At 39.3% G+C, this 125,553-nt stretch overlaps 4 protein-coding genes and 1 non-coding gene across 13 annotated transcripts; 1 reads left to right on the top strand and 4 right to left on the bottom strand.

Moving 5' to 3' along the window:
* Positions 1–8,751: 8,751 nt before the first annotated feature.
* Positions 8,752–35,973, top strand: si:dkey-110c1.10 (unconventional myosin-Vb). The gene is made up of 35 exons (XM_023279101.3): positions 8,752–8,910; positions 9,568–9,678; positions 9,760–9,928; positions 11,887–12,031; positions 12,165–12,321; positions 12,399–12,542; positions 12,654–12,735; positions 12,828–12,935; positions 13,027–13,139; positions 13,219–13,487; positions 13,574–13,655; positions 20,365–20,505; positions 20,625–20,756; positions 20,851–20,934; positions 21,019–21,135; positions 21,235–21,332; positions 22,667–22,753; positions 23,049–23,369; positions 25,057–25,213; positions 25,366–25,605; positions 25,715–25,924; positions 26,040–26,133; positions 26,217–26,365; positions 26,449–26,652; positions 26,734–26,834; positions 26,927–27,041; positions 28,077–28,182; positions 28,533–28,655; positions 29,855–30,006; positions 30,900–30,989; positions 32,366–32,498; positions 32,594–32,879; positions 33,648–33,822; positions 33,908–33,988; positions 34,076–35,973. The coding sequence occupies exons 1-35, from the start codon at positions 8,884–8,886 to the stop codon at positions 34,235–34,237; spliced, it is 4,965 nt and encodes a 1,654-aa protein (XP_023134869.2). The 5' UTR covers positions 8,752–8,883; the 3' UTR covers positions 34,238–35,973.
* Positions 35,414–98,692, bottom strand: unc13a (unc-13 homolog A (C. elegans)). 8 transcript variants are annotated; one of them, XM_055013951.1, is made up of 44 exons: positions 98,266–98,692; positions 93,343–93,372; positions 93,140–93,239; positions 90,819–90,936; positions 89,368–89,491; positions 88,812–88,882; positions 88,205–88,259; positions 87,484–87,513; positions 85,677–85,872; positions 83,932–84,051; positions 81,630–82,442; positions 81,004–81,097; positions 79,636–79,682; positions 79,373–79,451; positions 76,088–76,162; positions 75,771–75,990; positions 73,627–73,854; positions 73,218–73,359; positions 72,675–72,844; positions 72,389–72,504; positions 70,356–70,519; positions 69,213–69,366; positions 69,004–69,072; positions 68,563–68,652; positions 68,105–68,239; positions 65,207–65,340; positions 64,322–64,407; positions 62,820–62,946; positions 62,631–62,727; positions 61,733–61,876; positions 61,522–61,599; positions 60,877–60,954; positions 60,679–60,767; positions 60,432–60,578; positions 58,943–59,066; positions 57,789–57,794; positions 55,548–55,577; positions 53,469–53,525; positions 53,237–53,317; positions 51,300–51,447; positions 49,257–49,313; positions 42,979–43,071; positions 40,657–40,816; positions 35,414–39,792 (listed from the first exon to the last, which is right to left on the bottom strand). In XM_055013951.1, the coding sequence occupies exons 1-44, from the start codon at positions 98,285–98,287 to the stop codon at positions 39,504–39,506; spliced, it is 5,487 nt and encodes a 1,828-aa protein (XP_054869926.1). In that variant the 5' UTR covers positions 98,288–98,692; the 3' UTR covers positions 35,414–39,503. The 8 variants fall into 8 exon arrangements, with proteins under 8 accessions (XP_054869926.1, XP_054869930.1, XP_054869936.1 ...); XM_055013955.1 differs by lacking the exon at positions 57,789–57,794 and having other exon boundaries at positions 98,266–98,691; XM_055013961.1 differs by lacking the exons at positions 55,548–55,577; positions 57,789–57,794 and having other exon boundaries at positions 98,266–98,691.
* A 2,696-nt stretch (positions 98,693–101,388) lies between these two features.
* On the bottom strand, positions 101,389–109,561 carry hmg20b (high mobility group 20B). Of its 2 annotated transcripts, none has more exons than XM_035952300.2 (9): positions 109,420–109,561; positions 109,035–109,173; positions 106,826–107,026; positions 106,323–106,443; positions 106,095–106,144; positions 105,936–106,002; positions 105,585–105,800; positions 105,136–105,268; positions 101,389–102,069 (listed from the first exon to the last, which is right to left on the bottom strand). In XM_035952300.2, the coding sequence occupies exons 1-9, from the start codon at positions 109,527–109,529 to the stop codon at positions 102,057–102,059; spliced, it is 1,050 nt and encodes a 349-aa protein (XP_035808193.2). In that variant the 5' UTR covers positions 109,530–109,561; the 3' UTR covers positions 101,389–102,056. The 2 variants fall into 2 exon arrangements, with proteins under 2 accessions (XP_035808193.2, XP_023134873.2); XM_023279105.3 differs by having other exon boundaries at positions 106,095–106,147; positions 109,420–109,560.
* A 3,512-nt stretch (positions 109,562–113,073) lies between these two features.
* Positions 113,074–121,349, bottom strand: LOC111574483 (elongation factor 2-like). Its single transcript, XM_023279109.3, has 13 exons — positions 121,225–121,349; positions 119,853–120,067; positions 118,743–118,924; positions 118,011–118,222; positions 117,318–117,496; positions 117,065–117,170; positions 116,555–116,807; positions 116,244–116,439; positions 115,777–116,143; positions 115,308–115,661; positions 115,042–115,224; positions 114,700–114,832; positions 113,074–113,445 (listed from the first exon to the last, which is right to left on the bottom strand). Exons 1-13 carry the CDS (start codon positions 121,225–121,227, stop codon positions 113,252–113,254), a joined length of 2,577 nt encoding a protein of 858 aa, XP_023134877.1. The 5' UTR covers positions 121,228–121,349; the 3' UTR covers positions 113,074–113,251.
* On the bottom strand, positions 116,889–116,956 carry LOC111574486 (small nucleolar RNA SNORD37). The gene has a single exon (XR_002746632.1). It is a non-coding gene; the product is annotated as a small nucleolar RNA SNORD37 (small nucleolar RNA).
* Positions 121,350–125,553: the final 4,204 nt, after the last annotated feature.

The raw sequence follows: 125,553 nt of genomic DNA, 5'->3' as shown, positions 1-125,553 counted from the left end.
AAAAAAAATGCCATTTTTCAAACATGTTGTAAAAACGTGCCATATGATGAAATAATGTAAAGGAGGGCATGAAAAACAGTCCAGAAAGGTTTTCTTTGAAAAAAAAAACATCATGAATTTTGGCAAAAAAAAAATGCCTTACTATACTATGTCGAAAAAAAATGCCATTTTTCAAACATGTTGTAAAAACGTGCCATATGATGAAATATTGTAAAGGAGGGCGTGAAAAACATTCCAGAAAGGTTTTCTTTGAAAAAAAAACCCATCATGAATTTTGGCGCAAAAAAAAACGCCTTACTATACTATGTCGAAAAAAAATGCCATTTTTCAAACATGTTGTAAAAACGTGCCATATGATGAAATAATGTAAAGGAGGGCGTGAAAAACACTCCAGAAAGGTTTTCTTTGAAAAAAACACCATCATGAATTTTGGCGCAAAAAAAACGCCTTACTACACTATGTCGAAAAAAAAAGCCATTTTTCAAACATGTTGTAAAAACATGCCATATGATGAAATAATGTAAAGGAGGGCGTGAAAAACATTCCAGAAAGGTTTTCTTTGAAAAAAAAACATCATGAATTTTGGCGCAAAAAAAACGCCTTACTATACTATGTCGAAAAAAAATGCCATTTTTCAAACATGTTGTAAAAACGTGCCATATGATGAAATAATGTAAAGGAGGGCGTGAAAAACTCTCCAGAAAGGTTTTCTTTGAAAAAAAAAAACATCATGAATTTTGGCACAAAAAAAAACGCCTTACTACACTATGTCGAAAAAAAATGCCATTTTTCAAACATGTTGTAAAAACGTGCCATATGATGAAATAATGTAAAGGAGGGCATGAAAAACAGTCCAGAAAGGTTTTCTTTGAAAAAAAAAACATCATGAATTTTGGCACAAAAAAAATGCCTTACTATACTATGTCGAAAAAAAATGCCATTTTTCAAACATGTTGTAAAAACGTGCCATATGATGAAATATTGTAAAGGAGGGCGTGAAAAACATTCCAGAAAGGTTTTCTTTGAAAAAAAACCCATCATGAATTTTGGCGCAAAAAAAACGCCTTACTATACTATGTCGAAAAAAAATGCCATTTTTCAAACATGTTGTAAAAACGTGCCATATGATGAAATAATGTAAAGGAGGGCGTGAAAAAACTCCAGAAAGGTTTTCTTTGAAAAAAAAAACCATCATGAATTTTGGCGCAAAAAAACACGCCTTACTATACTATGTCGAAAAAAAATGCCATTTTTCAAACATGTTGTAAAAACGTGCCATATGATGAAATAATGTAAAGGAGGGCGTGAAAAACACTCCAGAAAGGTTTTCTTTGAAAAAAATACCATCATGAATTTTGGCGCAAAAAAACGCCTTACTATACTATGTCGACAAAAAATGCCATTTTTCAAACATGTTGTAAAAACGTGCCATGTGATGAAATAATGTAAAGGAGGGAGTGAAAAACACTCCAGAAAGGTTGTATTTAAAAAAAAAAAATATCATCAATTTTGGCGCAAAAAAACGCCTTACTATACTATGTCGAAAAAAAAAAGCCATTTTTGAAACATGTTGTAAAAACGTGCCATATGATGAAATAACGTAAAGGATGCCGTGAAAGAAAACCTTTCTGGAGAAAGGTTTTCTTTGAAAAAAAATCATGAATTTTGGCAAAAAAAAAACGCCATAGGTGGAATATTCCTCCATGCGAACTTTTTTGGTCTACATTGAAGGATTTTTTTCTAAACCACCCTTTCGGGTGTATATTTGAGGTTTTAGGTGGAATATTCTTTTTAACCAGCCCAGTATTTATTTCTATTTTATATTTAACCAGTATTTAAAATCTTGGAGTTAAACTTAGAAGAACACAAACTCTAACAGTAAACTTTGTTGATACGTTTTTGTTTTGTTTACAGATGTTAAGTTAAAGGAGTTTTATTCGTGACGTATAACCAATCAAATCACTCCAGAAGACAGAGCGACTACAAGTAGATAAAGGTTCACAGCCAAAGTAGCGCCATTTTTAAATGTATTTATTACAGTAAATCAGTTAAAAATAAAATGCTGATAATCAGTCAATCAGTCAGCCCACAATTACTACAATTCTACAATGTATCTTTCCTTTGACTTGTTATTTGTACAATACACAATGTATGTTATGTCATTTTTTCATACCAAAGGCTATACTATGATGTTTTCTAAGAGACATACGATGCTACTCTGTTTGTTCTGGCCCTGCACTCCTCCTCTGTTGTTTTCTGGATTGTACTCAGCTGCATGACTTCGTCCATCAGGCCTCCGTTGACTCGTCCCGCCTGCCGTCTCTGGAGCTGAAGCTGGATTGGAACAGACCAAAGTACAGTCCAATCACGATGCCAGCTGCCTCTCAAAAGGCTCCTTCATCTGGCAGGTGGCGGCACTTCTTCTGAGGGGAAGCTGAGCTGGCCCGGCAGAACTTTGGAGATGTGTTCCAGTGGTTGGTGGATGTGTGGGGAGATAGAGAGGGACCTTTGAATTGTTCACAAAGGAAAACAGGGAACCCATTGGTAGTTTTAGTTTAGGCTGCTACTGCGGTGTGTTTTTGGGTTTAAAGAGGTGAACAGGAAGAGTTTTTTTCGTATTGATTATCTTTTACTTTGTTCCTGGTTGGAATGTCCATCAATGTCAACGTGAAGTTCACTTTTAGTTCTGTTGATTTATTTTTATTTTACTAACACCCATTTGCTTTTAACCCGCTCACATGTTGTGTTGTTGTAAACTTACTCTTTCAAATAAATACTCATCTAACCCTCTGGAAACCAGTGTTTGGACTGTTTTTGTGTGGGCGACAAGCTATGACGTTTTTAGAGCGAAACACTACTGTGACGTTTTTTGAGCAACATGCTATACTATGACGTTTTTAGAGCGACATGCTATACTATGAGGTTTTTTGAGCGACATGCTATACTATGATGTTTGTTGGACCAAAGGCTTTACTATGATGTTGTTAGAGCAACATGCTATACTATGACGTTTTTTGAGTGACATGCTATACTATGACGTTTGTTGGACCAAAGGCTATACTATGACTTTTTTTTAGTGACATGCTATACTATTACGTTTTTTGGGCGACATGATAAACTATGACGTTTTTTGAGTGCCATGCTATACTATGACGTTTTTTTAGACCAAAGGCTATACTATGACATTTTGAGTGACATTCCATACTATGATGTTTTTCGAGCGACATGCTATACTATGACGTATTTTGAGCGACATGCTATACTATGACGTTGTTTGAGCGACATGCTATACTATGACGTTTTTAGAGCGATATGCTATACTATGATGTTTTTGAGTGACATGCTATACTATGATGTTTTTTGAGCGACATGCTATACTATGTGGTTTTTTTATGGTTTTTTGGCCTTTTTGGCTTTATTCAATAGGTGCAGTAGAGACAGAAAGGAAGCAGGGGAGAAGAGTTGGGGGAAGACATGCAGCAAAGGGCCGCGAGCGGGAATCGAACCCGGGCCGCTACTATGACATTTTTAGAGCGTCATGCTATACTATGACGTTTTTTGAGCGACATGCTACATTATGACGTTTTTTGGAACCAAAGGCTATACAATGATGTTTTTACAGTGGCATGCTATACAATGACGTTTTTAGAGTGACATGCTATACAATGACGTTTTTAGAGCGACATGCTATACTATGACGTTTTTTGAGCGACATGCTATACTATGAAGTTCTTTGGGCGACATGCTATACTACGACGTTTTTCGAGCGACATGCTATACTATGACGTGTTTAGAGGGACATGCTATACTATGACATTTTTAGAGGGACCTGCTATACTATGACGTTTTTCGAGCGACATGCTATACTATGATGTTTTTTGGACAACACGCTATACTATGATGATTTTTGAGCCACATGAAGTTCATTAAAACTGGCACCGATCAGTAAATTATCATTTATTACCGACCAGCTGTTGGAGTCCTTCAGTGTCTGTTGGTCCAATCAGCCGAAGGACTGAATTACTGAACTGAAAACTGATTAAAACAAGACAACAGACAGTAAAACTGTCTGTGGAAAATGTGCTGCTGCTCCACCGATAAATACCAACAAACTAAAACAAGCTTGGTGGAAGTGTTGCTTTTAGTGATTTTTTTTAATAAATAGCAAATATGAGGCTTTATTTTTTCTGGAAGTAAAAGGAAACGTTGCTTGTCCGTAGTTTCGCTAACTTAACTTTAGCTGCACTTTCACCATGTTCTGCTAGATTTTTTTTTATATTAAAATAGCTGCACTTCCTTTATATATTTGGTCATTTCTTATGTTGCTTCTGTTTCATTGCAATTATATTTCAATAATATCACTTTAAATACAGGTAATTGAAAAGAAAAAAAAATGGCTCTGAAATACTCAATGAACTGATACATCATCTAGTGTTAAACTGAATAAGAATCTTAACAAAATGTAACTGACTGAGCTATGTTAATTAAATTGAAATATTTCAAATTGAAAGAAACACATTGACTGAAAGATTTCACTCAATTAAACCTTAAATTCATTTACCTAAGAAAACCATCCTTTAATGTCTTACCTTAAAATGACCTACATTTTTAAAAAACATAGATGCAAAGTAAAAGTTTCACACTAAAGATGAATCACTGATGAACATTTAATTGCATTAACTAAATTATTATGAGGAAACAGAAATCCATTTCTAATACTTCTATCAAATATGTTTATGTCTATAAAATATACTAGACATCAATAAAAATGGCTGCATAGTGAAATATATGAAGTCCATCTGCATTTATACATCACATTCATGTTTAAATAACGGGAATTGCAGCCCAAGTTCAGTCAAGTCAGCGGAATTACGGGTAAACAACATTTCCAGGGATCTTTCAAAATAAAAGCCCTGATTTGTTTTACGGAAAAATTACGTGATTTCAAAAATGTGATTCTGAAAATGTAAATCAAACTGTAATAGGCGTTAGCTAGCTGCTTCACTTGCTCTGAATATTTTTGTAAAAAATGAATCCATATTCTGGCTACATTACCGACAGCAGCGTCCCTGGAGTGACCGGAAAGGTTAGCCGAGCTAGCGGAAGTGCTAATGAGGTCTGCTCTGGCACGGATTACCGTCACACATGTAGCTTTGAAAACAAATCTTCTACAAGACACAGAGCTGTAGCTCCGTTTCAGTGTGAGCTCTAATGTTTCTCTGTGTGACTGTGTCTGACTTCCTCTAATAAAATCCTCCTGTTCACTGGGAGTTGCAGCTACCAGAGACATGAAGATCTATGTATGGGTCAGACTGAGAGCCGGAGAGCAGCGATTGGTCAGACTGAGAGCCGGAGAGCAGTGATTGGTCAGACTGACTCAGAGCCGAGGATTCTCTGTCCCGCCCACATTTACTGGCTTCTGCTGTTTACCTGCTGCTGGTAACAATGTTAGCCTCCAAAAGTGAAGATAAACTCTGCAGGAAAGTCATTTTTGTAACTAGTTGTACTCTTCTCCGCATCTGGACAACATCACATATAAAGCAGTGAAGTTACTGTAAGTTAACATCAAACTGTAACCTCTGATATAAACATGTTCTAACATCGTGTTTAAAAATTGTTCTGTAAATCTGAGATTACGTTTCCTCGTTTAGTGTTAACGCTGATGCTAAATCAGGTTTATCAGTGTCATAAACTAGTTAACTGTTAGCTGTAGCTAAGTTTCCTGCAGATCACAGCTGATCAATCATAACGGATCGATAACTGCTGTTTTAATGATCAGCAGATGTAAATAAATCTACGTTAATGTTCCTCCACAGAACTGTTACTGATGAATGTTATCTCTCATTTCAGTTCTGAGTTAGTATGTCTTTTCTTTGCTTCAGTTTTTTTCTCTCCAACAGTATATGGTGAGATAACTGTGGAGCTCATGTTAATGCTAATGATACATTAGAATAAAACAGAATAAACTTTATTGTCTATCTAAGGCAGTAAAATGTTCTTTAGCCTCAACAAGGAAAACAAACATTTCCATATGATTAAAAAATAGGGCAAAATACAGCACTCTATTGCGTTCCATTCATATGCTGATAAAAAGGAGTGAGGGTTCTCCAGGTAGGTTTTTTCAGAGTTTCACAAGGTATGAAGGTGTCCCCGTTAAAGAACACGGCAGCCAGACTTTCCAGGTTAATGATGTTTATTGTTGTTGCAGATAACTCTGTGCTGCACTGTAGACACCTGTGGCTAGTTGTGGATAACTGTGGCTAGCTGTGGTTCTGAAACGTCACAAACAGGAATACTGAATCAGTAACACATTCTGCATAAATGTAACCACAATAATAATTATACTATGAAACAGTAACACAAATGCACATAAACACAATAACGAAGGGCAAAATATTATGCATGGTTCAGCATTTCAATCACATGACAGTAGCAACGTAACCAACCCGCTCGGACAGACAACATGGTGGGCTAATTGCTAAGCTAACGTCTGTCATGTAAAGTGTCGCTAAACGATTAACAAGTAACACTAAACAGTGCATAATCATGCTCTACTGGTGGAACACATGACCACTCACCTTCATCATTTACACACAACAGGTTAAGGAAGAAAAAAAATGCAACATGCATTCAGTTCAGACGTGCACAGGAGAGAACTAGCTAACAACTGTGCAGCTATGGAGAAAAACTACGGCACCACACGAGGTGCGTATCCAGCTGTGGTTGTCTGAAGAGTCTTTTCTCCTTCATCACTGCGAGGAAGAGCAGCACTGATGTCCTCCTCATCCTACCAATAATAACAATACTGCTGCAGATTCAGCTCCTCTCTTCATTATACAACTTGTCCTGTGACTGTTCAGTTTTTACATTTCACTGTCAGCAACACATTATTTATTTCATCTCTTTATTGCATGTGTTTACACATCTTTACAGTTCACAATAGTTAAACAATGTAGTTTTTAAATGTGCAATAAAGGAAATAATGAAGCTCTTGACCTGAATGTGTTGATGGTTTAATGTTGCATATCTGCTATAAATAACATGGACTTTTTACATAGCATTTCTGCTACAACAGCAGAGATGAAGTTAAAGGTGATAAATGGAACCTGTGAATACTAAGAACAGAGAATAATAAACTGCTGAGAGTTGGTCTGTCCTTCTGTAAGTGAAAGTTAAACAGGTAGTGGTTCACTGAGGATGTCATCCATTCAGTCTCCTTCTTCACATAGATGAGGTTTTCCTTCTGTTGGCTTCACTCAGAAGATCTTCACAGTGAATATGAGACACCTGAGATGAAGACAGACATCACATTATCAGCATCAACAGCAGAAGTTCATTTTAAAGCATTCCTGGATATATTTCCTATTTCATATAGTTTTCCAAGCACTGAAAGACAGAAAGGCCTGCAGTCACTTTAGCTTTAGGAGAGGATTTTATTATCTAGCTTATCTGTGCTGTAATTTAAATGTAATAACTGTAGTGTTCATCATTACTTTGGACATATTGTGGGAGGATATTTTTCTAATCTGCACTAAGATGTACTACATTATGTGAATCAGTCATTAAACAACGTTAATGATTTGAGAGTAAATTCACTGTTTTCTCCAGTTTAACTTCAGAGACTTGGCAGATATTCAGGACTACTGACAACACAGAACCTTAACCTCACTGTTTGAACCACATTTAGGTTTTCTAAACATTACATTAATGTGAACCAGCGTCTCCATGAACAGTTTTATTAACTAAATGTACCACATTACAGTACACAAACATCGTTAGCATAACGCTATGCTAGCTTGAATCAGGCTACAACTGAGCAGCTAGCTCGGTTAGCATCGCTAACATTAAAACTAATATTTACCGGATGCTAACTTTCTTCTCTGGTCAACACACACAGAAATAAACTCCACCAACATCTGGAGTGCATGGCACACATTATATCTGACACTAAAGCTGCATATAAAGTGCATTAAAAGCGGCACCGATATGAAAATAAACATTAACTTACCGAACTATCAGAGTCCTTTCAGTGTCTGCTGGTAGAATCAGCTGAAGGCAGAAAACTGGTTAAAACAAGACAACGGGCAGGAAAACGGTCTGTGGAAAAGGTTCTGCTGCTGCACCGATAAATAAACCAACAGTTATATCAGAATTAATCCAAACGAGGAGAGCAGAATCTCTGCTGCTTCCTCCATAGGACCTGTCAATCATTCCAGACCAGACTGTCAATCAAGTAGCCCCGCCCCCTGGCTTCGCAAAACTTTAACACTACAAAAAATTCAATATTGATTTATTTTAAGATCGGCCACCTGATCTCTCATTTTGACCATAAAAACTGACGAAAAAATTTATATCCAGTCTATGCACCGTACTCCACTCCACACTTGCTGATGACCACTTCCGGTCTAAGAAAATGAAAAAACGGACCTTTTTCGTTTCTATCTCTTACTGATTTTACTTTTTTGTTATTCTAAATATAAAATGAAAATCAAAGCATTTTAAAAATTTTGTATATCCCTTTTGAACATGAAAACGAAAAACACCTTGTATTTCAATTTTAATTTTTGTATTTTAAAACGAAAATCAAATAACCACTCGTTTTTTTTTTCAGTACCCGTTTCAGAACGGAAAATCCAACTGCCAAAATATACACGGACGGCTGATGGTTCAGACTCTGCACATCCAATCACTGCATCCTCCTGCAGATTAACAGTTAACCTGACGGTCTTCATGCGAGTCTGGACAAAGTGCAAAAAAAACCCTGTCGCCTGGACAGAAAGCGCCTGTGCAGAGAAGCCGAGGATACCGGCTGGTCTTACCTGTAGATGCTGCCTTGTTCTGAAGTTTTAAATGATGTCTCCCTACATGCTTTAAGTGTTCAAGATGGCAACACTAGAATTATACAGAAAGGTAAGACTGATTTTAGATAGATTTTTGGATTTTTAAAAAAGGTTTACCTCTATATAACCAGCAGTTTTTGGGTCATTTTAATTAAGAAGAATATTTTAGCATTTAAAAACATTTCTAATCATGATTGAAAATGAATGTTTGCCTGCTTTGTGGTTGTCAGGCTCTCTCAGTAAGCATATTTTCATAAAAATTGGTTTAAATTCTCTGAATTCTTCTTGTTGAATTTGCTTTGCCAGAACTTTAAATCCTTATTTCTCAAAGGTGTTTGGCAGTGATTTGGACTGACTTTTGAAAGTATCTGCTAGTATTTGCAGAACCTGTCAGGATAAAGCCTATGCATTAAAGATGAATTAGCGAATAGGCTTAGTGCTGGTAAATAATGACTAATCTATGCAGTTTAGCGAGAGGATGACCGGTGTTAATTTTTAACACAGTTTAAGAGCCTTTTATGCTGATGGGTGACAAAATATCTCAACTGGGTGGGACCAGGAAATGCGACAGCTGCCTGAAGAGTGTTTAACAGCAAATTAAAAAAATGTAATAAAATCTTTCTCCTTGACTTCCAGTTTGTTTAGATCATGCAGATTGTTTTCATCTTGTAGTATGAATGTTCCACTGAACACTTACACACCTGAAGCTGTCTCTTCCTTTGTTTAGGGGGCCAGTGTTTGGGTTCCTGACCCAGATGAAGTCTGGGTTTCAGCTCAGCTCCTCCAGGACTACAAACCTGGAGAGAAACAGCTGTTGCTGCAGCTCTCTAATGGAAATGTGAGACAAGCAGCATCATTATATTGCCCATTGATTACCACAATACAAGGAAAGACCCATAACTTCCATTTTAACTGATAGGAGGTGCACTACCCGGTGGGCTCTCCCTCTGATCTCCCTCCATTGGGGAACCCTGACATCCTGGAGGGTGAGAACGACCTGACAGCTCTCAGCTTCCTCCATGAACCTGCTGTGCTGCACAACCTCCAAGTTCGATTTCTGGACTATAACAACATCTACACCTACTGTGGTGAGCACAGAATGGTAGAAAACAGAAGAAATATTATGAAATAGGATTTATGGTGTCATAAATCCAGAACCACTCAGCTCTTGTGTGCTTCTGTGTGCACAATCATAACTCGTAAAGTTATGTATTGTACAGTAGGTCAAAGTTTGAGACAACTCCCTCACTGCCACACTGCCACACATTCAATCAAAGTGGATTCTTATTTTATATCTGTGTTATGCTGTTTTATGAGTTGACAAATTTGTGTTAAATTAGTAACTGAGGGGGTTAGAAGCAGAATGGTCTGACATAAAAACATCCAAACTGAGTTTTATATAATTTCTGTCGTATTTTTTGGTCTACATTTTAATGGCAACCCACAACTCAAAAGTAGCGTTACAGAGGCGCTTTGAATGTTAGACCATTCTTGAAAACAAAAACTTTGAACCCATTTTTCTCAAAAACTACAGAAAGTGGGTGAGACCTCTCTGCTTCCAAATCCTTCAACTGAAGTTTTCACCCATAAATGTTGCCAATAAACATACTACTCACTGATGACCTACATCAAGAATGATTTCTGTATTTCAGGTTTTTAGATTTTTTTTTTAATGTTTAGAAGTACAAAGTAAGTTATCTATCAAATTATGCAGAAGTCAGATTCAAAACTCTTGTTCCATTTTGTTGACAAGTTTTCAAGGAAAGGACATTGGTTATCTTTTTTTTTTTTTTAAATCTAACTATAGGTCCAAAAATACTGTCACTAACCAGAAACAAATGCATTTTGCCATGTTTATAAGGAATGCATTTTTTCTATAAACCAGGCTGTGAATAATATCGGAATAAACCTCTTTATAAAAACCTTCATTATTTCGATAAATAGCAATAAAGTTTGGTGTTGGAGACACAGCAGGCGAGTAAATGATAGTTTAAATAATAAATGTCACTATGAAACTTCCCCAGTTAATTACATTAACTCTCGTGTCGTCCTGTGGGTCAGAACTGACCCGTTTTAAAGTTTGAAAATGTGGAGAAAAAAAATTTCGCAATGAAACTTCTGATGTCCACATTTTCAACATTTTTGAGAAATCTTTGAACATTTTTTGGTGGAAAAAGAAATGCTAAAAATGTTTCTTAAGAACATTCACAAAAAAATCTTAGGTGAATGTTCTCAAGAGAATATTAGCAGGTTTACTGATATATATGTAATCACTTTAGATATTTTTAGGATTTTTTTGGAAGATTTTTGCTAATTTGAAAATATTTACAAGAATTTTCTTGCCAAATCTGGATGTTTTTTTTTTTTTTTTAAAATAAAACTTTTAAGCGAAACTTTTAATGGATTATTGTAATTTTCTCCCTGAAGGTTTTGCAAATTTTCAGAAATTTGGGGAATTTTTTGCGGAATTTTTGGATTTTTTTCAGACAAGGAAACAATGTTTTTTGGTGCCCGTAAATGAGGACAACAGGAGGGTTAAGACAATTGTTTGCTGTATTAAAGAAAGTTTTAAAATAGCATGTTTAAATATGCAAATAAGGTTCTGTCTAATGGATTAACAGATATTTACACAAAATTTGTATTTTGGGTCTTTTCTTTGTACTAGTCTGAAACTAGACTTGTTATGGAAGCAGAATACCTCATAATCTCAGTGCATAAAAGGTTTTTTTTAATCAGAGTGTGATTATATGCCTGTTTTCATTGTAATTATTAGTTACAGAAGTTTATGCTGATTTTTAATACATGTGGAGTAAATCGATTTTGAGAAAATTGGGTGCTTAGAGTTGTGTGAAGATGCTACTTCTTGTTCTCTTCCATTGTTATTGCAAAAAAATATATTTTTAAATGCATATCCTTTATAGATATGCAGAAATCAGTAGCTGAACTGATTTTAAAAAATATTGTACTGACTTCAACAATCAGTCTTTGTAAACCAAAGTCCTGTCTATATCCAGGTTCTTATGACTTCCCTCATCTGTCCCTGCAGGAATTGTGTTAGTGGCCATCAATCCTTATGATCAGCTCCCAATATATGGAGAGGAGGTGATCGATGCTTACAGCGGTCAGGACATGACCGACATGGAACCTCACATCTTCTCTGTGGCGGAGGAAGCTTATCGCACCATGACCAGGTCAGGGGTCAAAGAGTGGAGGTCAACTGGGCCTCTGAAACTATACACAAAACATTCATTTCATTTAGTCTTTTTTCACCTGTGTACTTTCAACCTGCAACAACACTGAAAGTCGTTCTACCTGTGCATATAGGGAGGAGAAGAATCAGTCGATCATCATCAGTGGGGAGTCTGGATCTGGGAAAACTGTCTCAGCCAAATTCACCATGCGATACTTTGCTGTGGTCGGAGGAGCAGCTCAGCAGACCAGCGTGGAGGAGAGAGTTCTGGCTTCTAATCCTATCATGGAGGTGATGGATTTTCTCTCATGTGTGCTTTTTAAAGTTAGAAAAAGAAGGTAATTCTGTGGTTTTTTTTTTGTCTGCAGTCCATTGGGAACGCTAAAACAACTCGAAATGACAACAGCAGTCGCTTTGGAAAGTACATTGAGATCGGCTTTGGCAGGAAGGGGGACATCATCGGGGCGAACATGAGGACATATCTGCTGGAGAAGTCCAGGGTGGTCTTCCAGGTAAACGTAGGCCTGAGATAGTTTTAGTTATTTGCACGTTAGTAGCTATTTCATCACAAATGTGTTGCAAAGTGTTCATGAATGTTCCCTCTATATTTGTGTGTATTTAAGGCATCTGCAGAGAGAAACTACCACATCTTCTATCAGCTGTGCGCCTCCAGAGAGCTGCCTGAAATGAGATCTCTCAGACTGGGTGACTTGCAGGCGATTCCTTCAGCCTTGTACCACAAGATCAACATGTCTGCATTGTATATTACAATGTATGTGATGTTTTTTTGTCTCCAGATGCACCTGAGTGTTTCCGCTACACTAACCAGGGAGGGGAGATGCAGATACCTGGTACTGATGATGTGTCCGACCTGGAGCGCACTCGCAATGCTTTCACCATTCTGGGTACAGGATTTGAATAGATGCATTCACATAAACAATATAAATTTGAAGGTAAAACCAGATAATTCTTGATTTCTGTACACTGAATTTGCAGGTGTACAACCGGACCAACAGATGGAGCTCTTCAGGATCTTGTCAGCTGTTCTGCACCTGGGAAATGTGGACATTCAAGCCAGTGGAAGAAGTTCAGACAGAAGTTTTATTGATGTAATGGATGTTCTTCTTTAGTTTCTCTCAACTTCAATCCCTTTGTGAGTGAATAATTTTCTTTTATGTTCTTCCTTAGGCCGACGACCGATCCCTGGCTGTCTTCTCCAAGCTCTTAGGAGTTGAAGGATCTCAGATGGCTCACTGGATTTGCCATCGCAGATTGACTGTAGGAGGAGAGATGCTGGTCAAACCAATGACCGGTCAGCAGGCTGTGGAGGCCAGAGATGCACTCGCTAAACACATTTACGGTCAGCTGTTCACTTGGACCGTGCAGAGACTGAACTCAGCTCTGAGCACCCAGAGGAGACGAGCCAAGTCCTTTATAGGGGTGCTGGACATCTATGGGTGAGTGAATGAGCCATCTGCAGTGTGTGGTCGAGTAACTTTAGTGTGTCTTTAAAACAGATTCATGTATCTGTCTTTTTGAACAGGTTTGAGACCTTCGAGCGCAACAGTTTTGAGCAGTTCTGTATAAATTACGCGAATGAGAAGCTACAACAGCAGTTCAACAGGGTGAGTCATGTGACAAACAGATTTCTGTGTTTCTTTCGTGTCAGAGGCATTTTACCTTCATATTTAACTGACTGTCAGTGGTTTTAATAAATGTAATTCCAGACAATTTTTGGAACAACAATCACATGATTGTGATCCTACTACAAAATGACTGATTTATCAGTTGGAAATCATCCAAGGAACAAATGATTAAACTGTGGGGTGTTTCTGAGTCCTGCTACATATTTAGGTCATGTATGTAGCAAACCCCAGCCAGACAATGGTGAAGCTCCTGATGTTTCATAAAGCCTTTATTTACGTTCAGCCGTCAACCTTATTTTGAACACAAGTCCACCTTTCTGTCCTTCACTCCTTTCTTCAGGAAACACCATCAGAGCTTGTCTCCATTCCAGCTGCTTCTAAGTTTAGACACATCCTTTACGAGACAGCAACAGCTGGAACCATTTTCTTTCATCTTTACGTGAATTTTTGGACTTTTCGTCTTTGTCATGTCAAGAAACTGCTTCTTAGATAAACACTTCCTGTGCCACTGGAATGGTGACAAAAGAAAAGCCCGTAACATTAAAAATACGTCTTCAAAATAAAAGCATGGAGGGAATGGTTATTTTAACACGAGCAAAACAAAGGCTTGCCAAAAGTGATGCACTGATCAACAGACCTTTATAAGAGTAATTTACACGCAAGTCGGTATCCATACATAACGTGTACATGCATAACACATGCCTGCGCCCAGCACCAGGTCATTTTTAATTAAATATTGCAGCCATTGGAAATGATACGTCAACTGAGCTGCCTTGGCATAGTGCCTTTTTAGTATTTAGTATGTCGTCCAAAATATCACTAAAACATCATAGTATAGTATGTCGTCCAACAACCATAAAGAAGGTGCTCAGGTAGCTCAACTAGTTGAGAGGGTGACTCATATACAAGACTGTGTCGGAGACACACGTTCGATTCCAGTTCATGGCCCATCACTGCACTGTCTTCCTCTCTCCTTACCTATTGAATAAAACCAACACAAGAGCCCAAAAAACAGCTTAGTACGTTGTCCAAAATATCACAAAAACGTCAGTTTAGTATGTCGTCCAAAATGTGACAAAAACGTCGGTTTAGTATGTCATCCACAGGGTGTAAAAAACATCATAGTTTAGTATGTTGTCAAAATACGACAAAAACGTCATAGTTTAGTATGTCGTCCAAACTGTGGAAAAAAAACGACATTGATGCTGCAAACTTGGTTCTGTTCAGAACACGTGGCTTTCTGGCTGCTCTGACGTGTTCTTGTACTCTCTCGTGGTCCAAAAGTAACAAAAATAATATCAAAAGTCTATTCAAAAAAAGTCATTGTCCAAACTCACAATTAGGAACAGATTCATCAATTTATTTACCTTCAGGAGTTTATCAAAATTAACAAAGAGCAAAGTCCTTTCAATAGTCTGCCACGCCACGGTCAAAAACAATTTACCTCCTGTTTGCGCCACACCTGTGGCAATTGGTGTGGCCTTTAAATACAGGTAACTAGGTCACAGCACCACTTACTGGTTACTGATTGAGATGGCTCCAACACAACCGGCCCCTAATTGTTTATGGCCGTACAGGAACATAACAAATACAACAAACAAATAACTTATGGAGCCATAATAAACCATTTTCAATATATACCTTGTGTTAACAAAAATAGATCCCCTCTTATTTTCTTTTTTTATGATGGAAGTCAAACATTTTATGCTTTATTTTCTACTAATAAACAAAGTTTTGTTACACGTCTTTCAATGACATTTGTTTTTGTTTGAATCTGAACTGTTCTGACTATGCCTGATTTGTCAGGGAATGTTTTAATCACTCTTCCTATTAACCAGGAGTTCCTTGGAGCAGTTGCATCTGTAATCAGAACAATGTCTCCCACTCTGAGATTACGTTGGATGTTATTCCATTTTTGCTTTTCCTGCACTGCAGCAAGGTATTCTTTTGACCATCTTTTCCAGAATAGATCCGAGATATACTGGGCCTGTTTCCATCTTCGCCTTGCATATTGGTTGTTTTGATCAAATATGCCTGGAGGGAGAATTGGGTTCCTCTTCAATATCAGCAGATGGTTTGGTGTTAGAGGTTCAAGGTCTTGGGTCCTCAGATACCTTTGTGATGGGTCTGTCATTTAGGATTGCTTCTGCTTCACACAGGACTGTTAATAGGGCTTCATCGGTTAAGATCTGGTGATGTAGCACAGATACCAGCACTTTTCTAACCAGCCTGATCATACTTTCCCAAGCACCGCCATGATGTGAAGCTGATGGTGGATTGAAACTCCACTTGATGTTGTCATGCATTAAAGCTTTCTTGATTGATCCATTATTTATCCTTGTGATTGCTCGTTTTAGCTCCTTTTCTGCTCCAGTGAAGCTTGTGCCTTTATCAGAGCGAAAATGAGACACAGGTCCTCTCCGACACATGAATCGATGTATGGCACTGAAGCAGGAAATCAGTGTCCAGAGAATGTGCCACTTCTAAATGAATAGCCCTGCTGGCCATACATGTGAAAATGACTCCTTATCGTTTTACTTTGGAACGTCGTTGCTTTACCTCACTGGGCCCAAAGCAGTCCACTCCTACGTTAGTAAATGGAGGCAAATCCGGAGTTATTCTTTCTTTGGGAAAGTCGGCCATTTTTTGATAACACAACTTGCCTTTGTGACGTCTACAAAAGGTGCAGCTTGACAGGACCTTTCGTGCAGCTGCATTAGCATGCGTGATCCAGTACCTTTCTCTTAGTCTTGAGAGCATGAAATTTCTCCCACTGTGTCCAGTCTGTTCATGTATGTGTTTAAGGATTAATGATGAAATATGATGATCGTTTAATAAAATAATGGGATGTTTTCTTCCTTCTGGCATTGCAGTCCTGGACAGCGTACCACCTACCCTAAGTAGCCCATCCTCAAGAACAGGGTTCAGCTTGTAGATAGGGCTGCTCCTTTTCACAGGTTTTCCAGACAGCAGTGCACCCATTTCACTGTTAAATCTTTCTCTTTGGCAGAACTGGATGATTGCAGTTTCTGCCACAGACAAGTCTTCAGATGGCAAATCTTGTCCCACTGAGCATTTCACCTTCAACATTTCACCTTCAACATTTCCTGCGCAATGTGATTGAGATCTGCAGGGTTATCCAATAAAAGTCGCTTCCTTTTTCGACTCAGTTCCAGTAGAATCTTCCTCATTTTGAGTATCCTCGCAACTGTAGTTTTCAGCTTTTTCCAATCTGCATGATACATGATGAGCTGGGTGGTTGTGCAGCTGTTTTGTACACTTACTGCATTTGTAGTGGTCTCCCTTTTGACCTCGGGATCACCTTCAGCAATAGTAGTCTTTACATTTCCATTATTATTTATTATTATCAGTTTATTTAAAAAGGGACCATGTGCAATATTAAACATAAATGTTTCCATTTCATGTATTGCACCAGAGTTAGCTTTAAGCTAATTTCCATCTGCAGTCCCTTGCCCCCCCTTGGCAGGTCACAATAAAAACATCAAAACATTAAAATGTTACAAAAAAGTACATGACACAGTGAAACAAAACATTATACACAAACACACACACACACACACACACACACACACACACACACACACACACACACACACACACACTCTTAAAAGCACACACATACACACACTCACACACAAATGCCAATTAAAAGGACATTGCTAGACTAAAATAAATGACAGTGAAACAAAACATACACACACACACTCTTAAAAGCACACATGTACACACACAGTCACACACAAATACCAATCAGGTTCAAACAATAACTCCTGAATTGTCCTTTTTAATTCAACAGCTTTACTCAGTTTAAATTTTCTTGTTTTTTCTAAATCTCCTGTTTTACAAAGCAGTGCTTTTGTGCTAAGTTTTACTTTTCTTTTTGTGACTGGGTGTTCAGCCTCACTAACAGTCTGAGATTCAGCAGTTACTTCTATTGCCTCAATCATCTTTTCACACAAATCTGCATTGTTACCTTGATTATCAGTTTGAACCTTCGAACCATCTTGAGTTTCAGACATTTTTTAACCATTTGTTCATCAACCACAGTTTTTCGTTTAAAAGTTGCTTTTTCAAAAGTTCACACCAGAACACAACGTAAATTCTGTCCATGAAAATAAAGTCTCTTCCTTTGAAGTAGTGTCTTGGACTTGAAATAAAGTTTATTTTACTTTGACGCAATGCATTGGTATTTCAAATAGATATTTGTGTGCACACTTATATATAATGGTCATATGTATGTGTGTGGTAGCGCTACCACGTACCTCCTTTATTAGATCTCGATCCAAAAGAACTTTTCCTTGTCTGTCCGTCGCTGTCCCGGAGTCTCCTGTCTCCGCCCGCTGCACCGCGTCCAGACGTCCACACCTTGCCAACGGGTGGTCCACTGTCCGACTCCGATGCTCGTCGCTGTGTCCAAAGCAGCCGTGACTCCTCCTGTCGGGTCTCTCCTGCGCCCTGCCGTGAGCTGTGGTGAAGATCAGCGTGGTCTGAACCACAGCGTCTAGATTACAGCTGGATCACAGCGTTGCCGTCGTCGTCTCGATCCACAACTTACAGTTTCGATATGATCAAATAGAGGTTGTTTTTGACTAATTGATGCCGCAAACTTGGTTCTGCTCAGAACGCGTGGCTTTCTGGCTGCTCTGACGTGTTCTTGTACTCTCTCGTGGTCCAAAAATAACATCAATAGTCTATTCAAAAAAACCAATGTCCAAACTCACAATTATGAACGGATTCATCAATTTATTTACCTTCAGGAGTTTATCAAAATTAACAAAGAGCAAAGTCCTTTCAATAGTCTGCCACGCCACGGTCAAAAACAATTTACCTCCTGTTTGCGCCACACCTGTGGCAATTAGTGCAGCCTTTAAATAGAGGTTACTAGGTCACAGCACCACTTACTGGTTACTGATTGAAATGGCTCCAACAGTCACAGTTTAGTATGTCGTCCAAAATGTGGAAAAAACCATCATAGTTTAGTATGTCGTCCAACAAATGGAAGAAGAGGTGTTCAGGTAGCTCAACTGGTTGAAAGGGGGACGCATGAACAGGACTTTGTCGGAGACGTAGGTTCGAGTCCAGTTCATGGTCCTTCACTGCAGGTCTTCCCGTCTGCTTATCTACTAAATAACACCAACACAAGGGCCCAAAAAACAACTTTCAAATAAACATCATAATTTAGTATGTTGTCCAAAATGTGACAAAAACGTCATGTTTTAGTATGTCGTCCAAAATGTATAAAAAACGTCATCATTACTCTGCCAAGCACTGGCGGAGTTATGTGACGATCGCCATATGTTAGTCTGTGTGTAAATCTGTGTGAAACATCACTCAAAAACTGACAAACGGATTTGCATGAAATTTTTAGGTCAGAAATGACACAAGGACCAAGTGATCAGATTTTGGCAGTGATCAAATCATCCAAGGAACAAATGATTAAACTGTGGGGTGTTTCTGAGTCCTGCTACATATTTAGTTCATGTATGTAGCAAACCCCAGCCAGACAATGGTGAAGCTCCTGATGTTTCACAAAGCCTTTATTTATGTTCAGCCGTCAGCCTTATTTTGAACACAAGTCCACCTTTCTGTCCTTCACTCCTTTCTTCAGGAAACACCATCAGAGCTTGTCTCCATTCCAGCTGCTTCTAAGTTTAGACACATCCTTTGCTAGACAGAAACAGTGTGGAACCGTTTTCTTTCATCTTTACGTGAATTTTTGGACTTTTCATCTTTGTCATGTCAAGAAACTGCTTCTTGGATAAACACTTCCTGTGCCGCTGGAATGGTTACAAAAGAAAAGCCCACAACATTAAAAATACGCCTTCAAAATAAAAGCATGGAGGGAATGGTTATTTTAACGAGCAAAACAAAGGCTTGCCAAAAGTGATGAACTGATCAACAGACCTTTATAAGAGTAATTTAGAAGCAGTTCTGTATCCATACATAATGTGCACATGCATAACACATGCTTGCGCTCAGCACAAGGTCATTTTTTATTAAAGATTTCATTCGTCAGAAATGATACGTCAACTGAGCAGCCTTGGAGGAGTACTGCGTTCGCTGAGAGTTTTTCTAGTTTTCATATGTCACACCTCATAGAGCAAAGATGTTCAAAAACTGGATTCGACTTTCAGTTTTCTTCTCTTTTTGCTTCTCTCGCTCTTCCACCTGTTCTCCTCTGTGCTGTTTTCATAGTTTTTATATTTTCTCCAGCTCACCACCTGATTTACATCTCTCTCCTTTCCTTTATGTCTAGAATAAAAACTTGCTATTCTGTACACTTTTCTTTCTCCTTTTTTGCTACAGTTTGTGTTGTGTGCATTATTTATGTGCTATGCTGTTTTCTTTCTATTATTGTTTGTATATATTGTTGATTTCTAAGGATTTTTAAAGATCAATCTATGGATTATCATTGCAAACAAGCATTGCTTCATTGTACATACTTGTTTCTATACAAATAAACATTACACTCTCCTAGACTGCGATATCACTTATGTGATAAACAGTTTCCAAAATCTTACAATAGCTTCTCAAAGTTACTATAAGCACAAGGAGGAGTTGCTCTGCCTTGGTTTCTTTATCACGGGGATGATCAGGTCATCTGCCTGCTTGAACTTCACTTCTGACTTTCAACTTTTACATTTCAGTTTTGTGTTTTTTTCTACAGCATGTGTTCCATTTGGAGCAGGAGGAGTATGTCCGGGAGGAGCTGGCCTGGAACAGAATTGAGTTCAGTGATAATCAGCAGTGCATCAGTCTCATAGAGGGACAACTGGGCATGTTTGATCTGTTGGATGAGGAGTGCAGGGTCAGTCTGTAGTCTTATTTTTACCTGCTGCCTGGTATGTCTCTTTTTTCCCCCCTGTGCATACTAATATCGAGGTTTGTGTTTTCTCTGTGATAATTGCTTCTCTGTGAATTATCCAGATGCCCAAAGGCTCAGATGAAAACTGGGTTCGTAAATTATACGACCAACACCTGACCAGCAAACCTCATCCTCACTTTAGGAAACCTCGACTGTCCAACATCGCCTTCATCGTCCTGCACTTTGCTGACACGGTGAGTGACATAGTTTTGCATCTCGTATTTAGCTCTAATGTGATTTTATAATTTTCCTCAGTGTCTGTATTGAGATTATTTTTCTTTCCATCAGGTGCAATATGAATGTGAAGGCTTTTTAGACAAGAACAGAGATACGGTCTTTGAGGAGCTGATTAACATCCTCAAAGCCAGTCAGGTAAATATTTGCTACATATAAAAGTCTCACAGATTAATTTGTGATTTCTAAATAACTAATTTGCGCGTTACAAACTTGCATCAGTCTGAGCTGGTGGCCGAGTTGTTCCAACAGCAGGGAAACGTGCCGTCTGCGGCCAATGGAAGCGTTCGTTCAGAGAAAAGAGCCACCAGGGAACATAAACTGACTGTGGGCTTCCAGGTGTAGTGTTTATTCTGTTTTCAGATGGTTTCACTCATTTAAATGTGCAGCTTGCATCCATTTTCAACACTATGTTTTGTGTTCATCTGTGTCTTTCAGTTCCGTCAGTCTTTACAGATGTTAATGGACACTCTGAACAGCACGACTCCTCACTACGTCCGCTGTATTAAACCCAACGATCTCAAAGAGCCTTTTATGTATGTCCTCATTTGAATCAACTTCACAGCTTTTTATCGCTTTGGTGTGTTTTACTGCTGTTGTCCAAAAAAGACACTATAATTCTGAGTACCTTGGGAGAAAGATAGAACTTGTCCAGAATCTCTCACGAGGAGAAAAACAAGAGTTACAGCGTTTTTTTGTTTTTTTTTTTTAAATATCGTGTGGCAGTAAACATAAAACTATTTCACCAGTTTGTTTTGAATGGTTCAACAAATTAAACCTCATGTAATTCTTCTAGATCACATCAGAAACTCTACATTTAATATGTGGACAAAGACATATTAACTCTTGTATGAAAGAATAGGAAAAAAATCTTGACTTAATTTACGTATTTATAATTTATGCTGTTACATTGCAAGGTTAGAATCTTATTTATTTGTTTGAATTTGATTTCATTATTTGTGCGATTTGACATTTCTGTCAATGTAAATCACTTTGGAACTCTAATTTTTAAAGTGTGATACAGATAAGTAATAATAATTTTTAACACAAATGCATGTCACATTAATGAAATGAGCATTTTGTTTCTCCAAAAATAAATACACATTTAAGTTACTACGAATAGATCAATATTATACAAATACATGATTACAAATTTTATTATTATCCCTTATTAATCCCATGAGGGGAGATTCTGATATTCGCATGTCTCCCCACTTGGGGGAGTCAGAGCGACGAGTCAGTCGTGGCACAGCGCCCCTGGAGGAGGAAGGGTTAAGGGCGTTGCTCAAGGGCCCAACAGTGGCCACATCGGGGCTTGAACCTCTGACCTTCTGATCAGTTGTCCAGAGACTTAACCGTTGTGCCACCACTGCCCACCAGGCAGCTTAGAACTGAACTCTTTACATATATTAATAATGCCTCATTGTCTTCCACTGAGAATTTATTATAATCATTTAATCTCTGCTTGTTGCAGTTTTATATTTACACTGATAATGTAACAGTAAAACCAGTACTGGATGAAGTATTCAGTTCCTTTACTTAAATGAAAGTACAAATACAGCAACATAAAAATACTCCGCAAGACAAAGTCCTGCATAAAAAATACTACCCTTTTTTTAAAAGTAAATGTTCTGGTTTGGCTCTGACTGATTATGTGACATAACTAGATTGTTAATAGTGAAGCATCAATGTCTCGGCATCATGTTACTGTTGGAGCTGCTGCAGGTGAAGCTTCTGGAACTACTGTGAGATACTTTAATTACAGTTTTTTGTACAGAGACAGCAGATAAATCTAAAATGTATGGTCACTGGCAGACGAAAGAAATAAAAGCAAAGTTGTGATACACTAATGTTTGTTTTCCTTTTTCAGGTTTGACCCTAAGAGGACGGTGCAGCAGCTGAGAGCCTGCGGGGTGTTGGAGACGATTCGTATCAGCGCTGCAGGTTATCCAACAAGGTATTTAGCACCTCCTAGACTTTCACCTTACTCTCTACAAAGTTTTAGTATATTATGAGAACTGTGTGGAGCCTTGAAAGTCATATAAAGGAGGATATCTGTAAGTCTCAGATGACAAAGTCTCATGACATCACAACAGTTCCTTACGGGTAACATGTTATTCTGACTTAAAAGTGAGCGAATAAAGCGCAAGGAAAAGCACATTGTGAATGTTTGACTGACTAAAAACAATCTGAAGAGAAATTTCTGGCTGTTTTCTTCAAAATTTCTATATCTACTAAATCCGTGTATGCAGGTGGACGTATGAGGAGTTCTTCAGCAGGTATCGTGTTCTGCTCCGAGGAGCTCAGAACCAGGACCAGGCCCAGGCCTCCTGCAGACAGAACCTGCCTCAGCTCATCCCAGACCCAGACCAGTACTGCTTTGGAAAGACCAAAGTGTTTTTCCGGGCCGGTCAGGTGGCTCTTCTGGAGAGGCTGAGAGCTGAGAGGCTGCGAATCGCCGCTGTGATCATCCAGAGTCAGGTCAGAGGATGGCTGGCTCGGATCAGATACACCAAGATCTTCTGGGCCACTGTCACCATACAGAGATACACCAGAGGAACTCTGGCCAGACGGTGAGGATTGAAAGTGATATTTGTCTGTCTGTGTCTATTTATGTATCTCTTCTAGATTATGTGAGATCTGTTGATGTCCTCCCACATTCATAGTTTGGTGACTGCACATGACTGTCCATATTAAGATGATTGTCTTTTGATGGGTAGAAATGTTCAATTAATTGTCTCTGCTTTAATACACATATGAGCAATATTATCAGTGCACAGTGAGCATTTGGCATACATTGGCATATAACGTTCTTAAAAAACAGATTTACTGTGCCACAGACTTGTGGATGAAACCACCAAGACAGCTAGGATTTACAAGCCTCAGCGACTGAGATGGGAAAGACTGCACATACATCATCTGTTACCTGTTCGTCACCAGTTGTAGCAATATAGAGATGCAACGAGAAAGCCATTATTGAAAAAAACAAAACAAACTCATGTTAAATCTCAATTAGAGTTTACCAGAAGACTTGTGGGAGACTCTGAAGTCAACTGGAAAAATGTTCTTTGGTTGGATGACCGAAGATGAGCTTTCTGGTCGTCAGACTAAATGCTATCTTTAGCAAACATCAAACACTACACATAATCTCACACACACTTTCCCCACCATGAAGCATGGTGGTGGCAGCATCATAGCATAGGGATGCTTCTCGGCAGCAAGCCCTGGAAGCTTTGGAAAAGTAGATGGTAAAATGAGTTCAGCAAAGTATAGGAGAATCCTGAAGGATGATCTGATGCAGACTGCAGTTGAACTGCCACTTGAGGGAAGATTTATTTTCTAGCAAGATGATGACCTGAAGCATGTAGTCAGAGCTACACAGAAATGGCTTAAAGACAACAAAGGGAAGGTTCTGGAGTTGTCAAGTCAGAACCCAAACCTGAATCCAATTGAGAATTTGTGACTGGACTTGAAAAGATCTGTTCACTTATGATCCCTGTGCAGCCTGACAGTTTTGTAAACAGGAATGAGAAAAAATTGAGTGTCCAGATGCACAAGACTGATTGAAATCTGTTCACAGAGGATCAATGCTCTAACTGCGACTGAATGTGCATCTGCAAAGAGGATAAATACCTATGCAGTCAGTTACTTTATCTATCTATCTATCTATCTATCTATCTATCTATCTATCTATCTATCTATCTATCTATCTATCTATCTATCTATCTATCTATCTATCTATCTATCTATCTATCTATCTATATGTATGTATGTATGTATGTATGTATATATATATATATATATATATATACATACATACATACATACATATATATACACATATACATATACATATACATATACATATATATATATATATATACATATACATATACATATATATATATATATATATATATATATATATATATATATATATATATATATATATATATATATATATATATATATATATATATATATATATATATATATATATATATGTGTATATTCTTGTCAAGAAAGACAAATTATATTGACCATGATTCAGTTTCAATGAGGTTGAATACTTTTTTTTCGGTACTGTAACTAATTAGGCACAGTTTATATTTGGAACTATCTAAGGTGATGCTTCAATGTGTTTTAAACTTCACAATAACCTGTGGAAACTAGAAAATACTGCCAGCTTTGTTATCTTTCTGTATTTTGTTCTCCAACACAAAATGACATGATTCTCATCTTTGTCATTTGTTTCTGCAGACTGGCTCTGGCTCTGCGCTACACCAAGGCAGCCTTAGTGATCCAGAAGACCTACCGTATGGTGGTGGTCAGACAGCTGTTCCTCATGATCCGACAGGCCACCATCACCATCCAGGCCTTCACCAGGGGAACACTGGCTCGCCGCAGATACAGAGTGGTCAGCGTTTGGTGTTATCCATCTCTTTACATGCTTGCGTAGACCTTAAAAAGTGACGCCTAAACATTGCATCACCTTCATAAAATTGGTCCTTTATCTTGCTCGAATGTGATAAGCAGCGAACTAAATCCAGCTTTATTCTCGTTCCTCAGCTGGTGGCAGAGAGGGCCGCTGTGTTGCTCCAGGCGAGAGTGCGTGGGTGGCTGGTGAGGAAGGCGTACAGGCAAATACGTGCAGCAGTGGTGTTCATGCAGTGCTGCATTCGGCGCAGGGCGGCCAAGAGAGAGCTGCAGAAACTAAAGACTGAGGCTCGCTCAGTGGAAAGGTTCAGAGAGCTCAATAAGGGCATGGAAGTCAAACTGATGCAGCTGCAGTTGAAAGCAGACCAGGAGGTGGGTGAGGGTTGCAGAGTGGATGAATGTAAACTTAAGAAGCTCTAAAAGGTCTGGGTCAAGAGGTTGTTTTATTTTATATTTACATGATAAAGTTATTTGCATTCAGGCCAGAGAGAGCGCTGCTTTGAGAGAGACCCTGAACACAGAGCGAGAGGCGACCAGTACCGAGCTGGAGGCTCTGAGGGCGACAATACAGAAACTAGAGAGCCAGAAACTAGAGAAACCTCCTCCTGCTCCAGTTATCAGCGAGAAGGAGGTGGAGGACAGGAGGAAAGCTGAGGAGAAAGCTGCTCAGAAGATCCTCCAACTCAAACAAGTTGGTCTCCCAATCCCAGAAACACTTGACACATGATCCTTTGTTTATCTTTTACTTTATACATCTGATTTAAAAGATGTTAACTTCTTCTTTACATTTTCTTTTGTTCTTTAAGGAGCTGCAAGAACTGCAGAAAGAAAAAGACAATTTTCACAAGGAGAAAGAGGAACTCTCTGCTCGGTTGCTTGAACAAGTAAAAGCACAAGAAGGTTGGTTTCCATTTCACCACCATCACACAATCTAAATTATTCCTTCTTTACGCCTTCCTCCCTTCTTTTCCATGTATATGCAGAGCATGTGCATCAGGCGGTGTCTCAGGCGAATGCAGCTCTTCGTGCAGAGCTGGATGAAGAAAGAAGGAAGTACCAGGGTCTCCTGAGGGAGTTCACCAGACTGGAGCAGCGATACGACAACCTCAGGGACATGAGTCTGCTCACCGAGGTTCACAGCTGCACTTACAGACACACTTCTTCAGACTTCAGTAGCATTTGATGTAAAACTCTCTTCTTGTTGTCCCTCTTCAGCGCAACAAAGGCCACCGAAGGACCGACTCCACCCAGAGTCTGAGCCTGGAGCCTCTCTCCCCCTCCTCACCCCAGTCCCTCACCCCTCTCTCCCTGTCACCCTTCCCATCTGCCTTCCCTTCCCCGGAGGAGGTCCGCAGGTTCAGCGTGACGTCGCCTTCTCTGGAGAAGAGGCTCTCAGTGTGGAACCTCGACCCGCCAATGGTGAGGAGATATAAGAGTTGAGATTTGTGCAAAAAAACATTTTACAAATAGAAATCCTAACCTCCATGTTCACGTTGACAGGACCAGCTGATGGAGAAGCTGGATGTGGCCAAAGACCCGGCAGTGAAGATGAAAGGAGAAGACCTGGCCTATGCCTACGATGCTGTACGAGTGGCCAACAAGTCAGTCCGTCTCTACTTACTCACTAATTCAGTTTTATGTTATGGTTTATATTTAATGGATTAACTTGTCTGTCTGTCTGTCTGTCTGTCAGGTTTCTGGAGAGTCAGCTGCGTAACCAGCGCAGTCAGTGGGAGGAAGAACTGGAGTCTCTGAGGCGCCAACTCAATCAAAACATCTCTGGTTCTTCCTCTGCTGCACATAGACAGGTAGAGATTTACTCAAGCTGTCCGTAGTGCTGGAGTAACGGCAAATAAGAACAGAAGTTTTTTTAAATACTTATATATATTTTTAGTTCATCATTGTCCTCTACTTAGCTTGATGTTCCTAATAATATTTAACCCTGATTGTTGCTGTCTTATAATTATACTAATAGGATCGTAATAAAACAAGTGGACATATTCAGAACCTTCACTTCAATAAAAATACAGATACAGCAGAGTAATAATACTCTATCATGTCTAGGAAGCATGCATGAAAATCCCACTTTAAGATAAGATTAGATAGAACTTTATGAATCCTGAAGGAAATTCTTGAACAAAGCATTTAAGTGAAAGTAGTATTATCAGCAAAATCTTGTCAAAGAATTAAGGTAAAAGCAACAGTTTGGTCCTTCTGACTGATATTATTAAATATAACATCATTAGGTTGTTCATTGTCAAGTATTAGTGTGTCAGCAGCATGTTACTGTTGTAGCTGCTGCGGTTTGAACTACTTTATTTACAGTTTTATACGCAGAGACAGCAGATTAAAGCTGATAGTTCCAATGATGTTTTTTTTTCTATATCTTTGATGTTTGGCTGAAATATTAGATGATTTGAACATTTATTTAAATGAAAGTGTGAAAAAGTGTTGAGGGAAAATTTCAGCCCAACTGCACTCTGTTTGTATAAAGCCAAAAAGGCTGAAGAATGCAGATTAAATCTATAGCAATGTATTGTATTTTAAAAGCTTGTTATATTATCAATTCATCTTGCAAGCACCTAAAGCTGTCTGATAAAAATAATAGAGTAGAAAGTGCAAAAGTTCCCTCTGAAATGTAGCAGAGTAGAAGTACAAGTAAATCACAATTGTATTTAATACCAGTACTAAGCAAAGGACCTCTGGCTCTGACTGCTGTTAAAACTGGCTGTTTGTAACAGCTCAAAAAAACATTTCTGACTGTTTACTGCACTCATTGTGAGAGCATTTACTACAATATACAATGACCCTGATATCCAAAATGTGAATGTGTTTTTGTAAAGGACCTTCAGGAGCTGCTAGAAGCCAGAGAACACGAGTGTATGAGGCTGAGGAGAGAACTGAAGGAACTAAGAAACACCGTCTCACTTAGACGACTCCTGACACAAGGTGAGATCTCAACCTGCTGACTTCTATGATGCAATAAGTTTAAATTCTCTGTGGGTTCAGGACTCTGTGAGGACTTAGTTCTCTGTGCATTGTGTTTTCTTGCTGCTTCTCTTATCATTTTGCATCACAGTATGTATCTGTATTTTGATCATTATTCTGAAAATAATAAAATGTACAAATTATGAACAAAGAAAAATTAATATAGGAAATAATCACTCCAACCCACTTCAGAGGGGAATTAATCGGCTTCAGTACAACATTCCACATATTATTGTTATGTTTTTAAGTCAGTAGTTCTATTGTTTGAGCTGCTGTTCATCTGTCTGTGTTGTGGTGTTTTCTCTTTCTAGTTCTTCCATCAGCTTTCACCACAGATGCTTCCTCTCTGTCTCAACCGAAGCCAGCAGCAGTTACTGGTTTACTGGAATGTAGGAAAAGAGATGAAAGCAAACTCATAAAAATCCTCATCACAGGTGAGAACGATCACTTTCTGTCTTACTCATCTTCACCTGCCTCTCGTTGATGAGTTTTGAAAGGTTTATTTAAGACAAATAAACAATTTGATACATGTTTGGGTAAGTCTGCAGGTTGATAATCGGAATAATTAAAGGCTTTTACAGTGACAGTTATCCCTCTGAACCCGAGAGCACACCAGTGGGTTTGAGACAATGTTGCTTTTTCAAAAAATCACCTAAATTAAACCATTTATCAGAACCAGGAACTGTAAAAATATAAAGAATTTGTGGATTTTCAACTTTTTGTTGACGTGATTAATCACATTGCAGTTCAATTGGGAAAATGAACAAAATCTAAGGTTAATATTGTGATATGTTATCAAAATCACTTCATTCTACATGTCTCATTGAGAAATGTGCCAAAAATAAAGCATTTGCTGCAACCAGATTATGTAAAGAACATTTTTTTTTTTTTAAATAGCAAAATAGTATCCACACATAAGCACAGGAATTTCTATTGCAGTGTAAAATGAGTTTACAGTGAGTCCAAATGTGATAGGGACAGAAAACTTCTAGAAACTGCTTGGGGCTTAGATGGTTTAGAGATATTAGAATGCACTTTCAATTTAAAACTGTAATTGTTTGAGTGATTTCAGATATTTTTCTCTGCAAGAATCTCATCTGAAAAGCACAAATAAACACTGACAGTTGGCCCGTTTTGAGGAACCTTCACAAACCGAACAAACAGTAAACGGAAACAGATCTTATCCACGTAAATTCATAATTCGAAACATTCAAATTCTATATTGTATTTTGCATTTGAGTCATAGAAACAGACACTTCTTTACCTAATTTATACGTGAATATTTATTTATGTGCCATTAATGCGGAGAAGGTGGGCAGTTTTATCATTGACTGGTTATAAAAGAGATGTTATTGTTGATGTTGATTATTTTATTCCACTAATTTTAATGAGATGAGGCCCACACTGGGTACTTTGAGCAAAAGTCAGATTAGAAATTACATACAAAACAGCAGCTGTGATAAAATGCAGATATAATTTTAGCTTATGATTTGCACTGATTGGAAACATCCAGTCTCTCTGTAGCATCACATCACACTGAGCATGAAGTGACTCACAGAGATGAACTTTTACTGTAACTCACTGACAAATGTGACCTTGTCCGCTGTTCTATCGCTGCTCTGGCTGTGTGCAGATATCCGGGTTGACACGGCCTTGTCTCTGCCTCCTGGTCTGTCTGCCAGCGTGATCTTCCTCTGCGTCCGCCAGGCCGACTGCAGCGGAGACCAAACTCGAGCTCGGTCGCTCTGCGGCGCCGCTGTCACCGCCATGAAGGCAGCTCTGAAGGTAACCTGAGCTCTGAACCGTCTTGATGTGCCATATGTTTGAGGTTTAATGCACGAGGGCAGTTCACGTCATGTCAGGGAGATCTACACTCACACTAAAGGCATCGACAGCTGACTTTGAAGCGCTTCCATGTGACTGTTTTGTCCTTAGTCTGGTTCATAAGGAAAAAGTGAACCACAACAAAGCTCCACTCGCCAACACACAAGCACAAACAGTTGTGATCAGAAGCTTACATACACCTGTAAAGACTGTATATAATGGCAGTCTTGATTTTCCAATGACTCCTAGTCTTAATTTTCTTCGATGGAATCATTAAAAAACAAAAACACTCATGCATTTTGCCTCTTTCATAGATTTATTATAAGTCTTCTGGAAATATAACAAAATCTGTTGGGTCAAAAATATACATACACTACCGTTCAAAAGTTTGGGATCACTTAGAAATGTTATTTTTGGAAGAAAAGCATTTTTTTAAATTGGAGATGACATTAAATGAATGATAAATCCAGTCTAGACATAGTTAATGTGGCAAATGACTATTCTGGCTGGAAACGGCAGATTTTTAATGGAATATCTCCATAGGGGTACAGAGGAACACTTCCAGCAACCATCACTCCTGTGTTCTAATGCTATCATTACCATGTCATTACAATTGGCTACAGCTGGTGACTCTGCTGAGCCAATTAAATTAGGGACCATTTAATACAGATGCAGGTGTTTCAATGAGTCCATCACAGAAAGTTAAGAGTCATTGGAAACTAAATGCTGCCATGATAAGCATGAGCTTTACAAGTGTATGTAAACTTTTCCTTACAACTGTATGTACACATACTATTACTCGGATATATTTTCACTGTGTGTAAGCAATTTTCTCATTTCATCTGTTCCCTCAGAAGCATATCAGTGACGTAGATATGACCGCTCTGTGGCTGAAAAACATCTGTCTGTTGCACGACCTGTTGAACCAGCATTCCCCAAAACAGGTAGCGTAATGATCAAGTTCAGAAAAATAGCACTATGAAAGGTCATCGCAGTGCTATTTATCAGCTCTAAAGAACTTTTTGCCTCTTGTCTTGTTAATTTAAATCAATTCAGTATGGTTTATTGGCATAAATATCAGGTTAACAATATTGCCAAAGCATCAGGGATGGTGTAATACGTGTGTGCATGCCTGTGTGAGAACCATATTTATAATGGTCATTTTTGTGATGTTTTACTTAGGTGTCCCTCATTTTGTGAGGTGTAGCCACGTATGCTGCATGTCTCTAACAGAATCTGTTGCTTTTTATTGCTGCTAGTTTTGGATTAAAGAGGCAAACTTTTTGAAGTTTTCCTTTCTTCTTTAATTTCATTTGTCACAGATTTATAAGAAGTGGATCTCTGTCTTTAACTCACCCGCTGAGCAGCGACCACTAACTCTTCCTTATGTTGGCAGCCATGACTTTTTGTGTTGTTGTTTCCTGCGACTCAACTGGTCACTGAATCTGTATTTGGGATCTGTCTTTTGCTTTGGATTAAGAAATATTCTTCCATTTTCTATTCATGGTTTACAGCCAGTTAACAATGAAGTTTGTTTCAAGTTTTGGGTTGATAATATTCTTTGCAACAAAAGAATAATATAAGGCGTTATTCGAAGAGCATTTCTCAAAACCTGGGTTACAAAGTAGTTCACAAGGCAGCAAAATATAAAAGACAAATCATTTCTTTGTGTATGGTTTTTATCTTTATATATGGTTTTAATCTGTTCTGTTGGGTTTGTTTTTCCTGTAAAGCAACCTTGGGTGTCAAGAAAGGCGCTTTCAAATAAAATTTATTATTATTATAAAATCTTCAGAATTTAAAAGACTGATTAAAAGCACAACCTAGTGTATAAAACCAACACAGATTTAACCACGTAAAACCCACTGTTGCAAAAATACATCAGTTTATTTATATATATATATATATATATATATATATATATATATATATATATATATATATATATATATATATATATATATGTTTTATTTTATTTTATTTATTTCTCTCTTTTTTTGCTCATTTTTTCTGTATTCGGGTTTATATAGAAAAAACCTCCAGCCTCTAGCCTGGTGGGTGTTATCTGTTCAGGACCAGCTGACAGAAGAAACTTTATGGTGTTTTCAGCTCTTGGGGGATCAGTTTGAGATATGTTTATGTATTCTTTCTTTTAATGTTAATAAATAGTAGCCTAATTCTTCCTAGCTTGCGCTGGTTGATGGAGATCTTCAGAAGTCTGTATGCAGGACTTCTTGAATCAACAAAACTAATTACTGTCACAGAAAATGACTGAATACTATCATAATATGAATGAATAACTGGATTAATTACTTTTCAGACCTTAGACTCAGATGATCTTGTTCCCCTGACTGCTGATCTGAGCGACTTGATCCGCAGCCTCAGCGACCTCAGCATCCAGGCCTATCAGCAGCTCCTCAGCGTCACCGAGACACGTCTGCAAAACATCATAGGTGCCACCACAGTGATGATACTACAGATGCTGTTGATGTTCTCCCCCCCTCCACTGCTGCTTTTACCAACCATCTCATTCCTCTCCTTCCCTCAGTCGCTGCCCTGTTGGAGAGCGAAACCATCTCCAGTCTGTCCGGCTCGGTGGGGAAGCTTCCAGTCTCCAGGAAACGTGCAGGTTCGGTCGGAGGCGACGCTCCCACCATGGCGTCTGTGCTGAGGGAACTCGGAGGGCTTCACACCGCCATGACCCACCAAACTCTGGCCCGGACGCTGATGGAGCAAGCCTTCCACCAGCTCACCTACCTCATCTGTGCCTCCGCTCTGAACAGCCTGCTGCTGAGGAAGGACATGTGCAGCTGGAGTCGTGGCATGCAGATACGGTAGAGATGCAGTATTTTCCCATTTATAACATAAAAAGGTGTTTGCACAAAGCTGGAGTGATTTGAGGAGACATACCAGACTTATTCTGTGCTGTTTATACTGAGGTAACTGTTTTTAATGTCTCTGAAGGATTTAGATCCACTTGAGTATGCCTCCTTTGAAAATATTTATCTGTTTTTGTTAATTTAATTTCCTCAAAATTCACTATATTTCAATATTGTGACATAAAATGTATTTATTTACTCACTTGTTCTACAGCTTCACTGGTTTGACCAGCAACCCTGCCATAGCTTTAACAGGGTGTCAAGAAAATGCACATAAAATACCTTTTTGTCTCTTAGTAGAATACATTTTTACATGCAATGCAGACTTTAATTCTAGTTTTCAGAGCCCAAATATAATTTACATGCTCATCAGCCACCTAGACCAGAGTATAGTTTTCCCACTTTTTACTGTGTTTAAATGAAAAAGTTTGCTCTTAGTCTTATATTACTGTTTCTTTATTGAGGACAGTTGCCTGTTTTAACCACACAAGCTCCAAATTGAGTCAGATAAATGTCCAATTTTTGACATATTAAGATATAAAGTACCTTATCCTTATATATTTAACTCAAATAAACCATCAGAGCAAACTACAGTCTGAGAAACTGTCATAGCAAAAAAGTCATGTTTTATTCCTCTATTAATCTTGCATGCTATGTTAATCTTTTATGTGTTATTTTATACATAAACATGCTGTATTTTTCCACATTAATCATCTCTTCTAGCTACAACGTGAGCCTGCTGGAGGAGTGGCTGCGGAGCCGAGGCCTACAGGCAGGTGGCGCTGTGGCCACTCTGGAGCCTCTAATCCAGGCCGCTCAGCTGCTGCAGGTGGGGAAAAAGACTGAGGCGGATGCACGGTCCATCGTGGAGACCTGCACTGCCCTCTCCAGCCAGCAGGTGGGTCTGTTTGTCTGCGTGGATATGGGTTTAATGTGTTTTTATTATCACGTTTTGCCTGCTCATCTTTTATTTTGTGCAACAGATTGTAAAGATTCTGGGCCTCTACACTCCCTACAGCGACCTGGACGAAAGAGTCACTCTGAATTTTATCCGTATGGTCCAGGTACTGTCGACAGCAGTGAGGTTTGAGGCGTTTTCTCGTGTTAAATAGTGTTTCTCATGTCTGTGGTCTCTGTTTCTGCTGCTTTAGGGGCTTCTCAAAGACTCCTCTGGAAGTCAACCTTCACATTTCCTGTTGGACGTGAGGAAAGTGTTTCCGGTCACTTTCCCCAACTTGCCTCCACTCGTCCTCAGTGCTGAGCAGTTAGTCATCCCAGATTCCCTAAAGATCTCCTTTCTACGCAAAGCCTAAACATATTTTTTTAAAAAATTATCACCTCAAAATTCACTGTATCTCAGAACTGTGATATAAAATCTGTTATTTCACTATTTTGTACTTCGGCTTCACTACTCTTGCCAGCAACCCCGCCACAGCGTTATAGTAAAAAATGCACAGAATGTACCTTTTTGAATCTTAATAGAAAACATTTTACATGCAATGAGGAATTTAATTCCAGTTGTTAGAGCCCAAATCTAATTTATGTGCCCATTAGCCACCCACAGTATAGTTTTCCTGCTTTTTACAGTGTTAAACTGAAAAACTTTGCTGTCAGTCTTATTGTTCCGTCTCTCAGCTGCCTGTTTCAATGACACAAGTTTCAAATTGAGTCAGGTAATGTCAAATTCCCAGCGCACTAAAATATCAAGTTCTCCATTCTCAATATTTAGCTGTAGTAAAACATCAGCACAGACTAAAGCCTGAGAAGCATAGTTGTAAATCTTTTCACCTGCTTCATGTTGTTCATATGCATTAACATACTGTATGTTAGTCATTCTAGATTCCCTAAAGATCTAATTCCTATGCAAAGCTTAAACAAAACAGGATGCAAATCAGCAAATTTAACTCCAGATCTCCTGAATTTAGATGACAGAACTCCAAGGATGTGCTGTGGATTTAATGCCTGCCTCAGATTTTAAGTGGCACTAACTTGTTTAAATAAACTGTTAATTATTACAATATATTAGTATATACTAATATACTATAGAAGGTCACAGGCTGATGATTGCGATGGAAGAACCCATTTTGTTTGTAAAACCTTAAGTAAACTGATTTAACCCCATCCCAGACAACAATGTGATCAATGCGTGTAGGTTGCTGCTGGGAATTTAAGTTTAAAAGAAACTAAATAAATTGAAAAATAGAACCCAACCAAAATGATTTAGGCCATGAATCAGGCTTAAAGATGGAGACACATTATCCAAAGACAGATTTACAAAAGAGTGTGCTCTTACCAAAATTCCAATTTGGAAAATGTTGGATGCAGAGTTTGACATTGCCTGTGGTTGCATATGATTTTCCTAGATTATTCTAAGGAAGGTCACAGGCTGTCAAAAGTATTTATGATTGCTAAAGGAGAGCAAAATATGTGTATTAAAAATGAAAAAATGCAGCTATGCCTCTCTACAATTTGACAAACAGGGAATAGGATGAAGCTTTTTTCTTATTTTATTGGAAGCGGAAACACATTGAGACTGCAGTCCCAGGTACCTCGACCCCCAATAAGAACAACCAGAATAAAAAAGAAAACAAAAAATTAGAAACATCTCGTGTATAAAAAAATTTCTCATGCGAGTACTTTGTACCACTACACATCATCAGTAATACATATTTATATATTCACAAACATTTGAAAAATAGAAAACAACGATGAAATATCAAAATAAAAGGAGACGACGATTGGCAATTAACATCAAATAATTCTGCGTGCTGGCACAATACATTTTTTTCTCTTTTTGTTTTATTGTTCCTATCATGCACCGTTTCTGGAAGTACAGGACCGGCGTCGCTGTGCAGGCATCTGTCTGGACAGATCATGCATGTCTGTCAGCTTCTTGTGTCTATGTGCTTTTCGTTGTGCTTCATCTATGAGCCAACCTGAGAGCCCGACACGCAAACTGAGCCTCTGGAGGAGGAAGGACTCCCTTGACTAAAGCATCATTGTCAACAGCAATAAATAAAGATATATCTCTTCTTTTTCGTGGCATTTCCAGCTATGTGTACCTGTTTTAAAGTTATTAAAAGACTGTGCAGATGTCCTCTTTGAATTAAAGACCTTGTACACACCAGAGTTACACAACATATTTAGATATGGCTCGATTTTAGTTGTTTTCATTTGCAGGCCGCATGATAATATAACGAAAATGGTAAATTACTTATTTAGCTCCTAAAGGGTCACTCCAACTCAAATCATCAAATTTTTAGAACAGTTTCTATCTCTGACTTGCTTGAAAGCTTTATAGCATAAAATATGGATCTCTATAAAGATATTTCTGGTATTTTAGCTTGTTATAGCAAATATTTCAGAGATAAAACTTTAAAAATAGCCTGTTGACCCATTTTCAGCAATTTTTTTCACATGTCAACATTTGCACCATTTTGAGGGTAAAATAAAATATCTCAGGAACTATTAAAGATAAAAACCTGAATTTTTCACTGTCATTTATTCAGAATCTGCAATATTGGACAAGTAGATCAAAGAATGTCTGATTATGAGTGAGTTGAAATATGAAAACGTACTTGAAACATCCCCTCTTTGAGCACACATTAACAAAAAAAATGCAGAAACTACTGGTATTTTCTTAACTCTTTGTGGTTTCATGTCACAACAACATAAAAAACTACATAGAATACTTTTTAATACCAAATACTTGGTAACAGAAATGAAAATAGTTATTCTACAAGCTTCAGTTTTCAAATACAGGCTTTTCTTCATATTTCAACTCACTCACAAACAGAAATTATTTGATCTATTTGTCCAATATTGCAGATTCTGAATCAATGAAAAGATGAGAAACAACAGTAAAAAATTCAGGCTTTTATTTTTATTAGTCACTGAGATATTGTTTTTCAAATACAGCCTCAAATTTAACTCTAATCCTAAATAAATGATCTCAGAAAATATTTGAAAAATCTAGCTAAATTTTCACAACTACCATTTTAAATATCCATAGTTTGTGATGATAAAATTTCAATCAAATCAGAGATATTTGAGGAGAAGCTCCTTGATAATTTAAGCTGGAATGACCTCAAACTACTACAAATGTTTTATAATTCACCTCCAGTGTGTACATGGTCTTCCTATATCTTCCAGTAAAAGCTACATATCCAGATTGGGCATCCACACACACATAATTACCAACTGCCCAGTCACCCAGAGCAAAATTCAAGTCTACAAAAGAGCAGCAAACTTCACTTCACATAGTCTGACGTGTGTTTGATACATCTGAGCTATTTACAGCAATCAATCTCTGCTCCAGATTAGTATTTTTTTCTCTCTCTGCGCTGAAAAGCTGTACAAACAAATCTCAGTCTCTAATCAGCTCTACGACAGCTGTGATATTTGGCCCATTAACAATAGAGACAGCATTTACAACATATCAGACAAACACTTGTGCTGATAGAATAATAATCCACAATGTAAACATTATAAGACTTGCTCGACTCATCTACGGAGATTTAATAGATCAGATGCATAGAGTTCAGTTCTTACACCTTGTTCAAATAATGGGGCCTTTTAAATTATTTAATTACCACCAAGTGGCAACAATAAGGAATTCAAATAAACCACTAAACACCCTGTTATTACGTCTCTTTTTTGAGTCCCGAAGACCCCAATCATCATTTCCCTGCTAGCTCACAGCAAGCATACAAACCTCTTATAGATAAATAAAACCATCTTCTTCTTCTTATAAAATAAGGTTCATTCAGTGAAAATAGAAGTAGCATTAAGAGACATGCTCGACAGAGAATAGTCCATTTAAAACATTTACGTTTTCACATGAAAGTGACAGGCGGTTTAACCGTTGGATGATTTGAAACGATTCCTGCAACAATTACTGAGAGACAAAAACAGGATCGGAGTATAAATGTGTTATTACGGGTGCAGCAAAGACCCTGTGCTTTGAAAAATCTTCACACTGCATGTCGGTTCTCCACACTGATTAGACTGAAAGACTTAGACTGTAGGCCCTCTTTTAAAATGTCAGCGCCAGTACCTGTTGTGGTCTGGATCTGCAGCCCTTTAGCAGAGGTCTTAGGATTCACGGTTGCAGCACCTGCAGCTGGATCTTTAGGGAACCACGGGATCACTCTCCCTGGGGTGCAGGATGTAGACATTTTACCTCAAAATAGGGTCTCAGGGTTGTGTTTATGTTGTCTTTTTTTTTTTTTTTTAACATATGTTGGCGAGTACTTTTTAGATTTTGTTAAGAAAAGGAGGTGGCAGTTAAGCGTTTCCTCCTCATAATGCACCACTCACACACCCACTAAAGGGCTGAGGAATGTTTGCAGTAAAACTAAAAAAAAAGATGGCAATAACCATCTTGTATAAGTAAACACAATGAAAGAATCTCTCCGAATCTGATTAGAAAATGAATCCACGAAAACCCCGTTACCCTCCCTGTGCGACGTTCTTTGCTCGTGATGGCTTTCTGTGATTACATTTGCAGGTAACAGGCAACACGGGCGGCTACATGAGGTCAACATTAGTACAAACACACTCACATGTTGTGCTCAAATCACACACTTTTCTCTCACACACATATACAGTAATCTGATGAATCACAGTGCTTTCACCAGAGTCATCTCCCCATACAGTCGATATACAGGAGACAGACGGACGGACTGTACGAGGGTCAACAAGACAGAAGGCATTGAGGGTGTCAGGCAGTGTGCTCTGTTACAGGGTGGACGGACAGAAAGACAGACAAGGACAATCTTTCAAGCACCACATGTCCATCAAATAATCCTGTTTGTATCTTTACATATGTCTTTCATGTTTTGTATAATGTCTATATATATATTTATGTATATATATGGTGATATATAGAATTATTAAAATATAATCTGGAAGAAAGAAGTAAACAAATAGTAAACTTATCATAACTAAATAGTGCTTTGTTCCCAGTGTGTGTTCCCCGCCTGATATCTGGAATGTTTAAAGCCAAGCGGCCGTTGTTGTTGTTGTTGTTGTTTATGGGTCAGCTGGACAGTTGGTCCTGTTGTGCTTAGGGCTGGTCTTGGCATTTGTTAGCGATTTGTTGGCACTTGCGGTCCCTTCTCTACACAGGTGCAAACCAGGGAAGGGACTAGAGAAAAGTGCGGGTGGAGGGAGCTTTAGAGTTAAAAAGGCAGAGAAAAGTGAGAAAGAAAGCCAAAAATATTAAAGGCTACAAGATATTTCTCACCCTGACCCTGAAATGAGGTGTGTGTGTGGAATGGCAGGACTCTCCTCTATGAGTAGAGCAGAGTAGATATATTCTCTATGGTTGAACTCTATCGAAAAGATGGTTGATAACGTCAGCAACTATAAAGACACTTGCTTTTTTAAGAAGATGTGTGATGCTCTGATTGGCACTGTGTCTTCTCCACTGAAATAAATGTATTTACAGCATTGGATGTATCGTGACTGTTGTCTTATCTGTGCTTTTACAACACTGGATCATCAGGGCAGTGGCTAGCAGCAGCTCAGGAGAGCTCTGGGGCAGTAGTAGGTGGCGACGTCTGATTTTTTTGCCTCTTAGCTGCGGCCCTCCTCTGCGGATCGCTGGTCCGACTTGAGCTTGACGAACTCCTTGGCCACGTCGTCGTTGTTGCGCTGGGAGAGGATGCGTAGGACGGTGAGGCCCGTCTCGTCCATGTGGATGCGTTTACCGAGCGGCAGCCAGCAGGCGACGCTGCCTTTGGAGGCCACGTCCTTCAGCTGCAGGACGGCCATGCCCACGGTGCGGTCCTCTCGGGCGAAGCAGTAGTCCTTCACACAAACCTGCAGCTCGTAGCATTCAGGACCCACCTCATTACTCAAGGTGCTGCAGAGCAAAGGAGGCGCTGTGTTAGATCTGCATCTCCATCAACATCACCCCCAAAAACAAACCTCATCGGCTATCTTGGCCCCAAAGCTGTGGAACAAACTCCACCCTGGACATCAAATCAGCAGAGTCAGGCTGACAGAAACAACAACCATAGCGAAGAAAACTGCTTTCAACATAACAAAAGTAACTTTGTGCAAAAAATTCAATGTAAAAATGCATCTCAAAAGAGCATTTCCTATTTCAGTGACAGAAGTATTGCACAAATATTGACCAAACTTGGCAACCCCGATTCTTCCTTCACAGTAAATCTACCCAGGAATTAGTCTGATTCTTAAACCCTGTGAGCATTTGCAACCTCACCTCCATTCCAGATCTGGACCATATGCAGCACCTACTCTGTTCTAAACCTGCAGTATGGATTAACTTACTATGCACAATGGAAGAACACAGAAACATACAGAAAGGCATATTCAATTAAAAATGTCTTCTTGTTATTTTGTTTGAAGCCAAAGCAGCTGGTGTGAGGTGTAGATCATGGGACAAGTTGACACACATTTTAAAAAAAGTTTTTAAAATCCCATCTGTACAGACTGGCATTCATATAACATTGTATAATTTGCATGTGTATATATGTGCATGTATGTGTGTATAAATACATATATGTCTGTGTCCATGTATGTATATTTATGTGCATGTGTGTATATACGTGTGCGTACATTATATTATATTATATTGCATTTTCTATAAATGATGTTTACTTCTTTGTTGTCTTATTTTGTACTATATTGCACTGTAAAGCACTTTGTAACTCTGGATTAGAAAAGTGCTACAGAAACAAAGATTAGTATGACTGTTGCTTACAAAGTGAAGGTTTCGTTGTATTTGGGAGCCCAGCTGTTGTTCTTGGACTTGGTGGCGTACTTCCTCTTCTTGTCGCTGAGGTGAGGGCCGATGATGTAGACCTCCACAAACGGCCGGAATATTCCCTGCGTCTGCCACCTCAGGTCGTTGGCAGCCACCACTGAGACACAGAGAGGAATTGGAAGGAAAGAGAGTGGGAAGGTGTGGGTCATTGTGAGAAAGATTTATGTGGAGAAAATGTGTGAAAATGTAGAGCGAGAGAGCGAGTGAACAGAAAATTCCGAACCAGAAAATACTGCCTCTCCCTCGGGCCTCACATTCAGTTCCTTGTCGAAATAGTGAAAGTAGAATTGGGATGTTATTTCATTACAAAGTCATATTTTTCTTTGGCAGCTGAAAAGAAGTTTTACGCTGCTGCACTGTTATGGCAATTTTGTTGTGCCTGTGGTGTTTTCTGTCACTGACATTAGAACAATGGTGGTTATTTGTAACTATTTCTGTTAGATTATCTGAGGTCTTCTCACTGCCCTCTTCACCATTTGGCACAGTCGATAAAATTACTAGTTGGACATGAGAATATCTTTTTTTTCATTGCTTGGTTGTAAATGGAGATAATTCTGCAGAGATGCAAGCTCAGTAACTACAGTGCCTACAAAAAGTATATACACCCCTTAGAGGTTTCTCCCTTTGATTGCTTTTTGACATTGAATCAGTTTAATATTTTTTTTGCGGGAAATTACAACAAGACTCTTTCAAGTCAAAGTGAAAAACTATTTCTACAAAGTAAAGTCATTTATTAAAAACATAAAGTTTAAGTGATTGAGTACTCACCCCCTTCAAAGTAAGTTATCTAACCCTAACACACGTGCAGTCAATTGGTGCTAGAAATCATGCAATTGGTAAAATGGAGATCATCTGAGTGCAGCGAATGTGTCGGAAGTGAGTGGAAAATAAAGATTCCTGTATCTGGAAGATCCAGTTAGTGATGAATCAGTACACCTGGATATAACTGCACCATGAAGACTAACAAACATTCCAAGCAGCTTTGTGAAAAGGTTACTGAAATGCACAAGTCAGAGGATGGATACAAGAAAATGTTCAAGCCAGTGAAAATGCCTTGGAGCACAGTTAAATCTATCATTAAGAAAAGGAAGAAATATGGCACGTGTGAATTTACCTACAGTTGGTTGTCCTCAAAAACGGAGAGATCGTGCATGAAAGAGACTAGTAAGGGAGGCCACCAAGACACCAAGGCTTCTCTGAAGGAGTTTCAAGCTTAAACAGCTGAGATGTGAGAGATTACACATACAGAAATTGTTCTTCACCAGTCAAAGTTTTATGGGAAAGTGGCAAAGATAAAGTCACTTTTGAAAAAATCTCATTAAATCTTGATTGGAGTTCGCTAGAAGGAATGTAGGAAACTCTGAAGTCAACTGGAAGAAGGTTGTTCGGTCTGAAGAGGCCCAAGTTGAGCTTTTTTTTTGCCTTCAGACTTGACGCTTAGCGAACACCAACCACAGCACATCATCACAAACCCACAACCTCCACTCTGAAGCATGGTGGTGGCAGCATCATTATGTGGGGATGCGTTTCAACAGCAGGCCTTGAAAGACTTGTAAAGGTAGAGGGGAAAATGAAGAGAGCAATGTATCAAGAAATCCTGGAGGACAACCTGGTGCATTCTGCAAGAGTACTGCTACTTGGGAAAAGGTTTGTTTTCCAGGAGGATAATGATCTGAAGCAAACAACCAAAGCTACACAGAAATGCTTTAAAGACAACAAAGAGACTGTTCCAGACCTCAATCCAATGAAGATTCTGTGGCTGGATGTGAAAATGGCTCACAATCTCCATGCAACCTGACAGAATTTAAGCAGTTTTGCAAAGAAAAATAACAAAATAAGGCTGATTTAGACCTCTCCACACAGGCTTAATGCTGTAATTGCAACCAAATAGTGACTTGAAGTGGGTAAATACTTGTGCATCCCATGTTTTACCTTTGTAGAAATCTATTTTCACTTTGACATGGAGTCTTTTATTGTAAACGCTTGTCTAAAAAGCTAACATATATTTATCACGATTCAATTTTGAAAACTCTAAAAAACCAAAACTTGCAAGAAGGGTGAATACTTGATAGAGGCACTGCACGTTTAAGACTATTTTCTCTGAGCGAACACTGTAGACTGAAGTCAAACGGTGTGATACATTTAAAAGCTCTGGAAAAAGCCGTCATTTCCAGCGACGAGAAGAAAAACTCTCATGCTCACTGATCCATTTCCCAAAGGTGAAGACAAAAAGGGTGGGAAAAAAATCCTTTCCTTTACCTTTGACCGTTACTTTGTGCTCTCCGGTGTTCGGGTGAGTGAAAATCTCCACATGGATGGACACTTCTCCCACGGCGTCATCCACCCCGGAGCCTGACGGGAACAAACAGAGAGCAGGTTTGCCGTTAGTACCCTCCAGTCTGAAAGCATGGACTCTTTGTGCTCCTATCACAGACCAAACATTAACAGAAGTCACCGTGCCCTCTATTCAAAGTTCTCCTCCACATGTGAGCGCAAAAACAAAGTTACAGACCAATTCCATTTCAATTTCACAGCATTGAAATGGATTTCGTTGTAGCCCTGTGAATTTTAGACAGAATACTGACTATGCAGTTGATTCTTTACACTAAAACAATCATAGTGTAAGAGGAAGACTTGAAATAAAGCAAAGCGATCCGTTTGTGCATATGTTGTGGTCTGGAAGTGGATAATCAGACAAAGCAGCTATGAGTGAGCATAAATGTATTAAACATAGGAAGCACAGTCATAGTATATTAACTGATGGAAGTTCTCGTGTGTCCAACAACAGTGCAGTGAATAGATTTGTACTGAACTTAAATGACTGCACTATGTTCCTCAGCGATGCGCTGTACATTATGATTAGACCCTTTCCAGCAGCCTTTGTACGAATTCAGCAACTGAGAGGTAATAATTTGGATTCTGTGAGGACGGTAATTTGTGCCCACTCATAGATGCGTGGTGTCTGTTAGGATGCAGGGTGGTTAGTAGGAGGCACAGAAGAAGACAGAAGAGAAGCTGCAGAAGGTCAACCGACAGTGTGGTTTCCCTCCCCGTTGGACATGGATCAGGTCAGGGCATGCTCAGATGGATCTAGACAAGGTGGACACACCCATTCCTTGGTAAAGACTTTTACCCAAGCATGGCATTAGGAAGAAAAGAGGAAGAAACACCATACGGATAGAGAGAAGCAGCTCTCGGATCTGTCAGTGAAGGACGGCACAGCTGACGCCCCAAATAAAGCTGCACTGTGTGAGGAGACACATGTTTAATATAATTTAGGAAAATTAGATAGCTTAAAGCTTCTATAGCTCAGGAGACAAAGTTGTGATCACAGCTTCCTTTCAGTTTCGATTTCGTTTGCAAAGTTTCAAATAGGTGAGACACTAGGAAGGCCATTAGCACCTTCCTAACCTCGACTACTTGTTCCTTTTTTCTCAGCTGAGCTACATGTGAGCTTCATTTTATATCAGTGTAATACAACAACTGTACAGAGTTATACTGAGAGGCTTTCCTAATATTTTGTAAAACCTATTTCATATGAATGCATACATATGCAATATATAACTCTTTTATAGTTCACATGTAGCTCAGTTAAGAAAAAAATGAAGCCATTAGTCAAAATTAGGAAAATATTTCGTCTTTGTTTTTTCAGGAAGTTACAGCAAAGACTATTTCATGTCAAAATGAAACTCAATTTCTACAAAGTAATGCCATCAATTTAAAATACAAAATGTGAAATATGTGATTAAGTATTTACCCCCTCTAAGATACATCACCTAATTCAACAAAGGTGAGGCCAACTGGTGTTAAAAGTCACACAATCAGTAACATTTAGATTATCTAAGTGACCTTAAGGTGTCTCAAGTGATTGTAGCATAAAGACACCTGTACCGGACCACAGAGTGAAGACAAAGAACACTCCAAGCAACTCTGTGAAAAAGGTTGTCCTCAAATACTGAGTTTGCTGAGCAAGAACTGTTGCTAATAGTCTCACTTATTTCTCCTATAAAATTAAACAAAAACGAGGCTGACATGAGAATCACAATTTTGTCTCCCGAGCTATAGAAACTTTGAGCTTTAAAATTTTCCTTTTTCTGGGTCTTTTAACTCAGTAACCCTCATTTGGTCACTTTGTTTAATGCATTTCAACCACTTGCATGTCTGTCTGTCGTGGAAGAGAGATCAGCATCTTGGTTGCTGTGAGGTTTTTCCTCATCTGAAATGGACGTTTATGGAATAAAGGGCATGTTGTGCTTGTTGGTTACTGTGATTTTGGCTACATAAATATACATTAACTGACTTGACAGGTTTGAATTACACCTTTTCGAACTTCAAATATCAAACTATCTATCCAAGATGAATGCTGTGGAGACTAGGGAAGCTTTGCAGTGTTTAAAACCAGCCTCAAGGTTTGGCTGAAGTCAGTACAAAGTTGTTATGATTACATTTTATTGATTGTTTTTACTGATTTTAATTATCGCACACGTATTGACTTTCAAGTTTTGTAATATTTTAAGTAGGGATGTCCGATATTGACTTTTTTTGCCAATAACCGATATGCTGATACTGACAACTCTCAATTTCTGATTCCGATATCAGCCGATACCGATATATGTGGTACACGTGTTTACACGCTTCACAACACAGTTTGATGATGTCATCATTTGTGCGGTGGTAAATGCCGGAGAAATCCAGGTATTATTTTATTGGTTTTCATGATAGGCAAAAAAAATTATATTGACCAATATTACATTTTTATGCTAATAAAAATGGCTGATGTTATCGGACATCTCTAATTTTAAGCAGTGTATTTATTGCTCTGTGGTTGTTCTCTGTTTCTGCACCTGCCCAGGGGCAATAGATGCAAACTAGCTGCTAGCTAACTGTGGTGCAATTGCTTTTATCTATGTGCTGTTCCTGCAAATAAAAATAAAAATAAAGGAACAAACTCTAAACTAAACCTGCACAAGCTTGGTTCGTGGCTCTATAGCTGCAGGACTGTTTCAGAAATATAAAGATCCTGACCTGGTCATGGTGGCTCTTACTCTTTTGTCTGGGAGGGAATCCGTGGACAGATCTTTTCTTTGTGGTTTCATGCCGCATGTGAACAAGTGGTTTTTATCCACATACAACTCCAGAAGGATACGGTGACAGATGGACATTAATTTTCAATGTTTTAATTAGTGTCTTCGCTCTGTCAACGGTATCTTTGTGGCAGCGACCAGCAGCCTGCATGTGTGTGTGTTTTTAAACCAGCCGCCCACTAAACAAGGTGTCTGTGGGAGTTAGACGGCAGAGTGTTCCTGGCATGCAGCTCTCTGCAGCTCTCGAGGGAGCATTATGGGATTGCTGGTCTCGCTGCCAGCAGGACCAAAGACAGCAGCAGTCATCCATCTGGCCTCGTCTACTCAGTGGAGGACGTCCATAAAAAAAGATGAGAAAGAAACTTTGCTAGCTGGGAGGCAGGAACACGCTGCCAAGAAAACACGGCCTCTTCCGTCTTTAACAAACACAACAATCAGAGGTGCACGTTTTCCACCATATTGTAAATCTTCATCGGAATAGACTTTAAATCTCAGACTGTGATGGTGCCAAAGCGTCACCCGAGTTCACTGCATGTTAACAAATGACTCTCAGTTATTTCAGTTACAAATATCGCAGCTTGTAGCCGGCAGTGTTCAAGAACGTCAGCCGCCACTGATCAAAGCCCTCTTTCAGCTGCTGTCAAGTTCATGAGAATAAATTCCACTTAGCTTCGTTCATTCTTCCTGCTCTAATCATCCACTCTAATAAGGTTGGAGAAACTATTCAGTGAAATCTGACTGACAGCGAGTTAATTTGCATTCTTGTTACAGTCAAGCACATCCAGCAGCTGGCAGGAAGGCTGCAGACACACTGCTTTGTACATGAATAAAAATGTAAATTTTGTAAGTCACCAATTATATAACTGTGAAAAGTAACCATTACTAAACACTCTGCAAAAATTTACACACCAAAAAATTACTTAAAACTTTGTGTTTGTCTGGTCTGACTTCTTCTATTGTAAAATTTATAGTAGGAATTTCTTTTTATTTTCAAAAATGTGGGATTAAGCTTTTTTTTTTGGCTTTACAAATTAAGACATGGGACTAAATAAACTGTATTCAAATAGTTGCATTTATTTTTCCTGATATCTAATTCCTGTCGTGTCAAAAACAACAAAAATACACCTCATAAACTACCTGGGACAAGCAAGTGAGTGTCAGCAGAATGACTCAGTCTTCTTTCCTTACAATCTGTCTGTCATATGATCCAAGAAAGAGAAGTTCAGATAAACAACTAAAGACAGAGTTGAGTCTGAGGTTGTTTATCTTAATTTGAGTACCAAAAAGACATAAAATCGAGTATCTGAAATTGGAAAAACTTGTACTTAGTTGCTAAAAGAACATACAAAATATAGACTACTGCTTTGTCAATACTGGATTTTTGAGGCTGATGCAGATTTTTTTGGGAGTAAAAAAACTCTGACATCAACACCTTTGTAAATGTATGTATATATGCTTGGTAGAGTTACTTTGAAAAGGGAAAATGTTCACTAATTATTTGCTAATCATTTTTAAAGCAACGTTATTCACAAACCAGTTCGTAATATATTGTGAGCTTGATTCTGCATCACCATCTGCTCATCTGTGATATACACTCTGCTACATGTGCTGCAGACAGTGCTGAGAGACAAACTTCGTGAAAACACAGTTTCTGAATTATCCAAAGCATAGTTTTCTGCATTTTTCTGCAAAAAAGTTGGTATACTGAAGCATATCAGCCAGCACACACACTGATACTGATTTATCTATGATTTGCCAGTATAGGCTGATCAATATGCACTATATGTACTATAATCAGACAGATGGTATTTGTAGTTAAGTATTTCAATGCAATCTGTTCACTGGTATTTAAATTTCAACATTAAGTAGTTAGTAGTGGTTACTTGTCACAATTAAGTTTTGGCTCTTTATAAAATAAAATTATTATTGCCTTTCTTTACATCTAAAGCTATTATTTTTATATTAATCCAACTATATGACACAAGCTGAATATGTTTTGATACACACGACTGTTATAGGATATTCATTTGCTTATGTATGAGTTGTTATGAAAAAAGCTATTATTTTCCCTTCTTTCATACCTTTTCTTAACCCTCACATGTAATATTGGTGCTTGAAATTTCCAAAATGACATTTGTTACAGCTGACTACAATTTATTAAAAAAAAAAACCCCAAAACAACACACTGCTGGAGTAATGAGAAACTATTTCTACTTTAAATATTCATTAATTTGCTGCTTATTTTCAGAATAAGTTGACTAATGCAGGTGAAGATTACAGAAAAAATATCAAATTTGCCAAAGGCTAACAGATTCAAATAGCTTTTTCTTTGCTTCCAAATTCCTGTCTTTGGCCTCTTTCCTTAGAAAAACAATGCAACCTGGTGTGCAACTGATCTACTTCTGAGTTTCTCTTCCTGGAGTGTGAACACTTTCACTTTCAGCTGTCAATCTGTGTAATAATAATCATCAAGGCATCGATATGACAGCAGAGACTGAATTAGCTGAAAACTCACAGCTGCAGCATCGCATGTGTGTGTGTGTGTGTGTATGAATAAAACCGCATGTGAGGAAGAGTCAGATCTTTATATCTTAATCTAAAGCGACAGAAATCAGACCACCTGACCTGAGGGACTGTTTCTGATTGGCTCAATCTGTGGTGGGATGAGTGGAGCAGCCTTTCTCATCGCTGCTTTAGGGAGCTGTGTGGGTGTTTTTGTGCGCCTCCGCCTGGGTTTGATGATAGAGCAGGGAAGGACAGGGAGCCCTCCCAGACAAACTGAGCCAGCAGCCATCATCATCTTCATGTTAATCCTACCCCTCTTCATCAGCATTTCAAAAATACAGAAGAAAAACCCAGCGAGTGTGTCGGTAACGGAGGAGGATTTCCTCACTGAAGACAGATAATACTCAGAGCTTCTGCAACCTTAAGGAGAGCCTCAGTCAGTCACATTGCTCAGCTCGGTCAGTCACTCGTCCACGTGAACACACACACGATCACACAATCACACACACACTCGGCCCTTTGGCTTCTCTCTGTGACATCATGCTGCATCAGAATTCCTCCACACTTTAATGCATTTCTATTATTTTTCTCTGATGTCCGCACATCATGCTTCAGTGTCTGCTCATACATACCGTCCTGGGCGTATGTATTCAGCGCAGCTCCGTACATACAGACATCAGTGTGTACATTTCATGCATGAATGCATAAAGTCAGTATGCTTATTGTTGTGCTGTACGTGTGTGCAAAAAAGGAAAAAAAAAACGAAGTTCAATCTGTGCATTGCATTTGTCTGTTGGGATGAATTGGAGCAGGCAAGGAGGAGGGGTTGGTTTCAGGATGCATATGGGAGGTGGTGGTGGGAGGTGGAGGGGAGTTTGGGCTTTGTTCTGGAGGCTTTCTGGTAATCCTGGATGTCTCAAGGCCCCTCCGAGCCTGAGTGCCACATACCCTTTTCTGGGTAAACATCCTCACTAGTGGTGAATCTCACCCCCTTCCCGCCGAACACTGGCCCACAGACGGGGCAGGAAGAGGGAGTAGACAGAGAGAGGAGAGACACGTAGAAATATGAGGTTTGCAGACGTTGAATTGAAGAATTACAGAGTAGAAAAACAACATATATATGCATTTTTACTGAGGTTGGGGGCATTTCTGTTGAAGCTGCGCCTTCTTTCCGCTATTTATTGCACTGAAGTGAGTCAAAAATGCCACAGAAGCAAAAGAAACGCAAAGAAAATACTTGGATTCAGAAGACTAAAGTGACTGTTGAACTGGGCAAGAAGAGGAAGTAGGCAGAAAAAGGAGAGACATGTAGAAATACAAGGTTTGTAGAAGTAGAATTTAAGAACAAGAGTAGAAAAACAAAATGTATAAGCATTTTTACTGGAGTTGGGGGCATTTCTACTAAATCTACTCCTTCTTTCTATAGAGATCCAGGACTTTATATTGCACTGACATGAGTTAAAAATATGACAGGAGCCTAAAAACCTAAAGACTGTTAAACTTGGCAAGTAGATGAGATGGTGTAGACAAAAAAAGCAGAAAAGAGTAGAAGTGACAAAGGCTGAAGTGAAGAATTACAGTGTGGAAAAACAATTTTTATATGGATTTTTCTTGAAGTTGGGAAGAAACTGAAGCATTTCTACTGAATCTGCCCCTTCTTTCCAGAGACACGCAAGACTTAATATTGTAAAAACGGCATAAAGAAATAAATAGATAAAAATAGAAAAATGTCACAGCAACAAAAAAATGCAAAGAAACTCCTTGAGGTTTAGAGGGTGAAGTGAAAGTTGAACTGGGCAAGAAGAAGATGTAGACATAAAAAAGGAGAAAATGAGTAGAAAAAAAAACACATATATGCATTTTTCTTGAAGTTGGGGAGAAATTAATGGATTTCTACTGACTCCGCTCCTTCTTTCCATAGAGATGTGGGACTTTATATTGCACCGAAGTGAGTTAATAATGTGACAGAAGCAAAAGAAAAAAGCAGAGAAACTTGCTTGAGGTTTACAGGGTTAAGTGACAGTGGAACTGGGCAAGAAGAGACATGTAGAAATATGAGGTTTGTAAAGGCTGAACTGAAGAATTACAAACTAGAAAAACAACATATGTATGTATTTTTTCTGAAGTTGGGGGCATTTCTACTGAATTCATTCCTTCTTTCCACTGAAATGGAGAACTTTATATTGCACCGACGTGAGTTAAAAATGTGACGTTTCAGAGGGTGAAGTGACTGTTGAACGGGGCAAGAAGAGACGTAGAAATATGAGGTTTGCAGATGTTGAATTGAAGAATTACAGAGTAGAAAAACGACATGAATATGCATTTTCCGAGGAGTTGTGAGAAGCTGTCAACTGAATCCGCTCCTTCTCTCATTTATTCTTTTGATCTTGCGACATGCACAGCTCACACGGATCCAGTACTGCAAAACACACTTAGGTATGCAGCAAAAAACCGCATGGCATTCTGCCTAATTAAATTTTCAGCGATCATCCACTCAAATGGCATTTCTACCGGCGGCGCTCAGGGACAGCGTGTCAGGATCAGCTTCCACAAAGATGACGGCTGTTATGTAGCTATCTGACGGTGGGACGGAGGCTGAGCAACGGAATCAAAGAGCAGGGAGAAAAGAGGGGGTGGGTTTTGGTTTGTTTTTTCATTGCAAATAGCTGTCAGATCGTGTAGAGAATAGTCTCCGTGCTTCCGGAGGCGGGCTACCAGGAGACTCAGCGTTTCCGAGCACCGAGGGAAAAATATTGTGCTGCCACAGTCTCGACTTTATGCTCTACAAAGCATGTGAGGTAGTTTCAGGATATGCAGCTTGGCATTTGGGAAACCCTAACGTCAACAGAGGTAGCGGGAGACACGGGGTCCTCGGAGAGCAGAGAAGCAGGAATCCATCGGAGAATTACGTAACATAAAAATAATGAAGCGAACGAAGGGCCTGGAAAGTAAAGAGAATCCAAAAGCAGAGAACAAAGAGCATTAGGTTACCTTGTGCATTCTGTGACTGGACAAAGGTCTTAATGAGTTTGTCTGTAGCTTGTGTGTAGAGCGACAAGGCGTAGTGGAGAGACTGGAGGTCAGGACTCTTCTCCAGAAAAGTCTTCTTCAGGCCAACACCGCCAGCATGGAAATATTGCTAAAACACAGAAAAAAAGGCAGACAGACAGAAGAGAAAATAGCTGTTTACCAACATTGCACTGCAGCAGTCATTCAAAGAAGGAAAACGAGAAATGATTGAAAATAGTGGAGCAATTATCTGACAGAGTGAACTGCTACTGTGATGTCTGATGATCCTGGGAATCCCTTTGTTCTGATGAGAGTAAAAGGAGTCAAACATTCACAAACACACTGAGCTGCAACACTGACTCATTTAGTCGATTCACTGTTGAGTTTTTCATTATTTATCCAAGCTAACCAAACATTTGATGGTTCTTGATTATAGAATGCAAGTACTTGCTACTTTTTCTTGTTTTGCACGACAGTAAATTGAATATTTTGGGAATTTGGACAGTAGGTCAGACATTTTATTGGATCATTTAGCGCTCTAGGAAATTGGGATGGCCGTTATTCGCCATTTCCTGATGTTTTACAGACCAAACTGTTAATAACTAATAGAAAAAATGATGAGCAAATTATTCAGGGAAAGGGCAGATCTGTATTTTTCTGGATTGCAAATTGACTTTGCCGTAAGTCATGATGGTTTGTCTCTCTGCTGCAGTAGCTGTTTGAAATTTTGGATCCACTAATAACAACTCAATAAACCCCCCGAAGAATCAAATAAATATGTATATAACTTCAGACATGTTAGGTCCCTGTAGAGTTCTAAACACAGTGTACTATTTTGGTGCTTTGCAAGTTTTTGTGCTATCTTGTAAAAGAGATGTTGGATGATTGAAAAGTCAATTTTAATATGCCTTATTTTCCACTTTTTTAACCCAACTTACAGGTAAATGAAACGCTTATCTACATTTTTTAAGGTTAGTGGGTTTAAATTTTGGGTTTTAGGACAGCTGATGCAATTTTTTCCACAAAGAAATAAAAGTCTACACAGGGAACAAGCTCTCAGTTTGGTGTATTGTTTCCAGTTTAATTTGCATCTAACTTACACAAAAGCTAGATGCTGCCTTTTGCAGCTAAAAGATCCCACAGAATGCTTTAGCTTTCTCTCTGAGTGATCCTTTTAACATGGAAATATCACAGAATTCAAAGCACATCCGTTGCCTTTAACGCCATGTGTTTGGTGAGTTTCTCAAACAACTGCAGCAGCCTGGAAATGGCTCTAAAGTGACTGCTTGTTAACATGTAGTCTTAATGGGCCGTCTTTCAACCACTATTTCATGCTCCTTTCTGTTGTCTGACAACAGACACAGAGAAACATGTAAATGAAAACAGCTTTACTGGGAATTCAGATGTAGCAAACTTCAGTATGTGTGAGCACAGAGAGCGGGAGAAAAATGCAGCAGCTGAGTTTAGGCTGGACTGAAAACACAGTGACCCATGTAGTTCGTGTTTATTGGTTTAAAATTAAAGTTTCTACCATCTCTGATGTCTCTTTGTCCTACAGTTTCCACTGAGCTCTGACGTGTGCTTACGATCAAAGCTAATGGTAATGTTAGCCACATTCGCTGCACAACATGCTAAGGATTCAGGATTTCCTGATGAATGTGATAAAATTGCCATCAAATTAAAAGTAATTACTGTGTCTTCAGTGCCTGAGATACTGGGAGTGCATGAAGACTCTTGGCAGGATGGCAACAGTAAATCTTAATGGCTTTGACTCTACAGCTCCAAGCTTAAAATAACTACAAAACAAAATAGAAATGGATTTTCACTACATGAGACCTTTAAAATGTTTTGCCCAGTGTACTGCACATGCTCCTACACATACATACATGTATATTGAAAGTAGAACAGGGAATCTGTACCTTGATGGTGTCCAGAGCCAGCTCTATCACAGCACACTGCTTGGGTGTTAGTGCTTTGGCCTCCTCTCGAACCATATGCTCCTTTAAGATGACAGTGGAAGAAGCACAAAGAAGCAAAATGACCAGTCTGTCCATTTATACGCTCTTCTTCATATTTTCTAAGCGATTAGAGTGTCGGTATAAAGCCCTGATGCCAGGTCCAGAGCACCACTGTGCAGAAAACATAGCGTACCTTCAGCTTGGACAGCTGTCCGAGCTCCTTGGCAGCGTTAAAGATGAGCTGAGTGCCCTGGAAGAGACGGAAAGAGAAGGAGGAGAAACGAGAAAGGTAGACGAGCAGAGAGAGAGGAGAGCATTGTTATTATCATGACAAAACAGGGCAGCGGTAAACGGCTTAGTGTCACACAGAGGACAGCGACGTTTCTGACACACACATTCACAAACAGTCACTCTAAGCCGCTTTACAGATGTCAAGGTACTTTTTCCTTTCAAGTGCTGTTATCACACTTATCTGTGTTTTATTCATTCCAAAACATTACACTCCGCCGCACAGATTCACACAAACACACAGTGAGACATCTCAGTACAAAGAAGAAGGGAAAGTGACTCAGCTCATAGTGAGGGCAAGAAAGGAGACGTGCACTCAGTAACACACACACACACACACACACACACACACACACACACACACACACACACACACACACACACACACACACACACACACGTAGCATCTGTACAGTTGCACTGTGATGTACGCAGGTTTTACTGGAAGTCCAGCCTAATGCAATCCTCTGGTGATAGAATATATCACTAAATGCTGCCGACAGCACTTTCACCTCTTATCTTTGGTTACAGCCTTAGACATGAAATATGGTTTTACAATAAACTCTTTGTAGCTTGTTTTCTTAGTCCTACAAGCAACACCAAAAAAACTGAACAACATATACGTTTCCTGGAGGAATTTCATTCTAAAAACAGCGTCCACTATAGAAACTGTGTGAGTCTGTGTTGCTGATATTTCTGTTGTGAGAGTAATCCAGCCTTTCTCCATGGCCACACTGTGCTAAATTATTACAAAACAGGGCAGATAGATGCCCCTTTCTGTTGGAGAGGCTGCTGTGATCAGTCTAACAATCATTTCAATGCCATTTTTTTTTCTGCCCCTACAAATGCTAATCATCAGTGGCTTATCTGAAGCTCTGTGATTTGACTGTGATGTTGCTGGCAGTTGTACCACACCCTATTTTTCCTTACTCTTGTGTGTCAGTGATGTAGCCAAACTACCATGCTACAAAAGAGCATGTTTTTTATGAAATCGGACTCAAATTAACCCTCTGAACCCCAAAAAAGCATGTGATCTAAAGAAACGGTCACCAAAATTACAGCATTTATCAGAGCCAGAAATGGTGAAAACAGAAAGAAGTGTCCAATTTTCAGCTTTTAGTCCCTGAACTACTAATTTGCGACGCACTGTTCTGACGGAAAAATGTGAAAATTGTGAAATTTCGTCATAATCACGTTTTTCCACGTCTTCATAAAAAAAATTCTATCAAAAACTAAAAATTCTGCACTCCTTGGCGTAACAGAGAAGCCACTAGTGACTCAGCTGCGACTAACAGTCATGTAACAAAAATTATGGGATTTTTAGGCTGAACTGCAGGCTGTGCTACACAAAGAGCACAGTGTGAATCAGTGCAAAAACAATTTAAAATGTAAGTTATAAGATACAAAGGTGGTAGAGTTACCATATTTTCAAGTACTGGTAACACCCGTGGTTGGAATTTTGATTTAATTTCTTATAAATATTTATAAAATAAATCAAAGAAATCAAAAGAAATTTTCCTTTTAAATATACATATTTTTTGATGCTTTATAGCATTAGAACTTTGCTGTACTGCACAAAAAGTACTTTGGAGTTCTCACTGCCTCTAACCATGGTTGTGCTGTTTCCATAGAGATGCAGGACTTTATATTGCACTGCAAAATTAGCTTACAGTGAATACCAATATGAGCGGAGCAATGAAAGGCTTGGGGTTCAGAGGTTAAAGCGACCATTACTTGTGGTGCATTTAAGTCTCAAATGTCTGCATGTACATCATGGTGAGGCTGGCAGTGCAGCATCTGATAGAGGTATTTTCACAGCATATACACAGAACTACATAGAATTAGAGTGTAAACACAAAAGTGAAAAATCGGTATTTCCACTGCTTTGTTTGACTGGGGGGCTGAGGGAGAGAGACATAGACACGCAGAGTGGACATAGAGGAGAGAGACGAGACACATTGATCTGAAGGGGTTTAGTCCTTACATCACTGTGAGAAGCACTCTTCAGCCTCCCCTGGAAAGAGAGCATGTGGTTAATACTTCAAGCAGTGGCCAGTCCCTGCTGTCTGACTTCACCCTCACTGGCTAGATCAGAGTGTGATATCAAAAGTGCATCTGTTGCTTTGCAAAATGCAGACAAAATTTGACGACACTGCCAGAGATGTCACCTTTTGTCAGTTAGTTGTTTTGCTTTCCAGAGCAATGGAAGATTCTGTGTCTTGTTATGACACAGAAAAATGTCTAACAAGTTGCTGCTTGCCAAAGAATAACAGCAAACATTATGACGAGCAAATGATGCACAGAAATATGCAGGTGATATTTTTGCCTTTGCTCTGATGCATTCAAATCCATTCTGATGATAATTACTGAGACTTTTTATAGCAGACTACATCAATGGTACCACACTATGCGGTTTGATATTGGGGCTAGGCCACTTGTAATGCATTTACAATCTATTTAAAGCGAAAACAGTGACAAGAGGCAGAGGTAATATTGGAAAAACAGTAAAAAGCTGAATGCAATTTATCATACAACCTCTCCTATTAGTAAAATAAAATATAACCCACAATTAAAGAGTAGTTAAAGTACACTTTGTACAATTTAAGTACAACTGTCTTTCTTTGTATGAGGTAGAAAAGGAAACTTGATATCATACTCAGGTCTGTCCATTAAACATGAAGCCGAAGAAAGGACACCATTAGTTTAATTTTGCATACAGAGTAACGTTACTCGTTGGATGTGATCGGATAAATGTTTTTGGAAGTGGAACTATGTATTTGCCAATCAAATACATGGAAATGCACATTTTTGTAACATTCTGATTAATGTTTGTTATATCACAAACACTGGCAGTCTGAATTTGGGCCTTTTTCTGATAACAAACACCATTAAAACACATTAACAGGGTGAAAAAAAGACATTATTTTCACCAGAGACTGAGAATAATGACTAAGTTCTATCGGTGTTGCTGGACAGATATTTTCAAAACTCTGGAGTGAGCCAGGCTAGCTGTGATTCCCCGTTACCAGTCTTTATGCCAAATTATAGCTCAAGCTCCATATTTAGTCGACAGACATGAGAGCTTCTAAGGTAATTCTCTGCAAATAAACATTATATTTCTTAAATGTTTAACTATTCCTTTCAAGAAGAAACTCTGAAAAAATGCATTATTCAACACATTAAAGCTCTATGTGATGACTTCTGTCCAAAGTGCCACTTACGGATCATTTTGTGCTTTTTTTAAAAATGATTTTTGACAATAAATCAACATCACAAATCACATTGCTGGAAAAATGCACCAATCTTGTTCATTAGAAATAAAAACTGCATCATTTCTTATGCAGCACTGCATTTTTTTCTGCTACTGCACTATCAAGTAGATTCTCAAACATCTTAAAGTGTGACATCCTGAACATTTTTCCGTCCAGAAGCCATCCCATAGAGCTTTAAGACATCATTAGCATTTTTACACAGCACACTGACTGCACTTTGTTAATCAACATCAACCAAAACCAACAACCGCTCTTAAGAATCATCATTACAATCATCAAAGTAACAACAGAACATGAAACCAAACCAGGACCGACCAACAGGACAGGTCTGCAGAGACATACAGTGCAGTACAGTGTTGTACGGTTTACTGAGAGAAGACTGCAGTGTTGAAATAGATCAGATGCAAGCAACGAACCCACAGTAGGGGGTGGGAGGGCAGGACACAGTTCAAACAGGTAAGGAAAGGTGGGAAAGGTGGGGGACAGTGGGGGAGAGGATTAGAAAAAGGGGGAGGCTGGACACCAGATACCAAGCCACCGAGAGATCAGAGTCACCCCACCAGAGTCCCAGTATAAGGACACAATGCATGAAGAAGAAACAAGGCAACACCAGGTGCAAAAAGAGGAATACCACTTCCTGGTGGAGGAGAGTGTTCAGGAAGAAGAAGACAGCAGAATAAAAGAGGGAACAGGGGGGCACTGATTGGTGAAGATTGCCGAGGGGAAGAGGTGGAACCTATCAGAACGAGTCAGGAATGCACCATGCTTCTGTCTTCTCAAACAGAGAGACAGAGTTGGAGAAGAGATGAGGAGAAAGTAGAGGAGAGGATGGACAGATCGGAGACGGTGAGATGCTGGGGAAAGAAAACAGGGGAAGATCGCAGCCACATATAGCAGAGAGTCGACCACCGTGGACTGACAGACAGACAGACACGCAGGAGTGCTGTACTTACAATCATCTGTGGAGGGAGAGCGGTGGGAGCAGGATGTAATAGTAATCACAACAACAACAACCAGAGAGAAGGGTCAGTCAAGCTGCAAAGAGCCCCACATCAATCAAAAATACAAGTTCGGGCCGCAGGGCTGGAGGGACCAAATGACACCTGTCTAAATCCTGGAGTAGCTACAGGTTGAAAACTGAGCAGCTGCCACAACTAAATTTCTTTACTGTATCAAATCTCTTGCTAATATGGCAAATTAGCTTTAAATAGCAACTTTAAATTAAGAATTTGTCACTCAAAACTTCTTTCATTTCTCTGTTCCCCCTGAGATAAACTAAACTGGCTCCTGAAAACGAACCAGCGACTGTAAAAACACGAGATTATTATCAGTGATATGAGGCTCTTTAGTCATTAACCAAACATACATAAGAACACATATATCCAAAACAAAAAAACCCAAACAAACAAGAACCAAAAAAAAGAAAACAAGAGGCTGCTTTCCAAAATGTATGACTGTTTTTGGAAGTAGGCCAGATCCTTTGGGCAAAAAAAAGTGTTTCTGCCACTGAGTTACTCACAAATCAGAAATCTCCAAATAATTGTTGGCTGACATACTGGAGAGCAGCCATGAGCTGGTGTCAGAATGATATGGTGCAATCCTTTATTCTTTTTTTTCAGATTTTTAAAAGGGTTTTCATCTTGATTGCTTGGAAGAATGAAGGCACAGGGGGACAATCTTGAAAATAGTGTGTGTAGGGGCTGAGAGGAGGATATAGATGTGATGCAAAAGCAGTTTCATCTTTTGTTTATACAACATCTTGAATTGGAACACACACGAAATGTCTGTCTTTGTATTCCCTTTCCTCATTCGCCACCTCCTTCTCCATTTTCTTTTGATGCCGGCTTGGCAGTTGGAGGAGTGTGTAAAAAACGCACGTGTGCATGTGTGGATTATGTGTATTAGGTGCTTTGTAAATCATTCTTTCTGCTTATCGCTGTCGTTGCCATTAGAAAACATGAAAAATTCATCTCTCTTTGTCGGAACATTCACACTAAGCTTGTGTTTCTATGTGTCTGCATGCGCACATTTATCCTCTAATATAATCTATATGGTTTACCATTTATTCTGTGTGCATTTGTGTATTGATTCCTCTGTGTGCTCTCACCGTTTGGTCTGTGAGCGGCGGCAGAACAATGGTCTTCTCCATGGTGTTCATCACCAGCTTCCACAGCTCCTTCAACACCCGCTTCAGCACCGTCTTCTCACAGATCTTAGCAAACAAAGTCAGGCTGGCGGGAGACAGAGACACAAGAAAGAAAGCAGAGATGAATATTATGCGGTAGGGGAGGCAGGCATCATAAAAAGAAGATAGAAATAGCGGTGGTTGCTAGGAATCCTCTCATTATCAAAAGAAGACTTTTCAGAAAAACACAAAGGGTCAGATTTTAGGAGATGTCACTACTTCTACACTCATAAAGAGTCAGAGAAACCCATGGATGCCTTTGAAACCATCTCTTTGTCTCTAAAAGAAGTTGGAATGATCCGTGTATAAATTCCCTACAGTGAAAGTTGCCACATGTGGTTTGCTGGTGTAATTGCTCCTCAGCTCTGGTGAGAAGATCTAGTGCAGTACTTTTATTATTGACAGCAATTTCACCACAATAATATGTAAATCCTTAGTGATAATGCACTGTGCAGCTAATGTGGCTAACGGTACCTGTAACCTATGCTCACAGGTCAGAGCTCTGGTGAAGCTGTAAAGCTAAGGAACATTCAGAGATGGTGGAAACTTTAAGACTGATTTGAAAACAATAAACAAGAACGCTTGGGATTAATGTGTTTTCATCTTGCCATCTGTGTTTTAGTGCAACATAAACTCATCGGTTTGCTTCTCTCCTGCTCTCTGTGCTCACAGGGACTGCATTTTAATAGCAAAAATTCCAAAAAAAACGTTCTCATTTGCAGGTTTTTTCTGTTGTTGTTGTAGTCAGACAACAAAACAAATGTGAAATAGATATTGAAAGGCAGCACATTAAGACAACATGCTAACCAGCAGTCACTTAAGAGACATTTCCAAGCTACGGCTCTGCACCAATAGACAAGCTTAACGTCTGTGCTGTAAATTCAATGATATTTCCATGTAACATGATTGCTCAAAGAGAAAGTTAGAAGTGAAAGTCCTGGTGTCACACATCTGTATTTGGTGCTACTATCAACTGTTCTGTGCTGTCAATACTAGAAATCAGAAAGAGTCTTCTTCCTGAAGGTGGCGTGGACTGCAGCAACTCAACTGTATTTAAAGCTACAGACACCGAAACAGCGCATTTAGAACAGGATTAAAACCACGAGTTATACAGTCATGATGAAATGAGCCATGATTGCAGTATTTTGAGAAGTTAGAAAAATTGAAAGACACATTCTGGAAACATGAGACTTCCATTATTTAGCTGAAAAGGGACACAGTATAGAATTTAAACACTCTGCACAAACACACGTTCCCTAAACTATGCTAACTCAGCCTTTCAGCATATCCATAAGACTAAAACAAGTCTTCCACAAGTTTGTCTAGCATTGGGTAAAAAGGTTACATAATAATATGCATCTAAAACTGAGCAGTCCTTGATTACAATCAGTTAATTGAGAGATTGTCTCACTTGCTGTCCAGGAACTCCATGATTGGCTGCAGGACATTGTCAGCATCCTGGGCTACACTGCTGGCATTTCCCACATTTGAGGTTCCCTTCACCTGAGCCAAGATGTCTCCCATCTGCTTCACATTCTCCTCAATATGAGGTTGGAAACTGTAGTGGAAAAGATTATTTTAGTAAGTTTCAGTACGTGCTGCAGAGATGTAGCTTGTACTTTATATTTGTATAGAATTGTGCGTGAGCGTGTTTCTACCTGACAGCAAAGACCCTGCTGAGATCATCCATGACATTGTTGAGCTTAACCTGCAGGTCTTTCAGGATATCACTCGCCTCCACACACAGCTGAAGTACAAACAAGAAAACAAAGCTTGGTCGAGGTGACCGGGCAGGAAGGTTATGCAGCCATGAAAACAAAAACTTATATAAATATATCTGGAGCTGAATCACTCACGTCTTTTCCACCCATAGCTTCAAACATCTTCTCCAACTGAACCCTCAGCTGTTGGATGTTGTTGATCAGGATGCAGGGCTGGAAAAAGATGGCACATGTATATCTGAAACAGTCACGAAAACATTTTCAAACCTGCGATACAACTAATATAATAACAGAGTAATAATAGGTATGATATTTTGCCATTGACTGAGTCCAGCTGACTCTACACAAGACAAGCTAAGCTAAGCTAAGCTCAGCTCAGCTCAGCTCAGCTCAGCTCAGCTCAGCTCAGCTCAGCTCAGCTCAGCTCAGCTCAGCTCAGCTCAGCTCAGCTCAGCTCAGCTCAGCTAAGATAAGATAAGATAAGATAAGATAAGATAAGATAAGATAAGATAAGATAAGATAAGATAAGATAAGATAAGATAAGATAAGATAAGATAAGATAAGATAAGATAAGATAAGATAAGATAAGATAAGATAAGATAAGATAAGATAAGATAAGCTTTACTGAGTCCTCAACAGGGAAATGTACATGTGACAGCAGCTAGTTAAGATGAGGCCTGGAAGAAGGAGGACAAAAGTCACAAAAAGTATAATGAGGATAAAAATAAAAGTAAAGATATAATAAATGTCTCAATATAGGTCATGTCTTTGGTCACTAACCACTTTCTCCATGGTAACATAGTTTGCAAACAGCTTGGAGATGATATCAGCATATGACAGAAGCACATTGCTGATGGTCTGCAGAGGAAAACAAAAAAGATCAATCATCAGGGAATAGCTACAGTTAAATTACAGAATTTAAAAAATTAAGTGCAGTAAACTACACAATTTAAGATCTCTTTGGTGTTTTTATTGCAAAAAGTAAACTTACCTTGGCAAATCGCTTCATGTAGTGTCCTACAATCTGCGGATCCGGACACTCTAACTTCCTGATGATCTCGAAGCTCTGGTTGAGCTGGGAGAAGACGTCCACCACTGAACAGGAGAACAGAGCGTGTTCTGACGTCACTTGGAACTGCAGGGGTGGAAAAGATGCATGGGAAGATTAAAAGCTGAGGTGGTAAAAATTACAGGATAAAAAGCATGAGAAGGGGAAACTTTAAGAGCAATTCTGGGGAGCAGATGAGAAGCTGGGATTGAAAGGAAGCTAGGAAGATGTGACCCCTGCACAGATAGGACCATATAGGTGGATTATTAGATGCTATATTAAACTGGAGCTTTGATATGTTTCAGGACATGTCTGGCAGAGAAAACCTGCTGTACAGACAGTTAAACAGCCATCCAGTGACAGGTGGGAGCTCCTGTCTGTCTCCTTGTAATTGGCTGTTGGTTAGCGTCTGGTTCCTAATTGGCTAGAGGTGAGTGTGTAGGTGCTACTCCAGGGAGTCTGGGTAATGAGGTGAGGACAGCTTTCCTGCAGTCAAAACTGTAGAAGGCCATTAATTCACAATGTCCTGCTGTAACAGAGTTATCTTCCTCCCTAAGACTGTGCACATCTCAGATACTCTTTTTAAAAAAAAAAAAAAAAAGGCTTCCAAAGAATCCCCGTCTGCACCGCTGTGTCCGTGCTTCTATTTTTGCCTTTGAAGATCACAGGGGGGAGGCAGAGAGGGGGGAGGGAGGGAGGATGAAACTTTTTGACGATAACTTTGTGTGTGACAGAGGAAGCACAAAGGATGGATTACAGTAATTCTGCCTGAACAACAACAGCGACTCAGCATTTCCAGAGGACTGAAGGCGAGATAAGGAGGAGAGCTGGAAACTTTTACCCCATCTTTTTTGTCTCTCTCCAAAGCGCCGTGCAGAAAGTCGCGAGACACTTCCTCATTTTCGTCCAGCCACTGGATGACAAATGGCTCGAACCACCTATGGAGAGCAACGTTTGTAAAATGGGTGATTTCCTGCATGTTTTGATTTTTTTCCTTGTGTGTTTCTGTGTAAAACAAGGCGATACTCACGCAGGATATTCAGGCACTCTGCTCTTGAAGAAAGGCAGGTCTTTGCAGTACTCGTTGTACAGCCACTTGACCTTAAAGTGCAGGTTCATGTAATCTGCACTCTTGCACAGGCGATTTTTTTCATGTTCTGTAGACAGGATCAAAATTAATCCACGTTAAGTTTGTGTTTAAAGTATGGTTATCCGGAACTACAGCAGATCTACTGTGCAAACAGACGCAGTGACCCGGAGTGTAGCAAGCATCCTAATGGACTTCCATCCATCCATTATCTATATACTGCTTAATCCTGATTAGGGCCGCGAGGGGGCTGGAGCCTATCCCAGCTGACTTAGGGGGAAGGCAGGTGACACCCTGTATAGGTCGCCAGAGACAAACAATCATACTAACACCTACGGATAATTTAGAATTACCAATTAACTTCAGCCGGTGGGAGGAAGCCGCAGTACCTGGAGAAAATTCACACATGCACAGGGATAAGATGCAAACTCCATGCAGAAAGATCCCGGGAAGAAGAAAGAAAGAACCAGGGATCTTCTAGCTGCAAGGAAAAAGTGCTAACCACCAAGTCACTGCAGCCATCCTAATGGACTTGTTGAATGTAATTGTGGTCTTTAAGTGCACAGTCAGATTTTGTATAGCTGTCATTAATGCAAATGTTTGCCACATTACTTCACTTCTGTACTGGACTGGTGCTTCAGGTTATATCGACCTCAGGATGATGATGCTTTGAATTTAAGCCCCTCAAGTCTGTACTGAACTTTATCTGCTTTTAGCTTTAATACTCTGGGCAACTGGAAAGTTTTACAAACCACCTAAAATGGGTTCTTTCGAAATACTTGGTCAATTCATGATCACAATTTATTCAGCTTCAGCTTCTGTCCTTCTAGTTGTGCTGTTAGTCCATAGAGGTGCAGGACTTTATTTTGCAGTGAAAAATGAGGCAACAGTGATTAAAAATATAACAAGAGCAAAAAAAAAATAAAATAAAAAAAAACACACCTAGAAATGGATAGGGGATCAGAGTAACAGTAATTATATATATATATATATATATATATATATATATATATATATATATATATATATATATATATATATTAAACTGTTACAAAACATTATTGTAAATGAGGATTACCCACAAATTTAAATAAATTCAATTAAATCAACAAAGATGCCCAATCACACCAATTTTTCTAAAATCTAATATTACTGACACAAACTTCTCTGTTTGCAAAAAGTGTTTCCCCCCCAAAACAGCATATTCTGCTACCTGCAGTGGGTAAGTTCTGTAAGCATTTCAACTCCTAGAAGTTAAACGAAAAAATTTGAAATCTTAGACATTCAATTCAACCCTCTGAATACAAACTACGTTTATTGTCCTCTGTGTCTTCGGTCATTAGTGCTTAAACCACAAAACCACTGTTAGCAGCTGTCTAAAAGGTTCTTCAGTGACTGTGACAAGCTTTGTCAGCTCAGAAGATTCATGACCGATTTGTACTCACCCTCCATTGCGTACTTCATATCCTGAGCGAACAGGTTCCACATCACTTCAGCGCTGATTTTACCCACATTGAGCTCCTGGGGAAACCTTGATGGAGAGAAAGAACTTATATGAAACTGAGGCAAGCAGAAGAAAGTCTCAGAGTGCAGTTTTAGGAGGTAATAAGAGAAATTCAGGGAAATTGAATCGCTCCTCTTTAATGATTTAAATTTAGATGGTTCTAGGATGAAACACATTTATCATATTGACAGGCTTGGAAAAACAATCATATGATTCCACCACATGAATCCTGCCCAATAATAAGAAAAACTTTTAAATCACCAGTTAGTACAACAACAACAACAACAACAACAGGTAGAATATGGTGCAGTTTTTTTCAGCTGCAGGCCAAAAGAAAGAGAAAGCAGCTCACTACACTCTGCCACAATGTCGACTGCATTGCTAGAGCTAGATCACAAATTTGGCATCCTACAATTAAATGAAGATGATCGACTGCAGTATTGACATTTAAATTATGCTCTGCTTGAAGAAAAGTTCACTCATATGGATGACATGCCTTCAATTTGGCCAAATCTGACAGCAGAATGCCTTATTTCATTCTTTTCCAACTAATTGTTGGTTTCACAGCTGTCTGAGTGAACTGCAGCCACCTGGCTAGCATTTAATTTAGCCTGCATGTGAGGCATTGAGGGAACATTGGTAAATAGTAGCGTCTATCAAATAGCACATGTTCAGCAAGTGAGGAGTTTAACCTGACCAGTTTATAGGACTGATATCAGAAACACAGCGATGACAAAAGGAATATATTTTCAGAGTAAAACATTAGTAGCCTCAGTGCTTACAATGAAGAAGTTAATCTGGAGCCCTAGAAAATCTAGAAACATACTGGTTTAGGCAGGGAGTGTAGGAGTTCTTGTCTTCCTCGATGATGGAGACGATCAGCGTGATGAGTTTGGACCAGAAGTCCAGGTTCTTGATGCTGGGTCCCTGCTCCTCTGGAGGCACAGCACCCTGCTTGGCCTGGAAAAGAAACGATAAATGTTGATACTGACTTTTTAGAGAAAGTTTTTCCTGCTGGTTTCTTTATTTATAAAGATTTGAAGATCAGAACTTTTGGCAACATCTGCCAGGATGTAACTTAGAATGATTGCTAAATCACTAAGTTTTTAAAGCTAAACTATGCCAAACTCCAGTCCTATTCTGGATGAAATAACCAAAGAGCCAGCCCTGTATACTGTGTGACCATTTCCTAATCTTAGTGTGAGTTTTACTAAGAGTATTTTTTTTATTGTCTGAAACATTTGAGAACAGTTTTGGAGGGAAATCTCGTTGTTAATCCAACAACTCGTACATATTCAATGTTTGCTGCTCAAAAAGCTTTAAACAGACTCCGGATGTCAACTGTCTGGTCAACTTCTTTGAGATAGACGAGGATGTGCTGGAAGAAAAAAAATGAAGCTGGATGTCACAGAGGTTCAAGAGAGAAGAATGATCTTGCAGATAATTCAACAAAATATAGCAACGTCCCTCGGGATGAAATGTTTTATTCAAAGGGAAAAAAATGCGTGTTTGAAATTCACGGGGCAGCCTGAATGGGGTTGCCGCTTTAATGAGGGCTCAGAGCAAGTTCTAGAAACCCTTGTTGAAATCTGGTACAGGAGTGATGGATGGAAGATCCTCTCAAGACTGAGAGGATGACGGAGATTCACCACAACCAGACACATGGATGCACAGATTATAGTGCATCTTACACAGCAAATGAGGGCAAATCAGTAATCAAGCAAAAGACGCTGCACTAATAACAAGGACAGATCCTTTTTGTAAGAGGAATATTTTTAGCCAAGCAACCTGATTAGTCAAGGACCCTTTTCTTTGTGATGATAAGTTGTGAGGAAAACTGCCAGCCAAGTTCTCAATGATTACTGAGTCAACTCTTTCGCAAACTTTAGGGTTAGACTTTGATTTATTCTGCTTCAGTGAGACTGGGCCAGACTGAAGATAAAGACAAAGAAAACTTCATCAATCATTGGATATCTAGAGCTAAAGTTTCAGAATCAATGCTGTGGCCACTGAACAAAAAATACTGAGCAGTAATGTGGATTGCTGGGGAACCACGAGCAACCATAAACTGAGAAAGACATTAACTAAGATCCAGGTTGAGTGACCACAACCTGGTTTTTGACAACAGACAAACGTGGGAACCCAGCAAACACAGATTCTATCAGTAATGCCAAAAACAACAACAGCAACAGTATTAAAACAGCAAAGGCAAAGGTACACACCTTGCTACGTCACTGCATTTATTATATAGTATATAGCCACAACAACCAAGTTCCTTACACACTTTTAGTAGAAAGAAACTTTAAAATGCTCTTGGGAGAAAACAGATATAGCACAGAAGCAGCAAAAATTGTCACAGACTGAGGAGAAAGCAGCAGAACAAGATAAGAAACCGTAGTTAGAGCCTTTAAAATCTGCCTCTAAGTGTCGGATTTTTACTTTTGTATTTTTCTTACAATTACTACAATCTATATATTAATAAATACATAGTTTGTATGTAGCAGAGGCTGATACCGATGCTGATTATTGGTAATCAAGATAGGCTGATAGCTGATCTTTGGAACGTTTATACATTAAATGTAATGTCTAAACAGCATGTGATGGCAGGGAACCTGTCATTCATAACTAGACTTCTTCATCAGCCCGCCAAGAAATGCAGTGGAGTTATGTGACGATCAGCCTATGTTTGTCGGTCTGTTAGTCTGTTAATCTGTCTGTGCGCAACATCACTCAAAAACGGACCAACGGATTTGGATGAAATTTTCAGGTCAGAAATGACACAAGGACCACCTCATTAGATTTTGGCAGTGATGCGGCTTACAGCCTGGATCCATGGATTTGTTAAAGATTTCTGTATCATTGCAAGAAAACGGCACGGTGTCACTATGACAAGGGAACACGACGTCAGCTGCCTGCTGACAATCACATGATTGCGATCCTACTACAGATCCACTGCTGCGGACTTATTGGGACTTTTCCGTTGGAAATGATTGCGCTCTCTGAATGCGTTTCTTGTTAATAAGTGTGACTATAACTGAATATGTAAAACAGAAATAGGAGTGATTAAATTAGGATGCTCCTCTCCACTTATGTGGGATCACCTGAGATTTATCAGTTTGTCTCCTGCAGTTACGTCTGCTGTGCTTCTCGCTTTCTTAATATTTCACTGTTCTATCACTTTTATTGCCCGCTAAGGTCCATATCTTAAAACATTAATAGTTATTATTCCAGACCCTCTTTCATGGTAATTTGTGACAGCTTCCTAATTTAGCCGCCAGCTGTTAGCACAGCCTTAGCCACTGTGAGGAGAGCTAATTTAGTGGTTTGTGGCAACAGCATGTGCTGTTCAGTTTTTGCGGCTTGAGAGACATTTCTGAGACCACAGAGTGACGACACACAGAGAGAGAAGGCTGCAACAGACCCGAAGTGGAACATTTATCAATAATTGGTCAATATAATACAGATACCAGTAATCGGAAAAATGGAACAGGCCGATAAACGTTCTATCCCTACTATATAGTAATATGTTAAGTGTGTTTTCATTTTTATTTACGTTCTACAATAGCAGCACTACAAACTTTGCATGACTGGCTTTAGTACTTTTAGTTCTGCTTCTACTTAATTATAGTTATGCCCAGAAACCAAACCCAAATTTGACATTTTTGACAAAGGGAGATTCAATCACACCCACATACACATTCAGTCTATCACTGCTGCTTCTTACCGGGTCTGTCTGGTATTCGCGGCTGTAGAGCTCGTGACAGTTATTGAAGATGTACTCGTAGGTGGAGTTGAGACAGGCTTTGACACAATCCTTCACGACCTGACTGGCTCTGGGTGGCGACTGGAGCTCTTGGACCTGAGCACAAAAACAAAGAGACAGTGTAACTAGACAAGTGACTGGCTCATTAATTTACCAAATTACTGCCCTTCAGAACGGTCTTCACGGTGATCTTGGTGACAAAGATGAAGGAGTAATAATTGCCTGAAAAGAAGAGGTTTGCATTTTGAAATACAGGTTTTTAGTCTGTCTTTAATATTCTGTGAGGAAATTATTGGTGTTGAAGTTTGACGCATCCTGTATGTGGAACATAGTGAGGAAAGTGTAAATTTTATGGGTTGGTGGAGTTCATGATTCATCTAAAAGACTCTGACACATGCTGAAAGAAGAAGGAACTGTACCTTCATTCTGAAAAAGGTGATGCTGGTGAGCAGGTCCACCGTGGACTTGAGGTCCTGCAGCCTCTCAGGACTGCTGGCTGGGAAGTTATTCTGCGGTCAGACAGAAAAAAGAACAAATACAGTGAGTCACAACACTTGAACTCACATCTGTCCTTGTCCAGTGTGTTTTTTTTTGTGCATCCGCGGGCAAGATCCAGCATGGTCAAACAATTTTCACTGCCAGAAATACCAAGTCTTGCTGTGTGGGTGTGCAGTGTTTCCTGAATGTGTCTGCATGTTTCAGAGGAGCTGTCAGTCTGATTAACACATCCACCTCCTTTGTTTTACCGTTTCTCACAAAGAGAGACGTATAAGTAGGAAGAGAGAATCATCACTTATAATGTAGAAGATATTGCAGGAGATATCATGAGCATAAACAGTGAGATGAAGAGAGAATCTTACTCTGTACATGGAGAGGTCGATCCTCAGGGAGTTGTGCAGCTGATCTAGAAGCTTCACAAATCGCTCTTTCTGTGGGTATTACAGCATACATGGTGGTGTTAAATATATAGCAGACACACCTCAGCTTTTCGGCACCAAAACATAGAAAACACTTTTGTGAAATCTGTTGAATTCATTGGCTCTGCTTTATGTTTCTGTGGTCGACTGACCCCAAAGTTAGAAGCAGCAAAGCGGTCCGAGGCGGAGACATTGTTGGTTGCCTGGGTGGTGTGTGCGTAGTAGGCATTGATGTTGGCCAGCAGGGTGCTCATCACTGCAGGAACTCCTGGGCACATGTACTTCGATGACAAGCAGGCAAAGTGGCTGCAAATGAGGGACGGACATGTGAGCAAATACTGGATATGAACAAGTTAGGCTGCCTAATGCATGAAAACAACCAGCAGTGCACTTAAACACACCAGTGGGCTGAATTACGAGGCTAGATTAGTGGGTTAGTGAGTTTTCAGTGTCATGAAGGTGGGTCTCTTGGATAGAACACCATGGTAACTTGTGCTATGGAGCTAACCTGGTCTGTAAGAAGCGTCTCCCTTTAACCAAATCATTTCCTGATAATGTTTATGAGTGACACAGATTCTCAGCTGAGGGCATATGTTACATCTGCAAACCTGTTGTCTTGTATGTTATTAAAACCACTGAATGAAGCCGTGCAGTTACAGTATCACACACTGCGTGCATCGTGTTACGATGGGAACCCAATATGTATTCAGTTGATGATGCAGACATCACATAAATATGGTTTTATGTTTGGTCCTGATGTGCTGTCAAGTCCGTTTACACTGCTGGCACTGTAGCTGATACGACACAGATCAGAAAACCGGACAGTTTATTGCTATTTATTACAGGGAATATTCAATCAGTAACATTAATTTTACTTTGAAAAAAATAGCAGCTGCATTGATCTGCAAAATAATATATTAATGCACAATTTTTATACCAGCGTTCCTGTCTTGCATCATTTGCAGTAGCAGCACTTTTTACAGTCATAAAGGTTTATATTCCTTGTAGCTCAACATTAAAACACTCTGTTAACTAAAGTAGGTGGGACACCATCGTTTCATGTTGTGCAGAAAAAGAGTCACATGATGCATTAAAGGCACTCTCTAATGTGAACGTGCAGAAAGGTAGAGTTAGCACAAAAAGCTGATAGATACCGTCGTACCCTTTATCTCTGACTCAGGGTTCAGTTTGTGTCGAGCTGACTTAAATGAAGAAAGCCTGACTATGCTAAACTTGCTTCATAGTACAGTCCTAACGTGAAAACTCTGGGATCAGGGTTTCAGATCAGAACATACGTCATGGCCTGGTAGATGGACTCCACTCCGTAACGCATTGCAAACTCGTCCACAATCTCCTGGGGCGTCTCCTCAAAGTAGACCTTCCACGCATCATCCCCTTTGGCATCAGGGATCTTCACCACACCGTTGTTCTGGATATCTGTCACGTAATGGAAGAGGTTCTACAGGAAAAAGGAAACACACAAACGTGAGACAGGAGAACACAAATACAGAATAAAAGCCAAGAAATTCAAATGATTGCTCAGTTGTAAAAACAGTTTGAGTACATTTAATTGTACAACCCTCTCAAGCTGTTGTGTCTGTCAGCTGTGCTGCATAAAGAGCCATAAAACTACACTACAAGGGCAACACAAGGTGCAGTCTTGGCCATAAAGCATTGCACCACTGTAAAACACCCTGAGTGCATTTATGGGCACTTATGGGCTGCAATAACAGAAGTCGTTTATCAGATAAGGTCCAGCTAATATGGTCTGTTGAGTAATGGGCCAAGTAATGACTCCATACAGAGTTGTGATTGGTCCAGAATCAATCAGCCGAGTTGTAGAAATGTGTCTGATGTCTTTGCTACTGGAAGTGGCCTTTATCTTTGTACAGCAAAGCAAACGTCACGGGGTATTAACTTAAGTTTAACTTGGACTGGATGGATTATGGAAGTAAACATCAGTCAGGTAAATTAACCAGTTTAGCATGGCTCATTAGAGCAGCTTAGCACAGAGATGCACACATAAATAGAAGGAGCAAAGTACTATGGAAGAGCTATAAACCTTAAGTAGAAGTATTAGTTATCAGTCAACAATAAAGATACATCATTTGCCATTGTAGCCATTGCAGTGTGCAGGGTAGCTGTCCACATTTACAACAGACCATACAGGCTTGAGCTGCATATTGTTGTGCATTTTGTTGTGTATATTTTTGTGCATATTGTCGTGCAGACAGGCAACAAGGAGACGGATGAACACTGAGTGTAGTCTGGGTCTTGAAGTTACAGCACTATGCTGTGAATATTTTAATGTTTACATGCTTTTAAGCAACTACTAAACAACGTAAATTATTTTAGGCCACTTTTATCACAAGAAAAAAACAAATTATTACACATTTAACCCTCTGAACCCAAAAACTCACAGGCAGGTTTAAAAGACATGCTTTGTTTGAAAAATCTTCATCACCATTTTTCAGAGCCAGAAACTATAACACTCGAGAGAATCATGGAACATTCAACTTGGAAAACAAATCTAACCTTAAAATTGTGATATTTTGTCAACTTCACTTTAATCTACAGTTGGATTTCAAAAAAATACAAAAATGAAACCTCTGTTCTAACCATATTCAGTGCTCTTTGCTGCAACTGTGAAGCCACATTTAACCCCTTGATCCCCAAAACCTGATTTGAAAAGAATGCTATGCGTAGAAAATCAATGAAATACACCATTTGTCAAAGTCTGAAACTGTAGAAACAGAAATATCATTGCATTTCCACCTTTTTGACAATCTTTGAACTACTTCGTCGAAGAAAAAACAAAAACAAAAACTCTGTGCTTTGTGCCGCAACAAGCAATTAGTGACTGAGCTATCAGCAACAAACATAATAAGAACATTCTGAGAGTTTTTGGCTGAGCTGGGCTGAACTGCAGGCTGTGTTTACACAGAGCAGAGAGGAGACAAGCATAAAAAAATGTAATAAATGAAAGTGTAGTAGTTTTCCAGTGTTGGTAACTTTTGAGGACAGTTGGAAAAATATTGTACACATTGATTCCAGAAAAAAATTCAATTTATTCCTCTTCATTTTTTATGCTGAGTGAAATTTGTTTAATAATTGAACATGTTTGCATGTATGCTCTTATTCTGCAAGCCTTACAGGTGAATGCAGCAAAGAACAATTATGAAAGACGTACAACTGGAGTAAAGGTACAGCTCAAGACAACCTTCTCTCAGCACATCAGTACCTCAAAACTGTATTCAAGTACAGAACATGAGAAATATCCTGCCTCTTTTAAGATACGCAGACATTTACAGAGAAGAACTGAGCTTACTTCATGCAGACAGGTGTACTGAACGTGATACGGGGCGACCGTCTCCTCTCCTTTGATCTCCACATTAATGTGCATGCGGATCGCCCCAGACACTGCCGATTTGTCCGTACGCTTGTCTGTGGAGAGCAGAAAAACACACACAGTCACGGAGCTTTGCCGCCAGAAGAATTTTAATCAGAAGTTAAGTCTGTCGGACAACTGCATGATGAGATGAACTGAGCAGGGCAGAGGGGAGCCATGGGATCATTACTGTAAAAGCACAGAGGGCTGTAAAAATTCGACTGACCCAGATTGTACCAAACGTCCATCTCTCCGCTCAGAGTGCGGACTTCGATGATAGTTTGACCGAGGAAGTCGTCCGACTCTCGCTTGAACTTCTGCTTCACACGAGATTTAATGTCATCGTCTTCGTCCCAAACTCGCACCTTGATGCGATCTGAGGAGTTGTGACATTCGCTGCAAAGACAGAAGCAGAAAATGAGACACAGATACCGAATACAGTAGTTGGACAAGAAGAGCAGATGGATTACGATTATGACTCAGTAGGTATCAGCTGCTCTGAGAGTAAATAAAACTCACTGGCCTTAAGCACATCTATTCTTTTTGTGAACTCTAAGCCTATGTGAAACTACCACTGAAATGTGTAGACGACTTCAAGAAAATTTATTACAAACATAGATCACATATTTTTCCCCAAAAATAAGGATTAACTTGATTTAAACTAGAAACTTGAAACGGAGTAAACTAGGGTTAAAACGGGGTAAACTAGGGTTAAAACAGGGATGATCTAACGTTATACCATATTTTTCCCATAAAATATGTCACTCACAAGTTGAAAGTCTCTTCCCAGACTGGGTTGAGGTTGCCGTAGATGGTCTTGGTCCTCTTTTTTGTCTTCCCCACCTGGACGGTGACGTACGGATCACTGGAACCGGTTTTATCTTTGGCTTGTAGACCCTGTGCACACAACACTAGGAAGAAGAAAAAAAGAAAAGCCAAGCTGGTCAGCTAGTGTGTGTGTGTGCTTGGATGCAAACAGATGCCTCTTAATCATCTGACCTTCTGCTCTACTGCCCCATAAACGCCACCTGCGTTCCCTGCACACAAACGGCAGCTTGTCTCTTTTTATAGACACAAACACCTGACACCTGCCGTCTCTTCGGACTTTGACACTGACCATGTTGGCCAGCTCGCTTCACAGAGCTACTGTACCGAGCCGAACGTGACTCGGATCTCACCTGTGATGCTGATCTTGGCCGACCACTTTGAGGTGCCGTCCAGCACGCTCTGCTTGATCTGCTTCATGTGGGTGACGTGGGTGGCCTTGACGACGGTGAACACTTCCTGGATGAGTTCGAAGATCTCGGGTTTGTTCCTCTCGCGGATCTTCATACGGTCCTTGAGAACCATGATGATGTTCTGGGTTCTGTCCTCGGCACCATGTTTGGAGCTCTTCTCGGCCGCTCCTGGTTAGCAAGAAGAAAAGTGAAGATGTGTTTGACAGACGTGGGTGTACAGTTGTAGAGTTTCAAGTCATTAAAGTCATGCAATTTTCATGGAGGATAAATTTCTGCAATTTATAAGACCATCTGAAACTAAGATTATATTTTAAATTATAAAGAGGAGGACTGTGTAGGTGACAGAAAGACCTGGACATATTTCATGAATTGGAAGCAGATATATTTTGCAGAGCTATAAAAGGCTGACTAAAAGAGAAATGGAAACCAGAGAGAGGGATGACAACAACAAAAGACAAATGGCTTTTAATATCCTCTCAAGAAAACAAGGAAAATATCAAAGTGGGAGTGAGAGGAGAAGGAGGAGGACAGCGACTCAGTGCTTGGCAGTGACAAATAGATGTAAGAGGAAATAAATGGACTCGATAGTTTTCTCTTATTAATAATAAAATAGAACTGACACAGTGAGAAGTGAAAAACATAAAGTCAGCAAAAGGATGTTTTATGCTGCATTTTTTCTGTCGCTGAACATTAGTCCAATCTAAAATATGAGATTTAACCTTAACTATATTTCAGAATCTCCTTGGTTTTGTTAAAGACAGCTTTATTCAAATTTACCCCTCTGAACCCTAAAACCTGCAGGTAGATTTAAAAGACATTGTAGGTTCATAAAATTTGCATAATAACACCATTCATCAGTATCAGAAGCTGTAAAAACAGAAAGAATCATTGGATTTTAAAGTTACTTAGAGTACTTCTGTGTGACGTGGTTCCACCAGAAAATGTATCCCAATCTAAGTTTCAAACTGTGAAATGTTATCATTTTATTCTACGTCTCATTTTAAAATACGCTAAAAAATAACCGTCTGCATTTACTAGATTCCGTAAAAAAACAAAAAAATGTGTACTTTTTGCTGCAACTGTGAAGCCACTAGTAACTCAGCTGTAAACAGCACTCACATGATAAAAATGAATAAAACTTTAAATGTCAGTAGTTTTAAAGTGCATTAGTTTTCCAGTATTGGTAACATTTCTGGAAAAATATTGTACATGCTGATTCCATTGTTTTCCAATTTTTCTAAAATAAATAAAGAAGTGAAAATTTCTCTTTTTCTATGATTCATGGCATTCCAACTTTGTCATACTGCACAAAACTCCTTTTTTGAGTTCTCTCTACCTCTAGCCATAGTTGTGTTGTTTCTATAGAGGTGTAGGTCTTATTGCAGTGAAAAAGGAGCCTCTGGTGAGTAAAAATGTGACAGAAGCCAAACATAGAAAAACTGCTTGGGGTTCAGAGAGGTAAAGGAATGGTTAGAAATTAGTATTTGTTTCTTTGCTGAGACTTAGACCAGAAGATGCATTTCACACGCATTTCTGTCTGGTAAATAAGGAGCTAAATCCAGCAACCAGACAAAAAACATTAGCAAACCGGAGACCAGACTCCAAAATAAACTAATCAGCACCTTTAATTAACATCTGGGAAATTTGTTAAAAAAAAAAGCAAAGTATAAAAAGTCTAAGTCATGCTAAGTGATCCTCTGTTTCCTTTGCATCTTGTGCTGTTTGCTCCTACTCCATCTTTACCATTAAGACATGAGAGTTATCTCAATGTTCTCATATAAATCTCAGCAAAAACACAAATGAATCAAGTTCCTGAAAATGCTTTTAAACAACACAGAAATAACTATAAAAAAAAGTTTGGGCAAGATAGGGTTTATGGTTTTAATTCACCCTGGACTTCAGAGATGTAAGAGATGTATCTGAATACAGAATGCAACGGTTGTTTATGGGCACACGCATGAACATACTGATAAACATATTCCATAGCTGCTAAAGTTACATGACACTCTCATGTTTTTAATTCACTCTTGCATAAACGCTTTAGGGTCTAAAATGGAGTAAAGTTTCCGACACATTGCTCTTACTTTGCAGACAATCGGCATTGAGTAGATCTTGGCACTTCTCGTGGCATTTGACTCCGCACTCGGTGCAGCGCATCCCCTGGCGAGCGATTCCCCACAGCAGCCCCTCGCACTCGTAGCAGTAGGTGGGCGTGGTGGCCGTCCACACCTCGAAGTTGTGGGGGGTGGTGCAGGAGATGGGATAGATGAGGGCCTGGAGGGTCTTCTTATAGACGTGACTCTTCTACAAGGGCACAGGAGAGATTAGTGCAAAATGAGCAGAGCGTGTGCCAGGATGACTTGTCTGTGTTTTATGTGAAATAGTGTAAATTGGGACTGACCAGTTCTTCGTTGTGCAGGGTGCTGGACGTCAGCGCTGAGGTGATGCCTGCCTTCCTGGAGTTCTGAACCAAGGACTGAGCGACAGTAGAGGAGGGGTCAGTTTCTCTCAGCTCCCACATTTAATATCTTTTTATATCAAGACCAATCTCAGTGCAGCCTATGAGGCACTTTCTATTATCACCATCTGTCTGGCACTGTTTGTCTGAATAGTTATAACAAGCTAGAAGTGACAGCTGCAGAATTTAAAGTGATTCCTTTTGGTATAAGTGATGAAAATTAGTGCACACTCTCAATCTACTGTAAGTGTTTCTAAAAGCAAATAGTGTTACTCACCATAGCCTGTGCAGAGAAGTAAAGATGGGGGGAAAAGTGGAGAGATTTCATATTAGAAAAAGGCAGCACAACCGTGGCTAAAAGCAGAGAGAACTTAGAAATGTCTTTCTAAATTATTTACATTTTGAATTTGTTTCTATACTGCTCTGTGCAAATTTTGTGTATTTTTACTACGCCAAGGAATGTGGTGTAGATATGTGACGATCAGCGTATGTTTGTCCATCTGTGAATCCGTCTGTCTGTGTACCACATTACTCAAAAATTTGGATTTGGATGAAATTTTCAGGGAAGGTCAGAAATGACACAAGGACCAAGTGATTAGATTTTGGCAGTGATGCGGCTTATAGTCTGGAACCATGGATTTGTGAAGGATTTACATATCATTGCCAGATAGCGGCATGGCGTCACTGTAACTATGACAACAAGTGAGCGCTACGTCATCTGCCTGCTGACGATCACATGATTGTGATCCTACTATAAATCGACCAGGACTTATTCGTTGGAAATGATACAAGGAACAATTGATTCAACTCTGGGGGTGTTTCTGAGTCCCATCAATTCCCGCCGCCTGCTACATATTTAGGTCACATGATTCTGTATCCATACATAACGTACACATGCAGAACACACCTCTGTGCTCAGCGTAAGGTCATTTTTTCTGAAAGATTTCATCCGTCGGAAATGATACAAAGACTGAGCAGCCTTGGCGGAGTACTGCGCTCTCTGAGTGCTTTTCTTGTTTATAATGTGACAGTTGGTTGCAGCTCAGATACTAATAACTTCACAGTTGCAGCAAAAAGCACAGAATTATTTGTCTTTTTACAGAATACAGTTAATGTCATCGGTTTATTTTTTCTTTTTACATTTTCTTTTTTAATGTGACATAACAAAATATCACAATTTTAAGCTTATGGATGAATTGAAAATCCAATGACTTTCTCTGTTTTTACCATTTCTTATTCGCAAGTCTTGGTGATTTCTATGAGGTGACTTTCCATATAAATGTTAAAAATGAGTAATAAATGTTAATCTACAGCCAAATGTGGAGACTTGAACTTGTCCCTGCTGCAACTAAACCCGATAATTTGATGTCTGAATGAGTCAATACTTACTGTTCATTCAGCCATCGCACCAGCCTGTTTAATCAATCACCTGAGACACTGACAAGTCGTGACTGTGTCTTCTTGAATGAAAGACAGAGACCATGAGGGGGGAAAAAGCAAAGGTGCACCTGCCTGTGTCTGCCTGTCGGTGCATAGTGGGTGTTATGTATTAATTAATGACGACAGTCATTCAAGCTAATTGCTTCTGCATGCAACCGCTTGGACTGGGTGAGTGTAGGAAAATGGCACACTAAGCTTAGCCTGGAAGTTAATACATAATGTTCTGTAAGCTCCTACAGCACAATGCACTTTTGCATTTTATTTGACATTTTGGAAAATATGCTTTTGTTGGAACCACTCACATGCAGCTAATACAGGGCTGCAGCCAGTTAGCTTTGGTTAGCAGAGTTGCTTTAAACAGGGAAAAAAACAGCTGGCCTGGTTCTGTCCAAAAGTATTAAAATGTGCCCACCAGCACATTTTATCTAAAGCTTACAAACTAGTGTGTAATAGTTCATTTGTTTAATCTGTGCAAAATCCAAAGTGTAAAAAGGCAAGTGCAGGCGAGCGGTCTTCCCCGGCTCCTAGTCGTTATGCAAAACTGGTTTATTGAATAAACAGATATAAGAGCAGCATCAATCTTCCAACTCTTGTGAAGACATCAAATGAGAATAATGTATAGATATTATACAAGTAAGCAAAAAAGCATACCATACTTTAAAAAAATGTTGCATGATTTTGTGGTTGCACTGACAGCATTGCTGCTTAGTTTTTATTGTACACCGTGAAATGACCGTAAAGGAATTGTATTGTATTTTATTGTTTTCTCCTCTATTTCTTAGAATGACTAAACACCAAAGCATGCAGGCAGTTCGAAAGACATGTTATGTTCATAAATTCGACAAAATTGTACCATTTTTCATAGCTAGAAACTCTAAAAACAGAAAGAATCACTTAGCGTTTAGGTGCCTGATAGTCCTTGAACTACTTCTCTGTGACATGTGGTATCTTGTCTATGTGTCGCATTTAAAAATTCACAAAAAATGTACCATCTGCATTAACCAGATTCTGTAAAAGACAAAAAATCCCAAGCTCTTTGCTGCAACCATGAATCCATGAGTACCTTGGCTGTGACCAACAGTCACGTTTAAAAAATTCAAGGACTTTTCATCTGAACTGTTTACACAGAGCAGAGAGGAGAAACAAAATAAAAATCTATGCAGTTTTGAGTATTCCAAGGAAAATTAATTATTCAGTTAAAGTTTGTCCTTTTGAAAAAATTACAGAACTAGGCTGTGTGTTTCTGCTCATATTATGAACTTATGACATATAACATATGAGCCTCTTGTCATTTTAATTAGGGTAGGAAAGTGACAATGCAGTCCTTATTGAGCAGCAGTACAAGATGCACAAAGACGATGACTTCACATGTGAGTCACAGATCTCTACAGAGGACTTAAGTTTTCCACAGTAATCTGGATTGCTAATGAGGCAGTGTCAGGAAGGCATAAGGATGATGGCAGGGTGGAGGAACAAAAGGTCTGTTATATGACGGCAACCAGCAGACGTCAGCGTCAGTCAGAGGAAACCTCTGGCCTCACCAGTGGCATCTCAGCCTCTCAGCTCACCCTGTCAGGCTTTAAGAGCAGGGAAATGTATTGTCTATTAGCAGAGAGGATGAACTGCAGTTGGCTAAAAGACGTAGAGGAAGAGGAAGAAAGAAAAGGACAGGCAGAAACAAGAAAACCGGAGATGGGAGTGCTGTCTGCTGAGCTGAGCGATAGATGGACAGGGGAGATGTGAGACACTCAGTCAGGGAAATATAAAGAGATTAGAGCAGAAACTCACCAGATCTCTGACCAGAGGCATCGCTTTCCTCTTCCTGAGATCTGGCATACTGTCAATGCTGTACAGAGCACCACCCATCCTGGAGACAAAGCACACACATAATCTCAGCTGTATTTTCAGCTACATTTGCTAACTAGAATCCGGACACAACAGATCAATTACCTAATAGATGTATTCAGACATTAAGGCCACAGGCTTGCCTCTTAGTTGGTAAGTTATAGATTTTCAATAACCGTACTGGTGTCAGCATCATGGTTACTTACCCTGCTGATAAAAGCAGAGAGGCAATGCCAACGCTTTCTCCTCGGGCCTATGGAAAAAGAAAAAGATGAGGTCTAAACAGCAGGTAGAGGCAGGAAAAATGGGATAATACTGTATTCCACAATAATACTTAGTGCTTTTATTTGACCTTCATGTTGGTAGCTACAACCTCTAGAGATACTGTATGCTGCTGTTTAGCAAAAAGCTCTATTTTATGGTGAAGTTCATTGTTAGTCGTTCACCACAATGTTGCCTGAATTTACAATAAATACAGTAAAAACGATGATACACTAGAAAATACAGAAAAAATAGGTGATTAGGGGAGCGGTAAAGCTGAGTTGTGTCTTTCGTGGTGAGTCCGGTGCTTATTTGAGTAACAGCTGCAACAATTAATCAATTAGTTATCATCTATTAATTGGATCACAAAGTATTTGATAATTGATGATTCAGTCTGAGCAATTTTTTAAGAAAAAAGTTCTAATTCTCTGATTTCAGCTACTCAAATTTGAGTATTTTCTGGTTCATTTCACTTCTCCGTGATATTAAACTAAACATATTTGGGTTCTAATCAAAATTTGACAACTGAAGACATAATTTTCAAAAAAAATTTTGATCATTTTCCATCATATTATAGACTGAACTAATCCAACATCTGAGAAATGAATTGCCAATTAAATAAATTGTTAGTTGCAGCAGTAGTTTGACAATCATAGTCAAAGAAGATTACAGCCAGATGGATATCCATGTAATTATTCTTCTAATTCTATCTGCTCTATTACTGAAAGACATGCTCTTTGTCTGCTTGCCTCCTCAAAGAATGACACACAGCACTGATACCAACGTCACATTGATGCACAGAAATAGTCTTGATTGATATAAATGTCAGCCTTTGGAAATGACACTTAACAGGCTTGCAGCAGCCTCCTATGTGCGTCTTTGGTCTCCATTAAAAAGTACGAGCCACACAGGATATATACAATAAAGACGAGACTGATTAACACACCAGTGGCCGCACCCACCTGAGAGTCTGCTCCAGCCATGGATAATCAGAATGGACTACATGCAAATCGCTACGAGGATGGCAAACAACTGAAAAGAAAATAATGAAATGGCAAAACAATACAACACGAGGGGTAAAAAGAATAAACACATGACAATATAGTACAATAAAATATTGGGGAAAATGGTGGAGCAGTCAACAAAAGCTGGAAAAAGTAAGAGAAGGACATGCAGGGACTGATGCAAGAAGTCGAAAAGTCATAATTTAAAGCAGAGCATCAGTAGAGAAAATATACTTTATCACCCAATAAAGCCAAATGCATTAATGCACCACAAAGATACACTGAAACACACTCATGCTCATGCGGTACCTCTTGCAGCTGCAGTCGTACTCTGCTGAAAAGTCGAAGCCAATTGGCCTTGGCTCTGGCAGGACCAGGTTCCATGATTTCCCTCTTTGGGAAGCTGAAATATATTTCAAGAAGTTATTTATATCTATACTGTCATGTATTTTAGTAGCAAATGCACTGTAGTTATTGTCCAATATGGCAGTTTAGAGCAAGTTAACCAATTTCTGCAAGCTAAAATGATAAAATATAATGGTAAGCATGGTTTATCTGCAAATTATGAGCAGATTATGTTAGCATACTGGTGTTAGCATGTAGCTCAAAGCACTACTCTGTCTCACAAAGATGCTTGTAAAGCCTTTATAGGCCATTTTATTAGAGTGGCAGTGGTTTATATGGATTTTTTTCTCCCTCCCTGCTGTTTCCCAGTATTTGCTATGCCTCTTTTCAAGAACTGATGGCTTGGCTTCCATTAGTTGCCATCCATGGAGGTATAAATACACAGTAAACATGGTTACTGTTAATGTGTCTGATGGTGTACTTAAGCCACACCAAAAAACAACTCTCTGGTGAATTAAACTGAAGGGTTGACAGTGTTGGGACGTTTATATTTGTTTTTATCTTTTACAAAGCGTCTAAACAATGTTCACCTTGGAACAGGAGGCTCCTCTGGTTTCTCTTCAGGAACCGGGGGAGCGCTCTCTGCTGCTGGAGGCTGCTCGAAGGGTTGAAGTTCCTCCAGCGGCACCTCAGATTTGGGCTCAGGCTCCGATGGCTTGATTTCTGGAGCTGGAACGTGCGATGTGGTTGTAGGTGTGGGGGCGGATGTAGTCGTGACGGACAGATCTTGCTGTGCGGGTGTAAACGGAGCTCTGGTGGACTCTGCGGTGAAAGGGGGCAATGTGTTGTCCTGGGAGATTGGAGGTAGACCAGGAGCTGAGCTGGGCGGCTGATCCTGTCCGACCCGCTGCTGATGCAACGACGCCTGCTTCTCCAGCGGCGGCCTGCTGGAGGTCAGGCTGTCAGAGGGCGGCATCAGTGTGGGTGCAGTGCTTGTGGGTGTCGGCGTATAGGGAAGCTCCTGGTCTTCACTGAGCGTGCCATCTACTGGGTACATGTCTTCATCTTCCTCATATGGCATCTCCTCTTCATCCTCGTAGTTGTATGCGCCTTCTTCTGCGTACATGTCGCCCTCCTCTTCGTCATACAGCGCCCCCTCTTCCCCTCCGTCTTTGAGGTAGCCTCCCTCATCGCTGTAGACGCCCTGCTGGTCCTCACCGTCCCACCCTGGGGAGTCTTCTTTGCCGTAGCTGACGGAGGAGTGGCAGGAGTGGTAAGAGTCGTTTTCATCGTAGAATTCGGAACCTCGCAAGCTTTCACCATCCTCAGGAACAAACTCCTCACTGAGCTGAGAGCTGCCTCGACTCAATTCGCCCGACGAGGCATAACGACTGTCCGTGGGACTAAAGCGAGGGGGAGACAAAGACACGTGTTAGACAAACACACCCACACAGGTTTGAAATCAATCTACAGGGGTCCCCACGCTTTCACGATACGGAGTTTGGGTGTCACAGAGACATTTAAGGAGCTTGTGTTGGGGCCAAGGAGGGAGGCAGCTAATAGGAAAAGAGGAGTGACTTTAAACAACCAGTGCAAGTGCTTTATGCTAGTGATGCATCTATTCAACTGCAAGGGGAATCAGCTTATTACTAATGGGAAAGGTTACTATGGATACTAGATCACACCATAGAAAAGCACAGCTGACTGCGAAAACATAAGGACACATTTTTCCTAAACCAAGGATATAAATATGCACGTTCAAATGAAAAGAACCTGCAGAGGTTGAGGGCAATTTATTAGCCTGGCAGAACAAAAACTGTCTTTTCTGTACATAAATATATGAATAATATTTGTTCACAATGATGAATGAGGCTATTAGACACCGAGACAAACCATGAGTCAGAGAGAGGTTTGAGACACGTAGAAAAAACAATTTCTTAAGCACACTCGGACACACACTCACACTTTATTGTATCGTCACTATTGATTACGGTCATTTTAGTTTAATAATGCACGGTGCAGGAGCAGTAAAGGACTGTATTATGGCTGTGAGCCAAAGGGAAAACACAAGTATGGATGAATGGATAGATAAACACTCAGTCCAAACAGCTCATTTTTTTCTCACCAAACTCACAATCTCTCTTTCATCCAACACAAAGACTAACACAGACAGTGACAAATGCTTGCATAATGCTTGACTCTAAATACATGTCTGCTGCCCTTTTTCACAAAGAATGAAAAAAAATGATGAAATGAAAATGAAATCAACATAATCTGTCTTGGACCTCTCTGCTAGAGCCCCACTATTTGGCAGCCAACCTCCTGCTCTCTCACAAGTGGAAATTAAATGTGTATAATTACCAAGTATGGGACACCCAGAATAAGACAGGGCTCTTCTTAAAGTCTCACATACAAGGGTGAAGCTGTAATAACAAGCTGTCATGACAACAGATGCACACACGGACACACACATGGACTCACACAGGCGTTTCCACAAACTCCAACCAACAATTAACCTCTCTGTCTCTGACTGTTAACGAAGCAGCCCTCACATCCTGTCAATCAGTCACCCACGCACATAAACAGAACACTGCACAGAACTTGTGACAACTGAGGACATGAGAATGATACATTATTTGCGATACTCATTTGTGATTCTCCAGCAGGAACACAGTTAAGATAAGATGCAGGACCGGTAGTTGCCGATAGAAGGAGGAAAATACAGAATATACATATACAGAGATAGGATAAGAGCGCATGCATGCAAGCACAGCGAGCGAGGAGGACGGGACAAGTCCACCACTGACGTCACAGCGAGACGGAGTCACAGGCCGGAGCAGGAGGAAGAAGAGGAAGAGGAGGAGAAGTTGGAGAGGAGGTACAGAGACCCACCTATCGGACAGTGAGTGCCTACTGTCTAGAGAATACTGACGACTGGTGCGGCGGCTCGAGCCTGAGCCTGAGTCGATATCACTGCGCCCGTTGGTGGCCGAGTCTAAACTATCATAGCGTCTGGTAGGAGGAGCAGGGAGGGAGGTGGGGAGGAGGGGAGAGGTGGGAGAGGAGCATCAGATGAGCTCAGTGCAAATCCTTCATAGAAAGTCCTAACCAAACTGAGCCTCTGCACTGCCTGGATTCAGGATTTAGGTCCACAATTCTGCCTTGAAACAACAGCTAGGTGGCCCTGTGAATATTACAGTGCTTTTGTCTTGCTGCTATCATTCCTCCTGATCCTGCTGAACATCAAGAGTCGTTTTTGTGTAATGCACAGTCCTTCCTCCAAAGGTAATCTGAAGGTAAGTCAGTTCAAGTGGGTACATTTCAGTCATTTTAGTGCAAAATTCTCTTTTTTTGTGTCCCTCTGCAACTCAACATAGAAATAACATCCGAGGCAACAGGAAATTTTATACTGTAATTTTAGAAAACAATAACCTGACTAGTCTAACAGATTACTGAAAATTAGGGATGTTCCAAGCCTGTGGCTGATCACATGAATTTCAAAGCAATGGGTAGCAGCACATACCAATGCCCAATACTTTGTTTACATCTGTTTTAATAAAAAGACGTGAATAAAAAGTTACAAGAGCAGCCATCAGAATTCCTGTGCAATGTAAGATCACTATCTAACTTAAAGCCTTAATAAATTACCACTTGTTTGCTGGCCTGACTTCCGTAAACCTAACTGAAGTCTCTGTCATGGCGCTCCTTTCCTAACTTAACTCTGATAATGTTCTCTATTTGCCTCCTCAGGTTGGTACAGTGTTAAACATTGACACAAAAGTCAACAATACTTGATTGCGGCTGAAAATTTACTTCAGAAGAATATCAACTCAGTAAAGAATGCTGGTTGTATCCTGTTTTCTCTATAGACAATATCAATTGGAAGAATGATAACGGCAAGCAAAACCTATTCGAAATATGAACCCATCCCTCACATTTCTGCACAAAGACCTCTCATTGGCGTTGACCACTTGAAGATTTATTTTACCCATTTATCAAAAGAAAAGGTCAATCTTTCAGTTTCAAGCTTTTCTGGGAAATGCATGACTTCTGACCTTCTGCCGCCTTTATAGACATGTCTAAAATGTTCCGTGATGCACAGAAAAGCATTTCTTTTTCTGCACAAGTATCAAGCGTAGAAGAAATCACATTGGGTTTCTGATGCTCACGCATTCAACATGCACACAAAGATGCACACACATTCACACAGAAAAGATAATCACAAAGGCCCGCTTCATATATGACCTGTATACAAGAACTGTGTGCCCCAGCGTTGCTTGTATACACTGAGGCCGGTGTTATTCTCTAGAGGAGGAGAGCACAGTGGGACATGTTACCATGTGCAGCACAGTGAAACAAAACAAGGGACTCACTTCTCTCAGGGCATTATGTACCTAGATGGGTTTATTGAACAAGAAATATTGTGTATAAGGTGGGGAGTGTGATGTTACATTTATAGTATTTAAAAGTGTTGTTAATTGTTTTTTTTTCTCTTCCTATTTCACCAAAACAAAGCCTTTCTCTCTGCTGCATCTACATTTCAACAAGGTGCACATAAGTATTTAGACTCCAGAAAAAGAAACTACTTTTCTTCAGTGTCAGGTAGAGCTAAGCGGTGACTGTAGCACACTTGTTACCTCATGGCTCTGTGATCGTAGTCCAGCTCATGCATGTCGTCGCTGTAGGAGTGTCTGTAGTGCTGGTGCCTCATGGGATACTGGTGCATGGAAGCGTTGGGCTGGGAGGTGGTGTAGTAGGGAGGCGGGATGCTGTTACTGGTCTCACTGCGGTAGTCGCTGTCCCTGTCATCCACGGCGCTGTCTGGGTCTTCATCTGTTGGGGTAAAACCAGGAAGCAACATAAAAGTTGAAAAAGTTTGGATTTAGGACAATTTTTAATACACTAAGCAGAGTGAGAAGGATTGAAGAAATGCTATTTTCAACTAACTGTGTTGTGTGTCTTGTCTTTTTGATAGAATATTAACATATGGATCAAGGTAGATTATTTTTTAAAACAGAGAATTACAGTTCATATAACATTTCTTCAGACCTCTGTAATGTCTGCAGGTATTCATTACAAGCTATATAGTATAACTGCCAAACGAGCTCTGTAAGGTACACTGTTAAAAACCTAAACTGCAAAAAACAACAGTAAATTACCAGCAATTTTCTGCCGATTGTCAAAATATTGTAAAATAAAGTGAAAATAATCCAAAATAATAATTAAAAAATAATAATGAAAATAGATTTTTTGTTGCAATTTTACATGAGATTATGTGTATTTGTTTGGCTTTGAAATAGTTTTTAATTGGCTTTTATTTTTTATGTATTTGAAGTTTAATAAAGGATTTACATTAAATTACAGAAACAATGATATGTCCTTTTCTGTCAAGTGTCACAAATTGTCTAATTTTAGAAATATATTTACAGCATTAAAATTGAACTTGTTTGTTAATGAAAATAACATTTGAGTGAATGTATGATAAATTTGAAAATATCATTTTATGCAAAAAAATAATTGAGACAGTAGACATGTAAATTCACAGTTTATTTTTGTAATTGTAATATCTTCCTGTTTTTTAAAAATACAGAACAAATCCTTAATATAGATTACGTAAAACTACAGTTTTTATGTTTTTTTTTTTTTATAAACAGTTTTATTCTATGAATTTTTCCTTTTTATCCACATTCAAATACAGTTTAAGTTCACAGAAAACTCAGTTCTGAAAAGTCAGTCAGAGTAAAGATTTGGATGTGTAGACTTGGAGGAATTGAGACTTTTGAAAACTTTAACTCAGGCACCCGCTTTCACTCCCTAGTTGGGTCTTATCAGCGACTACATGTCCTCCCCTGATTCATTGCACCGCTACAGTGTGGCTGTACAACTAAGTAACAAATCCTCTGCTACCGAAAACATTTTCAGGCATGTTAGTGCAGAGATTATTTCTGAAACTTCTAAAACACTAATCTGAATGAAGATTGCTTAAGAAGACTGTTTTAAACTGAACATGTGTGGAGCCTGAGAATTGTTCCACCAAACTTTCTATCAACATTTTTTTTTTAAACTGTCTTGGCTAAACAAAATGTTGAGGGACTTTTAGTAAGAAAATATAACTGTAAGACAGAATTACATTTTGGAAAATAAAGAGTTAATATCTCTAGAAATTATGGAAATAACTAATATATATTCTGTCTGATATGCATGTAGCTTTATTTCAATTAAGTTTAACTGTTTGACTTTAAAATTAATCACGAAAATATGAGCTGGATGGATATGAGCTGAAATGAAGTTCAGAGAGGCTGTATGGGGAAGAAATGCATTTTCTTGGCAGCTAATTGTCTCTGAGGAAAAACTACACAAGGAGATCATTACATTAAGTGAGACATGGACAATAAATACAGAATTACTCCAAGTCATTAACAGGAGCGCACGAGAGAAACTTACTTTGCTGATCTCCCCACAGACTCCAATTACCTGCAAAGATATAAAGGATGGAAAAACCCAAATTAGATTTGGGCCGCAAATTAAACACACCAGCAGTCCACAAAGCCAGGTAAACAAGCATGTAGAGATTTGTAGCCGTGAGAAATAATGAATTTAAAATGTAAATATGTGTGTAGAGAACTTAGAAGTGAGTGTGTATGCACATGCATGTGGTTGTTAGAGAAGCTGCAGCTGGCCTTGATGCAGTTAACTAGGAGCAGAACATTTGGACATGCTGTTACCATCTTTGCACAAACACAGGCCTCACGGTGACAGCCAAAACCTCTTTCTGTGAATTTATACTACGCACACTTACCCACCTGCTCCCTGTGTCATCACCATCATCAGACAGACAGACAGACAGACAGAGGAGTGTGTGTCTGACACACAGCGTATGTCAGCTCACATTCATCACACATCTATCACCTATAAGTCATTCTAGCGTTCAGGCAGGCAGGCAGGCATCTGTGATTAATGACATCAGCTTCCCTCCCTTTACTCCCTCCATCAGTCCTTTGCTTCATCCATTAGCCTCATTTCTACCTCCCATCTAGCCCCGTTCTCAATGAGTGAAGGCGGCAAAAGCAAAGGGAGCAGGGAGAGGAAAAACAGGAGGCATGAAGCAAAGCAGCAGGAGAGAACTCAGGAGGAGGTGGGCATAGAAGAGGCAGGTGATGCTCACAGCACTGTGTGGATGGAGCATGGAGTGGTCGCTCCTGTTCCTCTTGATAGCCGTACTGAGGCAAAAAAACAAAACAGCGACAACAAACATGTAAGAAAATAAGATCCAACTTACTGAGGAAAATTGCATATACAACTTTGTCAATGTACTGTTCAATATTTCATTGTATTTTTTAGCTGCCATGTTTCATTATCATGTGACACATTACTTATTACTTCAGTATCATTGCTGGCATTACCTTTTACTGTTCCTTTCTGACCTTATTTCAGCTTACTGATTTTACTTCAGCAATGTATTGTACTCATATCGTATTGCTTTCCTTCTTTTTAGGCACTGCATCTCTTATGCTATGTCACTTTGTTTTTTCTGAGCAATATCTGGCACAAGAATTTCCTTTGGGATTAACAAAGTATTACGTTTTCTTCACATAACTCAGCTTAACTTAACTCAACTTAACTTAATTAGAAAGAAAATGAAGAAAAAAATGTGGTAAAAAAAGCAAGTAGGTAATAACATAAAAAGTATATATAGTTTAAGAATGACTTAGTATTTAAGGAAATACAGATGACACACAGTGAGGAGAATGTGCAACAAAGGGAGTTCTTACATCTTGATCTCTCATTGCATTAAGTTGTTCAAGTTTCTTTGCCCAGTATCTGGCCTCTTCTTCTGGAATGTCTGCAGGATAACAGAAATGTGTTACTCCATTCAGTACGGCAAATTGTGAACATTAAACATCTCTATGTATAGTTTTTTTTTAGCACAGCCATGTAGCAATTAAAATTATTTCCATAAATGTAACGGGCAACACCACTAGATTTAAAAAATACTGGTAGCAGTCAAAGTCATAGTTTAGACAGAAGCTATTATGGAGCTTTTGATCATGAAACACAAGTTTTCTTTAGCAGATAGAGTTTGCATAGCGGTCATGAAATTGCAAATGTTGGCTGACTTCTTACTTACAATCAAATTAAAAGCTAATGAATCTTGTGCCGAAACTATTTACCTAACTACTGTTTCCAAAGTCAAGAATCAACTTTCTAGTAGAGGTAGTATTGTAGTACTGGCACTAGTCCTAGTGGTAGCAGTAGAAGGAGTGTTAGAAGTAGAGGAGAGAATAAAGCACAAAGTTCATAGATAAAATTTATGATAAGAGGCCAAACCTAGCGGCAGTTCAAAGCGTGTATCCAGCAGCAGCCTGTGAAAGGTTGGATCTTTGGTTCCACAGATCTCATTCTCAGCCATGATCACATTGGAGTCCAGAGTCAACCACTGACCTGGACCCTCCTGGAGGATGGAGAGAAATGCTACTGCATCAATACATACTGCATGATAAATGTCTTTTGGTATATGTTTGTGTTTTATTCCCAGGCTGATTGTAGACATTGGATTAGCTTTTCAGATCACAATACTTATAACAAGCATTCATTACCTTGAAAAAATCTGACTCTGTATCTGGATGTAATGTACGCCTTTATGCAGACGACAGTTTTGTACTGTAGTGCAGATAGTATAGATTCTGTGGTCAAAGCCCTTCAGAGTAACAAATTGTGCTCAATAAGCACATATTTTTACCAGTCACCGATGTAATGATCTCTGCTATGAGGGAACAAATACAGAAGACTTTTAGCGTGCAAATATCTCAAGAATTGGATCAATGAGAGGCCAACTTTTAAATATCACCCGTCCAAACTGGTGACAGAAACTACAGAAAAAATGTCTTTTACAGGAATAAATCATGTTTCCCACTGCATTGTGGAGGAAAAGCTTATTAAGGCAGATTTTCTCTAAATACAGAACTATAGTGACATTTTATACATGCATGCATCAGCAGTGTCTCCTCAGTCCTTGGACTTTGTTTATCTGTCTGCATCGAGATTAAACACTGCTGATACTTAAAATCATCGCTGTGAGCTCTATGCCAAGGTTGGGTGGTCTTTTCCAGAAAGGCATAAAAAACACTAGATTTTACTCATTTATATGTCTCTTACTGGGTTTTCCCCTGTTTATATTACTTCATTGCTGTCTTTTACTGTGCCATACACACCACACAATGATTGGATTAAGATGCAGGTGCCGACTGTTTTCCTGAGCTTGGAAGACTGAGCTTAACTCGCTGTGCACCTGTAACCTGGAATAACCTGCAGAATTTTCTAAAACTTGACTCATTTTTATGCTTTGGGCAATTCAAGTTTTTGTGTTTCATCTTATTCTAATTTATTTGTGTGTCTGCGTCTTATATTTTCTGCACTGTGAATGAGCTCTCCATGCCTCAGTGTACTCTGAATTAAAATATACAATTTAATGAATATAAAAGTAACACGTACACAAACAAACCAAAACCACTTTAAATACAATACATTGCTGAGACTCTTAATCACTTCAATAGTGAAAAAAAATGTCAAAGCACTCTCCAGTTCTCATGTAATGGCCTGAATTAAAGCAGCAACCAAAAGCAAGTCATTTGTTTTTATAATCCGTGTGTTGATCCATATGAGATTAAATAATTGCATTAATTTATTACTCCATCTGGGATATTTGGTGTACATGTGCAGTCAGTGTAGCCAATGAAACCTAAGGTCTTGGCCAGAGAGAAGAAAGGGAGGAGTTGTACCTCGTTGGACTGCCGTATGTTGCGCAGGGGGATCCATAAGGTGCCCACCATGGTGTCCCAGATCAGCCCTTTATTCCACACCTCCACTGTGAGGCCCAGATCCAGGCGGTTTATTTCACTGTTTGGCACAAAGAGGAAGTGGCAAGATAAGAAAAAGAGGATAAATAAACTGGGAAAATACAGAGGAGAAAAGAAAGCGTGAAATAATATGGAATATTATAAAGAGCTTAGTGGAGACACGGTTGCACACAGAGCCACGAGGAGCTGCTTCAAATCTGGTGATGGATATGCACCATGATTCAATCTACTGTGGGAAATGAGTCATTCAGCATGAAGATGGAAAAGAGTAGGTGATTGTCAACAAGGCTGCCGGCAATATATAAGAGACAGCACAGATAAGACAACAGTGGGGACTGTCTTTATTTCTGTATGACAAACAACAGTGAACTCAGTGGCTTCGTTTTCCCAAGCAGCAGCACATAACGACAGGACTAACGAGGATTTGTAGTGCGCCTACATATCAGACTGGCAGATTATCAGCTCACTATGCATCTCTCACCATTGAACAGTTTCTCTTTCTGACTTAAATGAATCTAAACCTAATAATATCCACGGCTTTGATATGAAAATGTGTCTTTCTGCATCCTTGGGATCTGAGGAAGTAATGAGGCTGAATGGCGTTCTGCTCCAAAAAAAGGAAAAAGAAGGAGAGAGGTGCTGATGTTTAATTTTTTTATTTAGTTTAATGCTGCAGTTGTAGCAGATTAAACAAAAACAGAAGGATAACAAGACAAGAAAGTTTAGTCATTTGGCACTTATACTGTTGTGTTGATGTTTTGGAGTCAAAAGGTGTCGATGAAGCTTGAATAGGGAGAAACCCTCTTGTCTGGATGTATGAACTCTGCTGGAGCAGCTCAAACACCAGCAGAGGTGTTATTTCACCCCTGTCGTTCCACAAAGGGAGAGAGAGTCAAAAATAACCCCTTTTAGGAAATATAAATGTCACAGCTGACCCAGCTGCCTTGAGTTGCACAGCGTCTGTGTGCTGTCGAGCTGAAACCCCGAGGTGACATCTCTGTTCATGTGTAACAACAGTATCCATTCTTTATTTAAATGCTCTCCCTGGCTGTTCGTTTCAGTCCCAAAGACTCATCTCTGTGTATTAAAGTGAAATATTTAGTAGTTTAAGCCTGCTTTAATATGCTAACTCCACACTGCTGCACAGATCTATGAAGCCCCTGCTTCTCTCTATACCCGCTGGTTGCAGCTCGAGCACACCGACTCCCCGACCACTCTGCCTAAAAACTGCAAAACAACTCTACGCTACGACTAATTCAGCCATGCATGCTCAAAATGGAAACTGATTTTGAAGAAAAAGAATATCACTGAAAGCCCCACCCTGCAATTTGAAGGGATTGTTGTCCTAGGTTTGCTATGTATGACACCCAAGAAGTCTAAATCCAGATTTTTTGAGCATCTTTGTCATTGTAGAAGGGGAAAATGCTAAGATATGGTGCTAAGTGCTTGTTTTGCTCATGCTGTCTTCCAGCATATTAAAAAAAACAGTATGGAAATGTTAACAATGTAAAAATAGCTGATTTTCATTAAAGAGGTCTTTAAAACTAATAATTTGAAATTACTCGTGTCAATATGGACTATTGGATTTAATCTGCCAACTAATATTAACACTAGACTTATTTTTTGAAACAATGTCAAACACATCACAATTTTACTATGCTTGCATGATAGAGTATGGTAAAAAGATGCATTCAAACTAAAAAGCTAAACAGATGACTTTATACTTTGGGGAATATTGTACCAATTTAGCATTGCACTCAGAAAACCAGGGCTGTGCAGAGAACGTCAGAGGGGCACAAGGGGGTACACTGAGCAAATTTCAAAGCTCATAGATCAACATAATCTGGTGAATTATAGCAACCCTCTTCAATATAAATGTTCACCAGAACCACTATTGTATTTTTGTTGCAGAACTGATGCCCTCTGAGTTTGCTGAGCTTAAATTAGACAGATATATAAGTTAGTTAAAGTAAAACTACATAGTTAGCTGCAAGTGGGTGTGTTATACTCGTAGCAGCTGATGTAGCCTTGTACCACAAAGGTCTAGTAAGCTCACTTTATTTCAGCTCCATAACTGAAAATTAAATCTGTTTCAAACTTGTTGTCTTTAGCCCCAAGCAACAAGTCATAAATAATTTTTAGAACTGACCCCACTTTGGACAGTTTACACAAGTGGATTTACAGAGGAGAGGCATGCTGAAATAAAGGAAGCAGAAGATGCAAAAAGAGCAAGAAGCACTCACAACATGAAGTCCTGCTCCCAGCATGGCTGACTGCCGCGCACAGCGATGGTTGTGCTCTTGACATTCTGCACCTTCAGGGTCACGTATGTGTTAAATTTCTCTGTGAGAAGTAAAATGCAAACATGGCCGGTTATGCCGCTGTGTGTTTACATTCAACAGTAAAAGGTTTGGTAAATGGATCATCTTCACGGGTCACGACTCACCTTGGGGTCCATCAAGCTTGCCTTTCTTCACTGCAAACAAATGGGGAAAAAAAGGCAGGAAATTAGTATTCTTAGCCTGACAAGGGTTCCCATTTACATACTGCAAACTCAGTGAATCTACAAAGGGGTTTTCTGAGGTCTGTGCTTGCAGTGTCATGTGACCACAGTCCAGGCATTCCTCTGCTCGTGTGCATGAAAGTATGGTTGGCTGGTGATTGACAGCAGTCTGGCATTTTAGGAGGAGGGTGGGAGGTCTGCAATTCTCAGCCTGGGACTTCTCTGTGGTCTTTGGGCACAATGCCAGAATCTCACTATGAAAGACTGCATCCGTTGAGCAGGACACGTCAGGAGAGCCAGAAGGATGGTTAGTGCAGGTAAAAAAGCCAGGTAGGAGAGCGACCACATGCCTCATCCTCTCTGAATGATGCATGTGTGTGTACTCCTTCATGGTTGTCAGTCGGCTGATGGATAAAAGACTGAGCGGTGCTTCAGCTTTACTAACACAATAGACAAGGCTCTGCTGAGGTGCCCCTGCAAGCTCCTCCACACAGGCTCCTCTGGAGGTACCAGCCTGACTTTTAAAGCCACGGTGACGTCAAAAGCTTATTCATTATTCATTCAGTCTTGCACCCTGCCGATGCCCATCATCCCCATGTTCAGTAGGGAGATATTAAAATTCAGAGCTCTGGTATTTAATCCCTGCTGACTGCCTCTATTCACTGATGTTACATTTAAGGACAGAAATACAGGGAGTGTTCATAATTTAAAATCTTTATGTGTGAACAGCTGCAAGAGGATGGTGTTTATAATAGAGGGAGATAAATACAACAGATTAGAAATCAGGGTTGCAAAATGCATGATTGCAAAGAAATACAATTCTGAGTCATTTTCTTAGTCAGTGGCAGCAGAGCAGGCATGAAAATCATTGTGGACAAATTGTCTTCTAAAAATAGCATCACCCCATAAAAACCCCTGGGATAATTCTTATCACTTTATGATTGTTCTGATTCACGAGGCAGGTGTGAGCGTTGAGGTGAAGCATGTGTTCCAACCTCAATGTAAAATCCTGATATTTCAGCAGCTGACAGGGCAGAGGAATAAGACAGGTTCATTTCCACGGAGGCACCTAGCATCTATTTGAGAAAGATGTGCGCTTTTGAATAAACAGTAATTAACAGATGCACCTCGGCTGCACCCTCGCCAACACTTTCTCTCCCTCACGCTGTCCTCTCCTCCTCGCCGTCAGCCAGCCATCAGTCCTCTCTCACTCAATCACTCGCTCCTACAAGCTGCCCCTGCCATGTGGCAAGTAATGCACGTGTGCTGCCTTTCCATCTCTTTCTCTCGTGCTCCATTAATCTCTCTGTGGAGCCGGATGCGGGCAGAGTGAGCTGCATCCCCAACACTAAAAATAACCACTTCAGTGTGACAGTGGGGGGTGCTGGAAAGAGGGGAGTGGTGAGTGTATGTGTGCTGGGGTGGGGTGGGGTGGGGGGGTTTCTTGCTCTGAGGCGTAAGACTAAACCAACATTGCTGCATTTAGAGCACAGAGGAAAGAGTGAAGGGGAGTAAGTGGAAAAACAGCAAAATATAAAAGGAGCGTTGCATATTTTCTGCAAACTCTCGGCAGAAAATGTTGAGTCGCTGCCACAGCAATTGCAGGATTTCATTTTTGCTTTCTTTGCTGAGAAATTTTAGACAAACACATTCAGTCATGCCATGGCCCACAGAAGCTAAAGAGGCCTATTTTTAAAAAAATATATATTTCTTGAAATTTTCCTATTATAAAGCTTTCAAAAGGAACACACTTCAGAGCAATTATACTGACACCATCAACAATATAAACCTGTAGCCTTGTAGGAAATAAAAATGTGAAAAATATGACCAGAAAAGGGGAAAATTGAAAAACAGCTACCAAGTGTAAGGGCTCATTGCAGCAGCGTGTCCCTGAATGCCTCGAAAAATTCAGTCACACATACCTGCAGTACACCTAAGAGAATATATTAACCATATGACAGCTGTAAAAGTATGCAGTGGTCATCAATGATTGAATATTCCTTCTAAACACACCTAACTAAAACCTGCAACATGAATGACAGTGAAAAATGTACAAACTGCACCCTTTTGCCACTGTGTCTTTCAGAATATGTAAGAAATAGTACATATACAGTAGACAATATACTCGATCTACATAGGGATAGGATATACAGAATCAGGATGATTAGCTACAGAATTTGAATGCTTTGTATTGCAGTTGCTCTTTGCTCCAGACTCCTAGCAACGCCAGTCGTTATTACAGTAATGCAGCGGTGTGTTCATAAAGAGACAGAACTGGCCAAAGACGGTGTGGAGCTACATTATATTCATTTCGTTGTGATTGCTTATGTGAAAATGTTTCTTCTCTAATGATGTGGGGTGGCTCGGTGGTGCAGAGCTTAGCAGCGACTAGACCTTTCTGAGTGGAGTTTGCATGTTTTATCCTCCGCTATATGGGCTTTGTAAAGGTGTTCTGGCTTTGTCCTACAAGCCAAAGACGTTAAAATTGGCTCTAGGTGTGAATATGAGTGCGCATGGTTGTCTGTCTGTGTTAGCCCAGTGATGGACTAGTGACACGTTCAGGGTGCCTCTCATCCAATATCAGCAGGCTCCAGACCCTCGTGACCTTCTACAGCAGCTGGATAGATGAATAAATGATCTGAATTGATTTAAGATTATAGTAATAAATGGATGCTAATAGATGATACTAAGCTTGTCTGTCATGCTGCCCTCTTTTTTAAAGTTATAACACATAAATTGGCATCCCTCTACAGGATGTGACAGTCAGGATGTTTGCCAGGTTTGCTCACTCAGCTTTAGTGGCACAGTCCATCATTCCACCGTCTACATCTAACACCATGAGACATGCAAGTAGAGTTTGCACACATGAGTACCACACAACTGTTGCAGCCCAGGAAGAACAGGCATATACTTAGCCTCTTTTATTTCTCCTTTTCTTACAAAGGAAAAATACATAGTATCAATATAAACCTTCGCTGCAGGCCTGCAACAGTGTGTAGAAACCAAATAGAAAATGCCAGCAGAGGCCTAAAATACCATTGGGGTTGCTATGCCAACAAAGCTTCAGGACATAAAGGGACCACCACCGAGCCAGAATCTCAATCCTGACATCTGTGCAATCAGCTCCAGCACTGGTGTCAACAGCATAGCAGCCTCTTCACAAACACTACAAGCCTGCTGCCGAATGTGACGAAGAAGCTTGAGGGAATCACTTTTTTCATCTTTTCACTCCTGCTCTCTCCGTTTAAAAAAAACCCAAAGAACGGGCACCACATTTATAAAGTGTCTCAGAAATGAACCGAGTGCATGCCACAAATCTGGATAAAATTTGGAGAAATTGAGAACTGTTGCAACTAGGAAAGCTCCAATTCAGCGAGGATTATAAAGAGTTGCTTCTCTGTACAAACCTGTTTGAGAGGGTTCAGGAAATGATAGATAACAGAACACAGACGTGCACACATTACTATCAGCCATTAAAATAAATATTTGATTCATTAAATCTGCAGTTCAAGCGTCTCTCACAGCTGGGACTGCGTTTATTATTCAGTTTTTCCTGCAAGAAATTACTGTTCCTCCACCAACCAGGCCTTGGAATGTGCTTTACCGGCATAAATTTCAGTTTACAGTGTTGTTGTAAAACACACGGAGAAGTTATCCTTGCTAGGAGGCAGCAGAAAACTACTACTACTAAGTTAAATTCCTCTCATGTCTCAAATGGAGATAACTTTTTAGAGGGATGTGGGGATGACCACGAGAATTGCAATTTGGACATTTGCACAATCCATCCCCACATTTTCCACCTGGACAGTTAAGCAGGCTAGTTTAAGTTACACCTGATAGCAAAGGGCATTGATTTGGGTAATTTAGATTTGATAAATGGACATCTTTTGCTCTAAATTTGAGGAAAACCCCAGAAGAAAGTGAAAAGCTAACCAAGCAAAGCCAACCTCTGATATGAACACAAGCCTACTCTAACCATAAATGCTCACTTTAACAGCAACAACATGACAGTTCAGTGCATAACCCATAAATATAAGCCACTGTATGTCATTTGGGTGCTACTTAAAACATCATGGACAACACTATGATCGAAAAATGACAAACATATCATCAGCAACTGAAGGAAGCCAGCAGTGTTGTTAGATTCTGGGCGTGTTTTTCCAGTAGGAAACCAGGAAATCATCAGAGGAATCTTGTTAAAATGAAGCAAACTCTGGTGGATCGATTATTAAGAGAAACAGGAATATTGTACAGAGTCACGTGGCTTTAAAAAAAATCCTACTGTAAAGAAATCCAGCAGGCTGCACACGCCTTTCTTTTTCTCGCTCCGGGAAATTACGCACGAAAACTGACATGTCTGGTTTCCAAACGAGACAGTTATTAAGCAAAAAAAAAAATGCCTTTCTATGAAATGAGAAACAAAAAACTCCACACAGGGCCAAGGAGAGAGTGGATTACATCTTGCTTTTACTATGTTTGACAGAAGCTGCCAGGAGCATACACCTACTCCACAAATCGATCCGGTTGTAGCGGTGCCAGGTTTGAGTAAAAACGAGCCTGAGCTGTCATCAAGGACGGCAGTAGTGCAAGATTTCTGCATGAATCATAGCGAAGAACACATAAGAAATACAAAAAATCTACTAGAGGTGATGGGAAATATTTACCTTATAATGGATTTGCATTAAACTGCAATTAACGCTCCTTATAGAGGATGATTTTCTACAATATTTGCAGCATCACAGGTAAATCCTCTTTTAAAAAGGCTGTAAAAATACTATTCAAACTGCCGGGCGAGAAAAAAAGCACAGCTAGTCGTGCCAAGACATGGATTGGTAGGTTTTTTTTTTTTTTTTTTAAATCTCTTACCTCCAACACACAGCAATGACATTTCTTATAGTCCAGCTTCTTCACCAGCTTCCTTATTGGCTGAGCTAATCTGTGCAAATATACAGTCCGGGGGGATGAGCGGCAGGAGCGGGCTGGAGATGGAGAAGCCTGCCGTCGGTGGAGTGAGCAGCACCGGGGCCCGCCAGGGTTCGTTGCACCGCTCAGGAATCAGAGTCTTCGAACTTGGAGAGTAAATATAGCCGCAGTCCGCTCGGTGTCTCTTTTTTTAAGGCGAGTCTGAGTGAATCTGAGACTCTATTCTCCCCCCCTAGTTCGGCTCTCACCTCTCCGGTCTCCAACACTCAGCCATCTTGTTCAGCTTCAGCACCACCGCTGCGTGGACAGCTCCGCCCGTGACGTCACAGCGCGTGTTGATGGTGTGGATGGTGGGGTGGGACTGTGGAGGGTGTGGGCGTCTCACAGGCCACTTTATCAGCTTCTGTCTACATATTTTTAAAAACGTATTACCTCCTAAATTCTCACAAATGATGCACTCAAACACCATCAAATTATTAACATATGGATACAGATTTATGTCATGTTGTCCAGCCATGTCAAGGAAACACTAAAAATCCATCCTAATTCATCATATTTTTTTTAGAAGAATTGCTGCTCAACCATCTTTGATTTTCCTGAAACTTTTACAAATGACTATTTATTAAGATATCTGAGAGATTTTATTTTGATGTATCAAGCACTTTTCGAGATAAGAACAAAGACTAAAAGTAGCATTTCAGCAGCTTTTTTTGTATTGAAATTTGAGTTTAAGTTTGAACAACAGTGACAGTTATTTATCATCATGTTATTGATTCGGATTCTGCAATACTGGACAAGGTGAGTTAAAACATGAAAAAAATGAAACAATCATGAAAAGTCCCACCTTTAAACATGAATTAAAAAAATATGCAGTTTCTTGATATATCAAATACTTTCCCAGAAACGAGAAAATGCTTTTTTTTCTTCCACACATTGATGTTTGAGGCTACGCTTGAACGACAGTATCTCAGTAACTATTGAAGATAAAAGCCTGAAAGTTTCACTGTTATTTCTCACAATCTTATTCAGATTCTGCAAAATACTGTACGAGTAGACAAAGTAATCATTGATTATAGGTGCGTTAAAATTGGAAAAAATAATTGAACCAGTGATGAAGTCCCATGTTTGAGCACACGATAATAAACAAAAAATTAACGATGAAGTCAACTAATGATATTTTCTGGATCATATGTATTTGCATATCACAATCAAAAAGGAAAACAAAACAGAATATTTCTAAATATGAAATACTAAGTCATGAAAGTTATTTTTGTTGACGTTTCATAATTGATCAAGCTGGTATGAACACAAAAACATAAATATTGACGGATAACCTAATCCAAGCAGAGGAGGTTTCTGAAGTTTCAAAATGCTTTGCCAAATATAACTGTGGACCATTAAATAAAGTATTGGTAATTGGTAGTCATGAAAAGTAAATGATATATCAAGATAAAATTTCACATTTGCCATTATAAAAATTGATAGATTATGATTAATAAAGCGTCAAACAAGTCAGAGATGGTTGAGCAGAGGAACCTCAATGAACAACAGGAAAATAGTTGCTTGGAAATGAGTCAGACTTCTCTACACGAAGAGTCGGTTATAAAGCAAAGAAGAGTCTCTTATACTACACTGCTTCAGCTTACTTTGGAGTTGCATGCTTGTTTAAACAAAAAAAAATGAGGAGGGAATGCTGCTGTACACGAGTGATGAAGTGGCTTAGGTAAGACACTTGACTGGAAGCAGATCAACGGTCAAGGCTTAAATTTGCAGAATATTGAAAAATAGATAAGATTGTCAGGAATTATTTGATTACCTCCAGTGAAGATCAAATTTTAGACCACGTTAATGTGTTTGTACTGTGTTTTTCATATACCAGAAGAGGTATCATGAACAAAATTGGCAGACAACTCCATAGCTGTGTTTCTACTTTCAGAATTCACACATTTCATATGTAACAAACCTAAGGAATCAATCATGTAGGTGGTCAGGGTGAAGCTTTGTGCATCATTATTCTTCTTTAGAACCAGTTTCCAGTTAGAACTTGCATTGTATAGCTGAATTACTCCAATATTACACCTTGCTGTTGAGTAGCACAAAGTTTTACAGCATTTGAGCAGAGGTGCAGGTGAGCCGGTGTGCTGAGCTGCAGCGAGTGCAGAGGGGTGGATGGAGAAAGGGGTAGAGACTTCATATTTCTACACATTCTTCAGGATATATACGGTATAGAGTTGCATCTATACCATTGTAAACCAGGAAGGCGTTATTTTCATCTACATAAACTGATAAACACAGAGATTATCTTCTTGAGGGGTTAAATCAACAATCCAGTCTTGAACCTTTGAGCCTTGGTCTAACTATAGGTCCTACCTGCAAAATCTGACCCAGGCTCAGCCATTAAACTGTGATGCATACTTACCACAGGCCTGTCTACGATCATCCTAAAAACGACGACAAAAATCAAAAGCCACACTTGGTCCAGGACTGAAAAAGCATGTATGGACCAGCAGCTCCCCCTGTTGGGAAACACTGTTCTCTGCATCATTACAGTGTCATTTAAAAATCCTAGTTTTACCTTGTGTGGTACCTGGCTGGGGTTGCACAGTGGTGTAGTGGTTAGCACTTTCGCCTTGCAGCTAGAAGATCCCTGGTTCGCATCCCAGCCTTCCCGGGATCTTTCTGAGTTTGCATGTTCTCCCTGTGCATGCATGGGTTTTCTCCGGGTACTCCAGCTTCCTCCCACAAAAACATGCTGAGGTTAACTGATGATTCTAAATTGCCCGTAGGTATGAATGTGAGTGTGACTGTTTGTCTGTATATGTAGCCCTGTGATAGACTGGAGACCTGTCCAGGGTGTCCCCTGCCTTCACCCCAAGTCAGCTGAGATAGACTCCAGCACCTCCCGTGACCTTAATGAGGATTGAGCGGTGTATAGATGATGGATGGATGGCATCTAGCTGTGTAGGTTCAATAAGTTGCTTTATAATTTGATTTAAACTCAAGATTTTTTAAATAATTGCACTGGTTTCACAACAACTTTAAAAAGCAAAATTGCACACATTCCTCTTTTGTTGGAAATAGCATTTTCAGTATGGTTTAATGAACATTTGAAAAAAATACAAATATACTTCACAAATATATAATCTGACAGCATTTGAAACTATTTGCCCATTCCACAACCTGGCATTATCAATGTAAATTCAAACACATATACCCCAACATTTAATTTTTACCCCTTCCAGTTTTATTTCATGCATTCTAAATAATACTACATACACATCCCCCACCCACCACATGCCAAATGGCATTTACTGTAAACTGATAATTAGGCTTGCTGTATTGGACATGTCGTGGACCTGTAGATAACTGCTGATACAAAGCTACATAATAAGGTTAGAGTCAATCCAAATTTACTTAAGGCAGCTCTGAAGGGTAAATTACACTGTATTTGGTGAAAACCTGAACTGTATAAACCCTTGACGCTGCCACACATTTGTACATTCATAAAACTAACGTGTAGGAATACACATATTCTGCAGAATACACATATTCCTAAACGATAGGCATGTAGACATGGACTGTGTGTGCTGTTTTGAAGTGTTTGTACCCTTTTCCGTTGCTGGTCTTCTCATGCCTACATGCTCTGTTGAATGGCACTGACTTGAGCTAATACCACCAAGCCTGTCATGTGTCCCTCTGATCCAAGAACGAGTGGGTCTCTGCCTGGAGTATCCTCATAACTTCTCACTGACACGGAATGAAAACATGCAGTTAGAAAAAAAGAATATTATTGTCATATTAATATTAAGATAAATTTAAAGTGCTGTGTCTGAAATCACTCATATAGTGGACACTCAATATTTTATGTAGTAATGTGCAGTAAATAATCATCATTTTATCACCGACAGTGAGTCTCATAGCTCTAATGCAGGGGTGTCAAACATGCGGCCTGCGGGCCAAAATCAGCCCACCAGAGGGTCCAATCCAGCACTCAGGATGACTTTGTAAAGTGTAAAAAATACAGAGAAGACAGTAACTGCAATTTGTATATTTGTAAAACTATAAATTTTAAATACTTCCCAGACCATGACAAGTTGTTTTGATCATAAAATAAAATACTAGATTGCTCTTCTGTCATTTTGTGTCTCATTTTTGTAATATTCTGTTTTGTTTTTGTTTTTTTGTCTTTTTCCTGTCTGACTTTTACCGTTTGTCTCATGTTTTTGCCATTTTGTGTTCCGTTTTGTCTTGCTTATGTTTTTTGTCTTATTTCTGTAATTTTGCGTTTTGCTTTATTCATTGTTTTGGGTATTGTTTTTGTCATTTCATTTCCCGTTTTTGTTAAATTTTGTCTCGTTTGTGTCCATTTTTTTGTTGCTTTTTAACTTTGTCCCTTTTTTGTCTAATTTTTTGTCTCTTTTTTTATTGTTTCATGTCATTTGTCTCATTTTTTGTCATTTTGTTTCTCGCTTTTGTTATTATGTGTCTCATTTTTGTAATATTTTGTCTTGTTTTGTTGTCTTTTTTAATTAAAATACTGTATCGTTCAGTTCCAGATAGCTGTGACTAAATGTTCTGTTCCTTTGTAGACACACTGTGGTCTGGAAGTTGGAATGTGTAAATGATAAACTGAGGCTGCATGTTGTTGAAATTGAATTTGTTTTTCTTAACAAATTTCATTTTGCTAATAATATTTTGTAAAAAGATGGTTCCTTAAATGTGAACATTTCAGAATGTACTTTTTTCCACTAAAACAAAGGAAAAATTTGGAATTGTGGTTATTCATAGGTTATTATGTTATGATTTTACTGGTCAGGGACACTTGAGTTCAAACTGAGCTGTATGTGGAACCTGAACTAAAATGAGCTTGACACCCCTGCTCTAATGCTTTCATCTACATAATGTGCCACGCAGAAAGTAATGCCCATGCCATGAACACTACTTTTTTTTGTTCCACTGTATCATGTCTAAAGGCACTCAAATAAAACGGCAAGTGGTAAATGCAGAGCGCTACATGGTAGTTAAGGACTGATTTCAGCCGTAGTCTTGGGGCGCTTGAATTGTGAAATATACATGAGCAATAAGGCTGATTAAGTTGAACAATGTGCTCATTTTAAAGGAATGCTTAGACATTTTGGAAACTATGCTGATTTGCTTTCTGAACGAGCAGATTGACACAACTCTCAGGTTTGTGTGGGAGATACGTAACTGGAGCCAGCAGCCAGTCAACTTAGTTTGCTTCAAGTCTTTTAAAGGCGCTGTATGTAAGTATTCTATTTTTAAGTTAAGTTACTGCTAACCAGCTAACCCTGACCTGCCTCATATTACGTTTCCCTGTGGTGGTCCTTGATGCCATTGGTGGTTAGACTCCAACTCCACCACCTTGGACTGCATTGGCAAAGGTATTTGGATATTTCGTCACAAGGAAATTTTACAGTGTCCTTGTTTTGCTCTGTGTCTCAGTGAGCGTAGCAGCACATGAATAAGCTTGCTACGTGCTGCAGGTTGTGGTTGAGTAGTCTGGTTTTGCAAGGCCATTCTGTAGAACTTAATGGTCTGGCTGCATCACACATCTTGCTACAGGGGGAAAATGCTCTGACTTGTGCACATTTCTTTAAATCAAACACAATCACCATAAGGGGGGGCTATAGAAAAAATGAGGCTTCTGTATTTCTTCAAAATAATGAGAGCTGGAATTGTTTGGGTGAAACACTTGCATGTAGGGAGTCAAGTACAGTCATTAAAATGGGTAGTCCACCAGAAAAAAGTAGCAGGACTGGCTGACTGCACAATTCATCTTCAAATTTTCAGTGTGGTGGGTTGCTAGCCCGGGGTTGTTATTGTTGTTTCCTGTCATGAAGAAAGGACAAAAAGGCCCGAAATGAGTGGCCAGTGGCAGGCTTATACCAGCAAAGTGCATCCGGTGAGTCAGACTTGGAGAGTTGGAGTGGCCCTCCAGCTCTGCTATGACTCCATGTGCGGGACAAGAGACTCATGGGAGAAGCAGCTGAATGACATGGAGAACTGCCACAACAAGCAAACTAGGCAGCATTTATGTACAGAAACACGAGACAGGCCGAGGTAGGGCTAGGTAGCTAGCAGTGAATACATTTTAAAAGTAAATTATTGATATAAAACACCCGTCAATATCGAAAACTAATACATTATATTAAGCTTGCTTGCTGTACTGGCAGCAGCTTCGTATTTATGCATGAACTTAACAGCTGTGTCTACACAGGAGGTGTAGTGTGAACAGGTTGAGCAACATTCAGACACTGTATTAAGTTATTGAAATGTAGACGCCTGCATTTTGGCATCGCTCAAAACCAAACACACTATCAGTGTACTTGCAGTAAAAAATTAACTCTTATATTGTCTTTGTAAGCTACCTACCTAAGTTTGCTCCATGACCCTGCTGCCAACATAGCACAAACACTGCCTAGCCCAAGTTCACAGAAGGTTTACTGTAATAATACTGTAGGATTCACAAACACTGCAGTAGATAGCACAAATAAATTTTAACTCAAAACAATTCACCAGTAAAGAAAAGAAAAACTATGTTGCGCCTAATTTGTTAATTTTGTTCCACTGCACTGAAGTGTAAAGACAATATTCTAGCAAACAACTGCAAAAAGAGGGTATTGTTTGAACCATGTTTAACAGGTATAACCTTCTGCTGGAAAAGATTACAGTGGACACATCTGATACTATATTTAAGCAAGGTGACGGATAGCAAGTACGCTGCCTCAGAGTTGTCAATCTTCTATTTTCATGTTCCATCCTATTAGGCTGAGTGTGGGAAATAAAAGTTACCTGTCCAGATGAGAGAGGACCTCACAAAGTTGGTTGAGCAGAGCGCGGTGTTTGTGGGGGTTTCCCTCGAGAACTCCACTGAGACGACTCAGGTACGAGTCCAGGTTTCCAAGAGATGCTGTCTCACCTGTACCTGTTCAGAATAAACACTAATTAAACAAACCCACACATATCCTTGAGTATTGTTATTTGATCTTCTTATGGAAAATATTGTTGAATTTAAGCACCGACAATTCCAATGAGATTCCAGGCTGCATTAATAAACACTCACATTCCAAAGTCAAACAGTCACACCAATTAAAAGGCTAATGATGGTGATATATTTTCAATGACACATGAAACACAACTGCACATGAAAATGATAGAAAGGAAATCTATCTCCTATTATACGGGAGCATTACTATCCATTCTTTCCTTCTGTGACTAAGTAAAGCCAGTGAAATCCTGACCTGGTAGGGGAACTGATGAGAGACTATTGACCAGTGTGTGTTTAATAGCCAGCAAGTGTTGGTGAAGAGCTTGGGTTCGCTTCTCGTCCTGCCCCAGTTCAGCCTCCAGGCGCTCTTTAGCATTGTACATGTCCTTAATGTGCCGCTGCAGCACTGCATTCTGCTCCTCAAACTCGATGTTGGCCTTACGAAGCCGCCGCAATTCAGCCTCTCGAGCTGAAAATGAGTGAAAAAAATGTTGAACAGGAGTGCAAGATGGTGATACTGAATATTACTACCTTTCTATGTGCATTTTTGTTTTACTTGTGATATGATAGAATGATCGTTTCTTGTTGTCAGTTTCTCTGTTACCTTTGTTCTGATCGAGGAACTCCTCTGTGAAAATGGGGATGTCAAACCTGCTAGAGAGGTCAGAGGCCTAAACAGAAATGATCAGAAAATAGACATGTTGGCTCCAAGTTTGTGTGGAAATTACAAAGCACAATGACAAGGTACTGGAATGTCACATACCTTTGTTAAAGATGACCCTGAGCTAGTACTGAAGATGACTGATGGAGTGTCTTCTGAAAGAGAGAAAGATATAAACCTTATATTAAGATCACATGGTAAAGAGTAATGCTACACAAATATAGGTTGCTGTTTGGGCTGGTACTGTGGTGCTTTATTTAGATTCAACAACTGATATAAATACACATGCATGAGCAGTAATCAACCGAAAAAAAACATGACTAGTGTCACCTTTTTTGATCCTCTTGTCTTGTATCTTAGCACTGGTGATCTGATAGGCCTCAGTCTGCTGATATTCCTTCAGTTCCTGGGCGTACTGCATTTTCTCTCGTTCTGCTTCGTCCAGATAGCGCTGGTAGCACACAAATAATATTGTGAAATTTTACTGACGGAGAAATTGTGTGTCGCTTAAAAAGAGACCCTCAGTTATTTAAAGTGTGTTTTAGAAAATGGTCCAGTAGAACATTTCGGCAAAATTTCACAACCATTTTGCTGAAAAGAACAGCACTGTGGAGAAATCTATTTCATCTTATTAAGCCACATACTTAAATATCAGTAACATCTTTAAAAGAAGAAGACAAACGATGCTCTTCAAAATTTTTAAATGTGATCGATGTTGATATTGTGGACAAAAGCCTAACTGGCCCAAAGTTAAAGCACCATTAAATGCCTATTTCTCACAGTTTCATGATGTACTGAACTAACTGTATGTATGGAAACCTGAAAATAGCTACCTGTTTGTCATTCGGGGCTAATCGTGTCCACTCTGCTCCAAGTCTCTTAGTGATTTCTGGGAAAGGTAAGTCGGGGTATCGTGCCCGCATATGTTCTCTTCGTTCATTCAGGAAGCGGACATATCCTGTTACAGGTGCCTTGGGACCATTTGGTAGCACCTTCTTTCTTTTCTTTCCCTTTGGCCAGCCTCTCTTCTTAGGCTGCAGAGAGACAAAACAACACTCTAAGAAAGAAACAGTCATCTGCACCGCTCCTCTTTGTTTAGTAGACAACTCCCATAACACAGCTACATAGTTGGGTGGCAGCAGGAGATTATTTTCATAATCAGTTAAACTACGCTGGTGCTTATCTGTGTTATCTTGTTGAGGAGAGGACTTCAAATTGCTTGCATTGTCCAACTAACACTCCAAAACTCAAAGATATTCAATTTACCACCTTAGAAGACTAAGACAATCAACACATTTTCATATATGAAAACATGACTTTTCACATCTTTGCTTAAAAGATAATGCAGACAATTTGTCAGTGATCAGTATTTTTTAGTTTTTTTTGTTGAATAACTAAGTGATGGTCTAAGCTTCAGCTTCACTACACACACCTTCATATACAAAAAGCTGCCTGTAATAAATCCTACTCTAATGAAGATAACAGTGCTTGGGTTTTGTTGAAACAGATAAATGGAAATACTGTCTTCCAGGATTCCCTGGAAGATGAAATGTGTTGTCTCAGTTGGACCTTCCCTGCTAAATAAAGGATGAATAAATACACATTATGAAGTCTGTAGCTTATGCTGCTGTTGAATTTAATTGCACAAGACTTACAAATATGTATTTTCTACTAATTTTCTATTTCATTTAATTATTCTGCCTGTCTTTGTTGCTTTGTTTCTATCATTTAACTCAACTAATATCATAATGTTGCCATTACAGGGTGTTTTTCAGGCTCAGGCAACCGTACCTGTGTAAATAAAAAGTTTCCAGCCAATTGGTCAAGTTCATTCATCAAAGCTCTGACGTCCAAGTTTCAGTGAATGCAACTACTAGGGTGTCTCAGTGAAAGTGAAAGCAGCATGGATGACTGGCTGTGTGGCTGTCCACAAATGTCACAGTAAGTGTTAAGGACACAGTTTAAAGCCTTTAGTTAATAAGAGACCTAAAAATGACCGTTTACAGGATACAACACAACACAGCAATAGCTTCTGTAATTACAATTAGAATCTACTTCTGACATGGAGACAGGATCAATCACAATCTAACATTAAATGACACACTGTACTTTCCTTCATCTCAGACAGCAGAGTGGTGAAAAACAGAGTCACGGTCTATCAGCTGCATGTAAACCGTTTGTTACAGCTGAATCCTGAGCTCTGTCACAACCGGATTTCATTTGACTGCAAACGTCTGATCAGTTTACAAGATTCAAAATATTTTTCTGTCATACCAAGTCTTTTTATTGGGGAGATTTGGCTGTGTCATGGCTGTATATTTGCAGCAGTAACATTATAATGAATAGAATGCATTACAGAAGGCGATGTGAACTACCAAGATATGACAACAGAACTGAGTAAAAATGAAATCACATTTTATTGCACCATAAGTTGCTGTTGTCTGTGAAATTAGCAGCACACAATGGACAGAACTGAAACTACTGAAATACTGTTTATGTGTGAGATTATGTGTGATATATATATATATATATATATATATATATATATATATATATATATATAGATAGATAGATAGATAGATAGATAGATAGATATGTATGTATATACACATATTTAATACGTGTTTTATACAGTTGTTCGTTGTTTGTTATACTATGCTGTTTTTGTTTTTTTTTGGAAGTGCCAACAAAGTTTTGTTGCAGAAATGCAATGACAATTAATATCCTTGAATTCTTGAAACCTTAGATACACACCGTTTTCAACTCCCTTCTACTCTGTATTTGAAACTGTAATCTTTCTGGTGGCATTTCTGCATTACTATATTTATTAGAAAGGGCTTTTATATATTTAGATATATAGGTGTACATTACTTAAGGCCCTGTAATTCACCAAATAAAATGGTAACTTGGTGAACTGGTGAACAGAATCAGTGTTTCTGCTTACTGTTTAATCAATTTTTGAGCTGTAAAACTTAACATCCTTCTAAGGAAGTACAATTGAAGCATTTCACAGCCCATGTCTATGGTGGTGGGATGCATCACCTCATCCTGTGGGGGATCCGCTGTGTGTGAAGCTTTGGGCTGCTGGGATGCATCACTCTGCTCTTGTTTGATGCCTCCCATGATCGACAAAGCGTGAAAATGAATCTCAATCCGTTGGACTTCTTCCGTGGGATGAAGTCTGCGTAGAATAAAACGAGAGAAATTGTAAATTTCATCATTAATTCACCGGCAGGGACGCCGCTTGTTAAGCTAACCTCCCTGCTAGCAGCTCGCTGTGGCTAACTGTTCGCCGTTCACACACACGCGCGCACACACAACGGAAAAAAATCCACATAAAACCGTAAAACAAACTGTCTACTCCTCTTGTGTGAAATAATACAAGCAAAATATATATTTCCAGATTTTAAAAAAAATGATTACTTACTTGAGACAATGACAATTATTATAAATTATTTCTACTTTTTGGATGATCGTTTTATTACTCTCACGATAATGAATCCTTCGGCCAAACAGGAAGAGAAGTCTAACTCTCATCTGATTGGTCGAGAGGGAGACTCCTGATTGGTTGGTTGAAGAGGCTCCTCAATCCCCTCCTCCACTCATAAACCAGGCTGCAATGCACTCAATAACAACAACAACAACAACAACAACAACAACAACAACAACAACAACAATAATAATAACAATAACAATAATAATAATAATAATAATAATAATAATAATAATAATAATAATAATAATAATAATAATAATAACCAGAGAAGCAAAAGGTGTAGAAATACAGTTAAAACACTAATGCAAAATAGAGAATCATATCGAAGTGGCTGGTCTGCTGATCATTTTTTTTAAATTACTTTGAACAATTTCATTACATTTGGACAAACATTGAGCCATTTGGGTCATATTTTGGGTCATTTTGGACTAACTGTGTAACCTCAAACAAGTTTTTGGTAACTATAAACAAGGAGTGGATTAATCTGAACTTATTGTGGCCAATTTTTTGTCATTTTGCTTGGGGGGCTTTCTGTGTCTGGTTAATTGTTGAATCTAAATTGTGTGCTTGGTTGTCTGTCCAGTCCTCCCGTGATCATACAGAGGAAAAAGCGGTGTATAGAAAATAGCTGGATATGTATAACACACGTTTCCTCTGACATTTTAATTATATCTGGTTGTCTGTTGATATTGAATATACAGACTGGTAAAACCACAAATAATTTGCGATGAATAAAGCTGAACTGAAATATGTACTCAAAGGGCTTTGACAGACAAGCCAAAAAAGAGGACACCAAGGAGGACAATATTACAGAAAGCCAATCAAGCCAAATAGAAAGAAAAAAAAACAGACCAGAGAAGGAAGACGGTGTAGAAATATGATTAAACGCAGTGAAAGATAGATAATGCATAATACAGAATTTCAATACCAAAAACACCAAAAATGCTATGGCACTGAGTAAAAGAAAGTGAAAGAGACAACATCACACAAAAGCAAGTCAATAAAATTTGGTTTCAATAGGTGATTTCAAAGAAGAGATGGATTCCGCAGCTTTTAATGTTCAGAATGACCCCACCTGAGGATCGAAGTCTGCAAACTGGCTTATATGAAGTCAGCATTTCTATTCTATAGCAAGCTTTAACAATGAACAACAAAATCTTAAAACAGTCCTAAAATGCACAGGTAGCCAGTGGAGGGAAGCCAGGATTGGGATGATGCAATGTTTTTTTGTTTTATTGTTATGATTAGAAGGTTTAGCCCACTGTGAATATAAAATTTTTGAACAGTGCAACTTGTGACAAATTCTGGATGATTGAACTGATTCATACTATAGCCAGGTGTGGCTTTAAATTATTTAAATAAAGCATTACATTCTGCATTTATATTTTAGTTCAGTATATTTTGCTGTTAGAGTGTGCATGTTTGTCTGTCACTAACATGGACTGACAACTTGTCCAGGGTGTATCTCACCTTTTATCCAAAGTCATCATTGCAAATGTATATGGAGACGGTAATAAATACACGTAAACGAGAGAAGTTCTTCATGAGAATGTCTATCTGCTTTTCCACCCTGCAGCTGCTTGTCGTCCTGAGTTTCCCTCTCACTGACACGCTCTATCCTGAATGTATCTATCTTAACAGTGTTCCACTGTCCACCAGGGATTACGATATGTAACTACGTCGCTATCAATTTGTTTTGGGTGTTTTTAATCTTTATTAACAATTTTCTCTCCACAAAGATGCTGAAGTCCAAGTGTCCTACAGTTTCGCACTGAATTACATCAAATCACTGAACATGCAACAAACACATCTAAATGACCACACACTGAAGTGAAAATACAAGTTACTAAGTATGTTTTAACAAGTTTGAAGGTCTCTCGTTAGTCATAAAAGTCTAACTGTAGGCAATTTTGTGTTTTTAATGAAGTTTAAAGCAGCAAAGAAGGTAAATGGTTTTCTTAGGAGTGGTTTGAAGATGTCTAAAGACATCTTGTTTGATGAATGAAAAAATGAATGAATTCAGGTAATCATATGTCCCATGTGTTTGAGTTTATATTATAATTAAAACTATTATATGGTGAAGCAAAATATTTTAGTTTACAACCAATCATTCAAATCATCCCAAACTGCTTTGGTAAGTGGTGTGTTGTTGCTTTATCACTTTCACAAAACATGCACATATTTATATCAAAATAAAATGTATTTCAATGATGACTTTGAAATGTGCTTCCTTTAGTTTTGGAATAATGTGTTTTATAGGATATAGATTTGGGGAATTTTAAGGTAATAGAACTTCAATTTGAAAGGCCCTGATAAAAATCAGATTTCTGCTTTTGAGATTTTGTTTTGTGAGTTTAGACCGTCAGTTCCAGCAAGACATGTGATTGTAAAACGATTTCTCATCAACATTCAGGACTACAGATACTTTTAAGCAAAAGTTGTCAGAAGCAAGTAAATTTCCCGTTATTTGAATCTAACACACCTGCTCATGTACACAATGATAAAACAGCAGGATTCACTGAGTTTTGAGGCAAAGTTTTAATAGATTAATTCAGTGTCATCCCTTTACCATCATCAGAGGGGAGCATTTTTATCAAATTCATCACCTTGTGTAGGATGCCTTTAATTAAGGGTTCTCTTCATTCTCAAACATTGAAGTGATAGAATTATTGATCTTTATGGTGTATTTGTGAAAGAGAGCGAGCACGGTAAAGGTACCTATACATGGAGGAAGACCTGCTAACCATCCTAGACCTAGCGCTATGATTTAGCATCAGTAATTCTGATTTAGGTGTGTAGGATGTTCTGCATACTTTAGATTGTACCTATTGCTAACACGATGCTTGTACATCTTCACTTACTTTTGCCAAACCAATGGGAAAAAAACCTCAACCATCAAGTTTCCAAAGGGTTAATGTAACATCTTTCAAGAGTTTAAAATTCTAAAATGACAAAGCCAACAAGGGCAGCAAATCCTCTTTCTAGAAACTAGTACCTGTAAATTATTAAGCTTAAATAATTATCCAATAATGTAATGAGGTACTAATATTGACATTTTTTATACTTGTGTGTAGTTTGAAGTCTTTGGTGCTGACCATACAATTAAAAAAAAGTAAAAAAACAAAAACACGACAGATCAAGGTGCTATGAAACATTAAACCAACCAATAAGTCAGCTTTCATTCACAGATGCAGCTGGCAATGTTCTTCCTAATGTGGGTAGGAAAGAAAGCAGCTGGTTGGTTTTTCAAAGAATACAGCCTTTTTCGAACAATCCCATAACCAGGGGTTATACAGTCATGACATGAAACATCTTTGCAGTATCTTGAGCAGAGGGGAAAAAAAAGACATGCTGTGGAGACGTGAGGCACGATACAGGACCCTGAATTCAATATATAGTAACCATGATGCTAGTGCGTAAACCCTGAAATGAAAGCTAAATACTACCCGTTAGATTATACCGTTTCATATGAAAGCTTCACTCACACAAAATTATCATGAATCAAACTCCTTTAATCTTTGAATTAGTGTAATATAGCAATCATGATCATCTCCATAAAATAAAAAACAAAAAAAGCCTGAACCATAAAGTTTTTATTTTCTTTTATTAATTGTTTACAATTTTTTCAGCCGTTTCTTCATTATTGTCGTTCCTTTTGGCAATCTTTAGTGCTCACTGTGTTCTGTACAGTCCGGTTCCACAATGCTGACTTAATTTTTGTTGGATAGAGAGGAATGAGTCGAGCCAAGTAGGGTTCAGGCTTTTACAATTTGTCCAGGTAGTTGTCCAAGGCTGGGACACCTTCTTTGAGACCCTTGCGCTTGCGTGTCTCAATGACAACGGTACCGGGCTTGGTTGACGCCTCCAGTGGGTTTCCAGGGAGGACCTGCCAATGGTCAAACACGCACTGTGGGAAGGCCTGGCCACCAGTGTTGGAACGAAGGTCGGCTGTGAAACCTGTGAACAGACAGAGCAGCACACGTCAATACCTGCTGTGAATGAGGATCACAAGTATAGTGAAGCAGTCATAAATGTAGAAAAAAAATTGTCTTTCCCTTTGGTCAACAGCTAGGGGCTTTTAATGTATAAAGGCTGCACGTCAGTTATATAACTGGCCAAGAGGTTAAACAATCAACAATACTACTCTGACAAATGAAGATACATGGAAGACGACATATCCTAGGTGCACTAATTACAAAGTGAAATTAAGATTATTTTAATAATGTTTATTATATCCAACTTCCTTCATTTGTAAAAACACAGTATGCTGCCTTCTGTTAGGAAAAGTCCAAACTATCTCCCCTACAGAAGTGGTTTCTTTAATACTTGTTGTGCATAAAATTACTTCTTTCAAGTAAAGCCACGTGTCCACTAGATGCATTTTCCCGCATGTAAACGCGCCACATCTGAAAACTGCAAGCATGGTGGGCGATCACTAGCAGCCACTACATGGTCAAATGACAGCACTTTCAGATTGAGAGTCAAGCTTGAGAGACTCTCAAGGGAGACGCACTGGATCGCAGCTCGAAATGCACCACAACCGGACCGGAGCATGCTGTGTGTTTCGAGCTGCCATCCGGTGCGTCTCCCCGGAACAGGCCACCGCTCATTTTCACGAAGTAGACTCCACTTCTACTTTATGCAAATTCAATGCAGTATCCGGAGATCCGCCGCATTGCAAAACTTTTGTCAAACGTCTAAACTAGCTGTCGTACAACTAAAACAAGGACCGATTCAGCTACTGCACAGCTTATTTCTCTTCCCAAATGCTTTGAGAAACACTTTTCACTGAAGTGTTTTTGAAATAAAAGAGAAAGCTGGTCAAAGCCACATCGGTCAAACACATCTGCCGGACTCTCAAGCTGAAAGTACTGTCATGTGACCACGCAGTGGCCCACTAGTGACCAGCCACAACACAGGCGATTTTCAGATGTGGCGCTTTTACATGCGGGAAAAACGCACCTAGTGGACACGTGGTGTAACTCCCCTAAAACAATACAAGGATGATAACATTCTATATTTACTAATCATCCTAAGTTTGACTGAGAAAACTTTAACAGCCATTTCACATAACTTGTCTTCCACTATGACAATTTATTGCATAATTCTCCAAACTGTCACTAATATGTTAACAACTTGTGCAAAAAAAAAGCCTGAAGATACATCAATAATCACGTGACAAAACCAGCACTGGTTTGAGAGAAGACTTACCAAAGGACTCCATGACAGGCAGATAGGCCTTGATGACATACATGGGTGTTCCCATTACTCTGCCCTCTTCAAACACATGACCACGTCTCCTGGTCAACACACCGTAGATTCCACCCATTGCTGTCTCAGGACACTGCAGAGTAGATAGGAGATAGTGAGTCACACTGAAACTAATGCTGTTGAAATTATAAGCAAGTCATCTATGTGATAAACCAAGTAAATGATTGATAAAAACTAAACTACTATGCACTGCAAATCATGTTTTATACAGCAATTATAGGGCTAAATTCATATCAGCTGACTACAAGAAACACAACAGGCTATATCTCCTGTGCAACTCGCCTGGATCTCCACCAGGTAGACGGGCTCCATAAGCCTGGGCTCTGCTGTGAGCTCACAAGCATACAAGGCTCTGCGGGCTGTGGGGATGATCTGACCGCCACCACGGTGAATAGCATCTGTGTGCAGGGTCACGTCATGGATGTCAAAGCGAATGGCACGCATGTTCTCTTCACAGAGGACACCCTAAACAACATTCAGACAATTTGTAAGTTCAAGGTATATCAACTGATAAATATAAAAAACAATTGCATACGTTAGGCTCTTACCTCCTTCACGGCCCACTGGAAACCAGCCACAACGCTGTCCTTGATCTCATTAAGGTACTGCACTCCCTTGGTAACATCGACCAGCAAGTTGGGGCCAGTTCCATCAGGTCCGAAGCACCAGATCTTTCTGGCCTCACTGACATCCCACTCATGCTTTTCAGCAAGGTAACGGGCACGGGCCTTCATCTCTTGACGAGCGGTAACCTCACCCTTCTCGATGTCCTCTGCCAGACCTTCTTGGAAGGGACGAGCCTTCATGAACAGACGGTTGTGCTTGTTGGGCGATTTTGACAGACACATGACACTTGATTCCTCACTGACGGTCTCTCTGTAGGACACCACTGGGTCGGATTTCTAAACAGAAAATGAAAAGTCATCAATGTTCACCTCTAGGATTGTATAGTTCAACACAGTTGTCCATTTTATTTCTATGGCTCCTGAACTTCATTAAAAAATTTGGATTTATCACCTTGAGCGGAATGCAAGCATGGTCCTCTTCCAAATCTTTCAGGCAGATCTCCAGATGCAGCTCTCCAGCTCCAGCAACGATATGTTCTCCAGACTCCTCAATGATACACTGGACCATGGGATCAGACTTTGACAGACGCTTCAAGCCCTCCACAAGCTTGGGCAGGTCGGCAGGGTTCTTGGCCTCCACAGCAACTCTCACCACAGGGCTGACACTGAACTTCATCACCCTCATGTTGTGTGACTGCTCATAGGTTGTGATGGTTCCGGTCTTGACAAGGAACTGGTCCACACCAACCAGACCCACGATGTTGCCACAAGGCACATCTTCAATGGGTTCAACGTAGCGGCCCATCATCAGAATGGTCCTGGCAGAGAGCAAGGTGGTGAAGTTCAATTCAGAGGTGACCAAATACATAATAAGTTCACCTTTCATAGCTGATCAACAGGTCAGATATTGAAACTTACCTCTGAATTGGCTTCAAGTACAGGTCGTCCTTCTTTCCGGGGACAAAGTTTGGTCCCATGATGCGAACCTTCAGGCCAGTGGACACAGACCCAGAGAACACACGACCAAAGGCATAGAAGCGACCCTTGTCACTGGTGGGGACCATCTTGGAGATGTACATCATCAGAGGAGCCTTGGGGTCACAGTTCTTGATACCTGTGTGACCAATTTATCAAATCAGCGCTGGCCCAAGAACGATCAGGCTTTCTGCCCTTCCCAGATCTACTCCATTCTTGTGTATGAGCAAAATGAAATTAAATCAGATTCCTACCCATGGCAGCATCATCATCAGGAGGTCCTTCATACAGCAGCTCACAGCGGTACTTCTGGGCAGTGACAGGTGAAGGCAGATGAATGGTGATCATTTGCAGAAGGGCTTCTCCAGCAGGGAGCCAGCGGCGCATGACAGCCTTCAGGAGAGGCTTACCCTCCTTGTCCTTGTCCTCAGCATCCAACTTGATGTCCATCTTAGTGATCAGCTTGGCAGTTTCCTCCTTCTTGAAGTTCATGATGGCATCAAACACCTAGAAGGAAGTCAATTTGCATTAGAATGTAGATTAACATGAGCAAAGTCAGGATGCAAGTAAAATTACTGCACTGTGCCTGCTCAGGCTGAAGGTTATCATCACTGATTAGTCAGGTCAAAGTGAAGAATTTTCAAATCATCACTTGCAGGCATACAGAGCAACTGTTAACAAAATATTTGAGCCTTACTGTCTTCCACGCCAAATGCAATATCCTCTCAACATAATTTATTTAAATAATCCTTAGGTCTTTTTACCTTGAAGATGGGGTCCAGCACAAGAGCGCAGAAGGTGCGGGAGTACTTTTTGCCATCAGGTCCAATAGCAGACTTGGAAAACTTTCCGGTATCCGTGTCATAGTACCTTGAATAGTAAAGCGGTAAATATTAACCAATATAATAGATACAGCTTCATCAGCAAGATCCTTTCTGTGTGCCACTTTTCCACTGCTGGTAGCCATGTTCTCCAATCACACGTTTGTCAATCAAGGTATGTGTCATGGAGACGCACCTGTCTCCCCACAGCTTCTTCATCATGTCTTCCACCTTCTTGCAGTGCTCAGCTGGTGTCATCTGGGTGTTGCCCTTGGCAGCAAACTTGGCTGCATACATTTCAGCAAACTGCTTCAGGGTGAATGCCCAGCCATGGAGTCCAGAGCCAAAGCCAACAGTGCCAATCACTGGATCAACCTAGACAAGAGACACTACTACATCAGCACGTGTGCAATTATAGAATCTTCAATAAATGTTTAGCGTTGTTTTATTTACAACTGCTTTTTTGATGTTACTGTGGAAGGTAAGAGCCACTCATGTCTCAATTTAGTTACGATCTTTCAATTCCACAAAGTTTACTACTGCATACTCAATTTGATACAAACTGTCTGAAAAACAACTGATTTTGTATCCGTTTTAAAATCTGTACACACAACCAAAGGAATCAGTTTTTCAAAGAACATTAGTTGATAATCAACTTTGACATTGGAGTTAACACATGAAATCTTATTGTTTGACATACTATGGCCAGCCATTTGAGTGTAAATGGGTACCTAGATGCATACATGCTGAATAAAAACAGCATTTCACACCAGCATTCAAGTTACTAAACCGTTTTTTTTTTTTTTTTTATCATAACTTGTGCAAGAAGGCACCCACACACAAAAAGGCAAGTGTGTGCTGCACTTTGAGTCTACAGACAACAACTCACCATGATGTTACCCATAGGTCCGTTCTCATCCTCTCCATAGGTGGAGATGATGACATTGACGGACTCAACGATACGCTGGAAGGTCTGGTAAAGGTCTTCAGGTTCAAGCTGCAACTCCAACAAGGCACGGTCCATCTTGTTCATCATCAGGACTGGCTTGATACGCTCACCAATGGCCTGACGGAGCACGGTCTCAGTTTGCACACACACGCCTGGTAGAAATACACAAAGCAGCTATTAACACTTGGAATAGGACTTTGAGTTGTGTATGTGAGATTTACATAGGCTGTAAAATGGAAAATATACTGCTAAGCCTAGAGGAAAACCAGGGAGAGCACATATTTCACTGATCTCAAGAGTGAGGTTCTTTCTTAAAAGCCAATTTCACTACTACTCTGCTCTTCATAGCAATTTTTCAATTTCCTGAGAGTAGCCAACTATTGATTATGGTAAACCTTTGCAAAGTACACTGACAGACAACTTGGAATCTAAATGGCACCTCAGCTCTTATTTTGTGCTTGAACTAACCTGTTAATGACACAACTGTCCCAGAAACACCAGTTCCTCATTATTTCTGAATATATGGGCCAAATCTCCCACCTAACTTTATTCTATAATAAAAAGCCTAGCATTTATCTGCTGGACATCTCTATTTGGAGGGACAACCATTTATTTATTTTTTGCCTGCCAAATTAAAACGAGTAGGTGAAATTATTCAACTACCCTTCTTACCAGAAACACAGTCCACAACAACCAGGGCTCCATCAGTGACACGGAGAGCAGCAGTCACCTCAGAGGAGAAATCAACGTGCCCTGGTGAGTCAATCAGGTTGATCAAGAAGCCAGATCCATCTTTGGCCTGCTTAATGAAGGCCTGGTCGTTTTCGCCGAGCTCGTAGTACAAGGAGATGGCTCTGCAGGTAAGAGAAATTTAAATTTTCAGCATTACTCTATGAATAGAACAGCTGCACCTTGAAATGTTAAAAATTCCACTCAAACTTTGACAAAGGCTAGCAGATTTTTAACCATACATGTGTATTACATCTTAACAGACGTATGTGTTTATACAAAAATATGGATAAATAATTGCAAACAATAACCTACTGAACTACCATTAAGAATTCCCTCAAATAAACAAATTTTCATTCACTTGAAATTTTAATACAATGCTTAATGATCAGCTAATTGAGAAAATTTTAACTGTGAACTGTATGATTAACATGTCTCAACATGTGCTTAGCACAATGTGACAGTGCTATCAGATGTTAAATAAGAAAAAGGGCAGACATTAATCTGACATTTGACAAACTCAGGTGTTAGTACAAAAATGAGATGTTAAATCTCAGATGAATATTAAGTAGACATTGCTTTTCAAGTTTATGTAATGCTAAAACGTAACAATACAGAACATTAAGGTAACATGCAGCTAAGACAAGCATGTCCATTTTTATCAATTCTGACTGCATGCTTAGGTAACAAATGGTAAATTAGTTGGAAGGACATGGTTATAAAATCTGTGCCACAACAGTTAATTTCTTAGTTGAGTAACTGCAAATGTGAATGAAAATGACATTAGCCATTTTTGTTCAAATTTCTTAAAATATGTTTTTCCCATTATGGATCCTCCCTGTGTGGTAATAAAGCAAATTAAAACTTCACAACATTTCAACAAATGCAACGCTTCGTGTTTACAGGAATTTCAGATTCAGAAAACTTTATTATTTGTCTCCAGGGGGCAATTTATCTACACTACTCATACAAATCTTACTTGCTATCAAACACACAATTGTGGGAAAGAGTCACAAGTTAAGAATGGAGTGAGAAATGTGCCAAAATACTTACGTAGACTTGATGGTAATGCAACGCTCCTGTTCGTCCTTGCGCGTGTCTGTGAAACGAGTCTCTCCAGCGCGAGCTGAGGCAATGATACCGGCCTTTGACACCAGAGAATCTGTCAAAGTTGACTTTCCATGGTCAACATGGGCAATCACAGACATGTTACGGATGTTGGCCTTCTTGTCCATGATGGCACGGATCTGGTCTACGGTAAAGTTCACCTAAGGGGAAAAATACATATTAAATTCAAACATTTGCGTAATTTTATCTCACCCTAACCTAAATATAAAATTACCATATGATCCTCTGACCTGTGGTTGGGCTTGGCGATTATTTTTGCTACCTTACTAAAATGTGTAGCGCATATTCAATGACATGCAACCCTAAAAGGTAGAAACAGCTGGAAATTGCCTCAACATGACGTGATTTAACCTGATGATGTGCCAAGAGATGAATAGCATTGTTAACAGTGTACTTCTGGCATATTCTTGTAGTTAATTCATAGTCCTAAGTATGTACTGCACATTTATCTGGTATTTCAGCAGTACCCGCAGGCCAGCTCACATTGTTGCTGACGCAAGTTAATCTCAAATGCTCTGCACTTCCACCCTGGGTGGTGCGAGTCCGCCATCACCAAAGATGACGTTATTGTTGTCTACGTCGAGTCCACAAAAAATCCGGCACTCCTTTGCCAAGATTTACGAGTATATCCTGTTTATAACAACTGCTAATTGACTAAAGGGTCAATGTCATCTACAAAACGACTTTATAAACAGATTCATATCAGCAACACCCGGCATAATGTCGCCATGAATAGGCCACGTGTACAGACATCGGAACTATGCTAAATGCTAACACCGGCAGAACCGAAATACCGGCAAGTTATTCCTACGACACGAAACAACTTCAAAAATCCCATTTCGTCCCTGGTCCTTCACCCAAAACGAACGACATGTTAAAACTACGCAGTCTAATCTCGACTTCCCTTCATTTAAACCGACAGGAACGACAATTTACTGGATCACCAGCTAACATTAGCACAAGACGCTGTCAAAGTTAGCCAACACCGCAGAGGCCCCCAAAGTTAGGCATTTCTACTTTTACAAGGGCCGCTCGATGTGCGCTCGGTGCTGTAACAACCGCAGATAAGACAACAAGCTTTAACAACAGCCCACAACAGCTTTCCTAAGTCTTGGTGGCCGTACAAAGCTAACGACAAAACAAAATGGTTGCCATTTTTTTTTTAACCAAGCCTACCATAATATGCAAGTCACAGAACATCGGTGCAATATTCACCTGAGAGCATTAATATTGACGCTGATCACGTCTCGTGGACCCATCAACTCGTTTATTAATCAAAGAAATGTAAATAACTCACCATTTTGACGGATGGTTTTGGATTCTCTTGATGGAGAAGAGACAAGAAATTTTACACTGCCCACCTCACGAGGGCATAGGCAGGGAAGAGGCCGCTGACGTCAGAAAACAGGGCTTTATACTGCGTACGTCGGCCGCCTGCGTCATCACGCAGCATTGTTACGCACAGAAGCGTGTGGTACGCTGCTGGAACGCTTTCATTTAAGCAATGAAACATTGCAAACATTGTTTTCACGGCTTAATTTGACATACAATTGCATCAACTTAATATTGTATGTAATTTAAACTCAAAATTCTTTTTTAGTCAATTTGAAACTATATTCAAATTGTGGTAACTCAATGAAATTGTCTCTATAACTTAATTTTTCTTCATCTTGAATTAAAGAAATAAGTCACCTCCTCTATCTTAACATAGAGGAGGTGACTTTTTAGGAAGTTATTTAAAAATCAAAACAAAATCTGATTGTATTCCCCTCAACTCAGTATAGTTTATTGGTTAACATGATTTCATTAGAATAAATAAATTAGAACAAAGCAATTTGTATGAACTACTTTCAAATCATTTTGCAAATGTTTGTTCTGGGAGAAGAAATCTGTTGTTATCTTCCCCCCATTTTGAAATATAAAAAAATATTTGCTCATGTAATTGCTGGAAAGCAAATATTGGCACTCAACACATCTACAACTGGCATTTTAATCAGTAATTCCAGTTTGTAATAAAAAAAAAAAGTTACAATTTATTGTAAGATGAATTAAGCCAAAATGGCACAGATAACGAATATTATACCTTGGTATTAACAAACTTTCACACTATAACCAGTATTTGATAATTACTAAGGAACATTAATGTTACCTTTAAAAAGGAAGTTTGGCCTAAATCTATCATATAGCCTATTGTTAGAAGAGTGGCCCAAAAACAAAAAATGTCTTTTAACACTGATTGTCTAAAGCTAACAAAACAGTCCAAAATGTCAAAACAAATGCTGGCAATAATAATAACTCATGCTATAACTTTAAATGTGTCTCTACCTTGAGCTTATATCACTGGTGGAATGTTTTGAGTTTAATGACTTGATTTCTCTGTCTTTTTCTTATTGTTCACAGTTCATGCTATGTTGTTGTTTTTCCAGCAGATGGCACCTCTGCTTCAGATTTCAGCCTCAAAGTCTCATGAAGCACAGTAAAAACTCAGCTGTGTTATCTTGATGATCATCCAAAAAACTGTTTAAAATGTTTGTGCAGACCAATACCACAATCTGTTGTACCTAAAATGAACAAATTTTGTGATTTCGTGACATCTCTTTGTATAAAATAATTTCTCTACACCCTGTCATGTGTTAATTAATATTACATTTCTTATACTGAAAACGTCACCAGCCATAATCCTGAATGAGAATTCAGCCAGCCTACATCAGTAATCCTGCTTGGTAATGGTGTTAATACTGCATGTGCAGTAGCTACATCATAGACATTACTGTGTCTGTGTTTACGATTTTTTGTGTGTGTTTTATTTCATTTTGTCACTCTTTGGGACGGCAATAACATTGTGTAATGTCAGCACTCAATATGTCTAATATATGTCTAACAGTGGTATTGTAATTTGTAATTCCAGTTAGGACTGAATGAAATTTGTACTTAGATGGTGTTAACTTTTAAACTAAGGAACATTAATGTTGACTTTTAAAAGAAACTTTGGCTCAATCTCTTGTCACATGAGCAAGTGTTCAGTGGACCGAACATCTAACTTTACTTTAACACAGATTATCAAAATGTAAAATAACCTATATTTACTATATAATCTGTAATAGGTGTTTACCTTGAGCTTATATTACTTTCAATCTTTTGAATTTAAAATATGATTTCTTTGTCTTATTCTTGCTGTTTAGATTTCTTTTTACATTGAAGAGATTGCCATCTTATTTGATTATGTTTCCAGCAGATGGCGCTGCAGATCCAGATTTCCAGATTTTCCAGCTTGAGCACAGTGACTGTGTGACTCAACTGTGTTGTCTTGGTCATCATTTTGCACGTCCAAAAACTGTTACCCTGAACTGAAAAGAGAGTTATCACGTTGAACTCACCTGGAACAGTATATTATTTGTGTATATCTGCACTGAAGCTTTATTGAGAGGTTGGTGGAGATACTCAATCATATTGCACATTTTATATTAAATTCTATTATAATTAGGAAATCAGACTTGTGTAAATGTTACTGTGTCCTTTCACCTCGACACAAATCCATATAAATATAAGTAAATATGAAACATGTCAGATTGCAATGCACAATTTTAGCTTGCATAACTGTAACACATTTCAAAACAGTGGCTAACTAAGTCAAGCCAACAGCAAATCTGACATTTTTGAGTAAAATGTCCAGCATTAGATGAGTCATGTAGGCTCATTAGAACAGAGTGAAGTGACCTGTATTTCATTGTCTATTAAATACAGATGTGCTCACCATCTGTGGGTAGAATATCACATCAGTCATGTCCAGGAAAAATAAAAATTGTCTGTGCAGAGTTGTGCCAATACACCTGGAATGAGTTTACCAACTTTCAGAATTGAAGTACATGCATAAAATGGTAAATAAATCAAAGTGGCACGATGAATGTGTTCAAATACAGCAAAGTAAATGTGATGATTTTTCTCTGAAAAGCCACTGAAGCAACAGTTATAAATATGCTCTGTTAAAATACTATTGGGACACAGTTTAATTTAAATAGTTAGATAAGTACATCTGCAATATTCCACTTTCAGGTGTAACATTTCAATTTCCTCTGCAATATTTCATCACCATGTGTTATATTACTTGTTACCTTATTATCATTGCCAGGATTCCATTTTACATCCAAGTCTTATTATACCTCATTCATGTTTCGTGCTTATATCTGGTTGCTTTCCTACTTTTAAGAAACTGCATTTATTCTCATTTTATTCTTTTCTGAGAAATATCTGGCACAAGAATTTACTTCAGGATCAATCAAGTTTTTATCTTATCTTAGATTATCTTATTTTACATATGATGCTACTTCTCTCCTATTATTGATGAGCTTCATCAACATAAAAGAAAATGTGTGCTGTTTTCCTGGAATATATTGGATTTAATGCACAAACTGGTCTCTAAATAAAATAAACCAGATACTGTATTCTTCCTTTGTTGATTCGATAACCAAGGCTTTTCCATCCACAGATAAGCTGAGGGAGAAACAACTAAAGAGGCTGTGTGAGAGCGCTCTTCTTTTATGATTAACTTCATCTTCAGTTTTTGTTTGAAGCTGTCAGTGCCAATGAAAAAGTGAACATAAATTAGAAAAAAAGTCAAAAAACATTCAGAAATCCCTCTAAATAATTCATGAAGTGTTCAGGTGGAAGATTTTTCTATACCCATCCATCACATCATATAGTTACATATATGACATGATGAATATAGCATTTTTGTTGATAGGAACTAGAGCATAATACATAACTTATTGCACACTATAATGAGTGTACTGTATATTATCAGCAATACAGTGACAGAGAAATAAGGACATAAAGCATAGATTTGTATTAGAAAAAGCTGCATCGTTTGAGTAATGGATTTATTGACAGGCATCCTTTGGTTACCAACACTGAAGCTTTCACACCATAGAAAATACTATCCATCCGTCCATCCATCCATCCATCCATCCATCCATCCATCCATCCATCCATTATCTATACACCGCTTAATCCTCACTAGGGTCATGGGGGGCTGGAATCTATCCCAGCTGACTCAGGTGAAGGCAGGGGACACCCTAGACAGGTCACCAGTCTGTCACAGGGCTACATACAGAGACAAACAATCACTCTCACATTCACACCTACGGGCAATTTAGAGTAATCAATTAACCTCAGCATATTTTTGGACTGTGGGAGGAAGCCGGAGTACCCGGAGAAAACCCACGCATGCACAGGGAGAACATGCAAACTCCATGCAGAAAGATCCCGGGAAAGCCGGGACGTGAACCAGGGATCTTCTAGCTGCAAGGTGAAAGCGCTAACCACTACCCCACTGTGCAGCCCACCATAGAAAATACTATATAACAAAAATATGCACTCGTTAAGAAGGCTACTGATTGAAACGTGGTGTAGGAGTCAAGAATAACGAATCTAGTGTCTTTTAAACTTTTAGTACAGAGAATATGACTGTTTTTTTCCTTTTCATGTGGGTTGTTGAGTTTCTCCTACAGATCTCCCACAATGCAGGACAACCTTGTAGTTCTTCAGCTTTATGCTTCACCTACACCTTTCATTATTGATTTTTTTTTTTTAAATACACATTTTGCTGCAATGAATAATGTAACTTTGT

Source organism: Amphiprion ocellaris, chromosome 2 (genome assembly GCF_022539595.1).
Source record: "Amphiprion ocellaris isolate individual 3 ecotype Okinawa chromosome 2, ASM2253959v1, whole genome shotgun sequence".
Taxonomy (NCBI): domain Eukaryota; kingdom Metazoa; phylum Chordata; class Actinopteri; family Pomacentridae; genus Amphiprion; species Amphiprion ocellaris.
Note: the sequence above shows the minus strand (reverse complement) of the source record. Positions and strands in the feature narration are given on the sequence as shown.

Coding starts and splice junctions, on each gene's coding strand:
- si:dkey-110c1.10 (XM_023279101.3), top strand. CDS start 8,884: ATGGCAACACTAGAATTATACAGAAAG. Junction 9,679..9,759: donor TGCAGCTCTCTAATGGAAAT/GTGAGACAAGCA, acceptor TTTAACTGATAG/GAGGTGCACTACCCGGTGGG. Junction 9,929..11,886: donor CAACATCTACACCTACTGTG/GTGAGCACAGAA, acceptor CTGTCCCTGCAG/GAATTGTGTTAGTGGCCATC.
- unc13a (XM_055013951.1), bottom strand. CDS start 98,287: ATGTCATTGCTGTGTGTTGGAG. Junction 90,937..93,139: donor TGGGAGCAGGACTTCATGTT/GTGAGTGCTTCT, acceptor TGTGCCAAACAG/TGAAATAAACCGCCTGGATC. Junction 85,873..87,483: donor TCTGTGGGGAGATCAGCAAA/GTAAGTTTCTCT, acceptor TTACCCCAACAG/ATGAAGACCCAGACAGCGCC.
- hmg20b (XM_023279105.3), bottom strand. CDS start 109,529: ATGAGAGTTAGACTTCTCTTCCTGTTTGGCCGAAGGATTCATTATCGT. Junction 106,148..106,322: donor AGACAAGAGGATCAAAAAAG/GTGACACTAGTC, acceptor TCTCTCTTTCAG/AAGACACTCCATCAGTCATC. Junction 105,269..105,584: donor CTCATCAGTTCCCCTACCAG/GTCAGGATTTCA, acceptor TATTCTGAACAG/GTACAGGTGAGACAGCATCT.
- LOC111574483 (XM_023279109.3), bottom strand. Junction 118,925..119,852: donor TGCATTACCATCAAGTCTAC/GTAAGTATTTTG, acceptor TCTTACCTGCAG/AGCCATCTCCTTGTACTACG. Junction 114,833..115,041: donor TCTACCTGGTGGAGATCCAG/GCGAGTTGCACA, acceptor TCTACTCTGCAG/TGTCCTGAGACAGCAATGGG.